The 135,571-nt window shown below is 29.7% G+C and overlaps 9 protein-coding genes, 3 long non-coding RNA genes and 1 other non-coding gene across 20 annotated transcripts; 5 read left to right on the forward strand and 8 right to left on the reverse strand.

The window, feature by feature from the left end:
• Positions 1–3,288: 3,288 nt before the first annotated feature.
• On the reverse strand, positions 3,289–7,134 carry LOC112716618 (probable mediator of RNA polymerase II transcription subunit 26b). 2 transcript variants are annotated; one of them, XM_025768570.3, is made up of 10 exons: positions 6,869–7,134; positions 5,680–6,414; positions 5,421–5,489; positions 5,237–5,319; positions 4,818–4,867; positions 4,574–4,698; positions 4,431–4,458; positions 4,048–4,346; positions 3,881–3,965; positions 3,289–3,781 (listed from the first exon to the last, which is right to left on the reverse strand). In XM_025768570.3, exons 2-10 carry the CDS (start codon positions 6,196–6,198, stop codon positions 3,657–3,659), a joined length of 1,383 nt encoding a protein of 460 aa, XP_025624355.1. In that variant the 5' UTR covers positions 6,199–6,414; positions 6,869–7,134; the 3' UTR covers positions 3,289–3,656. The 2 variants fall into 2 exon arrangements, with proteins under 2 accessions (XP_025624355.1, XP_029145638.1); XM_029289805.2 differs by lacking the exon at positions 6,869–7,134 and having other exon boundaries at positions 5,680–6,837.
• Positions 7,135–38,639: 31,505 nt separating this feature from the next.
• LOC112716620 (uncharacterized) lies at positions 38,640–40,934 on the forward strand. The gene is made up of 4 exons (XR_003160423.3): positions 38,640–40,020; positions 40,133–40,284; positions 40,351–40,499; positions 40,733–40,934. It is a non-coding gene; the product is annotated as an uncharacterized lncRNA (long non-coding RNA).
• Positions 40,935–41,009: 75 nt separating this feature from the next.
• On the reverse strand, positions 41,010–42,029 carry LOC140175772 (probable mediator of RNA polymerase II transcription subunit 26b). Its single transcript, XM_072204325.1, has 2 exons — positions 41,610–42,029; positions 41,010–41,129 (listed from the first exon to the last, which is right to left on the reverse strand). The coding sequence occupies exons 1-2, from the start codon at positions 42,027–42,029 to the stop codon at positions 41,010–41,012; spliced, it is 540 nt and encodes a 179-aa protein (XP_072060426.1).
• Positions 42,030–44,139: 2,110 nt separating this feature from the next.
• On the reverse strand, positions 44,140–47,782 carry LOC112716622 (uncharacterized). Of its 2 annotated transcripts, XR_011866946.1 has the most exons (4): positions 47,474–47,782; positions 46,777–47,123; positions 46,384–46,506; positions 44,140–45,073 (listed from the first exon to the last, which is right to left on the reverse strand). It is a non-coding gene; the product is annotated as an uncharacterized lncRNA (long non-coding RNA). The 2 variants fall into 2 exon arrangements; XR_003812112.2 differs by lacking the exon at positions 47,474–47,782 and having other exon boundaries at positions 46,777–47,392.
• Positions 47,783–47,976: 194 nt separating this feature from the next.
• LOC140175907 (uncharacterized) lies at positions 47,977–49,437 on the reverse strand. Its single transcript, XR_011866947.1, has 2 exons — positions 49,136–49,437; positions 47,977–48,673 (listed from the first exon to the last, which is right to left on the reverse strand). It is a non-coding gene; the product is annotated as an uncharacterized lncRNA (long non-coding RNA).
• Positions 49,438–68,678: 19,241 nt separating this feature from the next.
• On the forward strand, positions 68,679–71,893 carry LOC112716623 (F-box protein At2g26850). The gene is made up of 5 exons (XM_025768572.3): positions 68,679–70,314; positions 70,448–70,527; positions 70,709–70,881; positions 71,077–71,151; positions 71,380–71,893. Exons 1-5 carry the CDS (start codon positions 69,625–69,627, stop codon positions 71,565–71,567), a joined length of 1,206 nt encoding a protein of 401 aa, XP_025624357.1. The 5' UTR covers positions 68,679–69,624; the 3' UTR covers positions 71,568–71,893.
• Positions 71,894–72,996: 1,103 nt separating this feature from the next.
• LOC112716625 (rhomboid-like protein 20) lies at positions 72,997–77,073 on the forward strand. 2 transcript variants are annotated; one of them, XM_025768575.3, is made up of 8 exons: positions 72,997–73,309; positions 73,458–73,558; positions 74,136–74,276; positions 74,569–74,635; positions 75,132–75,283; positions 75,382–75,483; positions 75,944–76,066; positions 76,525–77,073. In XM_025768575.3, the coding sequence occupies exons 1-8, from the start codon at positions 73,285–73,287 to the stop codon at positions 76,690–76,692; spliced, it is 879 nt and encodes a 292-aa protein (XP_025624360.1). In that variant the 5' UTR covers positions 72,997–73,284; the 3' UTR covers positions 76,693–77,073. The 2 variants fall into 2 exon arrangements, with proteins under 2 accessions (XP_025624360.1, XP_025624359.1); XM_025768574.2 differs by having other exon boundaries at positions 73,033–73,309; positions 75,379–75,483.
• A 749-nt stretch (positions 77,074–77,822) lies between these two features.
• On the reverse strand, positions 77,823–80,677 carry LOC112716624 (uncharacterized). Its single transcript, XM_025768573.3, has 6 exons — positions 79,995–80,677; positions 79,809–79,861; positions 79,541–79,605; positions 79,341–79,419; positions 78,748–79,050; positions 77,823–78,457 (listed from the first exon to the last, which is right to left on the reverse strand). The coding sequence occupies exons 1-6, from the start codon at positions 80,429–80,431 to the stop codon at positions 78,303–78,305; spliced, it is 1,092 nt and encodes a 363-aa protein (XP_025624358.1). The 5' UTR covers positions 80,432–80,677; the 3' UTR covers positions 77,823–78,302.
• Positions 80,678–85,998: 5,321 nt separating this feature from the next.
• On the reverse strand, positions 85,999–88,908 carry LOC112716627 (uncharacterized). Its single transcript, XM_025768577.2, has 5 exons — positions 88,473–88,908; positions 88,047–88,280; positions 87,771–87,873; positions 87,167–87,396; positions 85,999–86,542 (listed from the first exon to the last, which is right to left on the reverse strand). The coding sequence occupies exons 1-5, from the start codon at positions 88,847–88,849 to the stop codon at positions 86,323–86,325; spliced, it is 1,164 nt and encodes a 387-aa protein (XP_025624362.1). The 5' UTR covers positions 88,850–88,908; the 3' UTR covers positions 85,999–86,322.
• Positions 88,909–96,380: 7,472 nt separating this feature from the next.
• On the reverse strand, positions 96,381–101,564 carry LOC112716628 (CDPK-related kinase 7). Of its 2 annotated transcripts, none has more exons than XM_072205491.1 (12): positions 101,481–101,564; positions 100,233–100,772; positions 99,485–99,615; positions 99,279–99,320; positions 99,072–99,180; positions 98,773–98,851; positions 98,391–98,687; positions 98,200–98,315; positions 97,659–97,766; positions 97,523–97,585; positions 97,270–97,437; positions 96,381–96,980 (listed from the first exon to the last, which is right to left on the reverse strand). In XM_072205491.1, the coding sequence occupies exons 2-12, from the start codon at positions 100,764–100,766 to the stop codon at positions 96,843–96,845; spliced, it is 1,785 nt and encodes a 594-aa protein (XP_072061592.1). In that variant the 5' UTR covers positions 100,767–100,772; positions 101,481–101,564; the 3' UTR covers positions 96,381–96,842. The 2 variants fall into 2 exon arrangements, with proteins under 2 accessions (XP_072061592.1, XP_072061591.1); XM_072205490.1 differs by having other exon boundaries at positions 101,146–101,486.
• A 14,023-nt stretch (positions 101,565–115,587) lies between these two features.
• On the forward strand, positions 115,588–121,480 carry LOC112716629 (general transcription factor IIH subunit 2). Of its 4 annotated transcripts, XM_025768580.3 has the most exons (6): positions 115,618–115,933; positions 116,422–116,675; positions 118,880–119,169; positions 119,457–119,918; positions 120,209–120,584; positions 120,850–121,480. In XM_025768580.3, exons 3-6 carry the CDS (start codon positions 118,885–118,887, stop codon positions 120,993–120,995), a joined length of 1,269 nt encoding a protein of 422 aa, XP_025624365.1. In that variant the 5' UTR covers positions 115,618–115,933; positions 116,422–116,675; positions 118,880–118,884; the 3' UTR covers positions 120,996–121,480. The 4 variants fall into 4 exon arrangements, with proteins under 4 accessions (XP_025624364.1, XP_025624366.1, XP_025624365.1 ...); XM_025768579.3 differs by lacking the exon at positions 116,422–116,675 and having other exon boundaries at positions 115,588–115,933; XM_025768581.3 differs by lacking the exon at positions 116,422–116,675 and having other exon boundaries at positions 115,616–115,933; positions 118,863–119,169.
• A 5,232-nt stretch (positions 121,481–126,712) lies between these two features.
• Positions 126,713–128,148, reverse strand: LOC112716630 (transcription factor bHLH106). Its single transcript, XM_025768583.2, has 2 exons — positions 127,690–128,148; positions 126,713–127,335 (listed from the first exon to the last, which is right to left on the reverse strand). The coding sequence occupies exons 1-2, from the start codon at positions 127,966–127,968 to the stop codon at positions 126,898–126,900; spliced, it is 717 nt and encodes a 238-aa protein (XP_025624368.1). The 5' UTR covers positions 127,969–128,148; the 3' UTR covers positions 126,713–126,897.
• A 3,172-nt stretch (positions 128,149–131,320) lies between these two features.
• Positions 131,321–131,393, forward strand: TRNAA-AGC (transfer RNA alanine (anticodon AGC)). The gene has a single exon. It is a non-coding gene; the product is annotated as a tRNA-Ala (tRNA).
• The last annotated feature ends 4,178 nt before the right edge of the window (positions 131,394–135,571 follow it).

Raw genomic sequence — 135,571 nt, forward strand, 5'->3', positions numbered from 1 at the left:
TTGATAGTGAGATAAAAGATCTATAAAGCGCGAATATTTTGTTGAGTTGTCGTGTCTATGTTTTAAATACGATATTCATCGACACTTGTTCGACATGCGTATTTGCTGTGTCTAACCGTATCTTAATAAAAAAATAAAAAATTCATCTCCGGACATGTCTGGACACATCTAAATATCATCACGTATCAGCGTATCCAGTCTTATTCTGAACATATATTTTTAAAATAAATTTAGATATAGTATATATTGTTATTTATTAAAACAAAGAAATATTTTAAATACTTGATATAATTAAAATAAAATATTAAAAATAACAAAAAATTTATATTTTAATATTAATAAAATATTAAAACATCATTACAATTTTTATCTAAAAATATTTTATATTTTATATGTATGCGTGTCTTAATATCATGTAAAATTTTAAAATTCGCTTGTGACAAATCTCATGTCGTATTTTATTTCGTATCCGTATCAGTGTCCGTGTATTATAGTTAAAAGATTATAGATAGTGCCGGTAGTGTTGAATTGAAGGAAAGTGGGAGTTGGGGTTTAGGGTTCGAGTTAAAATTGAGAGCCTCATCAAAATTAAATTTGATGAAAAAAATTTTAGAAACGGATCACTTTCAAAATTCATTACAAGTTTATATTTGTATTACTTATAGGATCTAGTATACTTTTCAAATAATCTCATTCATGAAAATGTTTTAACTTTTATAATTATAATCAAAATATTTTATATAATTTATTACATTAATGCTTATATATCTTTCAGTGGATAGTATAATTATTATGTCAAGATTATAACAATATTACAATAATGTCTAAATACATAATAATAACCATAAACACTAAACGTATCATTTTTTAGAAGTTTAATGTAGTATTTTTTTTTTCAAAAATGAGAAAAGTTTAATTGTCATTATTTAGTGATTGAATGAGATTGAGAATGATTTTTTTTTTTTTGCTTTTTCGAAAACGATTTAATAATTCAAAGTTGATTTAAGTCAAGGCAAATAGAGTTTCTCACAATTACTCTGTTTCACTTCTACGGCGATCTATGAAGATTTTGTATCTGTGGCTTTGTGCAATGAATCAAGCAAGGCCATATAAAAGTTCATAACAGCATTCATTAAAGTATTCAAAACACAATTAAAATCAATTAAATATTGTTTATATTATGCAATTAATGGGATTCCAAATTGTGTAGCAAGTAGCAACTAATGGGTAAGAGAAACTCTAAATCCGTGTTTGTTTACAGAGATAGAATACTAAGATAGAGACACTTAGATATAAAATCGTATTTGACAGAATAAATATGAATAAGAATAATGTGTTCAGAGATGTTGAATTAGTGTATTTTATGTCTATCATAATAAGAAAGACATTGAGACACTAAAAAAAAACATAATTTATTTTTTATTTTTTCTTTCATTATTCTTTTTAATTTTTTATAATTATATTTTTTATTATTATATTTTTTGTCTTAAATTTTTTGAATAAAAAAAATAAATTAGATTTTTATAATTTGTTCTAGTTTATTATCAAATAGAATACAAAATCACAAAATTTTGTATCTCTATTCTTTATGTCTTGTTCTCAGTGTCTTATTTTGTCCTATTCTCAGAAACAAACACAGCCTAATAGAATACTTTTTGAGTATTATTTTTAATATATATAGTAATTGAATTGATTTAAAATTAAACTTTGTATTTGTATTTGTTACAATATTTAAAATAAGATATTAATAAAGAGAGATCATATCATTTTAAAAAAAGATAATTAAACAATATTATTTGTATATTATATTAAATAAAATAAGTAAAATAATATAAAATTTAATTTGAATCAAGACTAAGAATTAAAGTAAAAAAAATTTATATTAATTTTAAATTAATTTTTATAATATATAGTCTCTCCAATATTTATGTAGTATTTTATGAAATTCAAAACAAAATTAAATGCTTGAAAATGTTCTAAGAATAAAAAATTAATTAATAGTACTGACAATTTAAATACAAAAATTTACCAACATAGTATATCCTAAACATATTAGTTAAAGCTGCTTATGTTAAAAAGTATTTATTATTTTAAAACTTTTATATATAATAAATATTTTAAAACTTAAAATGTTTTCATTTTTTAATGTTTGTATTTTTTAAAACAAACTTTTTACATTTAGTACCTAAAAAGTTTCTCAAGAGATTAAAGAACAATATTAGAATAAACAGTATGGTCGTACGCATGTTTATCTCTAGGTGCCTTTAATAATAAAATAGCATTACATTAATATTTATTATAAGTTTATAACTATGTATAAATGTCACTGAACTCAATTAATCCTAGCGGTCAATTTCGGAACATTTTTTTGCATCCCAAGCCCAAGTGGACGTGGCGGCGTGACAGAAAATCTAGCATAAACAAAGAAAGAATCTTCACCAAATTTACCATTAAATTTAAAAGGGCAAAAAAAAAAAGAAAAAAAAAACGGGAAAGAAATTGAAGGAAGGAAGAAAGAAGGAAAGAATTGAAAGGAAGATAGAAGGAAGAAGAGGTAGGTCAAAATGAACAGTTATTATTATCATTTTGTTATGGCAACAAACACTATCCATTTTGTTGTTTTGTGAAACCATCAAATCATGAACCATTTTTAAAAGGGAAAGTATAGGAAATAATATTTGTTTTGAATAATGTAAATAATAGATTAAAAAAATTAATTTTAATTTTAAAATTTAAATTTTAAATTAATTAAATTTATTTATATTTAATAAATCTAAAATGTAATTTATTGAATTAGTCCATAATTTGAACTTTGAAGCACGGTAAAAAAGAATTAAAAATTAAAAAGAACAATAGAAACAAAGAATAAAGAAAGTCAAACCGACTAAAAAAAAAAAGTTCCAACTTTTGCACGTGCTCTCTCTATCTGCCTGAGAGTCAGTCATGTTAGTCATATTCACATTCATACCATTCAATTCCTTTTATTTTAGGAAAAAAAAAAGATGGAATATTCAAACCATTGTTGCATCACTCAACAAATTGTCCTATGCATTTCATCAAGGGTCACCCCTTCAATCCTTCAATCTTCATGTATTCCATTCATTCAGACCAAACCGCCAAAATAAATAAAAAGTGATTTGACTTTGACCACTTTGAGTTAGTTAAGATGGACGGATGAAATGAATAGAAAGTAATAGATTTTAATAGAACAGTACTCATTAAAACTCTTGGTAATTAAATCAACAATTTATGCTATATTATATTCCAAAAGTGAAAAAGCAAAAGCACTGAAAAGTAATTCTATTGAATGTTATTGCAAATTGAAATTGTTCAAAGTTCTAAACATAATAGTCTATGTACTATGTTATATGACACCTTAGTCTAACTCTAATGTAATAAACTAAAGAAAATGGTGAAAACAATAGATAATTTTTCTTATAAACAAACGTTATAATTCCCTCTTCCAAATCCAAATCATAGACTCAGCAAAAATTCCTATTTACTCAGATATGACGCAAAGTTGAGGAAAATAAACAGTCTTGAGAGTTTACTTCCCCTCTGACAAGAAAGAATGGTGAATTGGATTTGTTATTCTCTACACTGAAAGAGTGAGTGACAATGACCAATGTTGTTCCTCCAAGAATATGAACTACCCTCTACCTTCGACCGTTGGCCCAGTGCCGGTTAAGGTTTCCGGCTTTGAACTGAGGACCTCGCTGGCTGGCTCCTTGCTTTGGGAGATCATTCAATTCCATTACTTGTATAGTTCGTTGCCTCTTAGCTGCAAGCATCAGACAATACTTTCTTGAATCAGTTCACTGTGCTATGAATATCTCAAGTGTCTCAGTTCTAAACCAAATTCAAGATAGAGATGACAAACCTTTTTCAGCTTCTTGATATCGAACCTGAAGTTTCCTCTTAGTGGCTTCTAGCTTCGCATCCACATCGTCCGAGCAATTCGATTTCTGAAGTACAGGAAACGGTTAGAGATGTTAGAGATGCCTGAAATCTATGTTTTGCAAACTTGTGTAGAGATGTTTTACTTACATCTTGCTGGTCAACCGGAGGCTTCCTTGTGACTGTACCATTCTCTGTTCTAGGCTCGACATTGCTTTTTCGCTGCATGCTTGACTTTGGTGGTCTGCCAGGACCGGAATCAGCGGCTACCGGTCTACTTGGCTTCACTGTGGCCTCATTTCTCTTAACCAGCTGGCTCTTACTATCCTTGGCAGTGTCATTTGAAGCCTGTGGTTTCCTTTTTTCCATATGTTGGATGTCCATTGATGGCTTTCTGCCATTTTCTCGGTTCTTGACTTGCCCACTTTGTCGAGGATCTGAAAAACATCCTGATCAAGATATGGGGAATTCAGTCAGAATCAATGAGCAAATGCTAGATAGACTAAACATAAGAAATTGCGAAATCAACTCACTTCCGATATCATCCATGCCATCAAAGAACTTTACATCGTCCAGAAACAAGACATACAACAAAGGGAAGTAGAAAAAAATCAGTTTCTACATAAATCTAAGTTCAAAAAAGGGAGGAAAAAAACATTAGGGACAGGTAAAATACCTGAGAGAGTTCAATTGAACCGGTTGAAGCTACCAAGAAAGCGCCTTCGTCCAAAGGAGGTGATGGAAGTCCTTCCTCTTCATCAACAACTGATGGATTTACAGAATCTGGAGTGCCTTCTGATCCTATAGACATTTAGTAAAACCAAATTCAAACATGAATCAAGGTTTAGAACGCAAAAAGAGCATCGGGTATTCGGATTGTCTTGATAGTTGTCACACAAAGCTAGATAAACGTTTGATACCTGTAATAGCTGTGGCCTTGACCCACTCATCTACCATTTCTTTCCAATCACTGTAAATCAAGAAAAGATATTATTAATCAGATAGTTGTTCACTTGTTCGGTATGAAAGTGAATATTTTAAAACAGATTCTGCAATTCAACTAGTTCGCTAACACGAATCAAAACAATAATTGCTAACTTCTAAGCATACAAGATGTGAAGTATGAGTCATTTGCCTATCTAAGCATCCCATCATAGATTGAAAGATAGCATCAAAGTTGAGCATAAGGGACACATGATTACTTCACTAAGGAACAGGGTCAAATATATGATAACAATAATTTGTTTTTCATTCTCAGTTTCATACACCTACAATTCTAAACCACTGATTATTAAAATACATGGATGGCAAACAAAAATCTATCAGAAAGAATCCATACTCAATAAGCTTTCGTGCGAGTTGACGGATATCCTTTGAAGCATGCTTTCTAAGAGGATTAACAGCCTTTCCAATCTCAGTTGCCTGGCAAAGGTAATTCCAAGAATTAGAGAACTCAGCCACAAAATTAAAAGCCAGAACAGATTGCCAAAAAACCAAAGCAAAGAATGGTTGAATTCACAAACCTTGAGACAATCAACAGTGAGTTCCATCAGTTGCAGCCTCCTCAGTGATTCAAACAATACTGCATCTGACTGTTTTTACAAGAAAAACAAAACAAGCCCAGCATGAATCAGGGAACTCCACAGAACACAAAAAGAACCCTAAAACACTTGTTGATAATAAACAACATCACACCAAAAAGTCAAAGGACTTAAAAAATCTCCTCAAACATCAAAATCACAGCACAACGGAGCAAGAACTGATAACTTAAGCAAGACACACCTCTTCTTGACGGTTATGGAGAATGTCTCTGATCCTCAAGACCTCAGCAACAAACTGAGACTGTTCTTCCATTTCATCAGTCAATGCCTCAGCTTCACCAAAGCTATAATTGCTAAGGACCCTATTCACATCCATGTCACCATGATCATCAATATCACCCCTTGAGCTATTGACCTTGCTCTCCTTGCTTGCCCCAGCTTCAAACTCAACAACACCATCCCGATTGTGATGAAAACCACTGCTCTTGTAGGCACCATCATCATCACCACCACCACGAGCTCCACCACCATCAGCACCATCAACAGGGACACAGAGCTCAACCCTGTCACAACCCACACACCTTGTTTGCTTGCAAGAGAAGAGCATCTCAGCAATATGGTCCCTTCTCAGCCTGAACTCCTTGGGGCAATCAGAAGCCGCCACCATGATCGCATGGTCAATTATTTCAAATATGTCAGATGAAGATGAACAAGACCTGAAGTAACTCCTCCAGTGATCCAATGACTTCATGATACTCATTCCCAATCAAACCCTCTAAAGGACTTCAATCCAGATCCCAGTAATTGTAACAGCTAAAAATTGGAATCACCCACCGATCAAATTTTGATTTTTTCTCAATGGGGTAGGTAGGTAGCACCAATGCCAACAATAATATACAGTTCTTTCCAATGCTTCCCAGAAACCACAAGAAGCTGTTCTTGTTGTTGCTGTTCTTTGATTCTTGATTCTTGAATCCTGTAAATGGTGAATTTTCTGGTGAGCGAGGATTTTGTTCAACAACAATGAACGCTCAAAAGTCTGTAAATTTATTATCTTAATGGCGGTGTGCCCTTTCGACTGGATTGGATTTTAATTATTGCGCGAATATAGATAAATACTATATTTTTGGAGAAGGAATTCGGCAATAACAAACAAGATAATCAAAAACCAGAAACCAACCCACACAGTTACACGCGCACACAACACACACGTTGTTTATACACATACATAAGGCTTAGATGATGCCAACTATAAAAACCAACGTCGTGTTCGTGTGTCTCTGTGTTGTTGTTTCAGGTTTTTCTGGTGCTACAGACCGAAACCTCAACAGAAGAAAATAAAATAAAACCTTTTTCTAATTAAAAAAAAAACAGCAGCTAGAAAAGAGAGCGAAAATTCTGGTACTAAAAATCTGGCTATGTTAATCTACCTATTGTGTAGGAGTCTCCTTGGTTCAGACAATGTTCTTGTGCAACAATGAATAGTTAAGAAAAGAAGAAGAAGAAGAAGAAGAAAAGATGGTTTGCTTTGACTTGATCAAACACAAGAATGGCTCAGAAACAGAAGAGAGAGAGTGTTTGTGCGCTCTTTTCATTTTCTGATTTTATTAATTAATAATATATTTGTTTTTTTCTTTGAGAGAAAAAAAAAAAGTGGAGGGATGGAATTGTAAAAAGTAGGTAATGAATGTGGTGCGATATAGATAGGCCCAACGAAGCGGTTCTCAAGTTTTGGTGGGTCCCACTCACTCAACTCAACTCGCTCGCTCACTCAGTTCTTTTCTGACTCGCTCACTCAGATTAACACAACAGTCCTTCTTTTTCAATTTCCTTCCCTCTTTTGGCCTATGGGTGTGAACATGGTAATAAATAATCAGGGTTTTGTTTTATTTATTAAACACACAAAAAATATCAAGAAAATATCCATTTCAATTAATTAGGTCAAAGATACATTCAATTTTTATAATCTATTCAAATCAGGATCAAATTTTCTAAAACGAAAAAACCGGTAAAGTTAAAAAAGTGAATGTTTAATTATCTTTAAATTTAAGATAGCAGACTTCACGCGTAATAATAAAGATTATAAATTAAATTATTATTAAATTTTTATTTTATTGTTTTATATTTTTTCTCATTTTAAAAGATTTTTTTTAATTAAGTGTGTATTCGGATAATATTTGCAAATTGATATTATATAATGTGAAATAATTTTATATATTTAAATTTTTTTGTTAATTAAATTAATTTAATATAATAAAAATAAGTTATAACTAGTATTATTTTAAATGTTATTATTTAATTTAGTTAGATTTGGTTTATAAATTTTTTTGATATATAGCCTATGAAACACATATATTTTGCTGAGTTACCGTGTTCGCGTGTCAAACACATTTCGGATACGACACTTGTCGATACTCGTCCGACATGCGTGTCTGTTGTGTCCAAACGTGTCTTAATAAAAAATAAAAAAAAAATTCGGACACGTCTAGACACACCTAAATATCATCATGTGTCAGCGTGTCTAGTCTTGTTCTTAACATATATTCTTAAAATAAATTTAGATATAGTATATATTATTATTTATTAAAACAAAAAAAATTTAAATAGTTGATATAATTAAAATAAGACATTAAAAATAATTAAAAAATTTAATTTATATTTTAATATCAATAAAACATCAAAATATCATTATGATTTATCTAAAAAATATTTTATATTTTATATATATGCATATCTCCGTATCATATAAGATTTTAAAATTCGTGTCTCGGCGTGTCCCGTATCCATATCAGTGTCCATGCATCATAATATATAGCATTACTCATAAACTATAATACGGATATGGACACGAGACAAAATATGATGATACACAAATTTTAAAATATTATAATATATGAAGACATATATATATATATATATATATATATATATATATATATATATATATATATATTTTAGATATATCGTAATGATATGTTGATATTTTATTCATATTAAAATATAAAATAATTTTTAATTATTATTAATGTCTTATTTAATTATATAAAATATTTAAAATATTTTTTATTTTAATAAATAATAATATATATTATTTTTAAATTTGTTTTAAAAATCAATGTTAAGAATAAAGCTAGATAATCGATATGTAATGGTATTTAAGTACATCCAATAAATATATCTAAAAAATATTTTTTATTTTTTATTAAGATATAATTAAATACAATAAACACATATATCAAACAGGTATCATATCCAAAATATGTCCCGTATAAACTAGATAACTCCAAAATTGGCCATATTTCATAGCTCATAAATGTGCTTTCTGTATAATTAATCTTGATGAAAATTGGATTCACGTCAATATACTTTGTATTTTGATATTTTTTTCAAATGTATTTTTAAAAAATGAATATTGTTTTAACGATGTTATTCAAAATTATGTTGGAATGCAAAATTAATAAAAGGTGAAAATTCGAGTGAAATCGACTTCACGTGAAATTGATACATGAAAGTCGTTAGATGATTTAACTGATTTGACTAAATTTTCATCCAATAGTTCTCAAGTATCAACTTCACGTGAAATGGATTTCACCTGAATTTTCACCTTAATAAAAACTAAAAAGATATATTTTACATTAATTTATAATATATCTTTTATAATAATAGATATGTTTAAAAAATTAATATTATACGATTTAAAAAATAAAAACTTATGTGTATAAAATTTTCAAAAGGACCAAAATGAATATTAAGATTTATTTTAGGTAAAAATATATTAATTTTGAAATAAGTGAGATTGAAACGAATGAATAAATTTTAACAACTAAAATTTAACAAACAAATTTAAATGTATATAGACTATAGAAAATACAAGATAAACATGGTATTAGATGTTGTGCGAATTGGTATTCTAACCCATTATTATTATTCTCATCTATAAATTGTTTAAACTCGGCATATTTGAGAGTTTTTTTTGATAAAATTATGTATTGCACTAATGGGAGAATTTTCTTACGGAAGTTATGTATATCTTTTCCTAAACAATTTGAAAGAAGAATTATCTTTAAAAAAAAAGAAAGAAAAGAAAGTATGGTTGATTTAAAGTTAAATTGAGATGTATTTGGTGTGAGTGACAAAACATATAGTTTGTAGTTAGTTTTTTTATGATAATATAAAATAAAATTCACTACAAATCAAAGATATTTATTTTCCTATTTGGTCGAGACTTATATGAACGATCTAAAACGATTATTATAAATTTTCAACCATTTATAAATGAAATACAAAAGCAAATTCAATGATACTGTTAGATAATGTATGCTTGGAATAGATTCAACATTGATGAAAAGAAACAAACACATAAATATCGTTCAATAAAGTAGAATATAAATGTATATGATAAAAACATTAAACCAAAAATATACTATTGTTTGGATAAATTTCAATAATTTTTAAAAAAAATAATTTTTAGAAAAATAAAAATAATTTTATATTTAAATATTATATATAATTTTTTTTATTTGTTAATTATATTTAAATTATAACAAGATAAAAAAATGGACAATTTACGAAAATAAAACATTCAGGTTCTAAAATTACGAAAATACAACTTTTGCAATCTAGATACAATAATACAATTTTCTACAAATCTATGTAAATCATAGAAGGAATCTCACGGATTTAAAATACACGTAAACCGTTGGAGAAATTCTACGGTTTACGTTGATGAAGTATTTGGAAAAAAACCGTGATAGAAATTCCACAGTTTCTGTGAGGATGCAAAACATGCATAAACTGTGGATGAGATCCAACGGTTTATGCACGCACCGAATTTACTATATATACCAATCTAGAATGAATGGTGTGATAGTAGAGTGTCATTTTTATTTCAATAATTTGTCCTTTTATTTGTTTTACGCTTAAAAAATTGAAAAGATTTTAAAATAATAGTCCAAAATAGGAAGTAGATTTGAACTTAGTCAAAAGAAAAAATTGAGTACACTAAATGGTTATTGATATGACCAGACTTTCGAAATGCTTGTCCTAGTGATGTTGTAGGTTTGCAACTTCTCTTTGAGATTTTTTTTTATTTTGAATTTATCTTTTTTAAGTCACCAAAAAATTATTAACAAATATATGAAATTATATATCATCTAAATAATAAGGTTTAAAATTTTAAAAATTTAAATTATATTTATATAAATTTTAAATATTTTGAAGTAAAATATGTTATTATTAATAAAAATTTGAGAGTATTATTTAAATAAATATATATAAATATATGTATTAAAATTTTAAAATATTATTTAAATATATGTACTACAAATTTGAATGAGTTACTTAAACTAAAAAATTTAAATTTAAATATAATTTAATTCTACTTAATTCAATTTATATTAGATTATTAAATTAAAATAGTTTGTAAAATAAAATTAAATTAACACTGTATAAATTAATCATTTGCATAAAATTAAATTAGATTGAAAAGTATAAATTAAATTAATATTATCCAAATCATTTAAAATTATATCATTTTTATAATTTGAATAAATTCAAAATGTACTATAAAATATAGTCTTATTTCATTGACAATACAAATGATAAATGTAAATATATCCCACTTACTCTAGGTTAGTATATGTAGTGAAATTCGTTTATAGTTGGACCCCTTCCACGTTTTATGCATGTTTTGTATCTTCGGAGAAACAGTGGAATCCCTACCACAGTTTCTTCCCAAATATTTTATCAACGTAAACCGTAAACTTCTCCAGTAGTTTACGTGTATTTTAAATTCGTCGGACCCTTCTATGGTTTACATAGATTTGTAGAAAGTTATATTTTCGTATCTAAACTGTAAAAATTACATTTCCTTAATTTTGGAAGCCAAATATTTTATTTTTGTAAATTGCTAAAAAAAATTTATTTATTATTTAAAAAATATTATTTAAAAAAATATAAATTGTAGTTTAAAAAAAAGATATTATTTTAAATGTGTGTTTATATTAAAGTTTATAAACAAAAATTTGTATAAAATTAATTATAAAATTGATTTCGATTAAAAGTGAGTTAGTATTATTAAAAAAACTTAAATTTAAATAATTATTTTATATTATTTATAATTTTATTTTTAATATTTAAATAAATTTTAATATTCTATTTTATAGTGCTTTTAATCGTCTTTCGTATTCTAATAGAATTATAATATAAAACAAAAAAAATATTCTATACGAAAAAGAAATAACAATAGCCGTAAAAAAATTTATATAAATAAAAAATAATAAAAATTCTATGAGAAAGCATTAAAAAAATATTATAAAAAAAATTTATCATATAAACAATAAAGAATAAAATTGATATATAAAAAATAAATTTTAATTTAACTAAAAAAAATACAAAAGTTAACATTTTTAACTTTAGATAAATGTAAATTGGAGGATAAAATCGTTTATGTTTAGAAAAAAAAATAGTCACTAAAAGTTTTCAAGAAAATTAAACATATATTTGATATTCTAAATGCTAAATTAAACACATCTTAATAGCTTTTGGAATTAGACTTTCGATAATTATTTAAAAAATATAAATATTTTGTAAACATATTCAGTTATGGTTTTAAGACGAATTTGAGAAGGAATTGATTTTCTTTGTTTGTCCGGCATGGCTGGATGTAAACAATATAAAGAGTAAAAATAAATATATTTATGAGAGTTCTTTAACACACAAGTCAATAAATTCTGTAAAAGTTTGAGTGTTATTTTTCTATTTGAGAGTATTTAGTCCGTAATTAATTATAATAATTAATAAGAAATAGGGAAGCTGAAGTTGGTTAAAATTTTAAAATTTTAATAAAGACAGTATCTAAAATTTTTGAAAGAATCAAGACTTGAGTTAAATTTGAATTTAAAAATTAAATTAAAGTAGTTATCCATAATTGTAATTGATTTCTGTTACCCGACGATTTTTTCTGTTTTTTTTTTTTGTGACTAAATAGAAAAGAAAGAAAAAAGAGACAAAACCAAATTAATTGGCTAGGGTCATATCTAAATCTATTAGATGTTGAAGCTCACTCCATGGTTGGCTCCAATTCGAGTGAATGTCCGCGACAGAAGCAGCTGCTTTAGCCATACAATCTGCAACACTATTTGCAGTCCTCTGAATTAAAAGAATAGAGACTCTCCAATTCCAATTCATAACCTCCTGAATATGCTTTGCCAAATCCCATTCCGGAATATCCTTACTAAGCATTCTTTGGTTTACCAAGAAAAGAGCTTCTAAACAGTCTGTTTCACAAATAACCTCACGAAATCCACTCTCCCAAGCAAGAAGTAAACCTCTCCAAATTGCATACAATTCAGCAAAAAGAACACTGCACACTTCGACTTTTCCAGTGCAACCTTTCAACCAACATCCATCAGGATTGCGAATAATACAACCAAAACCAGCATAGCCAGAAGGAGCAAACCAACTAGCATCACAATTCAATTTAACAGAATGAACTGGAGGTGGAACCCAATGCAAACAAAGTGAAAGAGGAGACAGAGATTGATGCATAGCAAAAATAGTGTGAAACTCCCTTACTGAACTACGAATCAAACTCACCACTTTACTAGCACTCCATGAATCATCTATATTAAATAAGTCATGATTTCTGCTTCTCCAAATCCACCAGATAGTCGAAAAGAAAAGAAAAGCATCTCCACTCCTTGCACCTCTGTAGAGCCAATCATGTAAATTCGAGTTATCTGAATACAAGCCTAAAAGGGTCCAGACCTCCTTGGCACTAGGGCACTCCTGAAGACAATGAAGAGTGGATAAATTTTATAATTTGCGTGAAATGATAAATTATTTTTTTGTACTTTGACAATAAGGGAGTAGATTCTCTTCAATGAAAAAAAATTGGATAGTATCTAGTAGAAAATTTCATTTTTTATTTAATTTTAATCCTATTTATAGAATTAAAAATAAAAAATTACACTTTATTCTTTCAAATGTTAAAAAAATTGAGAAGATCCATTTTTCGCAATAAGCAGCGGGCTCATTAATGAGAGTAGTTTTGACTTTGTTATATTAAAATTGTGTTGTCTAAAGTTTACAACTTTGACCTTGAAATTTACAATGGTGAAAAAAAATTAAGGCTTGCAATGTTATCTATAAAAAATTAGAACCAACTTGAGTTGGTCGAGTGGTCAGCTCACTCATCCGCTTAAGCAAATGTTGGGAGTTTGAACCCCGTCTTGTGCATGCAGCAACCCATTGGCCAGCGGCAGACCCTTAAATGGAGCTCAGATTCGCATCGGATTAGTCTTTAACCTGTCGAGTTTGAGGATACCATTTGGGTAAAACAAAAAAAAATCTATAAAAAATTATATCAATACAAGGTTTGAGTTCATTTGTCCATAAGAAAGGCAAAATTGGTAGTGTCAACTGTCAAGCTTTAATTAGACTTTGTTGAATTTAACCCTGTTTCATTCATGGACATATGCAATTTAACAATGTTAAGTGACATTACATGTGAATATGTGATGTTCATATCTCTTAAGATTAATTATATATGCTTGAAAGTGGAATGGAATCCTTAGAGAACTCTCCTAGAGTTTCAACAGAAGAAGAAGATTAATTATATACACAATTTTATGTTAAGATTTATAAAAATATTTTTGAATTTTATTATTTATAAAAATATTTTTAAATAATTCAAAATCATGCTAAAATAATCCAGATATTACTAGAAACCTACTCTATTAACAAAAAATATCATATAACTTATTTATCAAAATCTTACTTATCACATTATCACATAAAAAATTCTATTGGACACATCATTCTTTTTTATTATTATAGAACCTCTTAATTTATAGATGTATATTTTTATTACAGTTTTAAATAATTTGATACTATGTTTATTCATAATAAAATTTAAAAATATTTTTATTCAGATGCAAAATATTTTAAACATATTTTTTTAGTTTATCCTTGTAAAATATGATATTTTTCTTCTTTTGTATAAATATAATAGTATTTTGAAAAATTTGTGTTAGTACTACAAATCAGCGGTTATGTTGTCAAGCATAATTTGGCCACCAAAATAAATTAAAAACCATGTTAAAATAACATGAAAATTTTAAAGAAAAAATATAGAAAAATTATTTTTTTTTAACAACGTAAATAATAAATTTAAAAAAGGTTAATTTTAATTGTAAAAATCAAATTTTAGGATAAAAGTGAAATTAAATAGTTAATAAACTTGAAATGCACTCTGTTATTTACGTTGTTTGTATTTTTTATTGTTCACCTAATAGTGAAATTAAATTTTAAAATATCATTCAATGGTAAGTTAAAAAAAGGAACTTTATAAAACACAACAACATGATGATAGTAGATTAGCAGTCATTTTAACTTGCACCAAGTATTATTCAACAATAAAGATTAAGGGTTTGTTTTCCTTTTAATTAATGGGTGATGTTTACACAAAAAAAGAAAAAGAATCATTTGATTTTACGTGTAAGAGGTGAGATATGAGGGATATAGGATATATATTTTGTACCTCATGTAGAATATGATAGATTTGCATTATTAATTAGTAATTAGAGATATTTAAGTAATGTTTAGTTGAAATTAGATTTGTTATAGTGTTAGAGATAAGGAATTCGAATTAGATAATGACGGAATAGAAGCGGAAAGGTGGAAGGTGATGAAAATGGTGTTTGGGGGGACACGTCATCAGGTGCAGTAGAAATGGGTAGGTGGGGGTCATGGAAGTGGACGTATTCTTGTTTCTGCCCACATCCATCCTTCATTCTCTTAATCTCTTCTTTCAAATCATTTTATCTACGTCACTCACTAAGTATACATATTATGGGGAGTGGATCGAACAGAAAAAAAATTGAATCCTGTTTAATTTAATTTTTAATTATTTTTTTTATTTAATTTTAGTCTCATTTAAAAAATTAAAAATAAAAGATCACACTTTACTTTTTTAAGTATTTTTTTTACGGAAGAAGATCTATTTTTCATATTATGTCTGATATTTTATAAATTATACTACGTGTACACTAAAATCAGTTATTAAAATTAACTATTAATATAAATTACATTAAAAATAAATTAAATCACACATGTATTTATATACAAATTAGCTAATGTAGTATTAAAAATTTATATTTCTTTTGTATATTTTTTCTTTTAATATTATGTTTATAAGAAATATATTATAAAAATATAAAAAAGCGTACTGTAAATATTATTTTTCTAAACATATGATTGTCATTTAACTCAACCAAAAAAAAAATATTTAAATAAAAATTTAATTATTTACTTAGTTTAAACATGGATAAAATATATATTATTTTGTGTATTTAATTCTGCAAATATGACCTACAAAAACAAGGCTAAAATGTTTCTCACTAGCAGCGATACCTTTATGACGAGAAGCACAATATGAGACATTGTATATTAAGCTAACATGCCTCAAGACGTGGTTGACGAAGATGCATCACCCCAAGTGTTGAGTTCAACTGTCCATATCCGGTGGACACCGTTGCAACTTCACTTAGGCAGGTGTCAGCCTTACTCATCATGACGATCGGTTGTCTTTGCATGGATGCACCACTCCTTATGTTGTTGAGGATATATTATAGATTCTCGCTTTAGTGTCTCTTAACGGAGACATTGCAATTTGGAATTTTTTTTTAATACACAGATCAATCACATCGATAATTTCTTTTATTGATTATTAAAAGCAACAAATTTGATAGTATCAAAATTATATATTTTTTTATTTTATTTTCAAACAATTATTATCGTATAATTTCATATAAAACCAATAAAAAAAAAGTTGTATGGGTTGAACTCTTGATGCCCAATTAGACAGTTTCCAATATTAATTGTAGTGATGATGTCGCTTCACTTCGGTTATAATTTTTTCATAGTGGTTTAGATATTCGTGATACAGTGTTTTAGATATTCATCATATGAAAAGTTTAAATGTTATTTAAACGGTATTAGTTTATATTTTTAAGATATTTTAATTTAATTTAATATATTTTAGTTTTATTTAGGAATAAATATTATTTTAGTTCTATATATTTAGGGTCAGAATCGAAACTATTTTTAACATAATTTTTTATTTAAAATTATTTTTAATATTTTATTTCATATTAAAATTAGTATTTTTAATAAATTTTTTTATTTTATTATTAAATTATTTTTATTAATAAAAAAATTATAAAATAAAAAAACGACGCAAAGGGACAGGGAAAGGAAAAGGGAAAAGGAAGAGGAAAAAGGGGAGAGGAGAAAGGGGGGACGGTGCCGGCGAAGCTTGGAGCCGCTGTCGCTGTCGTCGTCTTTTCCGACATCCTCCACCATCACTACCACCTTTACCATCACCACTAAGAATAATAACATCAATGAAATCAACACAAATTCAACAAATCAAAAAATCCGAAATTCAGCAAATCAACATAAATTTAACAACCAAATCAACACACAACAACAATAAAATCAGAAAACAACAAATCAAAATCAGAATTAGAAGTAGAAGTAAAAGCAGTCACAAAAGCAGAAGGTGAAGCTCAAGTAGAAACTCAAGCGGAAGTAAAAAGCAGAGGCCAAAGCAAGGAGCAGAAGCCAAAGCAAGAAGTGAAGCAAGAAGCAGAAGTCGAAGCAAGAATCAGAAGCAGAAACAGAGGCCGAAGCAGAAACGGGGAGGAGCAACAACGAGGCCGCGAGGAACAGGGGCAAGGCCGCAAGGAGCAGCGATGAGAACGCGGCAGGGAGAAGCGGCGGTGCAGAAGCATAAGCTCTCTCCCTGGCTCGCGACAGCAGCTCCAAGCTTCACCGACGCCGTCTCCCCTCCCCCTTCTCCTTCCCCCTATCCCTTTCCCTTTTTCCTTACCCCCTCCCTTGCGCCTTTCTCCTTTTCCCTTTCTCCCTGCCCCTTGTGTCATTTTTTTTAATTTTATAATTTTTTTATTAACAGAGGTAATTTAGTAATAAAATAAAAAATTATTAAAAAGAACGATTTTAATACGAAATAAAACGTTAAAGACGATTGTAAATAAAAATTACATTGAAAACCGTTTCGATTCTGACCCTAAACATTAGGGACCAAAACAATACTTATTCCTTTTATTTATTTAATTACTAGATTGGGTCTTATGTTTGTGGATTTAGAATTTTTTATATTTTGACCTAATAAAAGATTGTGAATACCTTATAAATTAGAGTAGTCATACTATAAAATGATTTAAAGGTTTGAAAATCCTTTTTTTTATTTGGTGATAAAATTATAGTGTGGACAATTGAACTTAAAAAGAGTTTCTCTCTTGTTGTATCAGAAAATTGGGTAAAAGATTGAGAAGTCTTTTCGATTCAATTTTTAGACTATAGTATTGATAAATTAGGTTAATGAATCAATTTCTTGTTGTGTCAATAAATTAAGTAGAGAGTAAAATAATTTTTTTTGTACTCAATTTTAATTTATTTTTTTTGCTTTTATTTCAATTTTAATGTATCTTTTTTTATTCGGTTTGAATTTTTTATCTTTTATTTCTTTATCATTTTTGCATATTCAACACACATAATAAAGTTCGTTGAATTTCTTTAATTTTATGTACTCTCCTTGCACGATCAGCTCAACCCAGCTATGTGTGCCAATCTAAAATTGTTCAGTTTATTTGACTGAATCAGATAATGTTTCAGTGCAGGTATATATTGATTGCCATTGCGAATCAATTCGGGTTTAACAGGTTATGTATGATGATGGGGTATGGAGTTTTTATCTTATGATTTAAATAAGTTATTTCAATTTTGCACATTTTTTCCATGTGACGTGGTCATTTTGTTATCATATCTATTTAATTTGTTACACATATAAGTCTTTTTAACTTATAAGTTATATAAATTGGTTCAAATCTAAAAAAAAAAATACGCGTACCACTTCTTTAGAATCAAGCGTCCAACACACGCGCTTTAATCACCCTTCCACAACACGTTTATTATGCCGCACTCTTCCTCTTCTTCCTCAATCAAAACGTAAACCGTCAAGATTCAAACAGCATTCGAAACAAACTACGATTCTGTAGAAATATTCAAATTCTTCGCGAAGAGTAGAAAAAATAAGAAGAAAAGATACAAATCTCCATAAAAAATCACCAGAAAAAACAAAAAAAATTATTCAAGGTACTGTTTTACTGTTCTTCTAGGTTTTTTTTCTAGATTGTCTCTGTCATATGCTTCATCCTTAACCAGTAAAACATTAAAAAATTTCAAGAAGAAATATACTGTCTCTCATGTTTTGGGTGTATTTCTGTAATCCTTTGGGTGTATTTTTGTAATTATTTCTGTAACCGTTTAAGTGTATTTCTGTAATCATTTGGATGTATTTCTGTACTCGTTTGGGTATATTTCTGAAATTCTATTATTTTCAAAATGATTTCAAAACTTGATTTCAGAAATCATAAAAATCGAAAAAAAAAACGAAGCAAGAATATAGAGAGAGAAAACGCACGTAAATGACGAAGAAGAACGCACGAAGGAGATCTAATAAATTTGGTAAAAAATTCGAAAAAAACACGAAATCTTTTAAAAAATAAAAGATATATTTGATTTGAATTTATTTAAAAATTTATTAAAGATGTATATAACATAAACATCACGTTTAGTGGATTTCATTCTCATCAAATTTATAAAACTTGTAAACACAAAACACTTGTAAATAGAGAATAATCCTTCTCAATTTTGTGCATGCGTTGTTGTGTTGAGTCGTGAGTGAAGTCCTGTTTTGTTCTTCGTAGATGGGAATGAGCATCTCATTTATCCAACATCGCCATCAACGATATTCTTTCTCAAAATCCTATATCTCGCGTAAATCAAAGGCATCAAATCTTTTTTTTTTCCCTCTTCTAGATTCATTCATATCCAACATGCATAAGGTATTACCAAGTTATATTCTCAGCCATATTTCTAGGAGAATATCTTTTAAATTTTTGTAGCATTTTACTCTATAAATATTAATGTGTTCTAAAAAAATATAATGCTTTTTGAAAAAAAATAAAATAAAATATTATAAATTTTAAATTTTAAATTTTAACTATTAAATTTAAATTATTAATATAAAATATAATAAAACAAAAAATAAATTTTGTTTAATTAAAAAAAAGAAATAATGGTAAAAAGCATTTAAAGACATTTTACTGTTATCGTGAGCTCCAATTTCTTAAGAAGGAAGCATGTATATACTTCCTAGATAATATTTTTAAAAAAAATGAATAAAAATATACATTGAGATAGATGTACATTTCAATTTTTTAATGAATTATTTATATACATTAGTATAAAACTTCATTGTTATTTTTAATTTTTTATTGTTTGAGTAATTTTTTCAGCGATAATAAAGATTGGATGACACGTTATTATGTGATGTAGCTGTTTTAGATGACACAATAAAAAATAAAATTATTAAATTTCTACGACCTTAACTTCATACCCCTCTCTCCACATCCCTATCTCCGGATCTATTGCTCCATTCTTTTATTTTTATGATTTTGATGTCTTTCTTCTCTCAAACTTCTTTTTATTATGAAAAAAAATTGAATATTGTTGTTATTGTTGGAATTAAAAAATGTGATGGTACTAATAGAATTGTGGTGTCCGAAGTTGGAGATGACATAAGAATCAGATAAGATGGAGTTGATAAATTGAAAATTCGAAAAAGTAGGTGGCAACAGTGAAAGGTTGGAGGTTTGGGAGGGTGACATGGTTGGGGTGATTGTGGAAGGGTTTGGGTTGAGTTTTAAGGTGGTAGTCGTGAAAGGTTGGTGGTGTTGATGCCATAGTTTTGGGTGTTTGCTCGAGAATGATGCCGTGTTGGCGGCAGCGGCGGCGGCAAAAAGCTGAGGATGAGACTGAAAATGGAGGAGTGACAGTGAGAATAATTTTATTTTAACAAATATAATAATTTTATTTTCTATTGTGCCATCTAAAACGGTCACATCACACAATAACATGTCACTTGTTTTCTGCCGTTGCTAGAAAAATTACTCGAGTGACGGAAGGTTAGAAGTGACAACGGAGTTTCAATTAGTGTGTACAAATGATTCATTCAAAAATTGAAGTGTACATCTGTCCACCGTAAAAATTCGTGTGTACTTTTGTCTATTTTTCCTATTTTTAGTAGAGGTATTTATGGTCTATTTTAAATCGATTTTAAGCCAAAAATTCATCTAATTTGATATATTAATTTTATTTGCGATACGGTTTGAATTTGAGAATTTTTTTTAGAGAATCCAATATAATTTCAAACAATTTGGATTAGATTAGATTTGTGATTTTGTAAACTAAAAAAAATATAAATAACAAATATTAATATCAAAATTTAAATAACCAATAATGATATAACAAGTCTCAATTTTTTTCCAAAGATATTAAATTTATTCATTATAAAAATGAGTAAATATATGTCCATAGGACAATAAAGAAAGAAAGTGGGGTTCTCCCAGTAAACACTAATTGCCTCAATACATTAGCAATACTATTGAAAGGAAACTGCAAAAAAGAAACAGAGAGAGAATAGAAAAGGGAAAGTAGAGGTTGGGTCAAAGAGAGATGACAGATGGCCTTTGATTTTCACCAATTAATCTCAACGAAGCTGAGTAAATTTTCAGTGGATCTGAGCTCTGATTCTCGAAGATTAGTCTATTTCTTGCCTTCCAAATATTTCAACAAAGACAAGCAAGAAGATCTACCTTTCTCCCACCTCCATGTCTATCTTGCAATGCTGATAGTGACACTTTTCATCATTGACGGAATCATGGAAAGTTGTGGTTGATGGTGTTGACATTGAATGGGCTCTGCTCCCAGAAGATCCTCGATCTAGGGCATTGGGTAAGGTAGTGATTGATGGTTTTTTCTTCCATTTGACACCTCGGACAGTTAGGGCTTGTAGAAGGAAATCGCTGGTGCAGAAGAGATAAGACGGGTATCCATTCGTGGAGGCATTTCCAAATGAAAATTTGGACTTTGTGAGAAAGTCTTCTCTTCCAGAGATCTTTCCAAACTCAAGTACTTAGATTCTCTCCACGATCTATTTCTGGTTCTGCATGAAAAAATTGATATGCTATCTAATAGCCCGAAGCCACATCATACAATTTGGATTTATTAAGTGACCATTGCAGAACATCGTTCCCGTCTATTGGCTTAATTAATTGGATTCTGCTTCTTACTTCAGGTGAAAAGATTTCATTTAATATGTCCTATTTTCATTCTCTGTTTTCTGTCAAAAGATTCCTAACCCATATGTGTTGACCAGAATTAGAATGTGTGATCATTTCAGGAGCAATGCTCATTGGATAGGAAGTAGCCAAAGGTCAGCAAATATTCGAATTGTGGAGTCGAAACCTACTCTTCAATTGAGGCCTTTCTCAACAACCTTTCTGCCCTCCAACATACTCCGTCATTCTCATGAAGGTGAGTTTCCTGCTTCAGCATTCATTGAATTGCCATATCTATAGTACTTTTTTTTGTATATCTAAGCTATAATAAATTGAGGTTTTGTTGTGATTCGTCAAAACTGTTTACCTAATAAAGCTAGATTTTGGGCTCTAAGATCTTTAAACCTAAGACCTCCCTTCCTTTTTGGTCTTGTCATTTGGTTCCAACTGATCCAAGTCATACGTCTTTCGTTACCTCTCTTACCCCATCAAAAATTTGTCAAAATACTGTGGATTTCAAAGGATTTCAAATAGTTGAGTGTCCGGTAATTTAAAACAAGAGAGTGTATAGATTGGCATTGCCTCACCAACTGCTCTTAACAAAACCTGCTTGCTTCCTGTTGATAATAAATTTCGCTGCCATTCATTAACCTTCTTCTTTACCTTCTCCTTAATTTCACTAAAGGTTTCTCTTTTGGACTTGTGAATAAGAGAAGGAAGTCCCAAATATTTGTCCTGAGCTCCAATATGGTGGATATTTAGTTTGCCTGCCACTTGAACTCGAATGTGGGGAGGAGTGTTATTACTAAAAAATATCGCTGATTTACCCAAGTTGATTTTTTGACCACTATACACTTCATATGAGTTCAGTAAATTAAGAATGTTGTCACAGTTATTCTTTGAAATTTTACAGAAAATAATAGAATCATTCGCAAATAATAGGTAATTAATGGCAGGACACCGCCGATTAACTTAATACCTAGAACTTGTCTGTTTTGCTCTGCTTTGTGTAGTAAAAAGGAGAGTCCTTCTGCACAGAATAGGAAATGACAGGGGGAAAGAGGGCCACCCTGTCGGATACGTCTTTCTGGCTTAAAATAGCCAAGGAGTTGTCCTTCCACAATAACAGAATAAGAAACAGTTGATACAAGTTCACAAATCTAGTCAATCCACCTTGTTCCAAAACCAAGTTTGCCCATAATGAACCACAAAAATCCCTATTCAACTCTGTCATATGCTTTACTCATATCTAATTTGATAGTCATTTCAGTCTCAAAACCATTCTTCTTAGTTTTTAGATAATGCATACATTCATGTGCTATAAGAATCAAACGTCCTTTAATAAAAGTACTTTGATTAAGACTCACTAAGGAATGCATATATCCTTGTAGTCTATGGACAAGGACTTTGGAGATAATCTTATACATAACTATAGACAAGCTAATCGGCCTTACTTGATTCATGTAGCTAGCATCAGTGGTCTTGGAGATCAGACAAATTTGAGTGTGATTAAACCTCTTCAGAATTCTTTCTCCTCCAAAAAAGCTACGAATAGCCCTATAAATGTCTGCCCCAACAATGTCCTAGTACCTCTGAAAAAAATTGGCTGTCATTCCATCATCTCCCGGAGCACTCTGAGGGTGAACACTAAAGGTGACACGTTTCACCTCTTCAATAGATACAGGTCTTTGAAGCCTCTGGTTCATGAGAGCTGTAACCTTAGGCTCAAAGTCCTCAAAATAAGGTTCTGGGTCTGCCTGGTTTGAAGACGTGAAAATCCCTCAAAAATATTTCTCTACTATGTTTGCTATTCCTTGATGAGTGGAAGCTACCTCTCCATTCGAGCCAATTAATCTCCATATCTTATTTCTTCTGGTTTGACATTTGAATTTCCGGTGAAGAAAGGTGGTATTTCTATCACCTTCCTTGAGCCATTTGATTCTGGCTTTTTTCTTTCCAGTAGCGTTCTTCATTAAGCACGAATTTCTCTAACTTCTGTTCTAACTCAAGCAACTCAGTACCTCCGTGAACTCCTCCTGCTCGAAGCTCTTCTAAAGCAGTAGTTAATTGGTCAATGGCTTTTTTGAATTGGAGTTGTTGCTTTGTTGCCATTGGAAAAGTTTGTGCCGAGATAATTTAATCTTTTCAGCCACTATATACATAGTTAAACCCTCAAAAGAGGTCTTCCTAGCATCTGCTATTAAGTGCCTAACTTCCTCCAAATCACACCACCGATCATGAAATTTAAATCTATGTTTTGATCTCTCAATCTAAGGATGGGAGTCCAGTAGTAAAAGAGCATGATCTGAGTCTGTTTCTGAGAGTCGAAGCACCATTGGGTTGGTATACAGCTGCATCCATTCCTCTGATGCTAGGACTCTATCTAATCTCTCCTGAATTAGTTCCTACCCCCTCCTCCGATTACTCCAAGTGTACCGTCTACCAACCATTCCAAAATCCACCAGCATATTTTTTCCAATAAAACAATTAAAATTTGCAATAAATGTTGGGAATTTTTCACATTCTGCTTCCTTTTCATTAGGATTGGTTATTGTATTGATGTCCCCAACAACAACAACTCTCCCACGATGTTGTTGGGTCATTGCTGAAATAGTGTTGTATTGTACGCTCCTAAGTTGATCATTGTGGCTCAAATGCACACCAACGAATAGCCAGCTCTCTTTCCTGTAATTATCTTTGACCCTTGCTACTATATAGAATTCTTCTGCCTCCACAATATTAACGTCAATTCCTTCCTTCTATGCTAAAATTAATCTACCAGCCCTACCATTTGGTTCCATTATACGCTACTTTGTCAAACCACAATCTCTCAACTTTGACTCTACTTGTCGAGATTGATTTTTGCTTTCACTTAAAAAAACAATCTCAGGGAAGCAGAATTTATTAATCCCTTTAAGGTTATGGATTGTCAGGAGCCTCCCTAAATCTTGACAATTCCATATTAATAGTCTCATGGCTCTTTAGATGCCATTTGAAGGCTTCATCCTCCACTTTAGTGACATCTAGTTGATTCATCTCCACACATATTCTCTTTGGATCAGAATCATTTTTCTTATCAACATTGGCACGTTTTGCACCAGTGATCTAAGCGTATTCATTGACTTTTCTTCTTACCATTTTTTTCAAGTTTTGATTAGTATTAAGACATTCCGGCTGCACCTCTTTCATGCTCCTATTTATCTCCATGTTTATTGGCATGGTTATGTCAGTTAAGATCGTTTAAGAATCCGCTATCTCAGTTCTTGGATCGACTCCCCCCGCATTATCCTCCATTTTCATGCTCTCCGTTTTTTTTTTTTTTTGCTGCTTATTTCCATGTTTTTTTTCTTTCTCTTATTTCTATTTTTAGTCACTCAGAGATTTGAGAAGCAATAATAAAAAGTCTCAATAATATTTTGAAAAATTAACAATAATATAATAATAAAAATAAAATTATAAATTAATTAAAATAAATAAATAAATTTTATTTTAAACATAAAATATTTACTAAATAATAATAATATATGAATAATATAAAATGTATAATAAATTGAATATATTAATAAATAAAGTTGTAAATATGATCCATAACGAAATAATAATATTACAATATATGATCCGATTTAGATAATTAATTTTAAAAAATTAATCCAAAATTCAATTCAATTTATGCGATTTGTCAAAAATAAATTCAATCAAATAGTACTGTTTTAATTATTTTTTTGTTTAGTTAGATTTAATGAGTGGTTTAATTTAAATTAATTTAGATTTGACCCTCTTAATTTTGAGAATAAAATTTGAGAAGAATAGGGAAAAATTATTTTTGGAGATAATATTTTTGTAAAAAATGTATTTAAGATAAATTTGCGTAAACTTTTAGTATTGAGTGATGTGCGACAAAAGCAACGTGGCATGGGCTTATCCGTTTATAAGGAATAGCCATATTCTATCGCTTCCAATTTCCAAAACAACCAGAGCACCCTGCCCCACGAGGAACATGCCATTAATTGTTATCCATAAAATATTTGTTAGTACTCACCTCTCTATAGTCTCTATTCACAAAGATTACTTTCTTTGCTACTATTTAAGAATATTTCAATCCTTAATCTTTCCCAAATTATTTTTGTTAGGACTAAAAGGAAAGATCAGAGTAAAAGAAATTTTTACGATAATATCATAGAGATGATAATTTAAAGTTATTATTTTAATTTAATATTTACAATAATGTATTTATTATATTTTATTTAATTATCTAAATAATAATTAAAGAATACAAAATAAAATAAATAGTAATAAGAAATATAAAATAAACTAATTTTAAACTGCTTTGAATTATGAACTTTTTTTTATTATTTCTCAATTGTTTTTTTTGTAATTTTTGTTGTGCATACCATTCACTAGGCAATTCAAAATTAATAAATATTATTATTTATATAATAATATATAAACCAACATAAGAGGCCACAGAAACGTGAGTCACAATGAAAACGTTCGCAAACAGCTTGTTTTCGTAATTGTTACGGTAAACAAACACCAAACACAATGAGGCTTGTAAGACGGTCGAAATGTATGTAGGGCTATTTTCACTTAAAATTAATAATTAAAAAATATAAAATAATTTGATATGTTTAATTAAATTTAAATTTAATAATATTTAATTATTAATTTTATAAAAAATATTTTTTAATTTTATAAAAAGAACTCGGTGGATATGATTTAAATAATTTTTAGATATTTAACTAAATAACTTGATATAAAATGCACTAATATTTTACTTATTATTTGAGCATAAAATAATTTTAATGATTTTTTGTGTAAATATTATTCACTCTATCGTTACTTTTATTTTTGTATCCAATTTATCAATGTGGGACCTACACGGTGGTCACATGAAGACCAGACCGTGATTTCCTCTTTGCAAGTTTTTACGTTGTCAAATGTCAACTCAGCTGAATCCGACGGCGGAGCCACAAACGTGGGACCCATCTCCACAAAAAGTCAAACGCCTCCGATCAGTCAATAGTGAACCATAGCTACGCGTTCTCTATTTAAAGAGGCAAAAACTCATGTTCCCTAACTCCATACAAAAAAAATTACTAATTAAAAATTATTAAATAATTTAATAAATTTAATTAAATTAATATTTAATAATTTTAATTATTAATTTTATATAAAATTAAAATTTGAAAATCATCATGCTTATTTTTCCCTTACATGCAAGAACAAGTCTTTTTACATTAACACCGGTAAAGTACATCTATTGACTGTATATATTACTCACATGTTGGAATCTATTTCCATGTATTAAAGTTTAAAATATTTCACTAGCTCATTAATTTAAATGATCTTTTAATTACGTAATGAGTAGAGAAAATTGGTACGCATATAGTATTTTGACGTTTATAGTTCATGAAAAGTTTAATTCATATGATTTTTTTATTTATTTAGAATATTATACTAGAAGTTTTTGATATGGGTTGTGAGATAAATTAGAGACTTACGAGTCGAGATGGTCATCAGATTATCTAATTGGAGCAATAATGTGATACTTGCAAAGACACTCCGACACTCAAGTTAGAATGGATCTGAGAGGTATAAAATGTGTAGAATGAATGACGTACTTGAGGGGTCTCTAACTCCTTTTTATACAACTAGTGGTAGTTATCTCATCTCATCTTATCTGATTTGAATAAAGGAGGTATTCGAATTCGAATGTTGGTTAGAGATTGTAGGGTTGGTTTGAGCCGTCACCATCTTATCTTATTTGGCTAAGATAATGGAGGTATTTGAATTTGAATGTTGGGTCAGGATATTGGAAGTTATTGATCCGTCTTTGGGTTGTGAGGATGGCCCAATCTTGGGATTGTCAAGTTCGGTGACCGTTCTGAAAAAAGACCCGGAGATCGGATCCGAAACAGTTGTCTCCGGAACACGAGAGCATGCTTGCTTGGTCACAATATTGAGTTGTGGGAAAGCCCAGTTCTCTGTAGTTCGGGAGACTGTGAGAGGTCTGAAAAAGACGTGACGTCATCCCGCGCCAATTGGCGGGATGTTGGCGAGTTCCGCTTTCCGCGAGTTAGAAAGTCATTAGCTTAAACCTTAACGCCGCTTTTGTTGACGAGTTTGGTTTCTATTATCGAGATGTCGTGAGGGGACTGAAAAAGGCGTGACGTCATCCTGCACCGATTGACTGGATGTTGGTGAGTTCGGCTTTCCTTGAGTTGGAAGACCGCAGCTCATGCTTGTTTTGTGTGACCTTTTTGGGCCGTTATTATGAACTTATTATAGGCCTCTTGGTGGGCTGATTTCAATACTTTGCTTATTTAGTTTATTTAGATTTCCATTTTGTTGGCCTCGGAGGTGATCAATTTCTGGTGATAGCCATTTATTTAACTTATTTGGATATCCGCTTTGTTGGCTTTGTGGGTGATCGATCCTCGGGTCACTATTTTTTGTTATTTGGATATCCATTCTGTTGGCCTCGGGGTGACCGATCTCCGGGCCGTCATTTTTTGTTATTTAGATATTCGTTCTGTTGGTCTCGGGGAGATTGATCCCCGGGTAGCAGTTTACTTATTTGAATATCCGTTTTGTTATTTGGGTATCCATTTCGTTGGCCTCGGGGTAATCGATCTTTGAGTAGCTGTTTACTTATTTGGATATTCGTTTTGTTGGCCTTGGGATAATCGATCCTCGGGTAGCTGTTTACTTATTTGGATATCCGTTATGGATATTCGTTTCGTTGGCCTCGAGGTGATCGATCCCCGAGAAGCCATTTACTTATTTGGATATCCGTTTTATTATTTGGATATCCGTTTTTGTTGGTCTCGTGGTGATCGATTCCCGAGTAGCTGTTTATTTGTTTGGATATCCGTTTTGTTATTTAGATATCCATTTTATTGGCCTCGGGGTAATTGATCCCCGGTGGTACCGTATTTAGTTTGTGCCGTTCGACAGGACAATGCTTTTGAAAAAATAAATTTTATTTGAGATTTGGGCCTCATAAAAACCTCTCGATGTGGGTAGGAAAGAGTGTCTGGTAAGAAAATATACGATTAAACAACTTAAGCAATAACTAAAAGTGAAAAAGACAAAAAATAAAAGGTAAAGAGATAGTCTTAAAAGACCTCGATCTTGTTGCTTTGGAATGATGTCTTTACGTATAGTAGCAGCATAAGTTGGTGGCATTCCACGATCTCGGGAGCTCGGTCCCGTCTAGTCTTTTGAGCCTGTATAAGCGCCTTTTTCGATTACCGTCTTGATTCGGTAGGGACCCTCCTAGTTGGGCGTGAGCTTCCCTTCTCCGAGAGTGGGGAGACCGATGTCGTTTCGTCATAAGACGAGGTCTCCTGGTTCGAAGTCTCATCGTACTGTGTTGCGATTGTACCTTAGGCTTTGTCTGCGAGGTTCCACTTTGCTTCTTCGTCATTTTCTCCCACAGTTCTGTGCGGGCTGAGGTCTTGGCATGCAGTAAGGTCGGCGAGGAAGATGCTTGCCGAGTCTCGGGATCTCTTGCAAATGTCCATGCTGGTGTTGTTGCACTCTACCACAACTTCCCAGTCCCTGTGTATCGTTCTGATGGTGTCATCATTGGCCTGGAATTTCATGATTAAGAACTTGGTGAAGATGACAGTGGATAGGTCGTTGATTGTCTTTCTTCCGAGGATGTTATTGTAGGCAGTGGAGTCCTTGAGGGCCACGAACTTGGAGAGGATGGTCTTCCTCTGGCTTCTGGTTCCGATGGTTAGTGGTAACACTATGGAACCATCCAATTTGAGGAAGTTGTCTCCAAGTCCGGTCACCCTTTAACGGTGGGTTTGCATATTTTTGTTTCGGATATCCAGTTTGTCGAGTTCTCTTCTAAAGATGATGTTTGAATCAGCTCCGGTGTCGACCAGTATTCTTTTCACAAGTTCGATTCCGACTTTTGCCAAGATGACGAATAAGGCATCTTCCGCTGAGGTGCCGCGTTGGCAGTCATTGGAAAAAATGTGATCGCCGCTGGAATCAAGGAGATTGGTGCTTGATTTTTCGGCACATCCTTTCCGGTGATGACGTTTAGGATTATGGTGGGGTCAGTTTTTGGGCTTTCTTAGGGTTACCTGTCGTATCATCCTCGAGTTGCGTCCTTCATGTTATGGTGATCTTTCTCTTTGATTTCTCCTAGGCTCTCGAATGATTTTGGCGAACTCGGAGAGCTTGCCGTCTCGGATGGCTTGTTTGATGGCGTCTTTTAAATCGAAGCAATCTTGGGTTTTATGCCTTTATCTTCGGTGATAGTCACAATACATACTCTTGTTGCCACCTGTCTATTCTTTTAGTTGTTGCGCCTTTGGGAGGATGCCTCATTCTACTATTTTGTGGTAAATTTCTGTGATGGGAGCGGGTAGGGAGTGCAGTTTGAGAACTTTTCCATCCTGTGTGGTCGGTTGGTGTTTACACGTTTGGGATGCTGTTTCTAGGTCTCTTTTGGTAGTGGGTTGCTACGAGGTGCCGTATTGTCGTGCTGCCATTTGTTGGTAACCATGACTTGGCTTACCTTTTTGTCATTTATGTTTTCCCTCGCGATGCTTTGGATTTCGTTCATGGGCCAAACTGGCTTAGTGGTGAGGTGCTTTCGAAAGTCTTAATCTCACAAGTTCATTGGTCAGACAGAGACTGGCTATCGAGTCCGTGAGTCCATCCACTGTTAGGTACTCATCATTTAACCTGTCGAGGTATTTTCTCATGGATTTGTCTTATCTTTGGGTAATTCTATGTAGGCTGATTGGGTGCTTTGCTTTGGTGATCCTGGTAGTGAACTGGGCCATAAATTTTCTAGAGACGTCATTGAAGTTGGCTATAGAATCGTTTGGGAGGCCGTTGAACCGTTTGATAGCAGGGCCAGCGAAGGTTATCAGTAAGGCCCTGCATCGGACCGCAACGACGGCTCCTTCCAGGTTCATCCTGGCCTCGAAGGTCGTTAGGTGTTCCTAGAGATCCTTGGTGCCATCATACTTCATGTCGGTGGGTTTGTCAAAACCTTTAAGGAGTTTGGCCTTTAGAATTTTCTCGGTGAATGTGGTAGCTCCTATTATCACGTGCTTGTTTCTTGTTCGTTTGGCCTCCTGAGGTGCCTTCAGTCATCCTCGTTGCGTTGGCGCCACGGATCTTTAGATTCGCTCCGGTTGCGTTGTTTTCCTTGTCGTTCTTTAGGTGACCGTTCGTGTCTGGCCTCTCGATGTGACCGGGTTCTAGAGGTTGCTTGGCTTGTGTGTTCAGGATGGTATCATTTCTTGGAAGTAACTCGGCTCTCGAGGTTTTAAACTCTAAGGCATAACTCTTGGTTTATCTGAATTGCTTTCTATCTTAGGCCGTCGAGCGCTCGGGCTTCAGTGGGTCGTCGTTTGTCCTCCTTTGGTTGCTGTCGGATTGGGGTCGGCTGGCGGTGCATGGTGCTTGTTATCCTCCCGTAGGTGGGAGGAATGCTATCCTGGAGTTTGGGTGCTGGGGTTCGCGGGTTTGAGGAAGAACTTGAAGAGTTCAGGAGAAGAGGCGACCACGATGGGCATGGAGTCGAAGTAGAGAGAAAAGATGGGGCCATGGCGCTTAGAGAGACAGATGAGGGAGTGGTGGATGAGAGGGTCCCAAAGGTGGAGGTTTCCCACTAAAAGGAGACGGGCTTTGGATTTTGTCGTTCGAGTTAGGCAAAGGTGCATAAAGATTGCAAGTTGAAAAAACATTGTTCTTTTTTCCTCTCTGTTACTAGCAAGAAATCAAGTGAGTGAGTTTGAGGGTTACTCCTCAAGGTTCTCCGTCATGCCGCCACGACTTGGCAGTTCCCACAAACAGCGCTATTGTACTAGAAGTCTCTGGTACGGGTTGTGAGATGAATCAGAAACTTGCGAGTCGAGACGGTTGCCGAATTATTTGACTGGAGCAATGGGGTGGTACCTACAAAGACACTCCGACGCTCAAGTCAGAATAGATCTAAAAGGTATAATGTGTGTAGAATGAATGACGTACGTGAGGGGGGCTCTAGCTCCCCTTTATATAGCTAGTGGTAGTGATCTCATCTTATCTTATCTGCTAAGATAAGGGAGGTGTTCGAATTTGAATGTTGGTAGAGATTGTAGGTTGATTTGGGCATTCATCATCTTATCTTATTTGGCTAAGATAAGGGAGGTATTTGAATTCGAATGTTAGATCAAGATATTGGAAGCTATTGATCTGTCTTTGGGTCGTGAGGATGGCCCAATCTAAAGATTGCCGAGTTCGGTGACCGTTCTGAGGAAAGACCCGAAAATTGGATCCAAAACAAATATCATACGATGAAATTTACATCAAACATGAACCATAAAAAATCTCTACGAAACATTAAGTTGTCGCGTATAAAATATTTTATATAATTAAAAAACACATTAAAAATTTTTTAAAAATATATAATTTATAATTTTATATTTATAAAATAATAAATATTTATATTTAATAAAAATTTAAAAATAATATATACATATTACACAATTGATTTTATAAAATATTTATATTTTATAAAAAATTTTTAAATATACTAATACACAGGTATTTCAGTAATTTTTAATTGTTGATCTTAATTATAAAAAATATATATAATATATAATTAAGATTATTAATTAAAATGTACTAAAACACAGTATATTGGTATACTTAAAAACTTTTTTAAATATCATTTGATTGCTATCACTACTCTCCTGAATATATATGTTCTCGTCAAAAAAATAATTATAAACTAAATTTTTTTTAAATATATCTAAAATATTGGTGTTTCAATAATTTTAACCGTTGATTTTAATTAATATATTATATACATTGTTTATAATTAAAATAGATGGTTAACATTATTATATCCATACTCTCTCTCTCTCTCCTCAGCTGATTGAGCGCAATTGATGCACATGCTTCTCGCTTTAATTTATACACCATAAACAATTTTCGGATGTCTAATTATACAAAAATTAAAATACTTAAACTTTTCAACGATACAAATTAGAATTCGTTGAAGTCATTCATATATACTTTTAAAGTCGGTTGGTTATATATGATTAGATTTAGGTCGCATTAATTTTTTTTTTAACGAAAGAGAGTGATAAGCAAGTTTATCTGTTTTGCACTTTTGCCTAACAACCCTATAAATGAAAACGAAGATGTGGCCATTAATTAGCTGAGCATGTGTATCCCCATTTGTTAGTCCAAAACGATGGATTAAACATGATGATTAAGGTAATAATTGAACACAACAAGTAATCATATGAGAGGTATGGTACAAAATCTTGATAATTAACTAGCTAGCTAGGGTCGTTTTCATTTTAATTTCTTAGTTACACTTTTTAACTTGCACTAACTTTAAGCCATTGTAAGCATTTTTTTTAATGTGATAATTATTTGGATAGTTTCTTTTGAAAATGAAAATTTATCAAATTTTGCATACAAGAAATGGGAATCAAACGCAATAAACTGAAAAGTTAACTTGCTAATTAAAAGTACTATTTCACTCCATGAATGAATGCAGAGTACCCGAACCAAAACTTTGAATTATAAAAGAAACGATGAGAATTGAGATAAGAATTTCGCTAAAAATTTAATAGAATATTTGTATAATATGTACAATGAATTATTTATTTGGTTTAATATGGGTTAAAAAATAAATATTTAAAATAAAATACTACTAATTTTTCAAACACAATATATTCATATTATCCAGAATAACCATTTGAGTACCAGAAATAATAAACATCTGATATCCTACTGAATCGAATATCTCTAAACCACTATTATACACATTGTACAAATACTCCATTAGCTCTCTGTACTTTCTATCGAGATAAATCCCAACTTTTGTAAATATATAGAGATACCGCAAAACGAAGTTTCATGCAACTTCGTTATTTTCAAGGGTTCAAGGACATGTTTTGTTTTACTTAGTCCTATTGAATACTCCTGTGATCATATTATTCCTATCTCCTGAATTTCTATTTTGAGCTACACATTTTCATTTAACATAAAATTGTTGCTGCCAGTTTTTTCAGTGTTTTTTTTTTCCTTTTTTTTTTGATAGGGAGTGTCTTTCATTTTTGGCCCCACGTGGGGTTGTCACCTGTTTCCTTCGTAGAAATCTAAGCTCTACCCACTCTTTTCTTGTTTTGTTATGCATCGTAGATCCACTTATTTTTTTGTTTTATTTTATATATAAATATTCTACCCATTGTTTTTAGTTTGGCACAGCATACTTACTACATACCGTTGACAGGAAAGTTGGATTGTTGTTTTCTAAGTTCTTGTTCATAAATTTTAATCAGCTTATTAATCTTCCTTTACCACCGTCTTTTTGTCTGCCTTCAATGACAGCTACTTTAGTATAATAAAGAAAGAAATTAGCAATTTATGAATGTCTTTTGTTTTATTTATTTTTAATTAATAAGTTCTCTTCGATTTTACTTTTGTAATGTGTCTTTCATATTCAAGCTAATACTTAAACACATAAAAGTACAACTGCATATCAGTATATTCAATTTTATTTTTAACTAATATACTTAAAATGAGTTTAGAGATAATATACATTGTTAATACCAAAATTAAAGTTATCATGCTTCGTATCCGTACATGCGAATACTGTTATTTCTTAAGCATTACTAATACTTCACTCAAACGATGGCCTCCACAAACAATAAATTTGGTCAGATGCATGGCATGGGACTCTAATTTAATAACAATCAATTATTACATTGACTTATTGAGTGGTTTTTATGGAGCCAACCCTAAATTAATTACTCTTAAGATTAGGACAAAAACTCTGTCCACTTAATTAAGTCATTCAATCATTTTAGGGTTAACACATTCATTATTATGATGATGATCATGAATTTATTTGGATTCTAATTTTGCTAAGCAATTCCCCCTTCTTAACATTCTGTCCAAAATTTGTTGACCTGGTAGCTGTAATTTTTTTTGTTATAGAATGTTTATTGGGCCCTAGTTGGAGGCCCAAATAAATATGGGCCCCATCTCCTTTATTGGTAAGATTACTCGATTCTTATTTTCTTATTACAATTGTAATTTCACTCCTTATCGTAAAACGACAATACCATGATTATACATCAACATCTAGCAAGAAATAACTCAAGAATGAAATTTCTTACGCAGAAAAAAAATTACAATAATTATTATATTTTACTTAATTTAAGATTATTTGAAAATTGTGGAATTGAATGATTGTATACGTACGTAGGTGGCAAATTTTTTCCCTTTGTACCAAACGTTATTGGGGGGATCCATATCATATCCATTGTTGGTAGATAAACATTTTGTAGTAAGAAGACACGTGTTAATTTGATTGAAACATATCATGACTTTTGGCAACTGCGTTTTCTAACAACAAAAATTCGTGTCGTATTCATGTGTGATTCCCCAATTGCATATGGTCATATGGAGAATTTAATTTAATTTTGAAGTATGTGTTGGACTGTAGCGTAAATTTATAGAATGTAGATAGAAATGCAGAATGGAGGGTGGTGAGTTATCGAAAATGGGGTTGGTGGTTGCATGCATAAGGCATGTTACTATGTTAGATTGTTAGCGACCCTTTTAATTGCCTTTGTCACTTAACTAGAAAATTATCAATAATCCCAACTAAATAATTAGGTGCAATAAGCCGCGTGGATAAAATGGTAATTTAGAATATATAAATTATAGCTGCACAAATTAAAAAAATAACATAGAATACTAGAGGTAGTAAACAGAGAAGTCTGTTCCGTTTTGTCCTGCCTAGTAAAGTGATTTTAAATTTCTCTTTCGTTCTGTTTAATGGTAGGTTAAAATATTTTTTTTATAAATTATTAAATATTAAATAATATATAAGTTCACAACTATTTCAATAAATTTATAATTTTTAAAGATAAAAATTATAATTTTTAAATTCACAAACATTAAAATCTTTATAATTATAAATACATAATAAACATAATTATAAACAAATTTTTTTAAACAACATAATAAAATAATATTGTCAAAAACAAAACAAACATTATCCAAAATTAGGGATGTATATGAGTCGGGTGAAAATATGTTTGCCTTAACTCGAACTTGATTCTAAATAATAATCGGGTATATTTTTTAGACCCTTATCCGGCCATTGATCTAGTGAAATCTTACTACTTTCGGGTCACACTAAAGTCGGATCTAAAACCCGTGAAATTCAGGTCTTGATAAATTTTATGTCAAAAACATACTTGTTAGCGAGAAGTTGATATCCATATTTGAATTTGAATTTATCTATAAATTATAATTTCAAGCTTCTTTGATCTATTTTTTAATTTAACAAGTGTGATTAAAAATAAAATAATAAACTTATAATTAATATAATAAAATATTAAAATTAATTTAAAGCATATATACCTGTTTTAGTCTCTTCAAGATATACATGGATCAGGTGAAGTCAGATTTGTTTTGAAATAATGACTGGGTCTATTTTTGAGACCCTTACCCGACCCTAAATCCGGTGAAATCACACCAAATTAGACTCCAAAGAATTTGGGTCCGAGTCGGATCTTCGGACTGGGTCGGGTCATGTACACCTTTATCCAAAATATATAATTAAATATCTTTAAATTTGTAGTCAATCAAATATAAAACATAATCCAAAATATAACTTAAAACATCTTCAATTATCATCTTCATCATCTTGTAGATCAATAACATCATAAAAATTTGTAAAAAAATGGCTCTGACAAAAAAATACATGGCCCGTGCAAGCCCATCCCGCCCCGCCGAAGTCTACGTATTAGACGGTGCGGGTTAGGCGTGTTTTTTAAATTCGGTGGTTTCAACTTTTCAATCCAATCCGCCTTTTTTAGCGAATTACGTGGGCCGACCTGATAGGTTTTGACCCGTTTTCCACTCTTATATAATGCATAAAATTTAATTTTAATACATTGTCTGTGTAAAATAATTTTATATATGCATTTAATTATATAATATCACATAATAAAAATAACTACTTTTCATTTTAACTGCATAAATAATTATTTAAAAAAAGAAATATAATTATATAATTGTATAATTTATACCGTCGATGTATTAAAATTAAACGCATAATACATGTGGTTCATTTTTAATAGAAAGTAAAAAATTATATAATTGTCAGAATATAATATACATTATTAATTTAGTATCTATTATTACGAATATTAATTAGAATATATTTATAAATATAAAAACTACACTAGTCAAATCTTGTAACAATATTAAACTGTAAAATTAATGCTTACTATATTTATTTATTATACTCGTCCTGTTATGATGGCAATTAGTTGGAATTAATTGATCACTTATTTTACTTGTATCAAATTTTAACACATTTTTTAGGCTAATTAATCATTAAAATAATTAATTTTTAAGAATAATAAAATAATTATAATTTGAATACATGAAGTTAAAATGGTAAAAAATTAATTTTTTTAAATACTTAAAGTATTTTATTTTGTGACAAAAAGAAATAAAATAGGATATGCCATTTTACTTTAAAAATTTGATTAAAAAACCAATTTTAGTGAAGTAAAGAAATTCTAAATGTGAAAGTTATTCACTTTTGTAAAATTTGTCTAATGCTTATTTTAAATCAAATAAGACTGTAATAATTTATTTAAAAGTGATCTAAAAGAATAAAGGGTTTAGATAATATATACCATAAGAATAAAGGTCAAAACTACAAATAATAAATGGTTTTAAATAATTTATTTTAATAAATATATAATAAATATATTAAAAGTTTAAAATTTTTATCTTTTTATTAAAAAAAATAATTAATAATTTTATTATATGTCTTTATGGTTAAACTCAAATAATAAACTGTTTTTTCAAATACCCACTAATAATTTTTTATTATTATTTTTAATTTAAATTAACATTAACGAATTTTTAATTTTGTACTAAAAATATAATTTCTTTAATATTCTTCTTTTTATTTTATTATCCAGAAAAGAGTATGGTTTATTATCAACCGCCCCTCTTCTACTTGATCTACTTGGAAATGGATCTTTTTTATTTTTTTGAACACTTAAAAAAATAAAATATGATCTCTTATTTTTAATTTTATAAGTAGGACCAAAATTAAATAAAAAATAAAAAATAATAAATAATAAGATTAAGCACTAGATACTATCTTATTTTTTTTCTCATTAAAAAAATCCATTTCCTGATCTACTTACATTTAGCTACATGTATTAGTTTAATATATATTTTTTTCCTGTATGAATATGATTATTATTTGGTACAAGTACAACAACCACTCCTATATTGCATGCCTATTAATTCCATTAGCATCATGTTGCAATCAGAGCCACATTATCTCTCTTTTTGTTCTGGTCTTGAAGCCGAAGTCCTTATTGCTATAAAATGATGATCATCAAAAGACTATAATCTATATAGTGGTATATATTATGAAAAGGTCTAGGACAACAACTTTATTAAATTTTGATCAGTATATAATCAGTAAAAAAAAATGAATATCAATCTCACACTATTAAAGTTATTATTAATAATTATTTAATGACTATAAATCACAAAAATTGCTTACCCTTAATATTCCTCGTATATTATTGCCCGTTATTTCTTATATTTGGTGTGAACAACATTATATTGCAACTACCCTTCTATTTGAGGTTGCGGCAATGGTACGGTCATTATCATCCAATGTCACTACCATATGGCCCTCATTCCTCTTATATTTTTTATGAAAAGTATTTGTTAACAAAAAAAATTTAGTTAAAATCAATTAAAATTTACTTAATTTAATATTTATTAATTATAACTAATAAATATTAAATAAGATAACAATTAATAAATACTAAATAAAATAAATTATGATTTTTTTTTATATTTAATATTATCGATTTTTCATCTTGTTATTATCTCTATATTTTTGTCTTTTTATGTTCATTTTAATTCTGTATTTTTTTCAATTTTCTGTAAAGTTCTTTTTGCTTAGTTTATTTTTATTCAAGTTTGTTCTTTTCTGTTCTTGTTGCATTCCAAATTTCTATGGAATTTTCTTGTACTTGCAAATCAAAGTTGTTTTCCTTTCCTTGTTTATTTGTGGATTCTGCAAAGTTTGTAGCTTCTTTTTTTTCATTGATAAAGTAAAAATTTTGTAATACTGGTACTCGCAAGAGAAATATGTTTCGTTTTCAGATATTAAATTTAAAATCATTCTAGATGTTTGCAATTGTTAAAGTTGTCATTGATTTCAATATATATTCAATCATCTATGTTGTTAATTTGTCATGTACATGTTCTCGAATTCTTAATTTGATCATATTTTATTTTCCATCATGCATGTAGAATAAAATAAAATATTAAATTTGCTATAAAAATAAATTCTAAATAAACAAAAACAAAATAATATTTGAACTTCAAACCAGCGTCTTTATAAAACTTACTTAAGGTTATGAAAATCGAACCGATCGTTAGTACGCAGATTACTATCTATCTAACAAAATTCTGGAAACTATCTTACTTTAGCATAAATATATGCCTATCAAGAATTTAAAACACTAACATATAAGTTTGTTAAGATCAAATATCATATCAAGCATAAATGGTAGATTAAGCTTCCTGATTCAGTTATGGAATCTCAAGAACTAGTTTTGCCTTAACCACAGTTTTTTCAGTTTTTTTGAGAGCTTCTGCTTGCATCTCTAGGAATAGGTTGTATATCCGGAATGTACTTTATGATCCTTCTCCCTGTTGAAATTGAAATTCACAATAAGGTATGAGAAAGCAAGATTTTGTAGTCATTGCTGGTTTCCAACTTAGAAAACAAAAAGGGATCATAAAAAAGAGGCACACACTCTTTTCATGTGCTTGGTATCTCTGATGGAGTTTCTTCTTTGAGATTTCAAGTTTCTCATCCAAGTTTGATGCCTGTGGAAAGAAAATGACACATGGCTTTATGTAACATTAAAATTCCGTTTTCTGTTTTCTGCTTCTTATATAAAGAAAAAGACAGAGTTGTGTTCTTACTTGGCATTTTAGAGCAGAATTTGACCTATCATGAGCTTTCTTCTTGTTCTGAGTCTTGATGTCATTCTCAAGTGAATTTGTTTTCTGATTTGGTTCCTTCAATGCAGACTTTTGGCGCTTTATGATAGGGAATGACTCTGATAACTCTTGCCTCAGTGGCAGCTCCACTTTTCTTTTGTTTTCTGTTGTTGTGGATTTCCTTTTCCTTCCATGAATCATATCAACACCACTGCTGTTGTGTGAAGGTCTAAAATCTCTTGGATTGTTTGCAATGGTGATTTGTTGTTGCTTTCTTTTTCGGAGTTTGTTGCGGCGGATTGATGCTGATCCTTCATTGATAGGTTGTTGCACTTCCATTTTATTCTTCTCTTCTGTTGTTGGAATCCTTCTTTTCTTGAGTTCATGAGGCTTTTCATTTTCACTGCTAACTTTAGGATCTGTTTTTGCATAAAGAGAAGCACACAACCTTGTTAATGGATTTCAATTCAACCAGAATGGAGGGAAACCAATACTCTAAAGGTTGTTGACTCACTTCCATCTTCATCTAGTTCCTCAAAAAACTTCAACCAGGAAAGAAAGCGGATCGTCGCGCCATCAGGAGAATAGTAAGAACAAAAAACAGAATTTTATTGTTTTCGCTTTAATGCTGACAAGCTTAAATAATTGTGCAGATTAACGTACGGTTAGAAGTTCTGATGGAGGCATGGTACACACTAAAGCTCCTTCATCCATTGGAGGAATAGGCAATGCATTTTCATCCAAAAGGGTGGAAGATTCAGGGCATTCACTACTCCTTTCTGTGTAAATTTGTGTAAACAAGGTAATCTTATAATCTAGCTACTATCTAAATGCAATTTAAGTGAGCTACTATTAATACCACTAACCTGAAAGTGCAGCATAATCAGCATCACAGTCCTTTATAATCCTCTTAAATATGCTGCAATGATATTTTATCAGATATAGTTTCATTTGAAAGAAACTACATTTCAACTATACTAAGAAAATCTTAGATAAGTCTTTATATAAGTCCTAATCATAGTTATCAAAACTCAGATAATAAGGTTGCAAGGACAAAGGTGACATGACTCATACTTAGTAGTCTTCAATGCTGCTTCCGTAACCTTCCTTGACCAGTGATATTGAAGAACATTCACTGTAGGTCTAATATTTGTAGCCTGAAGAACACAAATTTTGAGAAATATAATGTTTTTTATGGAGATTGAGAGATAAATGAAGTCATTATCTATTGCCATCATTGTTGGATATGAAAATTTAGTATTAAGTGCTTCATAATCTGTTAAGAAAACTATTTAGTAGTATTGAATTGGAATTACTTGTAGAAATTTGTGCATTTATAAAAGCCAAATCTATGCATACTTACATGTATCTCTCCAACTGATTGAACAATCAATGACAGCACCCTTAACAAATTTACTATCTCTGTCTCTGTCTGTCAAAACAAAATCCATTCAAAATTTAGGACAAATTTATGATTGAAAGTAGACAAACTTTTTAGAAGAACACTTCAAATTATGATTATTGCATATATTAGCTATCTGATTGCAAAGTTTCATCTAAAAAAATTCTAATACTACCTCAGTTATGTTTGTTGTGGTTTTTGAAATGTATCACACAACTAAAAAGGGATAACCGAAAATAGAGGAAAGGAGTTTACTATTTACAAAAATTGTATAAATTTGGCTGTATTAAAATCTTATTTTCATTTTCTGTTTTTATTTTTCGTGTCATTCATTACACGAATTTTGCAAAAATATATAAATAATAAGAAGGAAAAAAAAACCTTTTTATTGTTATAATTTTTTTAGTAGAATTTGAACGTAGAATATACAAAAAATGAAATCTGACACAAAATCCATTTTGAGCATAACAATTTTTATTAATCTCAGCACAATAAGTTATAATCACTAACCTCTTTGTGATGGTTGTAAAGTCTCTCCTTAATCTCCAAAATATGCCTAATATTATGGTACTCATCCTCAATCCTATTACCCAATTCCTCAGTTTCCTCAATGGTGTAGTTGCTAGTATTTTGGTTAAATCCAATTACCTTTGTATCCCCAACCTTATCATTATTATTCCCTCCATCAAGAAGCTTATTACTATTAGCACATTCAATTTTGTCGCCCTTAACATTATTATTTGAGTAATGGTAGGTTTCACAGACTTGAAGAACAGAATAAAGTTTCTCCATAATCTTACTCCTTCGGTGCTTGAACATTTTGGGATAATCTAAAGCAGCCACGTCAATTGCATTGTGGATTACATCAAAGATGTTACATTCTGCACCCTCAAAATATTTCTTCCACTCTTGATGGCTATCAGAATTCATGGGGACTAAACAAAATTAATTCTTTTCCAAGAAATAAATAAAAAAGAATTCACCTTAGGGAGATTCTGCTTCTGGAGTACTACAGATTGACACAGACATATAGATCAAAATCTACCACTGATATAATTCAAGGCATAACAATAAGACTATACCACAAATTAATAAAAGTGCAATAAGAGAACTATGATTGGGAAAATAGAGATTCACCATTTGGTGATTTTCATCTGATAATGCTCTTTTGGTATGTCTGGAGTGGATTCTGTGCTATTAATGACATTAAAGAGTTTTTCAATTCATTGACACAGGACACCGTTTATGGAAAAGTTACCATGTAGTGTGGCCTAAGGATAATATGGGAAAGATGTTTTTGAAGAATTTGAAGCTACATTTTCCATCGAATGACTCTCTTCATTCTAATTTCTAAGAGTGATCCTTCTGGTTCTGTATGTTTCCAAAACAAATATCACACTCTTGAAAAGGCTTCAAAGTTCAAACTTAACACTCGTGCGAGGGAACTAATTTTTGTCATAAACAAAGTTTCATGTATTAAATGGATTTTTTTCTAAAATAAAATAAAAAAGTTCGCCGCACCCTGGCGGACTCTATAATTTTTATAGAGTTTGTCTAACCCCAGCGAGCTTTATTTCAAATTCTAAACAAAATTGTTAACTCAAATTCTTAAACTTCATAACGGACAATGACAGCCATTATCATCGTCTCTATAGTATATAGGAATATACAAGAATACACAGGAATAAGTCATATTTTTATTGAGAAAATAATGATTTTTTATAATATTTTTTTTATTTTATTTCAAAAAAATCCCTGTATTAAATATTTAGTTGACTTCTATTTATTGTAATACTCTTTTTAAAATTCTTGATAAGGTTATTCTGCTAGCCCCTCTCAGTAATTACTTTTTTAGCCTTTGCTTTCTTTTTAAAAGTTAGGTTGCTTATTATTATTACTAGTGCATTAATATTAATCCACAATTTTATAAATTAAATATGAATAATAATAAATTTTATTTTAGTTAAAATGATAAACATGTTACACTAAAACTAAAAGATTATGGGTTCAACTCTTGGTGTTAAATTTTTTTATATAATAAATTGTATATGATAAAGGGTATTAAAAAAATTGTGCACTAAATCCCCTCCAATCCTTATTATTATTTATGTAATAGATTATTATTATTATTAATTGGGAATATTTATTAATTACATTGATAATACGTATAACTTGCTCCTTTGTAACTTTTTTTTTTCTTTTTCAGAATATTTAAATGATTTTCTTTTTATTCTGGCTTGAAGAAAAATGAATTTTATGTTAATTTTTAATAGGAATGCAATTGAAGTGTTATCATTAACGAGTGGTCTTATATCGATAAAATATTGACGTAAATAATAATGGTTCCCTTTGGGCTTTTCCTTCAAGTATATAGATTAAATTGAAACCTACGAATTAATCTGATGGAGTAAATGCATTTGTCATGTGAAGAATACCTTTCCTTTTTTTGTCATTTGTCTACAAAATCTTATTTGTATTTAAAGTAGCTAAAATATTATTTTTAGAAATTTATTTTCCAAAGCAATTCTCATATATCATGAATGGCAAGGTCATAGCATTTTCTTTTTCTCAATAGATCTATAACACCAACCACCAAAACAAAAAATTAACCAATTAATACAGTTGAGAATCCGATAACATAAAAGTGGATACAAAATTTAACACACAATCCTGCAATTGAACAAGCACCTAGCAACCATCATTAGTGCTTTGCTAACTCGAAAAAATCTTAAACAAGGGTTGTTAACTTATTATATTGATTATAACTTGAGAATCCAATTAACCAAAAAGAATAGAGATTGCATGAATAAGGCGATGCAAGTAAAATAAATACACTACCCAAAAAAACCTGATCTGGCGAAGCAACTTTTTTTTTTTGGCAAATTATCCCCATAGATTTAACACAAAAGGACAGAGTTCAAATTATATGATAAAATTCAATTCCATCATTCTATATTTCTATTTACTATTTATTTAGTAAACCACCGTGATGCTGAGATTAATCCAACTGTTTAGTAACAGAAATTTGATAACTACATCATTTTAGAGGAACAAATGGAATTGGTATACCCTACCTGTTTAGGAATCTACATCAAGTAAAGTCAATATTTGTATATACTATTTCTATCAAATTAAAGGTCCTCACAAACTGATTAAACCTAAAATTTACACATGCAAGCAACTCATTCAAAATTGGAGCAATGGAACCATCATTCTATGGACATAAGGAAATTTAGATCTTTATACTTCAGGCTACCAGAATGACTTCCCCTCTTCTCCTCCTGCAACATCAGCCTCTTTTCCTCAATGCTGTCACTAACAACCAATCTAACAATCCTTACAGTCTCTTTCTGTCCAATGCAATGGACGCGATCCATTGCCTGTTCCTCGACAGCCGCATTCCACCATGGCTCCATGAAATACACCGTGGTGGCGGCTGAGATTTACACCTGCACCTAAAACCCTAAGGCCTGCAAGCAGAACGGTCGGTCCATTTTCTTTAGTGTCTTGAAATTGATCAATAACACCAGCCCACTGTTCAGCCGTCATCAAGCCATCAATGCGCAAAGTCTTGAAACCAGCCTCCTTCAACAGCACTTCCAATAACACTAACACCTTGCGAAATTGTGAAAACACAACCGATTTTGCTGTTGGCTTCTGTTCCCTTGATTCTTTGAGAAATTTTATCAAGGCAGATGTTTTGGAAGATAACTCTTGATCCGATTATGAGGATGTAGAGGTACTATCAGCTCTAGAAGGCTCGATTGGGGCTGAGAACAAGTCAGATTCAGATAGAGCTCTACAGCAAAGAAGACAACGAGGGGATCCGCTGGATTGTATAATTCTCAAAATATAGACTCTGCAGAAGATAACGATGTTTGCTGAAGGAGAAGAGTAAATTGGGCACTCATAAGCTTCACATTTTTGCAGCGTTTCAACTAGCCTTCGCAACAACCGTGGGTTATTGGAAACATCTTATCAAAAACAGTATGGTTAGTAGAATATACTAAACGTCATGTTTACCTCTTCTTCACAGTTATCACAGAAAATAGATATTTCTATCTGAATCAACATACCAAGACATCATTCATATTGTGAAACCAGGAGCCGAACAGAACTATGTATATTCTTTAAAATGTTTTAAGGGAAAATAAAACGAATTCATCCATATTCCAAGATTCAAAACACTGAGCATTCTGGAATTTGATAAAAAGAAATTAATTGTACATCAGACACTAAATTATGTTGAACATTCTGATTCTAATACTGCACTAATCCAGAGAAGTGCCAGTAATTTTCGGGAATTATGACTCAGTCTAAAGTGGTAAGTTTGGTGTCTCTTTAAATTAAGGATCAAAAGTTCAGCATCATGCGTTAAAATTTTGTGAAAATCCTGTTCTCAGGTTCCATTTCATGAGAAGGATGTAAATTTACTGTAATAAAGTAAGCGACGACGTTGAAGCAGTCACATGGAATTATGGATTATGGAATAGAAAGAGAAAACATGAAAAACATTGATAAATTGAATATAGGAATCTACTAAGTCCAATTTAGATAAATAACTTAAATAAGTTTTTTTGGAAGAAGAGCTAAAAGTATAAGGACTTTTATTAATAGCAGTTTATAAATAAGTTATTTTGTGTTTGGATTTTTAGTGATAGAAGTACTTATTTTAAAGTTGTAGCGTTTTGATAAATAACTCGAAAAATACAATTTTTTTACACAAGAAAATAGATATTAAAATAACGATGATAATAAATATTTTTTAATATTGAATGTTGATTTTATATAATCTAATCACTAAGATTACAATAGATTAGGCAATTGATTTTTTATTTGTTCTCTTATTAGTTCTATTTTGCTAGGGCTTTCACATTCAATTCTTCTCACATAATATCATTAGAAATTGGTTCTTCTACTTCACCTCACCCATAAATTCTAATTCACAATAATCTTAGTGGCAATGCCAAAGAAATTAGTGTGTAGTTAGTGTTTGCTGTTTTATTGTGTATGATATGGTAGGTGAAAATAAAAAATAAATGTAAAATGTGTGTCAATATATATTTTGTTGCTGTTTATTTATTTTTTTTCTCCTATTAGAACTCTCTCTTCCTTTATTGGGATCAAGAACTTGCTATTACTAACTATAAAAATAATAGCAAGCTATATAAAAATAAAATCACATGTGAAAAAATAAAATTAAAATTGAGATTTCATACCACACACAATGTTAAATACAAATTTAATAATAAAAATAGAGTGGTAAAATGATAAAAAAAAATACCTGAAAGAAATATATGCAGTAGGTGGATGGATCATTGTCTAAAAACGTGATGGAAGGTCAATACTTCCATGAATCATTATGCGAAAATAGTGGTGGAAGGGCAGTGCTTCTAGCAGATGGAACCTTGCGTGAAAATGGTGGTGGAAGGCCAATATTTATAGCAGAAACAGAAAACAGAAAACATTTTATACGGGAGTGATAGAATGACTTATGGAGCAAAAAGCTATGAATTAACTTTTCGAGAAGTTAAAAGCTTTTCTTTAAAATAGTTCCAAACACGCCTATTATGACTTTTCATAATTTAAAAAAAAAAAAAAAGTAGCTCTGTTACTTCCCAAACGGGCTCTAAGTAAATATCTACTATCTCTACTGTGTGACAAGGAGAGTATATACCTTCAAGACTTAAACGGAATGTGTTTCCAAGATCACTGGGACACAATGCTACATCAGCACAGACTTGACAAAGATGCAAAATGGTACTTAGTACAGCAGTAAACTTAACTCTTTTGGTATCCTTCCTCATTAAAAGCATCACTTCACCTTTTATCCAATTATACACTTTCCGTTCTTCTTCCTTAAGTTCAGCATAGAGTCTCAATAGTTTTTGGTAGCATCCCTAACAATTCATTGTCTTTTGTTTTTCTTAACAAAATTGCCTTCATCAATACCCGATGAAACAAGTTGGTAAAACAATCGTAAAGACTGAAACCACTTATACAAGAAACAAAAACCCAAAACACCTGAGAACAATCAATGAAGTTCATTCAGCCCAAAGGCAGAGAACATTCAACACAACTACACAAAGAAATAAGAAAAATAGAAGGCAATATTTCACAGATTTGACCAAATTCTTCACAGCAATACAATCTTAAATCTTCAGTCTCAAGTAATGTGTGGAACAGGCTTAAAATACATGTTATAAACAAATAATATGCTGAATTCAGCTTAGGCTCATGACTAATGTAATGAAACCCAATGCAGCTTATTATGCAATGTAACACAATGCAACAGAAAGCTTTGATCACAACAATGCAACACAATTCAGTGGTATCTGAATTCCAAAATATATGAATTAAAGAAAGATTCATACCTCAAGGCGCTCGTGGCCGATGTTGAGGCCTTGATTTATGGGACGCTGAATGAACCGGTTCCAACTTTCTCTATTGGAGAATGGTTCAAAATCCAGGAAACTCATGAATGCAAATGCGTCCACGTAGCCATCCTTGATGGGTGTGGCGGTGACAGCCCACCTCCTCTTGGAATTGCGGTGCATCATCATTTGCCTTCGCCCGGTTCCTGACAACCTCTTTTACCGGCGACTCTGCCCCTTTGCTCTCCAAAGCAGCAAGTGTAGCTTAAGTAGTGAGCACCAAATCCTTAGCCATCAACTCCTCAGCCCTTGCCCTTTTGTTACCATAGTACACCTCAAATAAGACAGTGAATCTGGAAAAATGTGATCCTCCAATTGTGAAATTCAAGTTGACACCACCGACACTGAACACACAATCAGAGTTGGACCATTACCTTTTGCTCTCTCTTGTCGTTGTCGCACTTGATAAAGGTAATGGTCCAACTCTGATTGTGTGTTCAGCGTCGGTGGTGTCAACTTGGATTTCACAATTGAAGGATCACATTTTCCCAGATTCACTGTCTTATTTGAGGTACTATGGTAACAAAAGTGTAAGGCTGAGGAGTTGATGGCTAAAGATTTGGTGCTCACTACTTACGCTACACTGGCTTTAGAGAACTGCTGTTGCCGAAATACTCTCCCCTCTCATGGACCTTGGACCCCACCCTCCTCGAAGCCGTCGTCCCGGCGCGCATAGACAAATCCTGCCGCTTAAGTATCACCTGCAAGATATTAATTTTTACCGGTCTCAATCTTTCCTCCTGAATCACCCAATACATCCGCGGCCGTCGCCACCAACTAATTACCCCACTTGACAACGAGTTTATGGAGCCTGCAACTAAGAAAACTACTGCGCTTGGGAGATTCAAGGAAGTGGACTGCGTTTCCAGAGATCTCGAGAAGAAGTTGGCTGCTGATCGTAAAGCACTGGAGCCTCTGAAAGCATTGTGAGGACAAGACTTCTGCAGCACCAGAAGGAAGGGCTGTCGTGGCTTGTGGTGGCTCCTTAAAAGAGAGGAAAGCGTTGAGCTTCTGCCGTTTTGAGTGGAGAAAGCAGGGGGAGTTTTTGAACCTCTTAACAAAAAAGAGTAGGTGTGCAAAGCCAGAACCTTGGAACGGAGGGATCTTGGCTGATGAGACGGGGCTCGAATGCTCTAGTCACTGAAACAGTAACACTTATCAAACACCAGTACATTATTGAACAGCAACACCATTCAGCAAGGCGGTGATGACACTAAATTAAACACTGAATTGAAGTTTAGAAATTAAACAGAGCATTAGCGAGGCAGAAACTCAAAAGTTTAAAACAACACTAAATTAAATAGAGCATTAGCAAGGCAGAAGAAGAAGAACATTAGCAACACCATTAACCAAGGCAGTGATGACACTAAATTAAACACTGGATTAAATTTCAGAAATTAAACTGAGCATTAGCAAGGCAGAAATTAAAAGGTTCAAAACAATACTAAATTAAACAGAGCATTAGCAAGGCAGAAGAAGAACATTAGCAACATTAGCAAAATTATTTGAGCAAAAATTTCAGAAATTAAAAGGAAGAAGAAGAACCAAGCATTCAGTAACCAGAGCAAAATTAAAAGGAAGAAGCAAAGCACGGCCACTCACCTTCGACGGAGAAACGGACGGCAACCGGCGAGAGACGAGACGACGCGACAGGTGAGACGACGACAAACGGCAAGCTGCTCCAACCTCCAAGCCACGAAGAGGGAAGCCAGTGGACGACGTGCCGAGCTACCTGAGTTCTGGACCTGGGAAAGAGGAAGAAGCGGAGACGCCGAGAACGGAGAACCTGGGGACGACGGTGGCAAGGAACCTGGGGACGACGGTGGCAAGGGTTTTGCTTCAAAGGGCTCGTTCACGAATGATGGGGGAAGTGGGGAGGGTTCCACGAATGGAATGGGCGAATGGCTTAGGCTCATTGCCCGTTTGGTTTTTATTTTTTTAACACAAAACGGTGTCGTTTTCATATGAGTGGCTGGTTATTGATTTAGTCTAACCGACTGGTTTCTTTCCGGTTTAATAGTTTTTAAACAGTTTTCTAATTAGCGGTTATTAGTGATAAACCGGATAGTTTTTATTGTCAGTTTTCAGTTGAACTCATTTGAGTCCAATTTGTAGAAGATGAACGGTTTGTTTGAGTGAGCTTTTAAAAAAATATCTTTTTTCGAATTATCTTTTTTTAAAAGATCTTATAGAGAAGTAAAAGTAATTTTATGTTTTGATATTTCATGTAAAAAGGTCTTTTTATTTATCAATTATGTTTGAGTATAATAATATAAAAGTACTTATTTATTTATTTATTACATGAAAAACATCTTTTTTTAAAAGAAAAAAATCTTTTAAAAAAATGTAAATTACAGCTTCTCAAAAAAGATCTTTTTTTTTTATTTTACTAGTACTTTTACTTTTACTACTAGAAATTTACCAAACACGTTAAAAAATAAAAAAAAATCTTTTTTCATTAAAAAAAGATATTTTGTTAACAAAATAATGGCGCCCAAACATGCACGAAGTATATAGAGCTAATACATATGTCAAGGTTAATATATTCTATTATATTATATAAAAATCGAGTTTTTACATTTAATGATAAAGCTGATGTGGTATGCTTCTAAGAGTGTTTTTAATTTATTTTTTTAACTCATTAAATATAAGTTATTATATAAATTAATTATATCAACATTTGATTAGATATTTAAATATCACATAATTTATTATAATTTATATCAATTTGATTTGGTATTATTTTTTAATTTATTTCTTTTAACGTTCTGTTAATATTTTTTAATTTATTTCTTTTAATTTATTAAACCAAATTTATTATATGTAGTAATTAATTAATTTGATTAATTTATTAGTCATTAAAATAATAATTCTATTAATAAAATAGCAATTGAGATCTCTTCAATAATTCATTTATTGTTAGCAATTTATTTATTTTAACTTATTAAATATAATTTATTACGATAAATAATGTAAATTTTTTATAAAACAATGTTTAAATAATTGTAAAATTAAATTATACTACGAATGATGATAAATATCTTGGTATTATATCTGTTACAAAACAAACTTATAAAAATATTATGTTTATTATATAATTTAGTTATATAAAAAAAAAAGCTTATGATGATCATCTTATCGTATTAGTGTAAAAATTATAAGTGTTATATTACTTTATATACTCTTAAATCTCATGTCCTTGATGAATATTTGTGACTGGATAATTATTAAAAGAAATTGATTTAATATCTATTTTATATTCTATTTAAATTATAATAATGAGTAAATATTTTTTTCAAAATAAATAAGGCAATTCTTTTCATAAAAATAATGTTTAAATAATTGTAAAATTAGATTATATCACAGATGATGATAAATATCTTAGCATTAAATATGCTATAAAACAAATGTCTAAGAATATTATGTTATATTATATAATTAGTTATATTTTTCTGGTCTTCAATTTATATTATTTGGATTGGTATATTATTTTTAAAAAGTGTTATTCATTTTTTTAATTATTAAATTAAATTAGTTACAACTAATTAATTAGGTTGATTATATATCTAGATAACTTTTTATTTATTATAATTTAATTTATATAGATACATGATTTTTATCATTTTACTATTTATTGTAATAAATTTTAGAAATAATTTTTACAAATTTTAATTTATTTTTTTATCTACGTATTTAATGTTTAAGAATATTTTTTTAATTTTTTTATAAATAGATTAATTTTATAAGTTATAATTTTTTTTTATCTGCTTATTTCCCTTTCAAAAATAATTTTTTTAATTTTTTATATTTTTTTTGTGTATTCAATTTTTAAGAATGATTTTTTAATTTTTTATTTATAAATAGATTATTTTCTATTTTAATGTGTGTGAGGTGAATATTTAACTTTATAATTTTGCATTGGCTTATTGTACAAATATAATTAATATGATCTTATTTTTATTATTTGAGCATCAATAATACCTTTATAATTTTTTTACTCCGTAATTTACTTTAACAAAAAAAATAATTTATGTAAATTTAAACTTAAGGGCTTATTATGATTAAACTCAAGTTTTAATTTATTTTGTCATATTGTTATATAATTTACTAATAAATATATGAGATATTTATCATAATTTTATTTTTAATAAAAATATCATTGTATTAAAGTGATGCATTTTAAAGATGTATAAATGATATTTTTATTAAAAAAATATAAAATAGCAAATACTATTTTATTTTCATTTTGTCCTTAATATTTAGTTTTAATTTTTCTTTTAGAGTTTCAATAAGTTTCAATTAATTATAACTAATCAATTATATTATTTGATTTGACCAAAATAAATATTAAATTATTTAATAAAAAATAAATAAAAATAAAAATAAATGAATTTAATTTAAATTATTTTCTTATTTTTTATATATAGAAATCAGAATGTGTTTTTATGTAGTTTGATTAATAATTCTTAAAAGAGTTATTATTTTGTTTACTAATATTTCAAATTTTTTATAATATTTTCATAAAACTTGATTAATAGGTTCGTTTTTATAATTTTTTTTATTTTTAAATAAAAATATATCTTAATTTTTGTCTTTTATCTTTTATATTAATTGATTATACTAAATTTTTTTACTGTGTCTTTTTATCAACTACACGCACTATTTTTCTGTCTTCTTTTACTTTTTTTAATTATTTTGTTACCTTATTTTTTATTATTTATTTCACTTTTACTCCTCACATGTTTATTGTATTTCACTTCATCTATCTTAGTCTCAATTTCATAGTTAACTATTAATTATATAAAATTCAATAATTTCTTTCAAAATATGTTTAAATATATTATCTATTATATACAATCGTTGGAAAAAACTAACAAATATAAATTGAATATATCATTTAATTTTAATTTAAACTAAAAACTAAATAAATTGTCAGAAAAATAGCAATCAGTTTTATTTTTATTTTCTCTATAATTTTATTTAAAAATAAAAATCTCTCTATAACTACTAGCATTGCCGATAAAAAAATTATGAGTCTCTATAAAATAAAAAATATATAAGATAAATAACATATATATAATTTTAAAGTTATTAATCGTAGATTAGAACAAATTTTTAAAAAGAAAGTCTTATGGATTAACATGTAATCTTTTTATATTTTTAATTTTTTCTAAAATTTTTTAGATTTATCAATATTTAAATTGTCTATACATTATTTTTCAAAATATTATGATTTCACAAGTTATAATATGTGATATTAGTTAATGTTATATATAAAAAAAAATGTGACTTATATACGCATTGTTTAGATTAGAAAAATTTGTAGGAAAAAATGTTAAAGAAGAAAATGGATGAAAAACTCAACTTTCTATTGTTTGGATTAGCAAATAAATTGAATGGAAAACAAAAAAGTGCATGAAGAGCTCATGTAATTTTTTTTTCTTCAGAGTTGGGAAGAAAATTAATGGAAAAGTACAAACATAGGTAAAAGTACAGAGTTACTTTTTGAATTATAATTTATATATAATATATAAGAACATTAATGTAATTTTACTCTATTACAATTTTCTCTCTTTTTATTTTTCCTTTTATCTAAGTAAAAGAAAAATTTTTCTCTATTTTTTTATTCATTTTTTCTTCATCTAAATAACACACAAAAAATATATTTTTTTTTTATTTTTTCCTCTCATTTTATTTCTTTCCATTCTCTTTCCTCTTATTTTTCACCTTATATCCAAACAATAGTTTAGTGTTTATCCATTTATCTTTTATTAATATTGTTATAACAAGGATACATTATACATGTGACTTTATAAGAATGATATAATCATTATCTGAGAATTTATTGAGTAGTTATAATAGCTCCACGTCACAAACTAATAAATGCTAACAATATGGATGATCACAAAAATAACTAAAATGGGTATTTGCAGAAATTATTCGTATTTTGGAGTTAGATGAAGACCCATAAAATCCTCACAATCAGTCACACAAAAATAGATGGGAGCTAGGGGTGGCAAACAGGCTAAAACCCGTTGGGACGGCCTGTATAACCCACCAAAAAGGTAGATTTGGCTAGAAATTTGAGACTGCCAAACTTAAAAAATCTGCCTAACTCGCATCCCGTAATCCATGGGCTTTGGTGGGCTTCGGCGGGGTGGACAGGGCATGCTTTCCTGCCGAGCCAGGTGTTTTTTTCGTTAGGGCCATTTCTTTATAAATTTTCTTTATAATTCACTATATATTGATGTTCTATTTATTAAAGTTCTGACGCTAACTAATGGATTGTTATACACATAAGACGAAATTCAAACTCCAAATACTTACTTAAATAGACAAATGAGATGACCATTCAACCAATATAAATTGATTAGAATAAATACTAATTATTTTTAATATTTTTAAATTGTAAAATATTATCATAATAATTATTTTATATATTTTTCATTTAATTTTTTAGTAAAAAATTTATATAATTTTATGTATTACCCGTGCTGGCACAAGAACATACACTAGTTTTAAATTAAAATTAAATTATGGACAATTAATTAATTAAATTATAATTAAATTAATATAAGATGTTTATTATTCCTAATATTCGGATAATTTTTTGGATAATATAAGTGTATTATATTTAATAAATTAGTAATATTTTATCATAAATGTTCGAATCAATATAATAGCAAATGATTACTTATATTAGACCAAATATTCAATCTACAATGTATACTTACTCCATTACCTCTCAAACGGATTTTTTTAAAAATCATAGTTTTATGCTCTCAGACCTCAGCCGTATCAAACTCCTCAGGGCATAAAACTTCAAGAAGCCGGACGAAAGCAAATGGTGATGCACCTCAATTCCAAGAGGAGGTGGGCCATCATCGCCACACCCATCAAGAATCGCTACGTGGACGCATTTATCGTGTGGCAAGTTATTTAAAAAAAAAATCAAAAATAAAAAAATTTAAATTTGTGATTTTTACGTGAATGTGAATATAAAAAAATTATATCGTATAAACTGTAGTTCGTTGACATTTTAAAATAAATAATTATATAAAATTATAATTAATTAAATAATTATATTAAATAATAAAATTATAATTAATTAATTAAATTTAGAAATTAACACGTACACTAAACGAGGGTTATTATGTGTTGGTGGTCTTCACAAAGTATTTGACCCGATGAACAACAAGTGTCTGTATTTTTTTTTTCCTTTATTTCTTATCGAGTTTAGTTAACATGTAGATGTTAATATTATTACTAAACCATTTGTTCTTATTTATATCTTATTAGACCCCATCTCCCATATTGGTCCCCACAGAGTCATGGATTATTTATGTTTAGAAATTAGAAATTCCAACATCATACGATTCATCTAAACATGCAATTGCATTTTATATTCAACAAAAGTAGGCAATATAAGTGTATAATAATATTCCAAGTCTATAAAAACCTTCCCCTCTAGGTTTGAACAGATTGGTACAACTAACACATTCTCAAATTATTATTCTACACTTTTTTTTTCTTCGTATTATTGCTCGTATAGAACACTTTGAAAATGCCAAATATTATATATATGAACAATGTTTGGTGTATATTAAAATTAATTATTGTGTTTTTATATATATATACAAATCCTGAAATAATCTAACTCAAATTCAATCTCATAGTATAATCAAATTATAATCAAATATAATTTATAAATTATATTACAATGCAAACTTCATTTATAATCAAATAAATTAAAGGTAACAATAAACTTAACGATAAAATTATGAAAGAATAAGAAAAGAAAAGTTGAAAAATATATTTTATATTTTTTGATTGATTGTTGATTGATTGAATTGTAAATTATATATATATATATATATATATATATATATATATATATATATATAGTATTGGCTTATTAAAGATAAAAATAAATAAAAATAAGATAAGAACAAATATAGATAAGATAAAATAAAATAATAAAAGCTAAAATTGTAATTGAATTTATATATTCTGTTGGGTTGAATTTGTAGGCTGCGAGATTTCTTTATTGTTGTCATGGGTTAAGATGAAAGAGTGGTTTAATATGCTCGCAAGCTGGAGGATGAAAGATGTCAAGAACAATTATTGAGATTAAGATGGAAGGGTTGAGAAGACAAAGGTTTGGTGAAGATGTCAACTAGCTGCTCAGAGGATGGAATGGGGAGAAGTCACTTCAGTTTGAGCTTTTTGTCGAACCAAGTGACAATCAACATCTAAATGTTTGGTCCCTTTATGAAAAATCGAGTTAGTAGCAATATGAAGAGCACTATGATTATCACAATATAAAACTGGTGGGCGGATAGAAGAGATGCATAAAAATGGTAACACATTTAGTGTCCATTGAAATTCACAAGTTGTGTTGGTAATTGCACGATATTCTACATGAGCAGGCAATAGTAATTTATTTCTTGGTCTTCCAAGAGACTAAAGACTGCCTAAGAAGAAACAATAGCCTATTAAAGATCGTTGAGAGCCAGGACATCCGATTCAATCAGAGTTACTAAAATCGAGAAGCTGAATTTCTGATTCTATTGGAAAGAAAAAGTCTTTTGCCGGGACTTAGTTTTCAGATATCATAACACATGCTTGGCAGCTTGAAGGTGAGATTCAATAGGAAATGCCATAAATTGACTTAATTGTTGAGTAGTATACATGATGTCCGGTCGAATAGTGGTGAGATAGATAAGACGCACAACCGAACAGCAGGAAAATTTTGTCGGAAATTTTGTCTTGATATAGTCTTGTGGTACTATCCATTGGAACAGAGGCAGATTTAGCACCTGATAAACCAAAATCCTCCAAAAGATTAAGACAATATAGTCCTCTTGAGACATCGATGAATAAACCAACCAATTCAGGTCCTAAAATCCTTTCAACCTCTCGTCCCACTATAAATAATCAACCTTCTAATTTAGGTCAAAACGATCTTCTTCGAATTGTCGAGCTGCCTCCCTGCTCTATTCTAGGTCAAGGAGAAAGGGCATGCCAGCAACTTCATCAGGAGCCTCTTTGAAATCAGCACTTTTCTATCATGACACTTTCTTCCAATAAAGGCACTCGTCCTTCAAACCAACTTGGACTTTTATCAAGTCCAACTACTCATTATCTTTGTTCTTTTTTAGTACTTTTTCTATTGTTAACACATTTTCAAATCGAGATTCATTCTTGAACACTTGGATCATTGATTTTGGTGCCACAAATCACATTGCATCAAATTTATCTTAGGTTCATTTTTTACACACAATTTTTTTTATTATTGTTCATTTACCAAGTGGTTCTCAAATTACTATTTCTTATAAAGATATTGTTCAATTTTTACCATCCTTAATTCTTCATGATTTTCTTTATTTACCTCATTTCAACTATAATCTTATCTCTATCTCAAAAATTACTTCAGCACTCAAATGCGTACTCACTTTTTCATCTTCTTCTTACACTTTACAGAGCAACAATTTGAGGATGATTGATTTGGGCAGAATGGGAGAGGGATTATATGTCCTTGAATCCAATTTCGGTAAAAATTCATTCACTACACATTCCATAAATTTCATCCAATCCTCACCCATTACACCTTTAAATATATGATACAAAGATTTAATCACTTATATAAACATTTTTCTTTTATTTTTATGCATCATAACGAGGCTTGTGACGTTTGTCATCTTTCTAACTAAAAGAAACTTTTATTTTCTCAAAGTTTTAATAAAGTCAATGCAAGTTTTGATTTATTACATTTTGATATTTGGGTTCTATTTCAACAAAATTCTATTCATAATCATAAATATTTTTTTATTATTGTTGATGATTTTAGTCGCTTTATTTAGATTATTTTATTAAAATCAAAAGGAGAAGTGTAAAATCATGTAAATAATTTTATTACTTTAGTTGAAATACAATTCAACTCTAAAGTCAAAGCTATTTGTTCCGATAATGGACCAGAATTTATTTTACATGATTTTTATATTTCAAAAGGCATTATTCATCAATATAGTTGTGTTAAAACTCTTCAACAAAATAAAAGGGCAGAACGCAAGCATCAACATATTTTAAATATAGTTCATGCTCTTATGTTTCAATCTAATTTACCATCATCTTTTTGGTCGTATGTTATTAAACATGCTGTTTATTTACTTAATAGAGTTTCATCATCCACAATTAATTTTAAAACATCATTTGAAATTTTATTTAATCATCCACCAAATTATCATGACTTTAAAATTTTTGGATGCTTATGTTTTGTTTCTACCCTAACGACAAACATATCAAAATTTGATCCAAGAGTAAAAAAGACTATGTTTATTGATTTTTAACATGGTTTTAAAGGATATATTATTTATGTTTTAAAAGATAAAAGAATTGAGATTTCTAAAAAAGTGTTTTTTTATAAAATAATCTTGCCCTTAGCCACAAAAAATATCCAATTCTATACACTCAACTCAACATTGTCAAACACGCCTTATCAAAAATAAGATTCAGTTAGTCTTCCAGTTGGACCCTTACCTATACCTATTGATCTACTTTCATCCAATTCTTTCTTTTCTTCAAAAATATCTCTTTTTTTCTCACTGTCGCGTCCTAACCAACTTGAACCCATGACTCTCAAATCAAGTCGTACAACCTCTCTTTTTTCTGCAATAGACACTAACCCATCATTACTTCTTCATCTTACGTCACCTTCTTTGTTATTGAGCAACTCTATTTTCGTCATTTTGGCCGATCTCACCGACCTTTAGTGTATTGCTCTGATACTATGATAAAATTATGAAAGAATAAGAAAAAAAAGAGAAATTGTAGTTCTAATGAAACGGTTTAATTATAAATTTATTTTACTATGTTTGAATTTATTGTCAAAGCTATTATAACAAAAAATAAAATAAAAGGAGTGAGTAAAAAATGTATTTGAAGAGAACAAGTGATCAAAACAAGTGAATTAAAATGTATACATTCGAATTTCGAATTTATTGTATAAAGAAAAAAATAGAAAAATACACTAAAGATAAATGTGACGATGATAAAAGAAAAAGAAAACAAGATTCAAAGAAATTTAGTGAGAGTAGTGAGAAATTTGATGGAGGTAAGAGAAAGAGACTGAATTGAATGAATGAAAGAAAAGATTAAAGGGTGAAGACCTAGTGCAATGATGATTGAGTAAGTTGCGTGCATAAAAAATTTAGTATATAACTAATTTGGCTTATAAAAATATAGGTGAATGCTATGGTGCTTAAAATGTGGTGCCTATTTACTAAAAAAGTTAAAAATTAATATTTAATTTAAAAGATATAAAAATAAATATTTTTTAAAAATTCAAAATTTACACAAAAAAAAGTTAGATAAAATTTAGACACCAAATCATAGGCATCATAAAATTGACCAAAAATATATATGGTAACGGATTCTTGTGATGTATACATTCTTTATATACATTAATTACATCATAATGCTTGATATCTCAAAGATAATAATTATTGGATTTAGTTAATATGTATCTTATAAATTTAAAAAAATTACTAAAAATAAAAAATATAAATTTTTAATATATTTATTTTATATTTATTAAATAAAAATATTAAAAAAAATTTATTAATAGTAAATTTGTTCTTAAGACACATGTTAATCAAACTTATAACATTTTATAACTAGTATTTTTTACTCGTAATAACATTATGAGAATATAAATCTTTTAAAATTACATTAGTTTTGTCCTGACATTATAGATTTTAGCACAAAAATTTATACAATTAAACTATTTTTACAAAAATATCGTAAGAGACAAAAGTCACCGTCAACTAAGAAGATTAGAATTTTCGTAGATAAAAAAATCAAATAATAAGATTTTTAGTTATTATTTTTATGTGAAAGGGTTTACTTTTTTTACTAATAATTAATTTTAATATTCGTTATCTAAAATTTAAAAGAATTTAACGTGTATATTTTATATTTGATTAGGTGTTAAATCTGGTTCACAAATAAAAATAATTAATTTTTATGCTTGCTATTTAAAATAATATTTTTTCTTTATGTATATAAAAATATAATTAGATATTAATATAAAAAAATTATATTGATATTTATAAAATTAACTCAAAATTTTTTTAATAAAATAATTGAATCTTAATTCTAACTTTAATCACAACATTAGTATTTTTTCTAAATTATATGTAATAAATATTTAAAAGAAGATAAGTAAAATATAGAATAAAAAAATAAACAGTAAAAATTTAAAACTAAATAAAAATATGTAATAATATTTTTTATTTGAATTATATTATGTTGTTAATTTTTTTGTATAACAGAAAAGTAGAAAAAAAATAAAAAATGAGAGAAAAGAGAGAGAAAGATAAAAAAGAAGAATGGGAGAGGGAGTTTGTTAATTTCGGATAAAAAAATTTATTTTAATTATAATAAAAAAAGTATTGGATGACATATTTTGCTTTGTTAAAATACTAATATAAAATATAAATTATAATTATATATAAAGTAGGAATGATAGAGAGAACTAGAAAAAGAGAGAGATATAAATAAGAGAATGTAAGGAGGAAATTTGTTACTTTTGGAGAAAAATATTTTTTTTCAATTTTAATAAGAGAGTGTCATGTGACACATTTTGGTTATTAAATTAGTTAGTAATATATGAATATAATATATAATATAGCTATAGTTAAAGTTTATTTTTAATTTAATTTGTATACAATTAGAGAATGTTATATTGTATATTTTGATTGTCAAATTTATAATTAATTATTGATAATGATATACAAGAGGGATAGAGTGAGTGAAGAAATGAGAGATAGATAAAAGGAGAGAGAGGAGGAAAAAATTCTTTAATTTTAGAAAAAAATATTTGATTTCAATTACAATTAGAGAATGTCACGTAACATATTTTTATTATAAAATTAGTAATACTAGTATATGTTCTCGTACCCTATATGGAATAATTCATAAAATTATATAAAAAATTTTATTAAAAAAATAAATTAAATATATAATAATAATTATTATAAATATTTTACAAAATCATAATTAAAAATCAAATTCTTGGAATTTTTTATATTAAAATACTAAAATAATTAGTATTTGTCTTAATCAATTTGAGTTTGTTGAGTGGTCATCTCATTCGTCCGCTTAAACAATTATTAGGAGCTAGAATCTCGCTTTGTGTGTGTAGCAATTCATTAACTAGCAGTAGACCCTTAATAAATGGAGCATCAATACGTGGTTAGACTTTGCAGGAATACCCGAATACGCGGGTATCTGACCCATCCATACCCAGTTGGGGGGATAATAACTTGATGCAAGTCGGAGTTGATTTTGCTCGGGATAGGACATAGTCGAGTTTAGGATGTACCCCAGATATATACATAAAAACACTTTTTAAGAATTAGAATTTGCATCACATCATAGATTTAGTGATTTACAGCATGCCAGAGAAACCTAATCATCCAAATTCAGAGTCTTCTTCTTCTCGACTTCACAAAAAATCTCATAGCTCTTGTCAATATGGTTGCTAAGCCCATCGCCATCTACCCCTTCACGCTTCACAACCCCATCTTTCTTCAACAGCTCATGTCGCTGTCACTGCTTATTCCGTTACCGTCGTTGTTGAGTATGTCGTCGTCGTCGTCGTCGTCGTCTCTCTCTCTCTATCTCTCTCTCTCTCTCTCTCTCTCTCTCTCTCTCTCTCTCTCTCTCTCTCTCTCTCTCTCTCTCTCTCTCTCTCTCTCTCTCTCTCTCTCTCTCTCTGAGTCTATTAGGTTCTTCTATTCTTCTTCTTCTACAAACTCATCACTTAGTCGCCGTCGCTATGAGTCCGGACATTGTCGTTGCAATTTTATGCAAGTCTGTCACTGAATAGAATATAATTTTTATTCAAGTTGGACCAGTTGGAAATAGTCATGCATGAGATCATTTTTACATGTAATTTCTAAATTTTATCATCCAAATTTGATCTATGTGGTTGAGTATTTTAGTATGACGATCATTATGGTTTTGTTGCGACACTAATGTGATAAAAGTTATGATAATTTCATAACTAATTAATATACAAGACAAACCAGATTATTAAAATAACTAGGAAAATAACATTCAGATGTGCGCATAAAGTTTATAAGATGTATTATCTTGGAAAAATATATATGTATAGCCCAAGTGAAAGATTATTAGAAAATTATTATTTCTTAATATATTTATGGGCAATACATATATTAATTATTTAATTATAATCACAATTTAAATAATTTCACATTAAATAACTTATATAACAGTGATCTCATTTATTGTCATAAATGTTGAATTAAATAAGTCATTATTATTTTTTATTTAGATAAATGAGATTAAAACTAGAGATTCTAATTTATTTGTATTTTAGGGTTTAATGAGTACCACACTCAAATATAAATAATAACTTCAAAATTTTGGTCCCCAACATATCAAACTTGCCTCTGTAATTTTTTTTCCCACAGTGGAGTTGCGATTCAGCCCTATCAGGGATACAAAAGGTTTTGGTTGACGAAGATCAAAGAACCACAAGAGCCAAACTCTCTGATCTCAATCATGCTCTCGAATGAAGGGACGCTTTCGCTCTTTCAGTTATATTTTTTAATGATTTAACATGGATGATCTCGAGATTGAGAAATACTAAAATTTTCAGATAAAATAGAATTTTTATTCAATCAAATGATGATAAATAATTTTATTGAATTAAATTATATTAATGTGATTATTGAATAATAAAGAATGTTAGAAAAATAAATAAATAATATTTTAAGAGTATAAAAATATTAAATTATCAATTCAATTTACTTTTTCAATTAACGAGAATAAATCTCTTGAATTAATTATTTTTTTAAAAAAAATATATACCTGAAATTATTTTATTTATTCAAAAATCTTTTAAACATATAATGGTTCAATTAGAGGTTGACTATTGAAAATTGAATATAGTATTTTTAAATTTATGTTTTTAATAAAAAGATGTTCTTAATTCTATTTATCCTAAATAACTTTATATTCACTATTACTTATTTATCTAAATAATTCTAACATGATATATAGAATATTGTTTTTAGATAGAAAAAATTTAAAATATATTTATTCTATTTCAAAAATTAATATTCATATTTAACTTAGGATTTCAACAAATATGACAAAAAATATTATATTTTTTAGTTAAGAAAGCAAAGTATCTATAAATATATTTTTGTACTTTATCTTTAGATTTTTAAAAAAAATTTGGTAAGTTAATGAAATCAAATCATATTTTTATAACATATATAAGAATGTATATTACACATAAATAAAAAATATTAGGTGTAATAAGAACAAATACATAAATTAAAGTAAAATTTAGAAAAATAAAAACCAATAAAATATTGAAAGAAAGAAATATAAATAGAAGATAAACAAAATTATTAAACGGAAGAGAAATAATTTAATAAATTTTATGTATATATAAAAGAGGAATATAAAGTAGCACATGTCATCGATGTCATAATGGTTCTGAATCCATTTTTCATTGTCTTCGGGAGTGCCCTAGTGCTAAGGAGGTCTGGAACCTTTTAGGCCTGTATTCAGATAACTCGAATTTACATGATTGGCTCTATAGAGGTGCAAAGAGTGGAGATGTTTTTCTTTTCTTTTCGACCATCTGGTGAATTTGGAGAAGCAGTAATCAGGACTTATTTAGTATAAATGATTCATGGAGTGCTAGTAAAGTAGTGAGTTTGATTCGTAGTTCAGTAAGAGAGTTTCACACTATTTTTGCTATAAATCAATCTTTGTCTCCTCCTTCACTTTGTTTGCATTGGGTTCCACCTCCAGTTCATTCTGTTAAATTGAATTGTGATGCTAGTTGGTTTACTCCTTTTGGCTATGCTGGTTTAGGTTGTATCATTCGCAATCTTGATGGATGTTGGTTGAAAGGTTACACTGGGAAAGTCGAAGTGTGCAGTGTTCTTTTTGTTGAATTATATGCAATTTGGAGAGGTTTACTTCTTGCTTGGGAGAGTAGATTTCGTGACGTTATTTGTGAAACAGACTATTTAGAAGCTCTTTTCTTGGTAAACCAAAAAATACTTGGTAAGGATATTCCAGAATGAGATTTGGCAAAGCATATACAAGAGGTTATGAATTGGAATTGGAGAGTCTTTATTCTTTTAATTCGAGGACTGCAAATAGTATTGCAGATTGTATGGTTAAAGCAGCTGCTTCTGGCGTGGACATTCACTCGAATTGGAGCCAAGCATGGAGTGAGCTTCAACATCTAATAGATTTAGATATGACCTTAACCAATTAATTTGGTTTTGTCTTTTTTTTTTCTTTCTTTTTCTATTTAGTCACCAAAAAAAAAGAAAAATAAAAAGAAGATATACGGTACCTTGTTTAATTTAACAAGATTTATGAAAATAAATATATAGAATAAAAGAATAAAAAATAATAATAAAACTAAATATCTGAATTAATATCAAAAATAAAAAATAATAAAATAATGATAATTCATCATAATCTTAATCTTTTAATATAATTAATTCTAATTAAATAATCAAATAAATTGAATATAAATATGTCTAATCTAATCGTATAAAAAAATAGTAAATTTTCTACAATTAGACATATATATATATAAAATAAAACGTTATTTTAAAATGAAATTATTATTATTAATGACATATGAATATTAAAATAATAAAATTATATTAATGCATTAATTGAAATGTATTATTAGAATAAAAAATTACAAGAATTAAAATAACTAAAATTTATTAACTTTAATTAGTTAAATTAGCATAAAATAAGAAAGAGATTAATCAGGTTAAATAAATTAAAAACATTATTGAGCAAAGCAAATATCACAATAATTATATTATTAATTAAAATATCTTAATTCAATCAATTCAAATTTTTATTTAAAATAGATAATCAAAGATTACCAATAAATAAAAATAAATAGAATATAATAAAAAATAATTTTAATAATATAAATAATTAAATTAAATTATTATATATAATTTTTACTTTTTACCTTATTATAATTGAAGTTAACATTAATAGTAAAAAACTAATTTTAAATAATCTCAATTTGTATTTTACAACATAATTAAAGCACAATTTATAATTTTTTATTTTGTGATTAACCAACATTTTTTAAAGTTTTTGGTTAAATCTACTGTATTTTAAGATTGACAAATTTTTTCTACAAAACACAAATTTGTGATGAATTATTACAATCATAATTAATTAATAAAATCAAGAAAATATTATTAAAAAATCAAATAAAAGATAAAAATTAGAGTAAAAAATTATTTTGAAACTAAAAATTTGTTAATTGTGCTAAAATTTTAAATATTTGTATCTTATTATATAATCAATTTTATTACTCACTTCAATTTTATTATCTCTTTGTATCTAAAAAAGTATATAATATCACACTTATTTCAAAAAAAAAAACTCTTTAAATATATGGTACAATATTTAATTTAAGAATAATAAGATAAAAAAATATCTTGATTTTTATAATAATATTTAAAATTTTAAATGACGATAATACAAAGAGTTTAAATCTACTAAATGAATCTAGATCTTAATTTAATAATTGTCCTTTGCACATCTTATTTAAATTTGAATTTTAAAATTTAATTTGTATGTTTTTTTTCTCCTAATATATATTATTTTTGACAAAAAAAATCTATTAGACCAAAAAAATATTCTACCAAAGAATTATTAATGAAGATTTATAATTAGAGAAGAAAATAATAATAAAAACATTAATAATAATAAAGAATAAGAAATGAAGCCATATGAAAGAATGTTAAAAAAGAAATAATAAAATTTATATTAATAATAATAATACTGAGAAAAAAATTATCATGAGTAAAAAATTAAAGAACAGATAAAAAATTAAAGAACAATTCAAGAAAACAAAAACAGCAAAATCAATAGTAATTATACAAATCAAAATACATAAGAGAAAAATAGACTATTATATGATAAAATTAACATGAATATATTTCATCATTAAATAAACAAAGTTAACGCAAAATAAAATTACACGTAAAGATTAAAAAAACAAAGAAAAAAGAGTTAAAATATCCAAAATGATAAAAAAAATTATTTTTATAATTTTATTCTGTCATATTTATAAATATATAAAAGACTATAAAACAATGAAGTTCTAGCTAAATTAATTTGTATTTATTATATTCAATTAATTGATATATATAATATTAAATTATGTGATACTTAAATATTTAATCAAATTAATTAATTGATATAATTAGTTTATCATAATAAATTATATTTAATAAGTTAAAATAATAAATTAAAAAATACTCTAAAAAATATACTATATTAGCTTTATTATTAAGTTATAAAAATTTAATTTTTGTATAGATAAAATAGATATAATAGATAATAGATTCATACATAAACACACACCATTAATTAGAATAATATAACCTCATTCAAGCACATATCTCAATATCTATTTACTTTTCACATAACATAATTCATATATACATTAAATAATTACACAGCAATATTGAATACATATGGTATAGAAATTGGGAGCAGTGAGCACTTTTAATAATTGTGGGGCTGCCGCCGTTCAAGAAGATGGCAAGTCAGGCCAACCAACTTAAATAAGGAAGATGGATCTAAATTCTAAAATCACCAGCTAGTTTTATTTATTTTTTAATACGTGGCAATAAATTATTTATTTTATTATTCGCAGGAATTTTGATAACCACCTAAATTATGTGGACTTTTTAACCTGCTGCTAAGACATACACTAATTTACTCTCTTTTTCTCAAGTCTTTGACCTGTAACCTCCTAATAAAATTCCTTAATTATATTCATCAAAAGTCTATTTCTCCTCACATGAGAAAAATATGGAGCCATGCACATAAAAAATCTAATGCTGTCTAAATCACATGAATCCCATACCCTTTTTTTTTTCTTGGTAAGTAATTATGCAGTTCTAAAAATACATATTAAAATTATTATTAATATAAATGTTTAAACTTTTTTATTTAATAAAAGCACAATAAATACATTGAAAATTAATTTTTATATAATTTTTTAATTTATAATTTTATTATATATTCTTAAGATACATATTAATTAAATCTTATTACATAGTTATTGAATCCAGTTTGATTCTCAGGTTAAAAATTCAGTCACCCGTGATTAATTTGGATTGAGTCATAATTTAAATCGACTAAATAATTAGTTCAGTTAAAGTTAGTAAAATCTGATAAAATCTGGTTAAACTAGAAAAAGATATTATTTTCTATACATAATATTTTTTATTAAATGTATTACATAAATAAAATTAAATTAGTTTACCAAATTAAAAAAATGATATTTTATTAATTATACTATATTTTCTGTTTTTAAATTATTATTTTTATTTTTTTTATAAATACTTAAAGGGTATAATAAATATAAATTTATAAATACTTATAAAGTATAATAAATATAAACTAATTGATGAATTATTAATATTTAAAAATAATATTTAATTTAATGTAAAATAAAACTAAAAGAAGATATTTTTTATGAAAATAAAAAATAAAATAAAATTTATATAATTATTTAATTATGAGAGAATCAATTAATTTAATATATAATTTAACAATTAAATTAATAATTTAATAATTTAATAGTCTCATCGGTTCGATTACGAATTCGATTTGGATAGCTATGATTTTATATATATAGCTTCATGACGTATTTACCTATGTATGTAATATATCGTTCCACATCTTCAATAAATATTTTATGCGTAGATGTCTTTATAGTAAATAGTAGTAATTAATTAAATAAAGGATAATAAGACTTTGTAAATGCCTCAAGCAGTGTTGTCCTTAAGTAGCAAAACTTGATAAGAATCGTAAACAAGACCAGATCAAATTGTACGTTGCTACTCCAATTTAACCAATATTATTAGGCACATAGGATAATTAATGCAGTAGTGGAAATTAAACTGGAAAACGTTGTTTTAATTGCATTGGAAACATCACACACAACAAAGCATTGTAATATTGGTCCCACGTCCTTTTCTGGTGAAACAAAGCAATAAATATTAGCTTTTCTTTAATAAAAAAAATATAAAATAGTATGTATATTATTAAGAGATTATTTAAATATATATACAACTCTAAAATAAATTTATATTATTTTAATAGAAAAGACCTTTTCGGTAAATTATAAAATTATTACTACAAGTTGAGAGAGATTATAATAAGAATAGAATTAGTTAAAAAATAGATAATATTATGTTAAAACTCTAAAATAATAGCCTCTGAAAAAAATATTAATGAAGGGAATATTTAATGCATGTTTAAAACTATTTACAATTTTATTTTTAAATTTATAATATTTATAACTTATAAAAAAAAGAGAATTTTGCTACTACTTGTTAAAATTATTTAAAATAAGCATTTAATTTTTTTTTGAAAAAATAAATGCACTACAAAAATGCTGTAAGCCTTAAAATTTTCAATTTTCAATAAGAAAACGTTTTATATTTAACACCTTAGCAAGTGTCACTAAATCCTAAGAAAAATAAGCACAAAATGTTATCAATAAATTTAAAATGCGTATTGAATCTAGGTAAAAATTTAAGTGCAGTTAATTTCATGTAAAGTTGATAGTTGAGAGTCGTTAAATAATTTGACTGATTTAACTAAATTTTCATCTAACGATTCTAAACTATCAACTTTACGTGAAGTTGACTGCACCAGAATTTCTACCTTGAATCTATTACAAATAACATGTAATAAATTCTCTTTTGGTGAGTTCTGAACCAATTTAGGACACAATTTTTGGTTCTTGAGTAATGAGTATGGAGTATGTGTGTGTGAGATAAATCAATAATAATTCATAGCTTTTTCAATACACATTGCATTGTTGGTGCTGTTTGAGTGAGTTTGGTGGAAGTTAGGCAAAGGAACAGGTACATCTTTTTAATGCCGTTGCAACCCCTTGTGACGTTAACACACCCAATTGTGTGTCATTCACTCATCTATCTTTTACATTTATAATATTCTAGTTTTAATTTAATAATAACATAAACTTTTTAATTTAATTAAAATCCCCCATCATTCATTCTTTTTTTTTTCTTTTTTCAGATAGTAGTCCCTTTCCTTTCTCTTCTTTTACACAATCACGCCACACATATTCACACACTAATGAGTTGTGATTAAAGTAATAGAAACTTTTAATTCAATTAAAAGGGGCCCCACTTTGTATTTAGTTATAACAACAACAACAATAACAACAACAATAATAATAATATATATTACATAAAATTGCATACATCATCTTATCTTCTTATATATATAGTTACATTTTAAACTCCATTGTCATATTTTAGTATTTGGAGTTAGGGTGATATGCATGTACCATAATTGGTGACCATATATTATTATTATTGTTGTTACCTAAGATATTTTTTTTGGTTTAAATAGGTGTTTTTAGTATTTGCATTTAGTGGAGTGATTTTCAGCTTGTAATTCCCAGATATGATATGTAAAAAATTCACAGCAAATGAGTTCATTGATTTTGATTTTGAATGTAGATTTTTGATATGATCCAAAAGAACATCATGGGCATGTCTCTTTTGGGGGTCATGATTACAATCTAGTAATAACCAAACAAAGATCATAAGAACACCATCATCAATCAGTGCCAGCTGCCTCCCACTGGTGGTACATGTTGTTGTTGCCCCTTCTCTTTTCTATGTTGGAATTCACTTTGTGCATTCTAGGTGTTTGTTCCATGTCCTGTGCGAGAGAAGTGTTTGCTTTAACTAACAATCTTTTGAGAGAACAAAAAGCCTTGTCGGTTGTGTAGTCTACACAAGTCCTTCTCTGAAAGCATTGCATTAAGATTTTTAAGGCACTACTTTGGCCTAACCAATACTCACTCTTCTTCCAATGGTGGATCTTGTTTTTAAATATTTTATTTGTAATAGTAGAAACACTTTTCCTTGTTTCTTTTTCTTCTGCTAAATATATAGACCCTTTTGAAATCCAACCTCCAAGTACAAATCACAATGCTTTACTTCCTTATATCTTTTGTGTCCTTTGTGATCCTTTCCAAGTCCTTCACCAGAAAACCACACTGTAGAGGAGATAGTAGTGGTGGGGAATCAAAACTAGTTTCAACTTGGTTCTTGGGGAATCTTCCAAGTGTGTTGATTTCTAGGGTCAAGAAAGGAAGCATTATTGGTCTTAGTTTTCTTCAATTCTCTCTTGGAATGCCGCTAAAGAAGAAGAGTTTGGTGTCTAATAAATTGAACAATAATGGGGAAAAGGAAAAAAACATGGTTTCTCTGTTGGATTTGCCTGATTTGCCATTAGAGATTGTCCTTGAGCACCTTTCACCTGCTGAATTATGCCGTGTGGGAGCAGTGTGCAAATCTCTCATGGACAGAAGCAGAAGTGATTATCTATGGCAGAAACAGATGGAGAGAAAATGGGGTAAAGTGATAGGTGATGTTGCTTATAGGCAATGGCAATGCCATGTAGCTTCAAGAACCAAAGAGAAGATGTTCAACCAAAGCAATCAAAGAGGAATATTTGCTTCTCTTCGTAGTTTTTCCCCATTCCTATGGCTCAAACCAAGAGCAGGAAAGGGTGATAATAAGTTAAGGAACTCATTGCCTGAAGATTCAACCATGGCTTTGTATCTTTCTCTTGAGAGTGGCATGTTTTGGTTCCCTGCTCAAGTCTATAACCGTGAGGTAATTAATTAACCAATTGCTGATAATAATAACCTGTTTGTTGATTTTGGTAGGTTGCCAATATTGCACAGTGATTAAACTTCATTGGGATACTGTATTTCTTTGTAATTGATTTCCACTTTTCCTTTTTCAGAATGGTCATGCTGGGTTCATGCTTTCATGTTATGATGCTCTTTTGTGCTATGACTCTAGAACTGACACCTTTCAGGCAAGGTATGTTGAAAGATTTTACTCCTTCATAGTTGAGCTTAGTCCAATCTATTAATCTAATGTGGTTAATTAGACTTCCAAATTGTCTGAAATCTTTGCATTTAGACAATTTTCAGAGTTATAATGTTGAAGTGTGAAAACTCGTAGCTCTCTTTAACATGAATAAGTTCATAATTTCTGGCAGGTACTCACCTAATGGAAGATGGACAACTGAAGAAAACATACAATGGGACAGGTTGAGAGTACCACCAATTGACAATTCTCCACATGTTCTTCATATCTCTGATTGTTTAGATGACTTAAGACCTGGTGATCATATTGAGATCCAGTGGAGGAGAAATAAAGAGTTTCCATATGGTATGTCTGATGAAATGTATCAAATCAATGGTTCTGATTCAATGGACTAGTTTCTAAATTATCCCATGTGAAGAATTGTATAACACTTTGGTCAACAACCATTGATGTTTTTAATTTATAAGTTTTGTGTGTGTGTGTGTGTGTGTTTGATTACCTACATTTACTAATTTTTTTGCTTTAATTGTATTGTTTTAGGTTGGTGGTATGGTGTCATTGGTCATTTGGAATCATGTCAAGGATATGCAAACCAGTGCCTTTGTCACAAAAATGGTAAGAGAATCCACTTTTTTACATTTTTCTCCCCCATTAAATTGAGCTTTCGTTTTGTTGCATCTCTGGTATGACAGGATTTTTCACATAATCATTTATAGTCTTATGTCATAAACCACTTTTAGTAATTAATTACACATATAAATCATGGGTTTGTCCTTTCTGGCTTTGGTCATTGGTAAACAAAGTTTGAGTTGATTTATGTGACAAAGTGGTAATTTGTGACAGATATGGTGATTTTGGAGTTCAACCAATACACCCCTGGTTCAAGGTGGAGACAAACCATGATAAACAGGAAGCATCATAGAGAAGAAGGAAATGAAATAGATGGTTTCTATGGTGGAATTAGGAAGCTGCATAGCAATGAGGAGATTACAACGTGGAAAAGCCTCTGGCCAACCAAAACTGTAGAATGAATGAGTTGACTCATAGCTTAGATCTTTGTATATTTTAATTGTTACAAGGATGAATTTGTCATTGAATGATGTCATTCCTAACAAAAGGTATAGCATAGAAAAGAGTACTACATTGGATGAATTTTCACACACTCCTTAATACACTGTATTGCCAATTTATAGTAGTGTATATGTTATATATTTTCTTGCTAGCTATGCTCATTCTCTTTCTTAATCCACAATGTTGGTCCTAGTGTTCATCTCTAATACACTTTATGGAGTGATAACATTACATATTGTTAAAGAATTAAACCATTTAGTTATAAATTATGACATATATTTGTTAATGTGTTTGTGTTAAACACAATTATGTTTTATTGACTTGTTTCGTATAACAATGCCCTAATTTGCTCTTTTTAACTACCAATGTGAAAAGAAAATAAAATATTAGGAGACTTAAAATCTCCTTTGCAATCTGTATGAATTAATCAAAATTCTAAAATGATACTTATTCAGCCGAATAAAAAATTTGTTCTAGTTTTTAATGCCCAAATTAATTCCTAAAATTTGAAATTTCAATGGGATAAGTATTTGAATGTTTCTCTATGGGTATCTAGATGATGGAGATTACTTAAATTAGCACTTTAAATTTATGAAAATATAAAGGTTAAGTTAATTAATCTCTGAACAGGTTTATAAACTCAAACAATGTTACTAATTTTGGTCTTATATTTAAATTGATTTTCTTAAAAAATAAAAAGTTAAATAACTCGAGTACTCATCAGGAATTTACCTAGCACATGCCTCATTCCAAGAAAGAGGTCGACAGACTATACATAGAATATTCCAAAGAACCAAAAGAAGTCAAATATCTTAAATTTTTTTATTTTCATCCTTCTCTTTTCCATCAACCAATTAATCAAATTCAATATCAATAAATAAATATTTGAGAGCTTTAACATATACTATTTTTTCTTAAAGTTCGTTTTATTATATATAATTTTATAATATTCACTTTTATTTTTACTATATAAAAGATATGAAATTTTGGTGTATAAAGTCCTTTTTATTAAATATCTTTTATCATATATAGCTTATAAAAATTATTTGAGTAAATGTCATTTTTGATCCTTAACTATTTGTTCGATGGACTTTTTACCCCCTAAAAGATCTAAAAATCCAAATTGGTCCCTATTTACTTTGAAATATGTACATTTCAATCCCTATCAAATTTGAGTAAATGCCTTTTTGGTCCTTGGTAATGTCCTTTTCGGTCCCTAACTCGAGACTGGAATGTACATATATCAAAGTAGATAAGGACCGATTTGAGTTTTTAGATTTTTTAAGAGGTGAAAAGTCTATCAAACAAATAATTAGAGATTAAAAATGATATTTACTCAAATTATTTTTCTCTTAGGATTTTTAAGGCTTAAAATAAAACTTATTGATTAAATTATAAAATATTTATCATCTATGTTAACTTCTTGTATATTTTTTATTTTTCTTGTCTTATTATATTTATTTTTTTCAGTGAATAAAATACAACTGTTATTGGGGGAAAAAAATTTACGTCAAGAAGAGAAAAGGGAAAGAAGAAGAAGAAAACAGAACAGGGGAGAAGGGAAGAACCAAGGTTGCGAGCGAGAGAGAGTAAAGAGAAGAACAACCCAGAAGAGCAACAAACACAAAAGATTACAACCACTGAAAAAGGTTGTTGCTTTCTGCTAACACTGCGAAGATGAACGGAGGCCCCTCTGGTTTTAGTGCGTCAATTCTCTCTCCCTACCCATTCAATCATCTGGGGTGTTGAATCTTTCACACCCCAATTTTCTTTTTAAGCTCAATTTCTCATTTATGTGACAAAGTTTGCGTCTTTTCGATTTGCATATTGATGATTTGTTTATGTTACAGCAAATGCTCCGGTCACAAGGGCTTTCATCATCGCCTCAGCGCTTTTCACAATCTTCTTTGGGATCCAGGGTCGTTTCAACTCTCTGGGGTTGTCTTATCAGGTGGCCCTTTTTACCTTTTTATTTTATTTATTTTTGAATTTGGGATTCTGTTTGTATCATGTAATCAGGTTCATTGGGTTTCCTTTTAGGGATGTATGTGCAATTGGGTCTGGGTTTTAGTTTTCAAGTGTTTTAGGATTGAGTTGAATTTGATCTGCTGGGTTTATTCAGATTACTCTTTTCAATGTAATTATTTGGATTTTAATGTAGATTAGGTCATGATACTGTTTTAGTTTACTTCTACTTAAGGTGCCAGATTAGTTGTCATGGTATGTTAACCATGTGATAGAGGACTTATGGAGAGATGGGGGATTTGATATTAGTGGTTAGATTTCTATTGCTGTGACTTTGAGATTCGGATTTATTTCATTGTTTTTCTTGGAATGTTAGTAAGGACACTGAGGGGTTATGCACTTCTGCTATCAGTGAACAAATCTAATGGAGAATATGTACTAAGATCTTCTGATACTTTTTCATGTTTTGCACTCTATAGTATATAATGAACACTTGAAAGGCACAATTTTATAATCACTCAAACAAGACCATAACATCTCCCTTGTTCTCGTATTTCTGTCAGGATATTTTTGGAAAGCTTCGTCTCTGGAAATTGATTATGTCTGTATTTGCATTCTCATCGACACCAGAGATGATGTTTGGACTTTACCTGCTATACTACTTCAGGGTTTTTGAGAGACAGATAGGTTCCAACAAATATTCGGTAAGTAGTTTTATGTTTATGTTTATAAATTTCTCTAGAATTACTCTGAAACCAAGTTCAGTTAATGAAACGTTAGGCATAGAATAGTATGAGATTTTATATATAGTTGCAGATTTATGCATTTTCAATGTATTATACTATTATGTTCATTTTTCAACATATATACCCGCATCTCCCTTTTTCCCTCCATCTGCACTTTAGTATGCTGATCTTACATGACAAGAGGGAGAAGTGCTTTGTCTTAGATTACTATGTGTAGTTCTAAAATGTCTGTCTGTACCCTTCTGTGCAGGTATTTATCGTGTTCTCTGTATTAACTTCTCTACTGTTTGAGGTGATTTCTTTAGCACTCCTTAGAGGTATTATTCTCATTATTGATTGTTATAAATAACATGCCTTTCACTCAAACTTTGATTAATCTCTTTATGCTGCATCTTATTTCAATATATTTTGCTCCATCTTTCTTTGTTGTGCATGTCACTTCTATGGTGCTTAGTTTTCCTTCAATTTTTTTCTTCGTTGTCTTTCGACATTTTTGCTTTTGGTGAGCATTCTAAACAGAGTTAGTACTGAGCATATACAACAACATATATGGTTATCCATTGACAAGGAACTTCTCTTTATATGAGATTTTTATGTTGATACAACTTTGGGCTTCATTAACTTAAACATCTTTGGTGCCTTTGTTTTTTTTTAATTTAGATAGAGCGGTTGTCTATTTATGGTGCTATTATTTGGTTGGTAATTGTATGTCACTTATTCGGATTTGATGTTTAAAGCTCTGTCCAAATAAAATATTTTAAGTAAGAATGTTTTAAAATTCTTGCATTTGAAGTTGTATGCTCACTCTTGCAGATCCTGCAGCGAAGCTAGTCACTCCTGGACCTTATGGTCTCATATTTGCTTCATATGTACCTTTTTTCTTAGACATTCCAGTTTCAACACGGATTCGTGTATTTGGTATCCCCTTCTCTGATAAGTCATTCATATATCTAGCTGGTTTGCAGGTAAATCATAACTGAACTATTTGTGCTTATATATTAATAACTATATGCATGTTCTGAACCATTCAGAGACGTAAAGGTAATTTATGTTATTTTAGCAGCTTGTGTTATCATCATGGAGAAGGTCCCTCTTACCAGGAATGTGTGGCATCCTTGCGGGATCCTTGTACCGTTTGAATGTCTTTTATATCCGAAAAGCAAAGGTAATTTTGAATCTACAATATAGGTTTGTTCTGTTATTTTAATTTTGAAAATTATGCGACAGTAATTCAGATGGCCTGTAATTTGTTTATCCATTATTATTAATGCAAGCTTCCATTAAGTAATGTGTGTATAAATTTATAGGAATAGGTTTAGTTGAAATTGGTTTGAGCCAAATCAATCTTTCACCTATGAGTAACTTTTTGGGTAAATTATACCAATTTCCTTTGAGATTGGCAATATAACATACTTACCTCACGATTTACACACCACACACACACACACACACACAAAAAAAAACAAACAATTTTTATGTTCAGACCTTTTCCTTTCACACTTAATCCAATTATTTAAAATTTAAACCTTTTTCGATGACTATGCAGTATAGATTATTATACACCAAGTGATTACAGGGAACTTCTTGTTTTTACTCATTTGTGCTGATGTGTTGATGCTTTGCAGTTCCCAGATTTCATCTCATCATTCTTCTCACGATTTTCATTGCCATCCATGGGGAGTCCACGCGGCCCATCAACAAGGAATGTTGCGGGAAACGTACCATCCTATCCAACTCACCAAATGGAGGCAAGTTTTACTTTGTAGCTGTAACTAATATTGTTCGATTTCCATTACTATGGAGCTATCCATTTATGATTTTTAGTACTTGTTCAGATTTCTATGCCGCCATTATATTAGCATCTTATGTAATAAGAATGATTCCCTTTCCCCTCCTACTTGGATTGATATATATGTGATGCATGAATATGTGATACAGCAGTTTCAAGTAACCCTTGTAGCTACGAACTACAACTGAGCATCATGGAGCTTTTCTTGGATTGCCTTATTGAAACATGTCTCACCCTTTGATGTAGGAGATTCAGCTGAAAAGTTCGTTGTGCTTTGCAATTTGATGAAGTCATTTATAGCATTCCGTTCAATGCAAACATTTGTTGCATGAAAAATATATGGTTTTTTCTTCTTTTTCCTAACTAATTATCAGTAGTTTTGTTGGCTGACCGAAGTATTATATATGGTGGTTGCAGAGAAACTATCCTGCTCCAGTACAATATGCAGTAGAACCATCAGAGGACTCGATCACTACACTTGTTTCGATGGGTTTCGACAGGAACTCTGCACGACAAGCACTGGTGCAGGCCAGAAATGATGTCAATGTGGCCACAAACATCCTTCTAGAGGCGCAGTCCCATTAATTCCGTGAATGTTCCGTGTAACGAGAGCGACATTGTTCCGAATTGATACGCACAAATGATGAAGTATAAGGAATACACTAATCATGATGTGAGGATGTTTATGAACTTGAGGGATTCATGGTATTTATCATCCTCAGGGTTCCTCCTTTACGGTAATCATTTTTTTTCCACCTTAACTTGAATGTTTAGATATCCATCACAGGATTGTTAATTGATAGATGAATGAGAATTTAGAAGCCTGTACAAATAACTAGCACAATATGGAAATCATGCTTAATTGCTTATCCTTTGATGAGATGTTGAATCGGATATCTGAAGTGGCAGGTTCTTCTTTGTAGTACATTTTTATGCTGTTGTCTATGAAAGCAATTTTTTTATTTACTCTCCCCCTATATAAAATAGAAAGAGAAAAGGAAAGTATTTGGTTTTTGTTTCCGTTAACATAAAGGAAAAAGGAAAAAAATAAGGGAGAGATTTTATCATGGTTTCCGTTCCTTCCCAATTATAAAAAAGCAGAAACACTTGAAATTGAAACGGACTCCAAAATTTCATGTAATCCCATGATCACATCTCAACATTAGTATGCCGATGTAGTATGGAAATATGATTCAGAAATTATGTAAAATGAGATGATGGGCATAAAAAGTCGGTGCCTAATTGACTCCTATTAATGCATATATTTATTTATTGGGCGTTCTTAAAACGTTGATACAAATATTGGTTAGCGATGTGTCAAGTTCCAACAATAAGGAAGATATCAACTAGATAGTTTGAGCAAAGACGAAAGTATGCAGCTAGTAGATCCTGCAGGATTACACACACAAAAATCTTCCCAAGAATGAGGTGGTTCTGTGATTTAAATATATGGCAATGCTTTTACCATAGAAATTTGCATACAAAACTTGGTTAAGTATAAAACAATCAGAGTAATTCCTCTGTATGACCTCATGCTCTTAACGACATCCCCGCTACGATAAAAAGAAAAATGTTTTATATTACAATACATCTAATTAGTTCCATCTTTTGCTAAATACCTACATTCTAATTTAGCTATCTAATCCAAGCATTAAAAAAGAGAATGCAAGGGAAGGATCACAGACAATAAACGCCAGCCACGAAATGCATTGGTATTCAAGTAATCGATGATTCGTTCATTCATTGATTTCGACAGTACGGATCTCTTAACACCATGGAAAAGAAATAAAACTAAATGCAGATAAAGAATAGAAAAAGTTAAAAACACGATACAAGGGAGATCATTTTCTTCTCACAACCTTAATTTTCAAGGAAACAAACTCAAATATGGAAAACCCAACTCGTGCCTCATTATGTATTAGAAATGCATAATATCTCTTAAATCCATTCAGCAAGAAGCAAGAGAAGTGGAAGAAGACTAGAACCCTCCCCCTCACAATTGCATTGGTTGAGCCTGCAATAACTGAGCAGAATACAGCCAGGTCCATAGAAACAAGACTTTAATCCTCTCCCTCAACAACTTCATTGGCAATAGACCAGCTTGGAAAATTTGATGGGTCCAGGAGCAACAAAAAGAATATAGGTGGCATCCGTTATCAAGGAAAGAGGATATGCATAAGGTTTTACAACTAGGTTCATACAGGGCTTATATCTACACGGCCTTTGTGGAGTTGAAAAGCTGGGGTTATCCAGCTTCCGCAGCTGCACTGTATGCCTGCCCAGTTGAAGTATCCCAAACGGGCATCGCAATGAACGCATGACAGTTTTCCCTCCAATGCGCCTTCCTCAACTGAGTGAAAGAGATATCAGTACAAAGAATTTGGCACTTTTTATGCATATATATGTCTCAACCAGTGTATATCACCAAAGAATCCAATATATGTACATCAGTCTACTTAATGAGATATGGTTAAGGGAACCACCCAGAAACGCTCCAAGATAGCAAAGCAAGAAAGAATTGGATACACTTCAAAATGTTTAAGACCACTCATTTACAAAATTATTATAATACTCTGCACTGACGTCATAGGTAATTGTCGAAACAGAGACACTATAGTATTGTAGTAAATGCTTTCTTACCAGCTTTCATCCACCGGAGAGGCTCAATAAATATGGACGAACACGATTCATTAGACTTGTTGAAAGGATTGCCACTTCTTCGCTTATGCCACTCAAAGGACGTCTCACCCTCACCAGGAATGTGATCTACAACATGTTCTTGCAATGCAACAATTCGTCGGCACTTCTTACAGCGATATGTAGGACTCCTATTAGTTTCTACTTTAGTAGCTCCTTCAACATCTGAAGAAATTTGGACAGGCATGCCAGGGTCTGCACCCAGTTTAGAACTGTCTATTCTTGACCCTGAGAAATGACTCTCACCTGAAAGAAAATGGACAAAGACAAATGTTACATAAGACGACATCAATTAAGGGTTGAGAACTTCAGTGTTCATAGTATAGTAGACTAATGGATTATATGCATACAATGTGTCATGCAACCAGAAAATCTATGACATGTAGCTTAGAAGCAACCAACAATTTTCCATACAAGTAGAACCAAAATTCTAAACAAATAGTACTTGTATTTATTCTCTATGCCACCTTGGAACATTAGCAAGAATGCAAGTTACCAGAAAAACATAACAGGGAGATGGATCCACAGTTACATACCAAGTATTTTCAGACGAAAGCGCTTATATATAGGACTGGAGTGATCAACCTTGAAGCCCATCTCCTCGAACATTCTCAACTAGAGCAGGAGAAAATAAATAAAAATAAATAATGCAATAGTTCTAATTGGTAGATAAAATAAGTTACAGAAGACTAAGATATCAGCAAGTCATACAAAGTTGACCCCATTCATATCACACCTGCTCAAGAAAGCCATCATTGGGGCAAACAAATTCATAGCTCTTCCTTAATGATTCAAGGGCATCTGCAGGGGGGAAGAAGATAACATCATATAAGATTGAGAAATGTCAATATTTCAATGGTTCTACTTTCAGAAAATAAGCCCGAATTAGAGAAGACACTCATATTTACATAGATACTGATGAGAATATTCACAGTGGCAGTAACAGAAGCTTTCAAAATAGCTTGTAATTAAAGTTGAGCATTCTAAAAAGGGAAGTATCACACCTTCGAGAGAGAGATTTTCCATTCTCATCAAGTACGCCGTAATCACTGCCGCACTGCAACAAAACAACCGGAGAAAAAACTAATAATAATAATCAAAACGCTTTCTTCTTTCTTAAAAAGTTAAAATATGAAAAATAAAAACGAAGGTAAAAAAGTTTTAACAAAAGATAGGAAGAGTGGTGGAACCTTCTAGAAACTCCGGCGAAGCAGTGAACCAAAACGGAACCTTCCTTCCTGCTACGATCAATGAAGTCGATGCAAACTTCGAGGTAATCAAGCAAGTCCTCGTTCTCCGTGTCCTTCAGAGGCACCGCCATCCTCACAAGCTTGAGGTCACGTCCGGCGTACTCGAGAGAGTAGAGGAGCTTCTCCGGCGACAAGGCACACTTGCCGGAGTCACCGCTGCCGGCGCCGGAAACGTAGACCTTGTTGATCTCCTTTACGGGGATGGAGACGGATGGGCGCCATTCGGAGAAGAAGGAAATGGAGGCGGAGCTGAGGACGGAGAGTATGTGTGTGAAGTCTCCTCCTCCGGCAGCACCGCCACTTCCACCGTTCTGGAGGATCTCCGCCGCGTCGCTGATGTTTCCGATGAAGAGATTCTCGCGGACAAGGTAAGGCATGACGCCCTAACCCTAATTACTTTCTGTGTGTGGATTTTATGATTTTTCTGGAAATTTATTTGGCGACGCTGATCCAATTCAGAAGAAAATGGAGGGATTTCGAAACAGGTTTCTTTTTCTTCTGTTTTTGTGCGCTCAACTCAATTCAATGACTCTATCACTACTTTCTTTTTTGTTTTTTCCCTTTTCAATTTTTAATTTCATAATTTTGAGTGTATCGTGCATGTGGGTCTTGACTTATAACTTAAAAGAGGAATAAATAAATAAAATAATCACATTAATTTTAGAATGGAAAAGTATAGGGAGCCAATGTTCTAACCGTACAATGTGTACAATGGAGGTTTAGGAAGTATTAAAGATATGACCATTATTAGTGTTACATTGTCCTGTCAGGTTACGTCTTTGGATGAGTGGGTTCATGATATGGTATTAGAGTTCTAGATCCGAAAGGTCAATGTTCGATCTCCAAAATCAACTTAAGTTTTTGGGATGAGTGATTTTACCGAATGGTTATTTTGGATAGTATGAAGTGATGTTCATTTTATTCATATACCAAAGATTTAGCCCATTATACACATTGTACGCTTAGGTTATTGGCTCCCTAGCACTACCATTTTAAAATTATTCTCTACGTCCAAGATACAAATTTTTATAATTACAAATCATTTATATTTACGCATTATATATTATTACTGAACGTTTTTTAATTATTGCACGTTCTTTTTTTTATTTTTCTTTTTTATTATTTTCATCGTTAACACCACTTCTTCCTCCTCCTTCTATTCTTTCTGTTTTTTTTTTCTCATTAGAATTTCTTCTCCTCCTTTTCTTTTTTCTTTCACTTCCATTATTAGTTATCTCATTGTTGAAGATAATGAATAATTCAGGTTCAGATTATCAATTAAACTAGAACAAAATTAATTATTGTTTTAAATCCAATCAAATGGCTGAGGTATGGTTCAATTCAGAAGAAAAAAATGTAGTATTAGAGAAAATATTTTTCTGTATTTGCAGCAAATTTGGGTGTAACACGAAAATATTTAAGTATATTTTTATTCTGATAAGTTTTACATAATTCAAAATTCTTTTTCTTCCTCCTTCTCATCTTCTGCTATTTTTTTTCTTATTAAGCTTTTCCTTTTTATTTTACATTCTCAAGTTTCTTCTTATTTTACTCTTTTAACAATAATAAAAATAAAAAAAAACAAACAAAGAAGAAGAAAAAATACATAATGTTGTAAAATTACTTGGAAGATGATGAACTTACATTTATTTAACTAAAAAAGAGAAAGAAATAAGAAAAAATGCAGCATTAGAAGAAATATTTTTCTGTATTTACAACAAATTTGGGTGTAATACAAAGATATTTGGGTGTAACACGAAAATATTTAGATGTATTTTAAGAATTTTGGGTGTACTTGTTTATGATAAGTTCTGCATAATTCAAAAATATTCTTCTTTCTCCTTCTCATCTTCTGTTGCTTTTTTTTTTATCATCATCACTATCTTCTTCTTTTTTTTCTTATTCATATTTTCGTTTTGTTTTACCTTCTTAAGTTTCTTATTCTTTTACTCTCTTAACAAGAATAAAAATAAAAAAATCAAACAAAGAAGAAGAAGAAATACCTACAAAATTACTTGGAAGAGAATAAACTTACATGCATTTAACTAAAAGAAAGAAAGAAATGAGAAAAAAAAAGAAGAAAAAATGTAGTATTAGAGGAAACATTTTTTTTTGTATTTGCAGTAAATTTGGGTGTAATATGAAAATATTTGGATGTATTTTTATTCTGATAAGTTCTGCATAATTCAAAATTCTTCCTTTTTCTCTTCCTTCTTCTCATCTTGTGGTGCCTCTTCTTTTTCATCTTTTTATTTCATATTCTCATAATTTTTTTTGTGAAAAAAATCAAATAAAAAAATAAAAAATACATAATATTATAAAATCAATAGAAAGAGAATGCAAAAAAATACAGTAATAATAATAATAAAAAATGATGATAAAAATAAAACACGTAAAAAAAAAACAAAAAAAAAGAGAAAGATGTTATATTAAACAATTTAGTTATTAATATTTAAAATATTTCACTAGATAACAAATGAAGTATGAGACTCAGTCCCAAACGGAAGTAAAATTATATGCGGCAAACGGAAGTAAAATTATATGCGGTAAACCTTTGCTTCCTAGTATGTCTTTTATAATTATATTCTTAAATATTTTTTTTTTTAAATTAGGAGTGAGATTCAAATCGTGATCTTGAAGTGAGTATAACTATATAAGAAAGCTATGTTATATGGGTTATAGTTTATGGTTTTTTTTTATATAAAAATAAAAGTAGTGATATATTTTAACATTGTAACTTTTGATATTTTTTAAAAGTGTGGAAGATACACAAATTGGAGGGTCCGATTTCTATAATTCAAATTTTTTAATTTTTTAACAGAAATTTTTCGATCGAATTTTTATACTCTCACAAATTCCTCGATCCGATTTCACAAATTCCTCAGTCCGATTTATGTATCTTCACAAATCGGACAGTCTAATTTCTATACTTCTCACAAATCAGACGATCCGATTTTTTTATATAATTAAACAGTTTCACATTTGAGAATAAAACCCCATCAACTCATATTTTAAAAAAACACAGTTATTACTCCAATATCAAAAACAAAATTTGATAATCCGTTGCCATCTTCTTAAATATTAATTGAAACAAGAAATTATTGTTGTTTGATTAAAATTATTTAAAAAAATTTATTACACGTATCTTTTAACTTATGGAGCATTTGAGCATTTAAGGTTAATTAAAATAAGTTTAATTATTTTGTTAATTTTTTAATTTTATTAAATTTTTAATTAAATTTGTATATTTTTTTTAATTAGACCTCTATACTATATTAAAAAAACAGTTATTATTATTATTATTATTATTATTATTATTATTATTATTATTATTATTATTATTATTATTATTATTATTATTATTATCATCATGCAACCTGCTGTTTAAGCAACAATACAGCAGAAAATTGAGGTCCATTATTATGTGAAGATGGATGGCTTTGCCACTGAATGATGACAAATTGACAATGCTATATCGCCTTTCAATGAGGAGAAACAACTGAAAATGCTTAGATTCTCTCAAGAGTAGAGTGTTAATGAATTTTCTTTATTTTCTTCATGTTTCATTTAATTTATAACCACAGGTAAAACTCAGATTTATCATGTCATGATGGAGAAGATTCCAAGTTAAGCAGACACATGACAAATGGCATTTCAATTTTGAACCCTTCAGCCTCAGGTAGTGAGTGGCTTGATAAGTTGATATCCTACACCTAATCTGCATTCCTTTTTCAGGGTCAAATATGTGGAGCCCTAAGTCGCATGATGTGTCTTCCACCAAGTACTAGGATTAATGTAATCAAATTACTGTGACAAAGACATAACCGGTGTTGTTAATATAAAATGTACTCAAATATGTGTCATCTAGAGATTAGATCACACAAGATCAGACTTCTGTAACAGGTAGAAAGATATTAAAATTAAAGTAACAGAAGCTTTGTTGCTCTATCCAAGGGGGTCAATCAAAAACAGATTTACGTGTGTAATTAATTAATTATAATAAAATTGAAGATGTAAGACAACGGAGGAAAAAATATGACAGGAAATATACACATAAAAGATACATAAAAGATACAGACGCTGATAAATGTATCCATATAAAAATAAAAAGATAATTATAACCATAAAAAATAATTTTTGTGTGTCAAGAATACTCTAACGTTGATTACACAATTGGTCTGTTAGGATATTTTTGATATACGTAAACCATTTTTTGTAGTTATAATTGTCATTTTATTCTTACATGAGGACATTTGTCAGCGTCTATATTGTATAAATAATAATTTATTCTAAATGAATATTTCGAATTCGAATTCTGATATTATGCATGCGGAAGCTTAATTTATTGACCAATAACAAACCAATAAATGAAACTCTGAATGGTGACGATAGAAAACAAAAGAATGAAATATGGTAGGGAATTTGATTCTGGACAATTAACGAAGTGTTGGCAAATTGGTATAGATGCTATTTGAAAGCAACAGAAAGTGCACACACATCACACACGGGAATGTAGGTTCCACTTGCGTCCATCCAAGTCATACAATGGAAGAAACACGGTTGACACCAATTTTGCTTCTTTGTCTTTTTTTGTTTAAGAGATATATTTGACTCAAATAAAAAAATTGACACTCTATTATTAAGTAAAATAAATATTATTTCATTTTTTGACAGGGAATCCCATAATTATGTGATATACACCACCAATTTGTAATTTGTATGCTTAGGAACTTAGCAGAACAACGGTAGGAAATCTGGCTAGCACATCACATGCACACGTATCATTTATACACTTCAGTCTTAGCTTGTGCTTAACCAATCAAAATTTGCCACTGTACACGGCTGTCTTCTCCACAAGAGTTTAAGACAGCATTTGGTTTATGTTTTTTTAAAATAAATACATAGAGACATAGACATTAAAAATATAGACACAAATTATTAATAAATATATATTGTGTTTGATAAAAATGTAAAAAATTAATAAAGAATAAAAGTGTACAAATTAATGATATGAAAATTAATAAAAGAAAAAGTGTAAAAAATTGTGTCTAATTAATTGTGTATTTATGTACTAAAGTATTTATTCAAAACTTGTGTCTCAACAAACAAAATAAATATATACTAACATGTCTATATCTCTTTTGTATGTGTCTTTGAAACTAAAACGTTGCCTAAAAGAAAGCCAACAATAAATACAAAACAGTTCAAGGAAGAAAGGAAGAGACAATAAGAAGACAGCTATAAACTAGTTTTGGGTCACATACTCACATCACACTTGTTTGAAATAATTTTTTGGGTTTAAGTGGGAATCAAACCTACATGGGAAAAGGAAAAAACACTATCTTAAGAGTTCTATACAATTGAGCTAGCCTTATTCAACACTTGTTGGATATAATATAATTTACTTCCTTTACCTTAACTTTTGATTAAATCTTTGGCTTCCAAGACAGTTTTAAATATCAACTATATGTTAGGAAACCTTAGTTGCTTTTTATTTTTTATTTTTTGAATTTTATAAAGATAAAAAATAGTAAAAATAATAAAATTCAATTTTTTATTTTTAGCTCATTTTTTTTCATAAAATTTTAAAAACAAAAAATAGTAAAAATTAAAATAAAAACACAAATCAAGCGAATCCTTAATTTTCAACCCAATTTCTTAATGCAATAGAATTTGTGACTACTGACTAGTAAGTAGTAACTGAATCTTGGATTGTCTATTTGGAACACTAAAATCATAGAGATGCTCTTTGGACATTCAAGAATAAAAACTGATTATTCTACTAATTTTACATATAATATTGTAATAATTCATCCATTATTGGATAACATATGTATATCCCATTAAAATTCAATTCTAAACTATTTAAATAGATCAACTCAGCATTCTATATAAAATAAAAACACCAAACATAACTCTTCAAAACAAATGGACATCCCATAAATTACGGAAAGAAAAAAAATCCTTGATTGGAATAATTGAGAGAGAAATGCTAGAATACATAAAAGCAAACGATAATGAAACCAAAGAAGAAAGAAAATAGGTGGCCTCGTCAGCTTCAGAGCGAAATAATACATGCATTTTAGTGAATGAATCTAATTTTAGTTCTAACTAACCTCAAAATTTACAACATGAACTAAGAAGACTCACATTTCCCCTTAGTCCCTTACTCAGCATTTCTTCCCAAAGATTTGGGGTTATGCAATGTTTCTACCTAATGTGGATTGATTACAAAGAAATTGTAGTGTACTTTGTATGCATATAGGTGTTAGCATGGTTCATCTGCTGTGTAGACAGGTATTTGCCAAACTTTTGTGTTCTTTTTGGGATCATCGGTGAGGCTAAGATCCGTGTCATCTTCTTTGAATGTTCTAATAAACGTTTTTGCACCCATCATGATAAGCCTCTCCACCATGAATAACTCGTAATTGTTCTCTATCAAGGGATCCAGGAGATAACTGTAGTTTGAAGAATATGCCATTTTGTACCTGCAAATTTCAATTTGCATCATCATGAACATCAATATGACTGGGTAAAATCAAAGAACCAACCACAATAGAATTGTGTTATATGTTCTTATAGGCCATGGAATGGAACACACACACACTCCATCTATTGGATAGGGTGTGGACTTAAGTGATGTGCAAACTGTATATGAACACAACATTTTCACAGCAATAAGTGAACCAATAGAAAGCAGATACAGCATATGATATATCCCAACTTAAGAGAAAATACCTAGTCTCATGTCTCGATGAATGCACACAAAGAAACAAACACACATACACACAAACACAGAAACATGCATGCAGATGAAGTCTTCAGTTTCACAGCTATGCAGATTAGTATGATACAGCTGTTGGACCGTTTGATAACTCCAGATGTAATTCTAACCTAGAAAATGACACACATAAATCCAGTATGTAATGCACATCCTTTGATGATTCCTGAGTGACAAGTATTTCATATTTATAACATCAGAAAATTGAAAAGATCAACATCATCCAGTGATGAACACAAATACTCTAGATGATGCCATATAGAATCATATACTATAATACCTTTAACAAATTCAATTTTCTAGGAACCCATATGCACAATAGAAAAGTTACCTGACAGCAAGTGGTGAAAAAAATCCAGGAGTCCTTTCATTTGAAGCAATAAATAAGGTTCTTCCAGGAGGGACCCACTTTGCGATTCTGCAGAGTATAAATTCCGCTCGTGTATCTCTGTCAAGGTGAGGATGCAGGCTCCTTGCTACTCCAAATCTGTCCTTCCTGGTTTTTATTTTATCCCCACGACGGACATGTATGGCATCATACTCACCAAGTTGTGCTTTGATCTGTGACCAGTAAGAAGGTCAGAAATTGAACAGTGTCACATAAATGAAATATGCAAGCAGGGATTCAAGAAGAATCTAGACAATAACATCCAACCCTTTGCATGATTTGAAAATTTTCACAAACAAACTTCTCACTCACTCACCCTAAACCTTAAATTCTCATCTATAACCTCTCAAAAGGAAGAGAAAAGGTGTATTATAAAGCAATGAAGACATTTGGCCACAGAACACTGTAGGCAAACTCTAAAGTATATTATAAGGGACTACCATTCAAGTAATAAACATCTTACAAAATATGAAAATTCAACGTATCTAGCATGAGAAGTTTACCAAACTTAAAGAGAAACTTTAAAGAGATTGCGTGTCAGGTGGACCTTTTCTGCTGCATCTCTTAGTTTATGTGCTGCCATTGATGGCAGAAACGAGTATGGCAACATTATAGCACTACGGTTGTTTCGATCCTTGCATTCCATAAACCTGAAACACCATCATTACTCATATATCTCACGAAAATTGGAAATTTTCAGAAGAATAATTTCTACTGAGAAGTACTAATTAAGTTCCCAGATAACTGCCAAATATTAGGAGGAATCCTGTATGTACATGGTCTCATAAACATAAATCCCTAGGCATGATTTTACAATCCCTACCAAGAAAGAGGGCTAGCGGTTCTGTTGATAAGCAACAGAGTCGAATAGCGACTATCTTGTTTAAGCTGGAGGCGGCTAACACCCTGCACATGTGCAACTCCCCTGGCTCCCAGCTTCATGGTGGTTTCCAGAACACGATACCACTCCTTTGAATTGTCCAAAATCACAGGAAGAGTCTCGGACATCCTGTCCACGTCATACAAAGAGTCCATGGCGCAAGAACTCCCTGCCCAGCTATAGCCACAAAAAACGAAAGCTAACTAAGCAATGCAACATAAAAATAATAAGAAAATAACAAAAACACAGTTGCAGATGTAACAGTTTCTATAACTGAATCACGATAGCAAGAGCAGCTGCATCAACGAGAAAGCAGATTTAAAACCATGACAAGCGGACACATGAATTGAGTAATGAGAAAGAACTCACATTTCCTCGGAAGTAGCATTGGCAAGCGAATGATGAAGGATTCCTTTCTTGTTGTGTATGGGGTTGATGCACATCCTAGACGGCATGACAAACGTTCTTTGGAGGAAGAAAGCTTCTTCGAGGGCGCAGCGGAGGCTTGATTCCTGGTGGCCCAAACCCTCGCAGGAATCGCAGTGTTTTCCGGGGCAATCGATTCTGTGTCCCCAGTATAGGTACTTTCGGTGTTGCGGAGAATTGGGAATTGAAGAAGTGGTGGAGAGGAGAGAGAAGATGAGGAAGATAATGGCAATGGCGGTGACTGTTGCTGCTAGCACCAGGATCGGGGATCTCGCTGATTTCGTAGCTTTCGATTTCGAGAACCCTCTCTGAATTGCCATCTTCACTCAAGTATTGTCATCAACGCTTTTGGATCTATCTTCACTTGAGTTATGAGTTTAAGATATGATTTAAAAAACATGTTTAGATTATATTATAATTAATAAAAAATACTATTTTTTATTTCAATAAATATATTAAAAATTTAATAAATAATAATTTTATAAAGTAGACTAATATTTGTTGAGACAATGGATAATTTTAATGCATGGATAAAGTAGTAAAGCAAGAATACAAATAAACGATTGTGTAGTCAATATAATACATGTAAATTGGTAACTAAATGTCATCTAACTTATCTTTTATAATAAATTTTAAATTTTTAAAAATAATTTATTTTTATATTTTTTAAATTAAATATTAATTTTTAATATTTTTTAATAAATTAAATATGACCTTTTACCTACTATACCAAATTAGCAATGGACAATTTTTTTGGTACTTATAATTTTAGTGTCAAATTTGTCAAACTTATTTCTTATAATAAATTTTAAATATTAAAAAATTATTTATTTATATATTTTTTAATTTAAATACTAATTTTTATTTTTTTTAATAAATTAGATAATTATATATATTTTTTTTTTGGTTTGCACCAGGGTATCCATGACCCTCCCAAACAAGCAAGCTCCATTCCCATCCTCCAGTGAGTATCGAACCCGGGAGAGATGGTTAAGGGACACAGACCCTCATCCATCTGTGCCAACTTGCGTTGGTATTAAAACTATTGCCATCAATCATCATCACCATAATTCATTATCCAATCATGTGAAAAAATAACTTCATATATATATATATATATATATATATATATATATATATATATATATATATATATATATATATATATATATATATATGTATGCAGTGAGGATGTACTTTAGATTATTATAATATGAAAAAATAAAATAATATTTTAGTCTCTAATATTTTAATTAAATTTTAGTTTAGTTTCTAATATATATTTTAAATATTTTATTTTTATTCTAAAAAATTTTAAACATATTTAATATTATTTTACTGACAAATTTGATACTAATAGTTAACAGAATAACGTAAAAATTAATAATGTTATTAGTTAAGTCATATATTTCTTCATTTGTTAAAAAAATATGACCAAAACTTTTTTTATAATATTTCTTCTCAATTTTCTTTTATAAGAAATTCCAAATTCTAACAATCTTCAAAATAAAAATATATATATATTAATGATCATTGATAGATTAATTTTAATTACCTATTGAAATTAAATGTTATTAATTCTTTAATATGCAATTTGTTTATATCAAATTTAATGGGAATAATAATAAACTTGTGAAACTTTTTAGAATTAAAATATGACGTTTTGTTGTGATAAGGCATGAGGTGGATGCCCATTAATGTTTGGATAGCTAACTTTTTCAAGTGAAAAGTTTAGACTATCAAAGGAAGACTGAAGTTAATTCCTTTTGACAATTTACCTTTTGTATGCCTATAAATATGAGGCTAAATCTCAAGCAAACACACATCAACAATAATAAAGCAAATTCTTTCTCTCTTTCTCTCTTTTCCTTATATAAAATACTTTTTTACTTTCTTCCTTCTCATAATACTAATATAATATTAATATATTATTTTTATAGTAGTACAATAGTATTGGTAAATAGTGATAGTAGTATTTTTTTATTTATACTTTATATTTGTTACCTCTTATTTATTTATTTATTTAGTTATTTTACAACACGTTATCAGCACGAAGCTCTAACGAAATTATTAGGAAGACTTCAGGTAACAAATTTTTATTATGTCGAATCTCTTTCATCTTGAATATAATGCTTTTGATATATCTGAAAATAATTATTTACCATGGATATTAGATACTGAAATCCATCTTGATTCAATGGATCTTGAAGATACCATTGAGGTTGAAAATAATACATTCCAGAAGGATAAAGATAAAGCCATATTTTTCCTTCGTCGTCATCTTGAAGTATGATTGAAAAATGAATATCCCACATTAAAAGATCCTGCAGATCTGTGGAAAGACATTGAAGAAAGGTACAATCATCAAAAGACGGTGATACTTCCTCAAGCCCGATATGTTAGAGAAAATTTTCTCGACCTTCCATGTCTCGAATGTGCTCTTGCAGCAGCAGTATCGAGAAACAGAATTTAAAAATATTCTGAGTTAATTTCTTGCTTTCTTGTTGCTGAACGCAACAATGAGTTACTCTTAAAGAATCATGAAGCGCGTCAAGTTGGCACCGCCCATTTTCTGAAGTAAATGCGGCAAATCATTATCCCAGAAGAGGTAAATGACAAGGTTTTAGTAGCGAGAAAAAATTTTGGAAGGAAAAGAAATTATGTTCACAAGAAAGGATCTCACCAGAAGTGGGATAAAGAAAGAAACAATGGGCAAAGTATATTAATTAAGGATAAATGCTTCCATTGTGGTGGAAAGGGTCATTGGTCACGTACCTGTCGTACCCCAAAGCACCTAGTTGATCTTTATCAAGCATCCTTGAAAAAGGATGACAAAGGAAAGGAAACAAATTTTGTTTCAAATGATAAAAATTCCACCACTCATTATGATGTATTTAATTTCTTTGAGGATCTTGAAGGAAATATTGGTCATTTGAGCAATGATGGAATAGTTTAATATGTGTGTTTGTTAAGTATTCATGTGAATAATTTTTACTGTGCATGTACTTTTGCTCATTTTATTTTTATTATTATTATTTGTTTTTAAAGAAAAATGACAAGGACATATCCTGAAGATATTTGTCTTGCGGATAGTACAAGTTCGCACACTATTCTTAAAAGTACTATATATTTTACCCATCTTGTGCCAAAAGAAGAAAATGTTAATACTATTATTGACTCAGGCAATGTGATAGAAGGCTCCGGAAGAACTATAATTTTGTTTCCTGAAGGAACAAAATTTATAATAAATAATGTACTATTGTCTACCAAGTCTCGAAGAAACTTGTTGAGCTTTAAAGATATTCGCCGAAATGGATATCATATTGAAACTATGAATGAGTGAAGTCAGGAGTACTTATGTATCACAACTCATAACTTAAATAAAAAGGTTATACTAGAAAAGTTACCATCACTTTCATCTGGGTTATATTATACCAAGATTAGTGCAATTGAATCACATGCCATTGTAAACCAGAAGTTTACTAGCCCAAATGAATTCATAACTTGGCATGATAGATTGGGTCATCCGGGAACAACCCTGATGAGGAGAATTATTGAAAACTCTCCACTAAAGAACCAGAAGATTCTTAAAACTAGTGAATTTTGTTGTGCTACATGTTCTCAAGGGAAGTTAATTTTAAGGCCATCACCAGTAAAGATTGGATTTGAGTCCCCTGAATTTCTTGAAAGGATTCAAGGTGATATATGTGGACCTAGTCATCCACCATGTGGATCTTTTAGATATTTTATGGTCCTTATAGACGCATCTTCGAGATGGTCACATGTGTGCTTATTATCTTCTCGCAACTTGGCGTTTGCGAGATTATTGGCTCAAATTATTCGATTAAAAGTACAATTTTCAGAAAATCCAATCAAAGCAATTCGTCTTGATAATGCTGGTGAATTTACTTTCCAAGCATTTGACGCTTATTGTATGGTTAATGGAATAAGTGTTGAACATCCAGTAGCTTATGTTCACACACAAAATGGGTTAGCATAATCACTTATTGAGCGCCTCCAATTAATTGCTAGACCCTTGCTTATGAGAATAAATCTCCCAACTTCGGTTTGGGGGCATGCTATTTTACATGCTGCAGCACTTATTCGTTTGAGGCCAACGTGTTACCATCAGTTCTCTCCTATGCAACTAGCTTTTGGCCAGCAGCCAAATGTCTCCCATTTAAGAATATTTGGGTGTGCGATATATGTTCTCATTGCACCACCTAATCGTACCAAAATGGGACCCCAAAGAAAATTGGGGATATATGTTGGATATAATTCTCCCTCTATAATGAGGTATCTTGAGATACAAACTGGAGATGTATTTAAAGCACGGTTTGTGGATTGTCATTTTGATGAATCAAAATTTCCAACATTAGGGGGAGAGAATAAGTTTCCTAAAAAGGAACTTAATTGGAATGCATCATCGTTGATGCATTTAGATCCTCGATCAGGGCAATGTGAACTAGAAGTTCAAAAGATTATACATTTGCAAAGAATAGCAAATGAATTGCCTAATGCATTTTTCGATACAAAGAGGATAACCAAATCTTATATACCAGCAGAAAATGCCCCCAATTCGAATTAATGTCTCAGTAGGACAAATAGCCACTGAAGCAAATACGCGCCAGAAGCGTGGCAGGCCTGTCAGTTCCAAAGATAAAAATTCTCGAAAGAGAAAAGAGGTAAATACTATTCCTGTTGAAAAAGATATAGTAGAGACACCTGCAGTTGTCCAAAATTCTGATATAATTTTAACGTCAGAAGACGTTCAGGTACCTGAAAATTGTGAAAACGACGAGATCTCGATAAATGATGTCTTTACAGGAGAGAAATGGGACCGAAATAAGACAATTGTCAATGAAATATTTGCATATAATGTGGCATTAAATATCATGCATGAAATTAAGGATCTTGAACCAAGATCGGTCGAAGAATGTCGACGAAGGAATGATTGGCCAAAATGGAAAGAACTCATGAAGGCTGAATTAGACTCACTTGCAAAACGTGAAGTCTTTGGACCTGTAGTCCGTACACCTGAAGATGTAAAACCTGTTGGATACCGATGGGTATTTGTGAGAAAACGAAATGAGAAAAATGAAGTTGTGCGCTACAAAGCCCGACTTGTGGCACAAGGTTTTTCACAAAGGCTCGGTATAGATTATGAAGAAACGTATTCCCCTGTAGTGGATGCGATAACATTGCGTTATTTGGTCAGTTTATCTGCATATCATAAACTGCATATGTATTTAATGGATGTGGTAACAGCCTATTTGTACGACTCATTAGATCGGGATATCTATATGAAAGTCCCTGAATGACTAAAGATATCTAAATCATCTAGTGAATATTCGCAAGGGTTATACTCAGTTAAATTGCAAAGATCTTTATATGGTCTGAAGCAATCTGGACGAATGTGGTATAATTGTCTTACTGAGTATCTGGCCTAAAAACGGATTCAAGAATGATGATATCTGCCCATGTATTTTCATAAAGAAAACTACATCTGGGTTCATTATAATTGCTGTGTACGTTGATGATTTAAATATCATTGGGACTCCTGAAGAGATTCCAACAATTATAAAAACTCTAAAAGAAGAGTTTGAGATGAAAGATCTTGGAAGAACTAAATTTTGTCTCGGCTTGCAGATCGAGCATATAAAAAATGGGATCTTTATTCATCAAACAACATATATAGAGAAAATCTTGAAGAGATTTTATATGTATAAGTCACATCCATTAAGTACCCCAATGATCGTAAGATCTTTGGATGTGGAGAATGATCAACTCCGTCCTAAAGAAGAGAATGAAGATATCCTTGGTCCTGAAATACCATATCTTAGTGCAATTGGAGCGCTAATGTATCTTGCTAATAATATGCGACCTGACATATCATTCGCGGTGAATTTACTAGCAAGGTATAGTTCCTCTTCAACCAGAAGACATTGGAGTGGAATCAAGCAAATCTTTCGATATTTTCATGGAACGGTTGATATGGGATTGTTTTATCCCTATGGATCCAAGTCACAACTAGTTGGCTATGCAGATGCCGGATACTTATCTGATCCACATAAAGGTAGATCACAAACAGAATACCTGTTCACATATGGTGGTACAGCTATATCATGGAGGTCCACAAAATAGACGATAGCAGCAACATCCTCTAATCATGCCGAAATACTAGCGATTCGTGAAGCAAGTCGATAGTGTTTTTAGTTTAGGAGTTTGATCCAATATATTATGTCATCATGTGGACTCCTGTTTGAAGATAGCTCCAACTGTCCTGTTTGAGGATAATACAGCATGTATTGCTCAACTTAAAGGCGAATATATCAAAGGTGATAGAACAAAGCAAATTTCTCCCAAATTCTTCTTCACTCATGATCTTCAAAATCAAGGGACAATTGATGTCCAACAAATCCGCTCAAGTGACAATCTGGCAGATTTATTCACAAAGTTATTTCCAAAATCCTCATTTGAAAGATTGGTACATGAGATTGTGATGCGTCGATTTTGAGATGTTAAATGATGTCGACAAGAGGGGGAGACTGTACTCTTTTTTTCTTGGTCAGATTTTTTTCCCATTGGGTGTTTCTTGACAAGGTTTTTAATGAGGCAGTCCCCATCACTAAAGGATATTGTACTCTTTTTCCTTCACTAAGGTTTTTTTCTCACTTAATTTTTCTTTAGTAAGGTTTTAACGAGGTAATAATTCTAAATGGTCATCCAAGGGGGGAGTGTTGTGATAAAGCATCAGGTGGATGCCCATTAATATTTGGGTGGCTAACTTTTCCAAGTGAAAATTTTAGACTATTAAAGAAAGAATGAAGTTAATTCCTTTTGACAATTTACCTTTTGTATGCCTATAAATATGAGGCTAAATCTCAAGTAAACACACAGTAACAATAATAAAGCAAATTCTTTCTCTCTCTTTTTCTTATATAAAACACTTCTTTATTTTCTTCCTTCTCATAATACTAATATAATATTAATATATTATTTTTATAGTAATACAATAGTATTGGTAAATAGTGATAGTAGTATTTTTCTATTTATACTTTATATTTGTTACCTCTTCTTTATTTATTTATTTAGTTATTTTACAACATTTTCAAGGTTTTTGAAACTAAAATAAAACATTTGAAATATTACGAATTAAATTAAAATTCAATTGACTAAAATAATACTCTATCCTATAAAAAAAACTTATCTGACCAATTTTCTGTAGAAAGAATTTCTTTCAACTTCTTAGCCATTCTTTTCTTTTTTATCAAATTTTAGTTTTATTTTTTAATATTAATTCTCTTGCAAATTTAAACTTTGGAAAATTTCTTTTGTGAAAAATAAAATTAAGGGAAGTATAAACATTTACTTAAACTTATTAAAAATATTTACATTGTACATATTTTTCATTAAAAAATAATCTTCACTCTTTATTGTAACATTACTGTTCAAAATATACATATATTACTTAGTTGTGAAATACGTGTAAACGTTGAACTGTTTGTTGGTATGATGAAGCTGACACAACATAATTAAACAGAGTCCACTCACAAAGGAAGAAACTTTGCCATGCTTCTTTTGTGAAGAAACAAGGGACCATTGAAGCAACTACTTCTCTGTGCTCTCTGCCTTGACCCTACTCCTATTATGCTTCTTTGAAAATGAAAGGGATGTTCTAAACAAGCATGCACACAAAAGTTAAACCAAACAATTAATGATATTCAATTCATACAGCTAAGGAATCTCATCATATTACTGGACTCGTTTAAAGATATCATGAAAGGGATGTTCTGTCATTTGTTGTTTTCTACTAACAAAATGACCATGAACAATGCTGCAAAAATATCATGTTTTAAAGCAACTCACTGAATTGGCAAGAGTTTATTGAAAAGTGGCAAGGGTACACAAGGGACAAACCCAAAAAACACTAACTCATTCTTTTTTTTTTTTTTTGTAGAGTAGTTCCTCTAGTCTTTTAAGTACAATCAGTGCTCTACTTTCATCTGTACAACTTACAAGCTTCTAACTCCCAGCACCACCAATCACTGACCAGAGTTAGAAATAGCATTGAGGAAAAAGGGTTTGTTTTTTATTGCATAACTCTGGACAGAAAGATGTTGCATATAATAGCTTCAGCAGCAGCATCAAACTTTTAGGCATGAAGGATCCATCTTTTTTGCAGTCAAGATCAACACTATCATCTTCTGATGGTGTTTTTTTTCCTCATGAGTCATGCATTCAAATCCCCTAAAAAGATTTATGGCCAATGATGGCAAGAAAAAAATAATAAAGACCATGTATTAATTCGTGTCAAGCTTTGTGAAACGTGCGAGAAGAAGCTCCGTGCAGAAGCCTGACGAACCCCAGGAAACTAAGCTTCCCATCCGAGTGTCTTATCCAATCTTGGAGTACAACATGGACAGGTACTGATGGACTAAGCCCAAGTTCCTGGAACAAATCAAATTACAAGGTTTGGTATTAGTACCATTATGCATCTTGTAGATAACTTGCTGATCAAGAATATGATCAGAGGTATCTAACTCATGAAAAGATTCAAAGGAGTTAACAGGAAAAGCAAGGGAAAAAATCATCACAAGGACTTGTAGAGAGGAACAATTATAACCAGCAATTTGAAATCCAATTGTTTTATAAATCACTCTTGGGAATCATTAACATTGCCAGGATCAAGAGATATTGGTAAATGATGACAATTGATATTGCACAAATGGAATAATACCGATGCTAGCTCTTCGATCATGATTGGCCTATTTCCATCCTTTTCGAACAGCTCATAGGCACGCCTTGCATGGTGTTCCCAGGTCTCCATTCCCTCTAGCTGATGCACACTTATAGCAGCAGCACAAAATTCCTCGAAATCTAATTTCCGATATTGGATTGAACTAACCTGAGAGATGACCAGTAACAATTCAGTCTCTGGTAAAGCAGAATAAAAAATCAGTATGAGGAGCTACAATTCTTCATAGACTTACCATGCTCACGTAATCTAAGACCCGAGAATCCTTTGAGGCATCAGTGGCACACCTTAAAACACCCTGCAAATATAAATGTTAGTGGCGGTGAAAGTTACTTGGAAAAGCAGTGCAAAACCTTATAATACATGCTCACCGTCTTGAAATTCTGCATAGAAATTGTCCCATTTTTGTTTGGTCCTAACTGAGTAAATTGTTCTCTGAGATAAGCTAGCTGCACTAATGTTAATGTCTTTGCAAGGGCCTGGAAAAATGACAAAACTTTAATCATGAGATGCATGTCTTCAAAAGGAATTGCTGAAGGTTATATCGATAAACTTGAATATTGCTTTTTCAAATAGTAAAAGAAAATTTATTAGATGAGACAAGAATAGTACAAGAGAATAATGATGATAATATGCACTAATGCACATAAAGAAAGCTCTACTACTTATACTCAATAATTATGTTACTTACAAATGCTCATTATGGCCCTAAAGTTGCTAAATTAGCTAGATTAGATTTCTAAGATTCTCTCCATTTCATCATTACCTTAATTAATCTCAAATCAAGTTTACAGCACATTTAACAATGAAAGTAGGTAATCACCAGGAAAAGAAATCCAAACTCCACAATGAGATATAACAATGAATTGAGAAAAACAAAAGCAACACTGAGTGATTGTACACATTACATACCCCTAACGCTGATTTACGTAACGATGATGAGCATATATAAGCTTTAACTTGCTTGGGGATTATCATGTCAATAGGTATCTTCAAATCATCGCAATGATTCGCCAGCCACGGATGACCTAAGCATAAAATCAAGCTATAAGAAAGAGAATTCACAACACTATAGCGGAATCCATGGTGAATAGAAAACATACCGAGTGCCTGAGCTGCAGTTAGTCTTTTTCGATAATCCTTGTTCAACAGCCTCTTTACAAAATCTATTGCATCAGCGGATAAAGAAGGCCAAGGAGCTTCATCAAAACTTGGATCTGCCTTCAGGACAGCTCGAAATATGCCAGATTCCGTCCGTGCCCAAAATGGTCGACTTCCACATAAAAGAATATAGGCAATTACACCAATGCTCCACATATCTGCTTCTGTCCCATAAGATCTATGCAAAACTTCAGGAGCTACATAATATGCGCTTCCAACAATATCATTCAACCTCTCATCTGCAAAAACTTCCACACTTAGTGCTGATTGCTTTATCTTTTGTTAATAAATCAGAGTACATAGGAAAAAGGCAACTGGCCTGACCTGGCTTCACATAGTCGGAGAGTCCAAAATCAATCGCCTTCAGAGTGGAATTTTCTTCCTTAGAAGCAAAAAGAAAATTCTGTAGCAAGAGAATAACAAGGCTTAATCATACCAATGAATAAGGACACTATTACACTAAAGAAAATGGCACATGGATAACCAGCAAAGTTAACACAACTAAAAATCATCATTCTATGACCTTGGTCACTAGTTAATCCCAATGATAAAAAAAATTACAAAAGAAAATCTATTATGAGCAGTTATCCAAGCTAAAAATCAATTAGATATCAGTTAATCACCTCTGGCTTGAGATCACGGTGAACAACACCCTGCAGATGACAATAGGCTACAACACTCAATATCTGAATCATGACAACCCTGGCATCCTCTTCTGAGTACTTTCCACCTCTGTCGATCGGAATTTAATATGATATGGTTAACAGCAAGAGAAAAAATAAACAAACCAGAATGCCACTTTCTAGTTTCTTTCTGTTGAGATTGTTTACCTGGAAAGAATCTTATCTAGCAGTTCGCCTCCTTTGCATAACCTGAACATCATGGGTTACAGTAGAATGTGAGCTCCAAATCAGTTGAGGGTTGATGCACATTTATGGAAGTTTTGCTTCCCTCATCACACTAGTTTATCTTGAGATCATAAAATTGTGAGCTTAATTCATAACAGAAGTTAAAGCAATAGGTAATTTGAACTTACTCCATAACTATATAAACATTGTCATCATCTTCATAGGCTTCATAGAATTGTACCAGGTTTTTATGCCCGGTTAAAGCTCGCAATATCTTTACTTCTCTCCTCACATCCTCAATAGCAATTGCAGTTGTCATCTGCCATACATGACCCCATTTTCATAAGAACAAAGAGCAGACTATTGAATATTTGAATTTCATTTACAACAAAATCAGACAACTGATTAAACCATAACCGTTGCATGATACTGGAATGAAAACAAATCAAACTTCAAAAGAAAAATGATGTCATTAATTAATTAATATAAGAAAAGTGCTAGAGTAGTCCACTAAAAATATACAATCATACATATCTAAAATTCAGAATTTTGCCTAGTAAAAATTAATCCTGGAAAATCTTCAGAGAGAACAGAAAGCATGAAATTTTCATAAACAGTATCCATCGGCCATCACGGAACAGCTACACCGACAAACTCTACAAAAACAAACCATGTTCCTCAAATATCAACATCCCATCAATAATGCAGTGTCGGTATACCACAAATCAATTGAAGAAAAAAAAAAGTTGCATCCTTCAGTACTTCCATAACAATATGCACAAGGTAACTCATCATCGTGTAACTAACACACAACTCAAATTATAAAATAAAATAAACTTAGAAAAAGACAGTTAACAAAACTCTAAAAACATGAAACTCAAGAGAACCAACCAAAAACCAAAGCTTCAACAATAAAAATAAAAATGAAAATGAGACCTTTGCTTTTGGGATGACTTTGACAGCAACCTCATGGCCCTTGAAGGTTCCTTTTTTACCCTTGGCAGAGCAAGTGTACCCAAAATGGCCACGCCCCACTTCTTCCCCAAGCTCATAGTGAACCAAAAACTGCTTAGAGAACCCAAAGCTCTTGTCCAATCCAACCTCACACTCACTCCCTTCAGGAATTGATGCCTCATTGGGCTTCACAGAGCCATGCCTCCTCGCAAGCAAAGCCCTTATGTGCTTTGCCGGAGAAGGAGGAGGGAATGGCCTCTTGAAGATCCTCAAAGGTGTTGAACTCACACTTGAAGGATTTGAACCTGGTGCAGGTGAGTTCTTGAAGAAGCTTGGCAAAGGGCTTGGGCTGAAAAATGGGAACTTTGATGAGGGTTTTGTGGTTTGGGAACTTGGTGTTGGTGGTGGCAGTGAAACAACCACACCTTTCTCATCAATGAATGATGAAGGGTCTTCCCCTCTTCCTCCTACTCCTCTCTGTGAGGTTTCAATGGGTTTTCCATGGCAGAGTCCCATGAGGGGCTGAAAACCAGAAGCAAAATCCAAAATTGGTAGCTGAACAGTGAGAAAGTTTAGATTTTTTAGATCAGTTGGAGAAGAAAATGAACTACTTAGAGTGAGGAACCCAACAAAAAAAATGAGAGCTTTTTCTGAAGCTGTTAAAACACCTGGAAGAAGAAAAAAAAAAGGTCTTTTCTTTTTTTTCTGGGTTGATCAATGAAACCCAGAAAAGATCAGAAAACTTATCATTTCAATTGTAATAAAGATGAGAGAAATTTAAGAAGCTAGGGATATTATTGATAATGTAAAATCATGTGAAGGAAAAAGGAACAGAACAAGGCCTTCTTGTGAGTAAGTAAAGAATAATAGAGAGGAAACACCACCAAGAATTCACCTAAAGAAGAAGCAATATCTGTGAGTAGAAGAGGCAAGGAATATGATGCTGCTAATAGAGTAATAGTAGAAGCAGCTTATACCAAATAGAACTTGGTTAAAAATAACAAATAAAATTAGAGAAGAATGCAGAAGTGGCAAGGAAGAACCCCAAAAAAAAAAAAAGAAGGATGAAAAAAAGTGAGGCAAAGATGCTTAGCAGACTCTGCAAGAAAAAGAAAAAGAAGACTGAAAAAAAAAATCCAATCTTTCTTTTGCTGCTTTATGTATTGTAAGCCTTCTTTTTTAAATTTTTAATTTAATTTTTTCTATGAACTTAGGAAGAGAAAAACACACTTTATTGGAGAGGGTAGTGTTGGTTTCTTCCTTCTAATAATAATAATAGTAGTTAGTGGGGTTAGTTTTGGATCCTTCCAGCCTGTCCTTATTGATCCCAAAAAACAAACCAAGATGAATACTGTATACATTTCATTTCATATTCAGAACTTTGTAATTTGATATGTTAAGGAACTAATAATCTATTTATTTATGTATTTAAGTTCTGAACTTTGACCTCACTTTGTAAAGCTATGAAAAATTGTCTTTTACTGCTTTTAAAAATTAAAATAAAATAATTATTAATTTTTAATGGCAGATCTATTTTTTTGTTGATTACCAATAAAGAACAAATTAAAGCTGAATGCATATGTTTATTTGATGAGTTATTATTTGGCTAATTTTTTTTATATTGGCTAAATATAGGTGTAATACATTGTTATGGGAAAATTAGGTGTTTTTTTTTATATAGTGTTTTATTCAAATCGGACGGTCCGTTTTGTTTGATAAAAAAATAAACTACAAATCGGAGGGTCCGATTTGTTTGAAAAATAAAATAAACACGAAATCGGAGGGTCCGATTTGTATTTTTTATTTTTTTTAATTTGTTGAAATGAAAATCGGACGGTCCGGTTTCAACATTAATTTTTTTTTTATTTTTGAAATTACAAATCAGACCGTCCGTATTGTAATTTTAACTTTTTTTATTTTTTTTTCAAACTGAAAACGGAGGGTCCATTTTCTGCTAACACCATATATATGTAAAATATCTCTCTTCTCCATATTGTTGTATTACTACATTCTCTTCTCCATATAAAAAATCAAAAGCGTTATTTTTTCATATAGCAATTTTTTTTTCTCTATGATTATGTCGGAGACATATTGCAATCTTTATGAATATAATTTTTTTTTATTTTAGGACATTAAGTTTTGTGTTACTGTTACTACTACTAACATGCATGTAAGAAGTTGCAGATAGAATGTTCCAAGCAAAGAAATATAATAAACTTCATGTCAGAAAAAACCATGGACTACATTCCATATACCTGTAAACCAAGAACTGGATTTTATTTATTTATTTATTTTTTGTTTAAGAACTTTAAAAGGGGAAGCTTTCAAGGACTTACAATGATTACATAAATATATAATTTAGATTTAAAAAAAAAAGGTGCCTAATAAGCTACCAATGATATGCTCCTGTAATCAATTGTGAATCAATGAGATATATGGATGAACTATCAAAACAATTTTTGTTAGGAGTTTGAAGAGTTTATATGAGTGATATTATATACAATACTTATTTAAGTTATAAAATATATATATATATATTTTTTTTTAAGTTTACCCAATTTTTAAAGTTTAGGTGATATCACATTTTCATATTTAACAATAGATTTTATTAAATAATGTTCTAAAATATTGGTTAAGAAAATTAAAATAAAAAGTTTTAACTCTTTCAATACATTTTCAAATTAACTAAAACTTGTAAAATTCATGTTTTTATTCAAATTTCCTATTTATAATGTGTTTAAAAGGTAAATCACTTGTTAACAAAACTTCTATAGTTATTTGTCTATATATTTTGTCATATTTTTGTGTCTTTTATTTCTATTGTCACCTCCACCGTTTAATCAAATCAACTAACCACAGAAACTAAAATGGGCATCTTATAAATTTAACCAAACCAAAAAAAAAGAATTATAAATTTAATTTAAGAACAAAAAAATTATTTTAATCCTATATATTCTATAATATACTTTGCATCATTATTAATAATGTGCACAAATGATGCTAAGTATATTAGATTATGGTGGAAATTCAGGTGTAGTCGACTTCACATAAAGTTGATAACTAATGAAAGCCGTTAGATAATTTGACTAATTTGACCAAATCTTTATCTAATAACTCTCAACTATCAACTTTATGTGAATTCGACTGTATTTAAGTTTTCACTTTAAATTATATACTTGAATAATTGTAGAACGTGAGAAGTGAAAGGCATTAATTTTTGAAGTAGTTTTATTCATTCATTTGACATTTTGAAGCAGTGTTTGAAATGATAAATAAATTAATATAATTAATTTTGAGTTTTGCACATTATATTGCTGGATGCAGGTGACCTAACTTCCAGAAAAGCACATACAATAACGTTGAATATTAAATCATATCATCGTCCAATAAGAGAAAATTTCAAGTTTCTTTAATTCTCTCACTGCATGTTTCCTTATCTCAAGCTCAACTTGTCAATCACTACTTTTCATATAATATATTGGTTTAATTCTTTCATATGCATCAAAATTCCCACCAAAATATAATTTGAAGAAAGGTTTATTATAAATTTAACCTTGCTAGATTATTAATTTGAACTTTGTAAATGAAGAACTAATTATATTATTAATCCCACATTAGTTTCTGGCTGTCAAAGGGGACAGTATCCGCTACATGAGCCGCATATTATTATTAGCAATTTATTAGCATCGTCAATACTCAATACAATAAATTCCCCCGTATATATTAAGAAAGTACTCGCATAAAGATACTTAAAATATTTTTTAAAAAATATTTTTTAATAATTAAAATTTAATTTATATAATTAATCAAACTATTAATTTTTATTAAAATTAGATTAAATAAATTAATTTAATAAAAAATTTGGTAAACTAAATTTTAAACTGATTTAAATTAATATTTTTTTATAAAAAAATAACTATAATATTTTTATTATAAAAATGACTAAAATACTCTTATTATATATATTAATTTTAAAAATATAAATTTTAATTTTATGACAACATAAAAAAAGAGACGGGTTATGATTTAAAATTTTTTAAAAAATATATATATTAAGTCATTTTTTATAATAGGGATATTGTAGTCATTTTTATAAAAAATATTAGTTTAAATCGATTTAAAATTTGATTTATCGATTTTTCGATCAAACCGATTTGTTTGGTCTAATTTTGACAAAAATAACACAGTTTGATCGATTATATAGGTTGAAGTTTAATTATTGACGTTTTAAGTATTTTTATGTAAGTGACCCATATATTAATTAGCAGAATTAAATTAATGCTTTTAAACATGAATAATTATATATATTAAATTGAAAATAAATAAAAAATATATTCTACTATTTTCTAACCGTTAAGGTTAGAAAAACAAAGAAATTAAAATTTATTTTATTTAATATTTATTAATTATTATTTTTAACATTTACTATAAAATTAATAAATATTAAATAAAATAAATTTTTATTATTTTTAATTAGTTTTTTTATTACCAAATATTTCTGTTGTCTAACTAAGGAAAAAACCCTATGACTTCAATAATGCAAGTAATTAAGTCAACATACATGTCCACTCAATTTATTTTGATTAATTGGATTTTTCATGTTATCTGATGATCGACGAGTGCAACTATTAAATGTGTACTTCTTTTAAGCATGGTTATAATAATTTCACCATATGTATGTCTACATGTGTCACATGCATTTGATTACTATTTGAAAATAGTAATCTTGCTACAAAGTTGGTGCACCTACTTTTTAAGCTCCTACATAAAGACTTCATAAGTATATGCTGACAAGCTAGATTAGGAAAAAGAAGAGATAGTAGAAAGAAAATTAAATTTTCAATCATAAAAACTACTTCCATGGAATTCCAATAATCCAATGTATGACTTAGATAATAAGCATTATATTGCATGTCCTTGATGATGAGTAGTATCACTTTATTCTTCCTAACTACAATTCTAGTAGTTTGTTAGGGGGTACTTTACCCTTAATATACCTTTTGAGTCCTTTATATCATGAATCTGATTCCCATATCATTGATTATAGTAATATTTAAAGAGAGTTTAGAAATGTTATTTTGAATAGTTTATAACTATATATATAAATTACATATTATTTAGTTCTAGAAATGAGACAAAAATATAAAGACAAGAAATAAATAATATGATCATTTTTTGTTTTATTGTTTTGTTTTTTCTCTGTCTTCTTTAAAAAAAATATATAAAAAATAATTTTTATTTTATAACACACTGGATTGTTTCTATTTTTCTTTTATCTATAAACTTTTTATATATTTTTAATTAACACCCATTTTAAATATTCAATTGGTACAACTCAAAGGCTTAAGAATCAGGTAATGCATAACCTTATTTGACATACTTTATACGTGAGATATATAATTATTTATGTATATTTTTGTCTTTTAATTTAAATTTTTAGAATTAAGAATTCTATAATATAATTTTAGAGTTTTTATAACTAAATTTAAAGTTTAATCCTTATTATTTAAAAAAATAAATTCATATCATTGAATTAAAAAATTGATGTTTATCTATAATCACACTTCCAATTCATATAAAAGTTTTTGTATAAAAAATATATAAAATATATAACTATTCATATATTTTTAACTATTAACTTAATCTTTTTTAGAATTAGTGATTTTATTATAGAAAAAAATTTCTAAATGATTTCTAATAATTATTTCGTAAGATAACAAATTCACTAACAAAAAAACAAAATACATTTTTTTTATTTTTTATTTCTGTGAAATTCGTTAATCCTTCTATCAATTTTTTTTTGTGGGTTAAAAAAATATGCCTATGTAGCACGTTAAACTATTGATTTGTCTATTAAGTATAAACTAAAATTGACTAGTTTTTTTGTTATTAAAAGTCTTATTATCTTTTGATAATAATTGTTAAGAGGCGTTTAAGACTTTTTTTTCTATTTTTATTACCGTTTTCATATAAATTGCCTAAATTTACTGTATAAGAATTAAAAAATATTAATAATTTTTTAAATCTCTTTACTGTTGCTTAAAAAATTGTTAACATAATATATTATTATGATTAAATCTTAGGTATACTCAATTTAAATTAACCATCATAATTCATATAAATTTTTTATTATTAAAAAAATACATATTCTATTTTATAATAGATAATAAAAAAATTGATACAATATTTTATTTAAAATATATAAAAAAATAAAAATATTTATATCAACTAAATAAGTAAATATAACATCAAATATTTAAAGTTTAACATTTTAAAATAACTAGTAACAAATAGATAAAATTAATAACAACAATTAGCAATATTATTTTTATTAATCTATATATCTTTTATGAAATTTTCATAAGTAAAAAAATATTAATATTTATTAGTTTTTATATATATAAAATAAATTTGGTCAATGTAATTAAAAAAAATAACAAAAAAAGAAATCATAAACTGCTTGATAATTACCCAAAAGAAGGACTTCCAATAAAAAATCTGTTCATTTTAACTGATACTTAATGAATAGATTAATTAATTAATATGTTACATAAATGTATTTCGTTAATTCAAAAAAATTAATCAATTTTACACCATTAAAAATCAAAAGCTAAAAAATACATATTTTTTATTAAAAACTTCATAATCTTTCAAAAAAATTATCTGGAGTCGGAATGAATATTCACCCTTTATTATAAGATGGCTATATATCCAAATAAATTAATTAAACAAGCTTGGATGATGATGGCATTTAAACACCAATATATTATATAAGCATGACTTATTTTGTAGGGCAGCTTTTCGGGTATATATCAAGCATCAAATGCACTTTTGTTTTTGTTTATGTGAATGGCCCAAAGCTTTTATGACATTTAAATTCTGTGTTCGCCATTTCTTCCATTACAAATAATACACAAAAAGAAAGTCCATTTATCTTAATAAAGTTAAGGAGAATAGTATATATTCCTTGAGCACCAAGCTTTTACTATATGCTCTTTCTTTTCTTTTTTTTCTTATTTTTCCCATTACTTAATTTGATATAACAGAAAAAAAATCTTTCAGTTATTATATATTATTTCTTTTTTCCGTTCGAAGAAAACGAAAAGTCTAAGGTTTGAAAATTTGAAGTACCTCAAAAACCATAGAGTCTTCGGGGCCTCGGTTAAGGAGATGTTGATTTTAATTATACAATACTATTATTATATTAACATATTTTAAGAATAATAAATTAAAATATTTGTGTCCAGTGAGGCTTAGCTTGGTGATAGCAAATTAATATTGCATCATTATGATTCAGTCAGGTTGTCATTTTGCAACCAACACATGATTGCTTTTGATTTAATTTGTATGGTAGTTAAGTCACCCTCAATAGATAATATAATAATGAGAACCTTCTCTATATGTATATTTTTTTGTTGTCGATAGTATTTACTAATTCGATAGGTTAAGAATAAATTTATGGCAAATTTAAATTTTATTTAAAAATTTATTAATAGATTATTATATATATAAAATAAAATTTAAATTTTTAATATTTATTTAAACGGATGAATAAATTAATTATTAAACTAATGTAAATTGGTCAAAAACTTCTATATATTAATATATCAAATCACATGAAATAGTTATTTTTTTCAAAAAAAAATTTGAAAATGAAAATTATGTATTGATAATATTAAAAAAAAATTAATAATAATTAATAAATTATTAAATAAGATAAATTTTAACTGTTTTAATTAATTTTTTTATTAAATATTTTCTATTACTAATTAGTTAATCATGGAATTATGGAATGGCTCAAGAAGAATGACAAGGTGTCTATTACATTGTCAGAGATATGTCTCAGTTATTCCTTAATTTATTTAATGAATGAATGAATAAAGTATATTTGTGTATAAATGTCTCCAATGAAGTGAATGCTCCAATAGAACCTTTCATAAAACCAGGCAATGATGTATATTGCGAATTTAATAACTTTGATGCTCCAATTTCGATATGTTCAGCTTTGACCATCTTCCTTTTTACATGGTGTACTATATTATATCAAAGTTTTAAAATAATTTCTATCGCAAGTAATGCTCGAGAGTCATTGGCCTAAGTATATAATATGTATAATGGACTAAATTTTTGATTCATGAATAAAATGAATATCACTCATACTATCCAAAATAACTATCTAGATATCAGGATAATAAACATCTCATCTCATAAAATTACTCATCTCAAAAACTTAAAGTTGATTTTAAAGTTCATCAAGGATCGAACTCTTGACCTTTTGGATCTAGAACTCTAATACAATGTCATGAACTCACTCATTCCAAAAACATAATCTGATAGGACAATGTAACACTAATGATCATATCTCTAATATATTCTAAATCTTCATTGTACACATTGTACGCTTAGACTATTGGCTCCCTATACTTTCTCTTCTATCACGTATGATATGATATTCAGAATATATATTTTTAAAATAAATTAAATAATATAATATATACAATAAATAATTTATATATGTTTGAAGTATGTTATATTATTACATAAAAGGTGATATATTTTTTCCAAAAAAAAAGTATTTTAAAAAATTGAATGGTATTAAGGAAATAGTTTTTCTATATAAGTAGACTTCCTTTAATACTGTTGACTACATTGCATTGCAAGATAATGTGGAAATTTTATAAAGATGATATATATTTTATTAATTTTTTCTGCAAATGTTGTAGGTAAAAAGTTTGATAAAAGATATAATTACTAATAATTACAGTTTTACTAAAAAAAATTTGAAAATAATATTTTTTTAATTGAACTATTTTTCTGATTTACTTTAGTTGAATGGATTAATACTAAAATTAAGACCAATTGAGGAAATTAGAAATTATTGAACAAACTGATGTTATATGTATTGTCTGTAAAAAAAATGTTGAAATGATATAATATATTTGTTAATTATTTGTAAATTATTTGATAGATATAGTATATTTGAATAGTTGATGTGGGATAATATTAGACTACATACACCAGGAATTATAAAACAATACTTTGAGAATAGAAAAAAGTACTCAGTAAATAATTGATTGATTTTTTCTCTAATATTTAGAATATTTTGTTAAACATGAATGATAGTGTGTTCCATAACAAAACACAGAGACTACAAACACTATTAACAGGACTTTTAACAAATATAAATAATGGAACTATAGTGAATTCCTATTATTGTTAATGATAATATAGGAGTTTTAACATAAAAATAGTATTTTATTGTTTAGTTTCATATTTTATTTAATTATATGATTCACTTTCTTTATTTTAGAGGTGTTCATGGGTCGGGTGAAACTAGGTATGATGTAATTCATACCAAATCCAAAATATATACATGGCCTATTTGTTAGACTTGATTTCGGGTCTAGACTCGATGAAACATACACACTTTCGGGCCATAATTATACTGGATAAAAACTGGGCTGTTAACATTACCTTCTTATAAGTTAGTATGTAAAAATATTCAAATTTTCAAAACTCCAACCATTATTTGACATGGTAAAATTCACTTCAAAAAAATAACAAGAACCAACATTTCCTTAAAATTAAAGTATAACTACTATAAATACTAATATTGTCTATTAACACCAAATATTTAAATTAATACAAATAACACAATATTATGGATTAGTCAAAAGTCTTATGCATTTTAAATATAAAACATTAACTTATAGTCTTATAATGACTAATAACACAAAATATTAAGGTTTATAATACTTAAATTCCACATAAGAATAGCCCTCATCTATCACTAATAACACAAAATATTAATTGTGTATGATGACCGGGCCACTGGGCCAAGTTCGGATGACTCGAGCTATGGCTCGGATCCGACCCGAAACAATGACCAGGTCTATTTTTGAAACCCTTACATAACCCTAAACCCGGTGAAATCACACCAAATTAGCCCCTAAAAATTTCAAGACCGGGTCGGGTCTTCGGGACGAGCCGGGCCATGAACACCCCTACCTTATTTGTATATGATTGGTTAATTTTTTTCTTTTCTTTTTTTTAAAGGCTCTTACTAATTGTTCATATCTTGACCTAATAGAACGAAAGTCAGGCCCAACAACGCAAAAAGGCCCACAAAAAAGGGGACTTCATGATAAACCCGACCTCTTTAAAGAGGTCGGACAACGATGTGGAGGTTTAGCTCTAATTAACTTAACAAGTAACTGTCTCTTTAAATCTCTCCTACTATCTCTATCTCATCTAGAAGGTAGATCATAACAAACTCTCAAAATAGAAGGAACGCTTATCTATCTGAAAAGATAGAACTACTCTAATAAAGGTGGTTATCTATTTTATATAAATACATTGGAATCCCCAAGTATAACTCACGTTATAGTCTACTAAAAATCTGCCTAAAATCCTTGCTAACTTAAGCATCGGAGTCTTGTATCACCCCATCTCCTCACGAAGAATTCGGACAGACAGTACTTCGACATATCAAGTCAGATGATGCCACACAAAAAAATCTGAATCTCACATTCAGACCCAAATCAACGTTTTAGATAACCCTAAGAACACTAATGAATCTAAATAGTTTTACAATCCTAAAAATTAAATTAAAAATCATGCAAACTCTTATCTGATCTGCTAGCTAATTCATATCACATAAATATGAGTCTCAATTATTTAAATAAACTTGATCATAGATTGCTATACTTACTACTATTGAGGTGTATTATACATCCCTCCCTGGCATTATATGCTCCACTCCATGAGATACACTAAACATGTGATGTTAATTCTGTGGTACAATCAATCTACTCACCATTATTTATTCATATTGCATGATTGACCAATTGAGAGTGTAATTATTGCACCGCACAACAGTCTCATTAAAAAAAAAAAAAGAAAAAAAAAAGCAAATGCTTTTGGATGTGTTCCTCTCTCCCTTTATGGTTCTCAAATCTAAATCAAAGTTTGACTACCTTTCTTTGAGGACAAAACAAACAAACCAACCTTGTGGAGACATATATTTACCCACCACGTCACATTCAAATACACTTTGTGGCCTTCATCTAATTCTAACTATAGATAACAATAATAATAATAATTTAATTTTGATACTGTATAAAATAATTTTATATGTATATTAAATTACGTAATATTATATAAATAAAAATAATTAATATAATTGTTATAAAATATTTTATACTGTTAATGTATTAAAATTAAATTCTAATAATAATGGTATTATATAATTGTGTTATATGTCACAACAAATATGAATGAAATGAAATAATATCTATATATCTTGAAAAGTTAGATATTCTCTGAACCACGTAGTGTGAGAATTTAATTGAGAATATATATTGCATTTGGGAAACTCTTTCCTGGCCACTAGATTTAACAAAAGCTGAAAAATACTCCAATAATTATTGGCCCTTTTAACTCATAGTGGATGCTTTTATTTATTAGTAATTTTTTAAAAGGTGGAAAAAAAATTCTTATTCTTTGATGCTTTCCGATCTTAGCTTCCTACATTGTTCTCCAGTTTTTTTTTTTTTTCCTCCATTCGATTTGGTGGTAATAGAATAAAGCTTGTGTTTGTAAAAGTGGGGAGAAGAAGGAGAATAAAAAAGGGAATATTTTCTCTTACATAGAGCATAGATATCCAATTTGATAGGTAATGACTAATCTAAAAGATTTAAATGGTCAAGACAAAAAAATGTTTTTTTTTTCAAACGTTTAGATATTTATTTAGATAATTACATTTCGAACACTTAAAACTTAATTTGAATATTGACACAAAAAGAAGGAACTTAATTTGAATATGCAAATAATGTCATTATTAGTGTTAAAAAGATTAATTTATTGCACAATAATTTTATTCTTATTTTCATATTTGAAAGCATTAAATAGTCTTATTATTTTTAATACAATCATCAAATGTGTCCCTTTCAATTTATATTACAAAATAATTAATATTTAACTATTTATCTCCAAATATGATTAAAGACTGAGCCACTTTAAAATATTTATAGTAGAAAAGTTATTTATTTTGACATTATGTTTATTAATAAAATAATATATACTTTCATTATCACTGACCGTACTAATGATTTTTGAATATGCATTTATTTATTTATTAAAGAATATATCAGTCTTTAAATTAAATCATTACTGTATAAACTGGACAAAATATATTATCAAAATATGTGAACTAGTATTTATACGCATGAACAATTTTTGTCAAGTCATATAGTTATCAACTAATTATATACCTAGTGTTTATATTTATTTGAATAATAATCCCCAAATATTGTTGACACATACTTACACATAACAAAAAATTGTAAAACTTAGGTACCATTTGTTTTTGGAAATTAAAATTGAGATAAAAAAAATTGAGATTGAATATGATTAGAGACTAAAATTAAAATTTTAGTTTTTTCAGTATTTTTAAAAAATAAAAATACAAATAATTAAAATTTTTAAAAATATGAACTAAAATTTTAATAATATTTCTTTTTGAAAATACTTTTTTTCAATTAACAAGATATTTAAGTACTTTTACTTATTTCAGTTTTTATATTTATCTTATATTAAATAGTATATTGAGATGTTAGTAGTGCTATATTATTAGTATTTTAAATAATGTGAGATTACATCTAATGATGTAGAATTATATATTTTTTTTTAATAGTTAAATACTAGTTAAATTTTAATAAAAGTGGTGATCCTGAGATTTTCTCTTAAGACATAACATAATTCAGCTTCGTACACTTTATATAAAATATAATACAAAAAATTTAATTCAATATGTGTCTCTCAATCTCTTTTGGTCTCTATTTTTCATTCTCAATTTTTCTTTTAAACATAATTTTATAGAACTTATTTTCTGCGCATTCCAAGCAAATACAAAAGCATGTATACAAGATAAATAGGTTTAGTACGTAGTTATTTTATTAATCCCTATAGTTTTACTAAATTTTTAATTAGATCTTCATACTTTATTTTTCTTTTTAATTGAATTTCTACATTCTTTTTAGTTTTGTAATTAGGTCATTTTCATATAAAAAACGTTAAAAATAACAGAATATTTCTCCTAAAATACATATAATCAAAAATTTTGTTAGGTTTTTAATTATTAATATTTTTAATTTGCAAAAAAATATTCAATTAACTTAATTTTTTTTAAATTAGGAAAAAATAAAGACCTAATTATAAAATTAAAAATAATATAAGAATCAATTAAAAAGATAAAAATTTAATTAAAAGTTTGATAAAATTATCAAACTAACGCAAACACAGTAATTAAATCAGATAAATATAAGAATAATATAATAGTTGTACATATTCAATTGCCATAATAACACGCAATACATACCAAATATATGCAAATAGTATACTATTGTCAGTGGATTAGATTAAGAGACACTAATTGTAATAAATATTAATTAATCAAGATAAACTTTAAACGTGGCAGAACATGGAATACAGTTGTGTCCTAATTAAGCGAGGGAGGGGAATAGAAGACAATGTTAACTGAAAATTGGGTCAAATGCTTGTTAAAATCACACCCATCATTCTTTTAAGAATCCAATGGCTCTAAGGGCCGCTAATCACGACATCTATTTGCATCTGCTCTCTCCTCATCACATTAATCATTTCTCTCTTTCTAAGTTGGCAAGCAAAAGTGTCTAATTAATTGGATTTTGACAAACTTTTCCATTTGAAGTTGTTGGGTAAAGGGACAAAGTTTTCATGGTGCCAACTGAGAATTGCCTTCGGACAAGCTATTAATTAATTAGGATTAATTTCATAGTTAATTAGGCTGTAGCACTGCTACTAAGCTGCGTTTGTTTTTAAAAATTGGATAAGACAAGACACTTAAAATAAGATATAAAGAATAGAAATATAAAAATTTGTCTTTTTATATTTTATTTAATGATAAATTAAAACAAATTATGAAAATTAAATTTATTCTTATTTTTTTATTCAAAAAATTTGAAACAAAAAATATAATAATAAAAAATATAATTATAAAAAATTAATTAGAATAATGAAAAAAATGAAAAATAAGTTATGTTCTTTGATAGTGTCTCCGTGATCTTTTTGTTAGAATAGATCCAAAATACACTAATTTAATGTCTTTAGAATCTAAACACATTGTTTTGTTCATATTTCTTTTGTCAAACATGATTTTGTATTTCTGTATCTCTGTCTCATAGTCCTATTTCTATAAACGAATGCAGCCTTAGTTCTAATATACTACTAATAATTGAAATAATTATTACTTAATTAATTAATGAATGTGTGCTTCTCTAAGTTGGATAGGAAGCTGCTAAATGGTGTGTGAAACGTTGGAAGCCCCTTTTTAAGAGGAAATTTAGGGTTATAATCTTATGGTTGGGGTTTTATTTGGGAGGAAGTAATCAAGTAATGCCTAGAGTATTACTAAATGGAGTAATGCTATAAAGTTCTTATGTATTGATTTGGATGTTGAAACTTGAAGCTACTTTCTAATTTCTTCTTCTTTTTTTGAATAGTAAAAAATAATATATATATATATATTAAAATTAATTATTAAATCAATATAAAATATATATTAAAAATAAATTAAATTATATATATTTATATATAATAATTAATTTTAATATACATCTAATATAATTAATTTGACGGAAAAAATACCATGATTAGAGGACTTTGGTGGGAATGGCCCACTTTATCTTCATGATGAAATTGGAATTGCTCCAAATGACCAGACCAAGGAGAAGAATGGAGGGAAATACAAGAAAGGGGCAACCATTTGGGAGTTTTTGATCATTGAGCAACACCATGGTATTGGTGGCAGTTACTCAAATTTTAATTTATTTTATTTTCAAACTGTTTATTACTTTATTTCTTTTCATTATTTTTCTTGATAGTCCTTCAGAAAAAAATATTTACATAATTTAGAAGTGGGAGACTGGGAGTAATCATCGGCAAAAACATGTCAAAGACCGGTGGATGGAATCTCTGACAATTTCTTGGGCAAAAGATTATGCTTTGCAGAACTTTCTTAGGGATTAGAGAATCTCTGCCCAAATTCCCTCCCAAAGTTTAACTTTGATGCTCATTTTCATTCTATTTTTCTTTCATGTTTTGCTTTATGTTACGTAAAACTACTAATTTGGGCCTATGAGCGGATAAACCCATTTAGGGAGGCCCAGTATGGAACTCATAATTAGGCCCATATATTCAAAGCTTTTTTGGTCACGGTCCAACCCAGTTAGAGAAGCCCAACTGGACCGGGCCACAACACCCAATCAGAATCCGACCCGGACAACCCAGATCATCGTCTTCCATGGCTGCCGCTGCTGAGACGCCTTGTTTTTCGGGTTGCAGATCTTCATTCTTCCTCTGCTCCACTCGCATGAGATAGGTGCCACACCGCTGCGCTTCCAGGGCAGATGCTCGGAACGGACAACGAAGAGAGATAGACACGGCTTCGTTGCTGCTCGCTCTTCCTTCAACTAGCGGAGAAGCCCATGTAGCCCAAACAAAGAGGTTAAAGTTAAAGGCCCAAGCCCAAGTAGCCCAACTTAACAAGACGGCGAAACCAAACTGCCACGGGATGGGAGGATCTTCTCTTACGTAGGAACGGAGTTCATAGCTGAGCCATCATCTTACGCAGAAGAATCTACTTAGTAAGTACCATCTACTGCTACTTCCCTCTGATCTAATCTCATTTATTATAATGTTTCTTTTATGACCATGTATATATATATAAGGAACTTAGTAATTTGGTGCGTTTCAAGTTTTGCTTACCTTCAAGGTGTTTGATACAATGTCAGTGTCAGAGTCAGCTTGCTTTCTAGTAGCTTTTTTATTTGTTTATTTTATTGTGTGAATTTGCTTTTCGAATTTCCACTATTGGATCCTTGTTTTTGTTTTTGAATGTTGGATGATCTGTTTTGTTATGGTAAGAAATATGCATGCTGAGATAGAGATAGGAAGCCTGCGCGTTTTGTTAATAATGTTGCTGGTTTGATTTATGAGCTTATTGATTGTGTGCTCCTTCGGGTGATTTTGCACTTGAGCTGTTTGATGAAATGCGCAATAGGCTTATACATGTAAAAGCCAAAAAAACTTTTATATTTATTTTCAAAATACCTAATTCCAAAATGAAATCCAGTCTTTGCCTCTCCTCTTCCTCTCCCAGCCCAACTGCGAGTTCCTTCGTTCTCTTCCAGCCAGCTGCTGTGAGTTCCCTTCTCACTCTCCCAGCTGTGCGAATTTCTTCAGCCTGATTCTCCTTCTCAGTTCTCATCGTCTTCTCCTTCCCGTCGCCATTGCCTTTTGCTGTCCTCACCTTCCAGTAGTTGTCCGGTCATTAGTGCTGCCGCCTTCCTGCAGTGCCCTCCGGTCGCTGTCATCACCTCAGTTCCGGTAGGTTCTCTACTCCTCTTTGATCCCTTGTTGAGTTGTTGGTTTATCTTCTTGGTGCTAAGTTAGTTTTTAATTTATTTGCTATGTTCATATTTCTGATGTGTTAGACTGTTAGTTGTTCTTGTAAAGCTAATTAATAATAGTGTGTTAGACTGACTCTGGACTAGCGACTATCATAACTGGTAAGTCCGTCTCTCGTTGATTGGTAGGACCTGGAAAAAGCATGCCATGAAGGACTCTTTCCCTCAGCTCACTGAACTACAGGGATTTCTATAAATATTAAATTAAAGCGGGTGTAAACTCCAACCTTACCCTATAACCAAGTAAAGCTTTTGCAGCTCTATATCCAATTCCTACTGCTAAGCAAGCCCACCGTCAAGCTAGTCAAACTAGAGCATGACTTTATTCTTTATTTAGGATTTCTCTGTTGAATTTTATTCTTTATTTTTTTTAACATATGATTCTTTTGGAGCCTGATATTCTGATCTACATTGTATGTTTAGAATGATGATTACATGATTATTCTCTGTTTTTCTAGCTTATCTCTAGGGTGAAAACAACCTCCTTTTCAGCCAGTTTTCCTTGTTTCCACTTTGATCAAGCATCTATTTTGATTTTTCATCTCATGTCTTGTTTCTTGTTTCCCCTCTGAAGACAATATTTCTTTTATATTTTCTATGCCTACACTGATTTGTTTGCTAATAACAGTGGAAATAATTGTTGAATAGTAATAATGAATTTATTGAGACTTGAGCGTGTTACATTCAAACTAGGAATTTCTCATATTGGGAAATACAAGATATTATATGTTGTTAATTGGCAATCAAACTGTATTACTGTGAAATTACAAAAAGCTATATAAGGCAAGGCAACCACAAATGAGTATAGGATGCAAGACATGGCATGTTGTACCATGATATGAAATCAATTTCTAATTATATTACATTTCTTCTGCAGTGCTTGGGTTATTCAAATATGTTGGAATGTTGTACAAGATGCTGTGAAAACTTGCTTGCATATTGAGCCTGTTTGGATGCAAACTAATTCTGCATTTTACATGTATACAGTTCTTGTTTTCTGTTCATAATTGTCTCTCCTTTTTCTTTGATTTTAGTGGTTGTTTGTAGAAAGTAGAGGAAAAGAATTATAGTTTGTGGTGAAATTGATGAAAACATACATTTTCCTTGTTGCTAATGTCTTGCAAGTATTATCATATTCCCATGGATTTCTTTTACATTGTTGTGTGCATATGGCTTTTAGTTGTAACAATGCTTATTGTCATTTTGTTCGTTCTTTACTTCATAGTTTCCTAGTTTATTAGCTGTAAGTTGTTGCATATGTTTTGATTTTGCTAATTTTTATCTAATTTCGTGAATGATCTCTTTCTACATTTTGATTTTTTTCTATTGTATGTTATTGAAGCATATCTTTTCAATGGTGCAATATAATCTTATTGAAAAAATCATTTTATAGATTTAAATCAGTGTTATCATGGTTAAAAAGGCTAAACTGGTTTTTTAAAGTATACAAATGGGTTTATAAGTTAAAATTGATTTTGCATAAAACTGGTTTTTAAATGCAAAATCTGGTTTTTAAATGAAAAAATCATTTATTTTTCAAAACCGATTCAAAACCAGTTTATTACTTTTGTAAGTGTTTAAGAATTGGTTTTCTCATTTAAAACCAGTTTGGTTTACTAATGTTAACCAAATTTTTGGTTAACTGGATTCTGGAATTATATTTGGTTTTTTGGTTAACCTTAACCATGAGCAGCCCTCTGCACAGTGTGAATGGAGCATCTCAGGTTGATTGGTTGTATGCTACTCGTTATGGAAAATGTGTCAATCATAATTAAAGTATGGCAAATTCCAAAGGAGTTACAAATCAAAAGTGAAACACTTAGCCTGTATTTGTGCAAAATGTTTTTTATCTTTTTTTTTTTAAATCAAATCAGAATTTTGTTATTAGCTTTGGCATATTTCATTTGTCCTAATTTTACTACGTGTCATGTATTTTCTTTTATAGCCTTTTATTGTTTAAAGACAGTTACTTTCTATGTTTGTGATGTGATTACACCTTAAGATCTCTCTTTCTTTAGTGTTCAAAGATTCATGTCTTTTATGAGTGGATTAAGACACACAATTTCTTTGGTTGCTGCTATTGTTGCCCTTGATAATTAGCTGTTAGCACATCTTTTGCTCTAGGAATTATGAACAATACTGTTAAAAGACCACTTAATGGAGGGGTAGAAGATGATGATGAGGATGAAGCTGATGGTGCAGACCTTGAAGCCTGGGAGAGAACTTATGCAGAAGATAGATCATGGGAGTCTTTGCAAGAGGATGAATCTGGACTTCTTCGCCCCATAGATACTACAGCCATTCACCATGCCCAGTATCGCAGACGGCTTCGTGCCCTTGCTTCCACAGCAGCTACTGCTCGAATTCAGAAGGGTCTTATCCGTTACCTATACATTGTTGCTGACCTGTCCAAGGTATTTTAATTATTACTTTATAGTTTCTCCATGAACATCGTATTTGAGACTGGATTTTGATTTGAATTCCTTTGTAGTTTCTCCATGAACATCATGCCTGAAAGGACTTGAGAAGTATCTCATTCAGATTGTAATTGAAGTTGCAACTGTAGTAATAATAATAAAAGATATCGGAGAAATATGTAATAAAAGTTCTAAAAATAAATGTAAAACATTAAATTTATTTATGTGTCCTATTTAATTCCTCCTCTTTGTATTCATAACTTGGTTTCTGTCATTATTTGAAGGCAGCTTCAGAGACAGATTTAAAACCAAGTAGGATGGCTGTGATTGGAAGACAGGTTGAGGCATTTATCAGGGAGTTCTTTGATCAGAATCCACTTAGTCATATTGGTCTGGTGACCATAAAAGATGGGATTGCACATTGTTTAACAGAACTTGGAGGCAGTCCTGAGTCCCACATTAAAGCTTTGATGGGTAAACTGGAATGCTCAGGTGATGCTTCCCTGCAAAACGCGCTAGAGCTTGTTCTTGGCTATCTAAACCAAATTCCATCATATGGCCATCGAGAAGTTCTGATCTTATATTCAGCTCTTAGTACGTGTGATCCTGGTGACCTCATGGAAACCATCCAGAAATGCAAAAAGAGTAAAATAAGGTGTTCTGTCATTGGCCTTGCTGCTGAAATGTTCATATGCAAACATCTCAGCCAAGAAACTGGAGGAACTTACTCTGTTGCACTAGATGAGGTTAGTTATTATTACTGTTCATATACAAAAAATCCTCCTGTATCAAAGTGATTTAGTTAGTCAAGCAAACTTCCTGTAAATAAGAACTTGGAATATTGCTCATCACCTAAAATGTCGTAATGTTTTTCAAATTTTGGTTTCTATATACATGGATGATAGAGTGCAATGGTGTCATTTGATCTATGTAGCCAACTCTACTTAATGGGATAAGACTTTATTTTTTGTTGTAGTAGGCTTGGAGTTTGTATACATGGATGTTTGAATTCATATAGTTATATACTCTCATGCAGTCCCACCTGAAAGAGTTAGTTCTGGAGCATGCTCCACCACCTCCAGCAATAGCAGAGTATGCTACTGCTAATCTAATTAAGATGGGTTTTCCACAAAGAGCCGCCGAGAGTGCTGTTGCTATTTGTACATGTCATGAAGAGGCTAGGACAGGAGGAGGTTACACTTGTCCAAGATGCAAAGTTCGTGTTTGTGAGCTACCAACTGAATGTCGCATCTGTGGATTGACGCTTATCTCTTCACCCCATTTGGCAAGGTCATATCATCATCTTTTTCCAATAGTGCCATTTGATGAGGTCTCTCAAACATCTCAAAATGGTAGTAGTCACAATTTTTCCAGTGATTGTTTTGGCTGTCAACAAAGTCTTCTAAGTCAGGGTAAGCTTCTGCAGAAAGATAGTCAAGACCAAGATTTTGTTTCATTCTTTTTTTTTTGTAAAAATAAAAAATTGTCTCCTTAGGTAGGTATTTGTGCTTTATTTAGTTAGTTTGTTGCTACATAAGCTAACCTGAAATGATTGTAGCATTAGTTAATGTTGTATTATCCTTGCGATTTCTCATTTCTTCCAAATAGTATTGCTTGTAAAGTATGCTGTTGCTCAATATTTTCTTAAAATCCCTCCCTTGACTTTTTGTGGCGCAGGAAACAAGCCAGGACTTTCTGTTACTTGCCCAAAATGCAAGCAACAATTTTGCCTCGATTGTGATATTTACATTCACGAGAGCTTACATAACTGCCCAGGCTGTGAGAGTTTCAGGCATTCTAATTCAGTAACCACTGCACAGTGATCGCCAAGCTTCAACCCTTGTGTTAAAACATCCACCTAGGTGTTCTATACTATGTCTCATTACCAGATTCAATCCACCTACTGGACTGATGATTTTTGTGTTTCAAGGCATAAGACTAACATTACCATATGCTCATGGATCAGAATGGTTTGATCTTGATGCAAGCCGTTGAACAGGAAATGCTTTGCAGGAGCCGAATGGAGATTATTTATACTGTGGTGAGATTTTTCTTTTCCATTTTAAACTGCAACAACAACTGATCCTTTTCCGCCTTTTATTCTTTGCTGGAAATTAAGGCACATGTAACGGTTGTCCCATTTGAATGAGGATCTCTATGTCAAGTTTAGAAGTAAGTGGTAAAATCTTGTAGATTTTTTTTTTAAAAAAATCTATGGGCTGACCCCACTGTTCATGCTTGCAGATAATATTTTATTAAATTATCACTGCTTTGCATAAAATATTTACATGATATTTACATTTGCCAATCATTGCTATGAACTTCTAACTGCAGCTAACATGATATTCTTATTATAGTTTATCATAGAAGATTTGTTTTCGTTATCATTCTTGTAATCTTGTGTGTGTGCCTTATAGAACTTCTACAATCAGTGTCACTTACAGAATATATACTAGACACTTTTTTGTTTCTTATTCAGATTCAGATTTTCTCTTATTGTGTGGTTTTCTTCTTCTTTAACATAATCCACGCATTAATCTTCAACTTCTTACTAATCAAGAGGTAAAATAAGGTCATAATGCTAGTAGACCTATGAAATTTATTGTTTCTAAGGAACTAGAAAACAGTTAGGGGCAGGAGAGATTCAGATTTCAAGAGTTACCATTATTCACAGGTTTCGAACTGAACTGAACTAAGGATAACAATAGAATATTTAGATGCTAGATTTCTCAGCTGCAGATTCAACGGTGAGTACGAGGATGGGAAACTATTTGTTGATTAGATAGTCCAGGTAATTTGTAGACACGTGTTTGCTTTTGTATGGATGAAACAGAAGTTAGAGAATCATATATAGTGTACATTTACATAATTTTGGTCAAGAATGTGTCCTTTTTACCCATTTGACCTCTGAGCCCGATACAAACCTCTTCACAAACAAAGAATGTGTGTGGATTGTCGGCTTAGTACATGCTGTTAAACTGAAACAAACAAACATAAAGCTCTGATTTAGTTTGGATATTTATCTTAGATATAATAAATATGAAAATAGAGAGATAGAGATATAAAAATATAAAAAAATGTTTATATTTTTATTTTGTTTTAGTAAAAATAATACATACATAAAAATTAAAAAAAGATATTTTTGCTTTTATTATTTTATTCCATCCACATCAAATTACTATCTTCCTTCTTTCAACACTTTTTGACCAACAAAAGCTTTTGTCTCTCCATTTGATGTGTCTTTCATTTCAGAGTGGATAGAAAATTTATAGAGACAAAATCCTTTTTCTATATCTGTTCATGTCTCTTTTTTCAAATATTTTATTTCTGTATATATATTTCATTATTTCTATCTCAGAATAGAAACCAAACGGAGTCTGATTTTTACTTGGTTGCATGTAATCGTGTGTCGATTTGAATCGCATTCTACGATTAACCATGTAAAAAGATTTAGCAGAAGATTTATTCTAGTTCTAGAGATAAAATGAAACTTGTAGTTTATGGGTCTGGATGGAGAAGAAAGGGGAAGGCACGCCAGCTTGAGAGAAGAGGAACAATGCTTATGAGGACAAAAAGGGAATCGAGTTAAAAAAAGAGTGTCTACCAAGCTAAGCACGTTCCCGACAAATCACTCTTTACACAATGCACTTTGTCTGCACTTTGAAAACTACTTCATCTTCTTTCTCAAGTTTAAAGTTTAACCCACTGTTTATTAGTACTGCCATCATTATGATAAGTAAAACCTTTTTTCATAGACTCCACATGAAGACAAACATTAGATTAAATTAGATTCACTTCTTCGGTTTCCCTATCTAACATAGAAAAATATTGAAACCTTATCTTACATTACAAAGTATAGAAAGTAAAGAAAAGGAGAACAGGTTCAGAATTAATTAGTTCCTTGAACGAATAAATAGTTCATTTTATTTTATTACATATTTTTATGTGGTATTTATTAAAATTTCTACTATTGTTTTTTTTTATTAGGTAGCATTATTTTCTTATATGTACTATATATACTTGTGGAAAACTTTTAAGTGTATCAGTACACTAGTATTTCAGTAATAATACCAATGTATCAGTATACTTGAAAGCTTTCCTATACTTATAATTATATAGTTGTGTATCACCAATATAAAGTTTTGATTATTCTGATGTTTATGTTTGCATCATTTGGAGATACAAAGTTTTTTAATATTTAAAATTCCATATGCTCAAATTCAATCCTATATACCATGTATTTCTTTTTTCTTTCTCTATTCTACAGTGTTTTTTTTTTTTTTTGGTTTCGGTCCCTAGTATATGAGTATATAGATTATAGTGTTACCTTTTGTCAGCTTCCTTTATGCACGCTTCTTTCTCGCGTGTTCTTTGGGGTTCACATTATTATTACATATAAATCTCAATACGTACACATTCATAATGCAGCAGCTATAATTCATGCCACCCATCTATATACATTATAGTCAGTTTTGCTTTTTCCTTTTTGTGATTGCTCTTCTTTAATTTCTCCTGCATTTTTCACAATTAATCCATTCATTCCCTAGTTTGTTGCTGAGTTTATAAAGCAATATTAAAAAAAAAGGGATTTTTTTTAATTATTCTTCATGACACATGACAAAGATCGACAATTTTATCGTTGTGCTTTTTAATTGGTTTAACAAAAATATTTACTCGAGTTCAGATGAGGGCATGAATTCAAGCTCTCCTGAGAGGAGGCATTAGTAGAATGATTGTGATGAGAACCGAACTGATTTTAATTGGCTACAACTAACCTTTTCTTATGTAACACTACTATATATTTTGTGTCACAATGAGCAATGACACATACAAACTAAAAGTTAATTTTGTTGTATACTTAATATAACATTTTAAGGTGGAAATTCAGGTGCAGTTAACTTCACGTGAAGTTAATAGTTGAGAGCCGTTAAATGATTTGACTGATTTAACTAAATTTTAATCTAATGAATCTTAACTATCAACTTCAAGTGAAGTTCTGACTCCACATGAGTTTTCACCATATTTTAATTTTATTATTTGTTGATTAATGATGGCACTATGTTTAACTTCACATCGATATATACATCAAAATATTCATCACTAAAACCCTTATTATTATTATTTGATGACGATAGTAATTATTATTAGCCATAATTAGTATTATTATTACTATCATAATTGCACTACATTATTGTTGTTACTATATTGTTAGTGTTAAACGACAAAGCTAACTTTTAAGTTTTAATAATAATCGCACTCACGATATCAGATCAGTAGAGGTGGGTTTATATGTTTTATCAAAGATGATAGAGAAACAGTTACTAATAAGAAATAAGCTTGTATTTTATTTTATTTTTTTGTAAAAAAAAAAAAAATCCAAGGTTTGATTATTCCCATAATTAAAGTTAGAACTATTTGAATGGATATTTTATAAATAGGCGTTTCTATATATGTATGTTTAAATAACTTTAATACATCTTCTAACTCTAATAAAATAATTAGATGCCATTTCTATCAAATTTTTCATTGCGAAAATTGTTAAAACCGGCTAATTATTTTTCTAATCATATCATGTATATACTAAAATTAGTTATTAATATAAAATATATATTAAAAATAAATTAAATTACATATATATTTATACATAAATATATAATAATTAATTTTAATAGTAGATTTTAATATGAAAATAATATTTTTATTATTTTTTATATGCAATAATACTGCTATAGCTCGAATTTCAGCTAGAAATGAATGGTATTTATATTTGGTGTGTCCAATAGTTTCTTTAGGAAAATTTTTAAATATTCTTAAATACTGTGTTTCAGAAATTTTAATCGTTAATTTAAATTAATATATATTCTATATATTTTTTACAATTGAAATTAGTGATTAAAACACTTAAACACTGTTATTCCAAAAACATTTAAAATTCTTCCATTCCTTTAAGTAATACTGGTTTATTTACTAATATTTTAATGTAACTTAATTTAAAACTAAGAAAATTCAATAATTAAGAGGCGAGGACGGATTATAATGATTAAGAATCGATAGCAGTGAGACACAAATAATGAAGTAAAAAGCTTTTAACCTGCATGACTACCCTCACTAGTGCACTATGCTGGTCAACACTCAAGACATTCAAACCAATGATACAACATCTTACGTTGGATTCCAATAAAAATTGAACACTCCACTCTCCAGAGACTTCATCAAGGAAACAAAAATAGTAATAATTAAAGGTGAACTTCTCTATCTCCTAACACAGTTTTTCTGTTTAATAATTCATTTTAGGATTTGAACTCAAAATGATTAAAAAGATAAGATGATCAATTTATCTGTTATTAAGTATATCTCGTATTAAATTTATATTTAGTGTGATATTAGGTTAATTTTGTTATTATGATTAAATTGTATCAATTATGTTAGATGTATATATATTAAAATCAGAAAAGGTGGCTGACTGGGTTCTTTGCAGTTATATGGAACGTCTAGTTGGAATCCAATAACAGGATCTTCAACAATAAAGAGGTATATGTTGATGTCATATAAAATAGGATGTTTTTGAGCTATAAAGAGTGGACTGGTATTGATCTTACTGGTTATTAATGACAATGTCGGAGATGACATAGGATTGCTAACTTTGTGTTTAGATTTATTTTGTTTCTGTCTATTTTATACTCCACTCTCGTGTGTCGAACTTCATTTGTTTAAAAAAAAAAGTTTAACACTATATTATCTTTTCAATCAAAGAATAAGAAAAATTAAAGTAAAAAAAAAAATTAGTGGCAACATATAATTATAATAATCCAATCCAATGCAACTATCCATTTCTCCTTTACAAAGAGCATATAGAAAGTGTAGATATAGATTGTGATTTGAATAATTTTTTGAGATAGAAGGCATACATAGACACCTTTTGATTCTAGCTAGGCTACAAGAGTAGTAGTGATCCCTTTAGTTCATTTCACCAGACACTACAAAACAACATTTTGGGAACACATTCTTCCACTTTGTCACTTCACTGTCACATACACTCACAACAACTGTACTGTGCTGTAACTGAAAACCTCAGCATTCTCATTAGAATCTAACCCTAAAATATAAAACCCAGTTCCCAACATGTATGTATTTCTTCTCTTTTTCCTCCCAATTCTTAAGAATCAGTGTAATATATATAAGCTCATCAAAAGAAAGAGATACCGAATATGCCATTCTTTCTATACCTTGGAAACTCACACAAGCATTTGCTTTTTCCAGAGAATTCAGACTCCTTTCTATCAGAATTCAAATACATTATATTAATAAGCAAAAACTACATTTCTTTCTTCAATTACACTAATTCTCAGTAAGATTCTTTGCCTCCTGTTTTTTTCTACTTGCATGCAAGGATTCACATCATTCCAAACATCATCACATAAACCCTAAATGTATCATACCCATCTTAACATATTTAAACCCCTTAATTAACCACCTTAACTAATTGGTCACTCCTTTTGGACATAGCATAGTAAAAACTAAATTAATTTGACTGGACAAATAAACTTTCAAATTCTCCAATACTTTTGGACTATATTGATAAGACATTGGATGCTACATTTGAAAAATAAAATAAAAATCTGCATAATAACAAAATTCAAAGTACCTAACATAATTTCCCAATTAAAAAAAAGGAAAAACACCTAATAATATAACATAAACATCTATAATTTCTGAATTTGAATTTCATGATGAAGCAGGCGTGAATCTTCGATCCATGGCACGGCGTCGTTTGGAGCGATCGGCGGAACCAGAGCGTTCAAGCAAGGACCTCAACGAGTTCTGAAGAAAATGAATGGACTCTATGCTGTTGTGTTCTTTGTCGGCGGCAACCACCAGAACGTTGCGGGTTCTTCCGCCTAGGGTTGCCATTTCTGCCCTCAGCGTCTTCAGGTGCAGAGATTTGAGAATCTCTATGAGCTCCGGGATGAGATCGGAGCGGTCCTCGCAGCACAGGGAGGCCTTGAATATCAGCCCTCCGTGGCCGCCGTCTGCGGTGGACAGGACGCTGATCTCGTCTGTTTCGGAGGGTAGGGTTTCGAATTCGGTGATTATTTCTGATGTTTGCTGTTTTAACTCTTTCACTCTCTGCACCACCTTTGCAAGAAGCGATGCTTTATCTGTCTGCACCATAACACAGATTATTATTATCTTCTCCAGAATTTTATTTCTTGAATTTATTAAAAATTCATATACAGTTATCTTTGTATACAAGTGTGTTGATGACTCGACTAACCTACCTAAGTTGGATAGATGATAATGAGATTAATTAATAATCGAAATTCAGGTGTAGTCGACTTCACATGAAATTGATAATTGAACGATTAATTAAATTTTTATCTAACAGTTTTCAACTATCAACTTCACACGTAAAGTTGACTGAAGTTGAGTTTCCATCTTAATTAATACTAACTTTAAGAAGAAGCTTGGAGGTAGAAATAAAGTAAGTGAAAAAGTGAAGACGCTTTAAGAAGAGACCTTGGAGTTGCAAGGGAGAAGAGTGCGAAGACGAGCAAGGTGAGAATTGATTCTCTCCCTGCGTCTCTTCTCAGCTTCCTTGTGGTTTCTGAGGGCAGCGAGTGCTCTATCTTGTTGTTGATGATGATGAGAGGCTTCTGTCTCTATGGCGCTCATGTTATCATCAGAGGACACCTGATGCTGATGATGATCCATCATCAACATGGCAGCAGCCGGGTAATACCCACCACCACCACCGGCACCAAGCAGTTGGAACAGGTCAGAGTTGTTATGGTCCATGTTGGTTGTTGAGTTTGATGAGTGAGTGTGTGTTTATGAATGAATGTATAGTGTGTTGCGTTGAATGTTGAAAATGAAGGATACAAAGTTGTGGTTATTATGATTACGCTTTTTGACTCACACCATTCCCACTTTGTCTTTCTTCAACATCATCTTCTCTTCTTCCTACTTAATCTTCCCATTGCCTTTCGGTGCCCATTTTTTTTTTAACCAAAAATAAAAAGACTATAAAAAAATTATACCATTTGAATTATAGTTAACTAGCTTTTTAATATCCATTTCATTCTTTATATTTTATTACATATCATTTTTGTGATAATAATAAGAATTTAATTTTAATAATGTCAATATTTTATACAATTACTTAATTAGATTTATTTTTTAAAATAGTTATATATAAGACTATTAATTAAAAAATTAGTATTTTTATTGAAATTGTATTATATTATTATATATATGTATAAAATTATTTTAAGTTGATAATGTATCAAAATTAAATTCTAATAATAATATATGTCTCTACCAAAATTTCTTTTTTGTATACATCAAATTAGTCTTGTATTGTGAACATGTTATATGTAATGAAAGATAAAATCTGCTTTAATTTTAAATTTTTAAAATTATCTTTAATGTGTAAATAAATTTAATTTTGCTCCTATGATTAGTTTTTACTTTTTAGAGAGCCAATACTTGATTAATTGGACAAATCACATGTTTAAATAACTGGACTTTAGAATTATATTGATGTAACATTTAAAAACAGTTTACATCTCAATTCTGTTATTATGTAAATCGCTATAACTTATCATGGATTATGAAGAATTTATATGTCAAAGCATAAAACGCTATATGCACAAAAATAAAGCTACACAAAACATTGCTATATGATACAGCGGATTATACACAAAATAATAAAATAAATTCGCAATGAGGAGTAGTAGTTTATGAAGAGATAGTTTAAGATAATTCTGCGTAGCTTATAGCAGTTTATAAGCTCAATTCCATATTATAATATCCGTTGAAATTAAAATTTGGTTGATAAAATTTTGGACGAGAAAATTTTTTAAACCAAAATATGATGATATAGAATACTTTAAGTAGGAAGAGACGATAAACATTTAAAAAAAAATCTCTAGTAATTGAACATATGATTTAGTTTTCAAAAGTTTTGCTAACGACAATGTTGAAGAGAACTTTAGAAAATTTTGTCTTGTTTTATTTTATTGTGGTTCTCGATTGAAATTTAAAGACGAACATTATATTCTTATTTTCTACAATTATTAAGACGACCTTTTATAAAGAATATGCATGATTATCTCTTCATGTTTTATAAAGCTTCCTTGTATTATTATACCGGTATAGTTAATTATGTTTATATATTCGATTTTGAAAAATAAAATTAACAATTTAAAGTTTTTAAGTTAAAAAATTAATAATTTAAAATATGTGTAAAACCAACTCAAAATTTATAGGTCGATATAATGTTTTAGATTGTATTGTATTGGCTTAATTATTTTTGTTCATCTATTTCATTTAATTTTATTAAAATAATTTAAAATTACAATTTTTTTAATTTAAAATATTAATGATTTAATTAAATCTATTACAAATAATCATACTTATATTATTATACTCATATTTAAAAAAATAAAAATTAGTTAAAAAATACTTCTCATTAACCATACGAATACAATAATATAAATATTATTTTTTTTATATTATTTAAATAAAATTGGATAGACGAAAAAAATAAATCAAATTAGATTATAATATACTTCGAATAGACTGTGCTGAAATTTTTATTTTATTTTATTTCGAGTGTACAACACTCTAAATATGTGAATCTACGGAGATATATTCTGGATATACAAAAAAAATATTTTATTTGTTAAGCGAGTTCATCTCCGGTGCCACAGTACTAATTTTTGTACTTAATTTATCTTCTGTCCTTTGAACTTGAGATGCTTAATAACAGTACACATATTGGTGAATAAAAGTATACATTTTATTTATAAATAAAAATTTATAAATTCAATGAGTATCCATCGAACCAACATTAATTTTAATGTGTATTTTTATCTTCCAAACTTTCTCTTTCAAGGAGTACAGTAATTAAAAAAAAAAACTAAATTCGAAAACAAAAACATCATAACTCATGGATGGAAAAAGCTAAAACTTTAGCCTTTTACGGATATAAGTTTCTAACTTTCTATCTCTTTATTATTATTATTATTATTATTGTTATTATTCCAAAGTTAAGAATAATACTCGAATCTACAATCTCTAAATGAGTATAAAGAGGATATGTCATTTGAGTTATAACTCGTTGGTATAATAATAATAATAATAATAATAATAATAATAATAATAATATTATTATTATTATTATTATTAAACAATGGCAATACAAGCAATTTAATTAGATTCAGCAATGGATTCATTTATTAAGTGACTCAGAAATTTATTTGAATAGAAAAATATCCCTAGGAAGAAAAGCTGAGTGGAGTATGATGATAGAGTAGATGTTATTGGTTTGAATAGATAATGAGTTTGTCGAGTAAAAAGTTACTTTGGGTTTGTCTGGCTTGCCCTTGCTTTCAAATGGTTTTACTTTACATGCGTCTAAAGTGCCCTCCTTTTATGAATACAAGTAATCATTAAACTGTCTCGTAATTTTAGGGTTGAACAAAAGAATATATCTTCCAGTTTCGGCCATCCTTTCCCATTCTCAAGAATTACCAAATGAGGTTCTCTAACTTGTTATATAATATAATAAATTTGGTAAAAACCAAGGCTAAGTATTACAAATGATGTTGAATAATTTTGTGTCTTTCATTAATTTTGATATATTGTTAAGGGAAAATATTTTGCACACTCTATGTATGTATGAACTTGGAGACTCGTTTCAGCAATGATGGATAGAGTTTTTCAAATTTTAAAGAAGTAAAAATGCTTCAAGATTGTAAAAAAAAAATTATTAATATCCAAACAAAATACTTTTAATTAAAAGATTTAATATACTCTTAAAAGATACCTTTTTATTCTTCTAAGCACTTTATCTAAACAGTAAACACATGCTTTTATGGAATGGAGGGAGTACTTAAGTTAGTAGCTCTTGAAGCCATAACCATGTTGTAATTGTACCACTTAATTATGTGTCCTAGTGGGTTTTATTGCCACTTCAAACAGAATGTTAATAAAGTTTGGGCCAAGTAATGATTGAAAGCACAGTGTAAACACTGCCCTTCAAACAATCCAAGCCCAACAAAGACGAGCTCTAACGTCAAAAAAACAAAGAGTTGCTCTCAGAAACTTACAATTATTATAGAACTAATAAATAACGCTTTTATAAGGGGATGTAGCTCAGATGGTAGAGCGCTCGCTTAGCATGCGAGAGGTACGGGGATCGATACCCCGCATCTCCATTTATGCACGCGGATTTTAACTTTATTATTATTGGTAAAAAATGCAAATTATATACCATATACAAATTATTTTAGTATACCATGATAATTCTTAGTATATCAATAGAAAATGTAACTCTTAATCTTCTTACTTATTTAGTTAAATTTAATTTCTTCTGAATTCATGATGCAATCTTTTTTCAAATAATAGTTTTAAATATTCCTAGAAAATGTGAACCTTAATTTATAATGTTATATATAACATCCAATTGCTTAAAAACTATTTGATATATAATAAGTATTCAACGGAAATTCTTAACAAGGTATGATTTCTGAGATCATCTTTCATAAGACTCGCTATTTTGTACATCAAATAATAATGATGTGTACGTTTGTATTAGATAGTAGTGCCCACTTAAATATAATTATCAAATTGTACGAATCAATTAATTAAATGACACCTTTAAATTTACAAGAACCTAAAGTCATGTTTGTGTCCTGACCTACCAATAACTCGTGCATTTCATGTTTATGTCTGTATAATCCATTATTTTCTTGGTCACCCGTTAAATGTTATATTTATTTCGAATTGAAGAGTGGCCATACAACTTATAAGATATAATCAATTATTACTATAACAAACAATTATATCGTGAAAATTTATGTAACAATAATGAATAAATAGTCAAAGAGAATGTTAGGGGACAATGATTTTGTTGAACAATATGAATAACTACTAATTAAATTAAAACACATCACACTTTTAAATTAATTCTCTAAATTTTAATATTAAAATAATCATCCGTACACTAATAAAATGAACATCCGATATATCTATTATTTACATTGTTTAATATTTTTATTGTTTACCTATATTTTTCCATAGTGAAATTGGTCTTTCAAAGATCATATGATTTTTAATTTAGTTTTTGAAAGATTTTTTAATCAAATTCATCTCAAAAATTTTAGTTTAATCACGTTAGTCCTTCCGTCGCTTCCCATGTTAACGCCATTAATAAAAGTTGACCTGACACATTAAATTACTTCTCACCATATAAATTTTAAGTCAAGAAGAGATGATTCATCAAAATGGTATCGTATAGTCACTCTTTATTCTTCGAGCACACTTTTCTTCACTTTCAGCCAAAAAAAAAAAAACATGTTCTTTGTTACTCTTTAAACCCAACAACGATGCTCACTAGAAGACAAACTAGGTTAGATTTCGACACGTGATTAAACGGCGGTATAATGTGCGTCTTCTTCCGCGAAAGTCGGTTCATGTTTCGCACACGGGATGGCAACAAAGGGCGAGAGCCTGAGAGGTAGTGATTGAAACGGCGTAATTTCTGTTTCTCCCACAAAACTCTCTCTCGCCTTCTTTTTTAAGAAGCATTCATCATCGTCGCCGATTAAAGCATTTAGTGCGCGATGCCTCTATTTCTCTCACAAAACCTTCCCTCTCACTTTCTTTTCGACGTCGCTGAAGAGAAGACGAAGAAGCCTTCATCATCGTTGCCGATTGAAGCATTCGACATAGCGTGTTCGCGAGTTCGCCATTGAAGAGTGGTTTTAGTGCAGTGATTGAAGACGTGACCGACGGCCATTTTCATTGTTGTTTAAGGTTTTGTTTTTTTCCTGGTTATTAAACTTGTTAAGATTGTGCCATTGATAAATTTTTTTTATTAGTGATTTTTGTTGGAATTAAAAACCATTTGTGGCGTATCGACGGTCATTTTCATTGTTGTTTAAGGTTTTTTTTTGGTTACCAAACTTTTTGTTAAGATTTTACCAATGATAAAATTTGGTTTTTGTTGGAACTGAAAACCGTTTGTGGGGTTAGAATTTTGCTCTTTATTGATCATGAAAGTTTATCAAATGTTTTATTTTTTTTAATATTAAAAATATTTACTGACTATCAATTTCTCTGTTCATAATTTATGTTTAGTGTTTGTTTTGTTGTTTGGTTATAGTGTTTACATTTTCTTCATGAAATTTGATTTTGTGGAAGAAAATTTCTTTTTTGTTTTTGTTATTGAACTTCATTTTAGGATTGTGCATGTTAAATTATGTTTCTTGTTGATGATTTTTTACTAAAACTGAAAATCGATTTTGGGGTAAGGATTTCATTCTAATTGATTAAACATTTTGGAATTAGGATTTGTCACTTAGAGACTAATTTTACTAAATTTTATAAAGATATCATGGTGGCTGTTGGTTAAAATATAGAGGAGTGTACTGACATGTAACTTAATGTGCCACATCAGCTTTTGTTAAATATTCGTTAACATTGTCAATATAAAAAGTGACAGAAAGACTAAAGCGACTAAACTGAAATTTTGTAGAAATAGATTTGATTAAAAAAATCTTTCGATAACAAAATTGGAGATCATATAATCTTTTAGGGGCTAATTTAATTATTTACTCTAACAATAATTGATTAAAAATATGAGCAAAATTCAACATCATCTTCTTTCCACCATATTTTGTACTACATCATCTTTGATTCTTTTCACAGACACTACATCTTATTGTTCATGAATCATGATAAATTGCACTTCAACAAGGTATGCACATTATATTATCATGCCAGTTTATCCTTTAATTTGACTTTACAGCTCCTACAAAATATTTTTCTAATTAATCCCTATATTACCAATCACTCATGTCCATCAATATCTCAATAAAGTAATAAATTACATTATTATAAACAAAATATTTCAAAGTAGCATATATACTCATATAGTGCCTAAAGCCAAAGTGCAATTGCCTGGCTCAAGTGGCACACGCATGTGCTGCACATTCTTTGAATTAAGTTACATATATCTCTCAAGATATAAACAAATAGGATAAAGTAATTTTTTGTACTTGAAATTTGCTAAAAATTTTGAATATATTCTTAAAAAAATTTATTTTATTTCAATTTTGTTATAAAAAAATTTTATTTGCATTAAATATATTTTTGAAGACTGATTTTTTTAAAAACTTATGACTAATTCAACAAAAATAATCATAAACACAGTAAACCAGAGATTATTATCATACATTATTGTTAAACTTTTTAAAAATTTTAGTCATAAAAAATATATTTGATGTCAATTGAAAATTTTTAAAATAAAATTAGAACAAAATAAAACTTAAAAATATTTTTAAAATTTTTAATAAATTTTAAAGATAAAAAATATACTTTATCCTCAAAAAATATATATGAAAAACTAAACTGGTTTCATTATTATATTCACAAATTTAATTATTTATTGAGCCTTTCTCTTTTCTCACTTGAGCTAATCAAAAGATAATGGGAAAAAGCTTATGGCCCTTTTAATATTATAGCAACATGACAGACAATACTTGTCTCCTTTGATTGAGATTGGTGTCATACACATAAAAAAATTAAAGCACTTTTTAGATGATCATTGACTACTAAATTTGCAGGTGTAGAGTACACAAATTCAATATCATAGTTTGATTTATTGATGTATGTGTTTGTTTTTAATATTGTTATATGTTGTTGATGTTTGATTATTTTTGTTTCATGAATTCGGCTTTGCTTTAACAGAAAATGCGGCCTTTTACACTCACTGAAATGATGCAACATCATTAAAGTAGCTTTAGCGATATTAATAATTTAATTTAATTGTATTATTCAATATTCAGCGAGGAACAAGCAATTAAGGCAAGACATTAGTATAAAACTATAAGAAAAACATTCAACTTGATGATATTCAATCTATCATTTATCATTATTTATAAAACTACACACTAATAGATTTTATTGGAATTAAATGAACACTTATTTTATGATATATAAAGAATATCAGTTAGAATTTATTAAACCTAATAATAAAAATTATTGAAAAATACTAGAAAACTAGCACTTTAATAAGTAGAAATAAATAGAGTTAATTAGTATTAATTTAAATAAAAAAGTTGTTGTATACCTAAAAAAGGACAAACAGATAAAGAATAAGATAAATGTTAATTTTTTTTTAATTTTCATTAGAAATATAAATTACTTATGTATATTTTTTATTAATTTAAATTTTTTAAAAAAAATAATATGCTGATATAATATCAAAATTTTAATGATTGAAAAGTCTAAAATTTGATTCAAAAGATAATTTTATTTAAGAAAACGTGCTAGGAATATAACTATTCATATGCTTCTTTCTATTCAATTACGTTAGGTATACACTAAAATT

This window comes from Arachis hypogaea, chromosome 10 (assembly GCF_003086295.3).
Source record: "Arachis hypogaea cultivar Tifrunner chromosome 10, arahy.Tifrunner.gnm2.J5K5, whole genome shotgun sequence".
In the NCBI taxonomy this organism is placed as follows: Eukaryota; Viridiplantae; Streptophyta; class Magnoliopsida; order Fabales; family Fabaceae; genus Arachis; species Arachis hypogaea.

Coding starts and splice junctions, on each gene's coding strand:
- LOC112716618 (XM_025768570.3), bottom strand. CDS start 6,198: ATGAGTATCATGAAGTCATTGGATCACTGGAGGAGTTACTTCAGGTCT. Junction 4,347..4,430: donor TGGCATGGATGATATCGGAA/GTGAGTTGATTT, acceptor TATCTTGATCAG/GATGTTTTTCAGATCCTCGA. Junction 3,782..3,880: donor ATATCAAGAAGCTGAAAAAG/GTTTGTCATCTC, acceptor TGATGCTTGCAG/CTAAGAGGCAACGAACTATA.
- LOC140175772 (XM_072204325.1), bottom strand. CDS start 42,029: ATGAATTCTGATAGCCATCAAGAGTGGAAGAAATATTTTGAGGGTGCA. Junction 41,130..41,609: donor TTTACAACCATCACAAAGAG/GTTAGTGATTAT, acceptor TTGTTTTGACAG/ACAGAGACAGAGATAGTAAA.
- LOC112716623 (XM_025768572.3), top strand. CDS start 69,625: ATGCTTTACTTCCTTATATCTTTTGTGTCCTTTGTGATCCTTTCCAAG. Junction 70,882..71,076: donor AAATAAAGAGTTTCCATATG/GTATGTCTGATG, acceptor GTATTGTTTTAG/GTTGGTGGTATGGTGTCATT. Junction 71,152..71,379: donor GTGCCTTTGTCACAAAAATG/GTAAGAGAATCC, acceptor AATTTGTGACAG/ATATGGTGATTTTGGAGTTC.
- LOC112716625 (XM_025768574.2), top strand. CDS start 73,285: ATGAACGGAGGCCCCTCTGGTTTTA. Junction 74,636..75,131: donor TTCTTTAGCACTCCTTAGAG/GTATTATTCTCA, acceptor TCACTCTTGCAG/ATCCTGCAGCGAAGCTAGTC. Junction 76,067..76,524: donor ATCCAACTCACCAAATGGAG/GCAAGTTTTACT, acceptor TGGTGGTTGCAG/AGAAACTATCCTGCTCCAGT.
- LOC112716624 (XM_025768573.3), bottom strand. CDS start 80,431: ATGCCTTACCTTGTCCGCGAGAATCTCTTCATCGGAAACATCAGCGAC. Junction 79,420..79,540: donor ATGATGGCTTTCTTGAGCAG/GTGTGATATGAA, acceptor CTCCTGCTCTAG/TTGAGAATGTTCGAGGAGAT. Junction 79,051..79,340: donor CTTTCGTCTGAAAATACTTG/GTATGTAACTGT, acceptor ATTTTCTTTCAG/GTGAGAGTCATTTCTCAGGG.
- LOC112716627 (XM_025768577.2), bottom strand. CDS start 88,849: ATGGCAATTCAGAGAGGGTTCTCGAAATCGAAAGCTACGAAATCAGCG. Junction 88,281..88,472: donor AATGCTACTTCCGAGGAAAT/GTGAGTTCTTTC, acceptor TTGTGGCTATAG/CTGGGCAGGGAGTTCTTGCG. Junction 86,543..87,166: donor TTTTCACCACTTGCTGTCAG/GTAACTTTTCTA, acceptor TGAAATTTGCAG/GTACAAAATGGCATATTCTT.
- LOC112716628 (XM_072205491.1), bottom strand. CDS start 100,766: ATGGGACTCTGCCATGGAAAACCCATTGAAACCTCACAGAGAGGAGTA. Junction 98,852..99,071: donor ACCGTGATCTCAAGCCAGAG/GTGATTAACTGA, acceptor CTCTTGCTACAG/AATTTTCTTTTTGCTTCTAA. Junction 98,316..98,390: donor AACTGCAGCTCAGGCACTCG/GTATGTTTTCTA, acceptor TTTTATGCTTAG/GTCATCCGTGGCTGGCGAAT.
- LOC112716629 (XM_025768579.3), top strand. CDS start 118,885: ATGAACAATACTGTTAAAAGACCACTTAATGGAGGGGTAGAAGATGAT. Junction 119,919..120,208: donor ACTCTGTTGCACTAGATGAG/GTTAGTTATTAT, acceptor ACTCTCATGCAG/TCCCACCTGAAAGAGTTAGT. Junction 120,585..120,849: donor ACAAAGTCTTCTAAGTCAGG/GTAAGCTTCTGC, acceptor TTTGTGGCGCAG/GAAACAAGCCAGGACTTTCT.
- LOC112716630 (XM_025768583.2), bottom strand. CDS start 127,968: ATGGACCATAACAACTCTGACCTGTTCCAACTGCTTGGTGCCGGTGGT. Junction 127,336..127,689: donor TTCTCCCTTGCAACTCCAAG/GTCTCTTCTTAA, acceptor GTTATGGTGCAG/ACAGATAAAGCATCGCTTCT.